A 128,630-nucleotide genomic window follows, 5' to 3' on the forward strand; every position below is an offset into this window, starting at 1 on the left:
GGGGGCGAAAGGCCCTTGCCTCCCCCTCCCCCCTCAGCAAAAGAGAGAGAGAGAGAGGGAGTGAGAGAGAGAGAAAGAAAGAAGGGAGGGAGGGAATGGGAAAGAGGAGAGAAAGGGAAAGAAAATAAAGAGTAAGAAGAAAAGAAAAGGGGAAAAGATATGCTTTCGCGCTCCTATCGCCCCCCCCCCCCCCCCCCAACGAGCGAGACCAAGCGCCAGTTACTCCACTGAACTGGTGTACCCCCAAAAATATTAAAACGAGGTTTATTTCTAATTCGATTTCAGTGATTTACAAATATTGTGAAATGACATCATTTTTAGTAAATTATTCTTTTTTTATGAGTTTGTTTTCACTGACTTCTAAGGGACTCATGGAGCCACTGGAAGAAGAGCAATTGGCTTATCATGAAGAACTAACATCAAACTGCAACAAAATGATTTGTATGAATGGGAATAAGCAGAAAGGCTACCATCTAATTTTCCCGTCTGAATGGGTTCTCTTTTTTACGTATAAGTGCCCTTCTAAGATTATTTTGATCCCTCCCCTGTTGTTTTCTAGAATTTCCATGATGACCTAGTTCATTGTATAATGCTTTACTTGCAGATGGTTTACCTAGTAAGATGCATGTGCTTGCTTGGATTGAGGTCATTTCAGGTCCTACATATTGATGAGCTGTTTGAAATTAACTAGGAGGTATGCGCGTATTGGGGAATGTGGCTTCCTGCTCTACTTTAAAAAAACAACTTCCCATGACATGTAATGAGTGTTTAGTGTAAATTATATGGGACGTACAGTGATAGATGGAAAGTTATTTCAGTATATTCGAAATGACTTTTAGGTATAACTCCTTTTTCCTCCCACATCATCAACATTCATTCATTTCATTTCATCTACATTATTTCATGAAATGCATTCAGAAAATGAAGAAGAAAAAAAAAAAAAATAACCCGTAAAAAAAAAAAATTGGCGACGAAGCATTTGTCGTAGTACTAGTAGCCTCTGTATTTTATGGGACACTTTTTGGGCGGAGCGAATGTTGTCGGAGCAAATGTCGTCGGAGCAAATGTCACCGGAGCAAATGTGGAGGAGCAATTGTCGGCGGAGCAAATGTCGGAGGAGCAATTGTCGGCGGAGCAAATGTCGGCGGAGCAACTGTCGTTCGAGGAGCATTTGTCACCGGAGCATTTGACGTCGGAGCAAATGTCGCGGAGCAATTGTCGCGTTTTGCGGAGTAAATGTCGGCGGAGCTATCGTCGGCGGAGCATGTGTCATGGAACCTCTTAATCATATGACTATATCCCAGGTCGAAATCCAGTTGATACCAGTTGAAACCAGTAAGGATTTCCAACTGTATCTACTGGTATCTACTGGTTGGAACTGGTCTCAACTGGTCTCAACTGGTACCAGTTGATACCAGTTGATACAATTTGGAAACCAGTAGAAATACCAGTTGACATCTGAGACCAGTTGATATTACCAGTTGATTTACCAGTTGAAACCAGTAGATGATTACCAGTTGATTTACCAGTTGAAAACCGGTATGATTACCAGTTGATTTACCAGTTGAAAACCAGTAGATGATCACCAGTTGATTTACCAGTTGAAAACCAGTAGATGATTACCAGTTGATTCCAGTTGAAAACCAGTAGATGATTACCAGTTGAAAACCAGTAGATGAGTACCAGTTGATTTACCAGTTGAAAACCAGTAGATGATTACCAGTTGATTTACCAGTTGAAAACCAGTAAGATTACCAGTAGATTTACCAGTTGAAAACCAGTAGATAATACCAGTTGATTTACCAGTTGAAAACCAGTACGAATACCAGTTGATTTACCAGTTGAAAAACCAGTTCAATGTATCTCATGAATATTCATGATTTGCATGTTTTCACAGAAAATATAATTATCATGATCTTTCAAGCAAATGTGACAATGCACATACATTTTGTGATTTACATTTTCTTAGTTAATTATTGACAAATATATTACACATGTCTGATCATGTTTTTCATCTAATTTAAGACGTACAATTAGATATATTGATATATGTAATTACTAACCAGAAATAAAGTGTATAATTTTATATATATGTATGCACGAACAATATATGTCAATTCACCCAATACACATCTGTAATCTACTTCAAATGATCATTGTGATGGGGTAATTGCAAAAGTTAGTATATGTGGTAAATTGGTGGCCAGATTCGAATAATGATTATTGATTATCAGTTGATTGATTACTGGATAATCATCTGAAAAATCAACTGGTAAATCAACTGGTAATTCAACTGGAAATTCAACTGGTAAATCAACTGGTCTCAGTTAGCGTTGTTTCAATTTCCATATTAAAAACCAGTTGAATCTACTGGTTTCAACTGGTACCAGTTGACTTACTGGTTTTAACTCGTACCAGTTGCCTACTGGTTTCAACTGGAAATTGAACTGGTAAATCAACTGGTAATTGAACTGGAAATCAACTGGTAATTGAACTGGTAAATCAACTGGTCTCATTTAGCGTTGTTTCAATTTCCATATTAAAAACCAGTTGAATCTACTGGGTTTCAACTGGTACCAGTTGCCTACTGGTTTCAACTGGAATTCCGACCTGGGTATTCACACACTTGGTTATTGAGATTTTACAAGTTTGAATGTTTGCAAATTCTTTCCTAATCCGATTGCAGTGCGATGACTTTGAACATAAACAGAGCATAGATATGAAGGACAACGGATGTATGTATATAATATTTGGGTGGAAAATTTAGGGGTAAATAGAAAATTATATTCAGTTTATTCTTTATTTTTTTATTTTTTTTTTAAATTTACTTTAATATCACCGTATGACCTGTGTTAAAGGGTTCCAGGTTATCATTACTACATTTTGTATGATGAGTTACGTTTGGAGGTATGAAATCAAAACTTCGATATGTGTAACTTTTACAATTTACAGAAAGGTTGAGTTCTGGAAATGGTACTGGTACATCATTATAATACATGTATTAGTGAACTTTTTCATTCCTTTCTGTGTCATGGCTCAACTCAGGCGCGGATCCAGGGGGCAGCGGGCTCTGTTCCCCCCCCCCCGCAAAACAAAGAGAGAGGGAGAAAGAGAGAAGGGAAAGGGAAAGAGGAGACAAAGGGAAAGAAAGAAGAAGAAAAAAAAAGGGAAAGAGAAGGAGATCCGGGGGGGGGGGGGGAACCGAAAGGGCCTTGCCTCCAGCTGTTACCTACCCCCCCCCTCCCCTCCCGTCAAAAAATAGAGAGAAGGAATGAAAGGGAAAGAAAAAGGAAAAGAGGAGATAAAGGGAAGGAAAAAAGAGAAGAAGAAAAGAAAAGAAGAGGGATATCAGTTTTAATTTTCACGCCAACAATTTGCCCTTGTCTCCCCCCCCCCCCCCCCACCTCCGCCCCCCCAAAAAGGGGGTGTGAGGAAGGGAAAGGGAAAGAGGAGCGTTAAAAGGGAAACAAAAACAGGAAGAAGAAAAGAAAAGGGTGAAAAAAAGAAGGAACAGTTGCGATTAATCCCGCCTTAAAAATGTGGATCGGAGGGGGGGGGGGGAAGGCCCTTGCCTATCCCCATCAAACTCAAAACAGAGAGAAAGAAGGGAAGGAAAGGAAAAGAGGAGAGAAAGAGAAGAAAAAAGAGAAAGAAGAAAGGTAGGGGGATCAGTTGCGATTTTTCCACCAGCAAGGTGTAGATCGGGGGGGGGGGGGGGCACTGGCGTACTGATGGGGGAGGGGGCTTGGGGGAAGACAGATGCCCCAAATATAATTCAAAACATGGTTTATTTCTAATTCGATATCGGTGATTTACAAATGTTGCTGAAATGAAATAATTTCCCAAATGTTATCCTCAATCTTTAGTAAATTATACTTTTTTTATACGTTTGTTTGAAAATGGCAAATTCCTAAAGAAAGAAAAAGGGAATACTAACCAGCCTTTCTCACAAAATAATGAGGTGTCACATTTCCTCATCTGACCGTGAATAAATGAATTAAAATCCCTGACCTTCCGGGGCTATGCCCCCTGTATTTCACCGAAGGCCCTAAGGCAGGCACCTGCATGCTTGTCTGACCGTTATAAAATGCCTAAATCCATGAGCTTCTGGGGGCTCCGCCCCCTAAAACCCCACGCCAATTCGTGACCTGCTAGTGTTACAAATAAGGTATCACAATATGCTCATCTGGCTGTAATTTATTGTCCAAAACCCTTTAAGCTTACGAGGGCTCCGCCCCCTGAAACCCCAAGCCAATTCCTGACCTGCCAGTGTCACAAATAAAGTATCAAATATGCTCATCCGACGGTAATTTAATGTATAAAACCCCTGAGCTTCTGTGGGCTCCGCCCCCTGGACCCCACACCATTTTGTGTCCTGCCAATGTCAAAAATAAGGTATAAAAATATGCTCATCTGAGTGTAATTTATTGCCCATAACCCCCAAGTTTCCGGGGGCTCTGCTCCCTGGACCCCACGCCAATTCGTGACCTGCCAGTATCACAAATAAGGTATCAACATAAATGCCTATACCCCCTGAACTTCTAGGGGCTCCACCCCTTGATCCCCTGCGGGCCTTTGCCCCTAGACCCCACGCCAATTTACGCTACGCTCTACCTGATCGTAATACCCCCCCCCCCCCCATCCCCAACCCAACCTACTTAGAGAAACGTTTAGCGAGGCCTGCACGTAAGAATGGGGTGATGCAGTTTGTTTTTTAACCCCCCCCCCCCACCAAAAAAAAAAAATGTTTTTGCTCATTTCGCCACTGCCGGTGTCGCCATTACATACCAATATTTTGCTCGCATAATTTCAAATTTGGGCCCCCCGCACCCCTAAGAAATCCTGGATCCGCGCCTGCTCAACTAACCGAGTCTCCCCTAGGCGTTATTTCGATTGAAGTGAAGTCCACTCTAGGTTGGTCCATTTACCTGGCTGCTAAGAAAGTATGTGTTTGCTTGTATTTTTAAAGCGACGGCTTTAAGTCCCCTCCGACGGACTTGGTCACGAGGATAAATGCCTCATCTTGGTTTCAAACGGGGGACCTCCCAGTTACGAGACAACTGCTCTACCACTGAGCCATTGCATCTCTTGGTAGTTGAAAATAGTGGACAGGTGTCAAATTCCCCAAGGACAACCCAATAACCCCATTGTAACCCTAGTAAGCCTTACCCTACTATCTTTGAAAAAGTAGAGCCCGGACCAATTATGTTATCAAATGTATGAACACCTATTGAATTTTGAGCTTTACATCATCAAGAAACAACAATGGTGTGGTATGGAATCAGCACGCCAGACAGAAAAAATAAATATTGTCTCATCATTTAAATGATTCATCTTTCAACAACATATCGTTAGTCTTTTTTCAATTCATTTATCATTTTGGCGCTACTATCAACTTACCATTTGACATTTCACAAATTATCTTTAAAAAGATCTATGATAACATAATATTATACATTTTGGCTTGTCATATTGTGGTTCCAAGAAAACTGTAATTCTCAAAATGAAATCACGAATAAAAGTACAAGAACAAAGCTATACAATGTAGCACAGGTTTAATAAGTCATATTTAGTGACATGTTTGAAAATATTCAGATGCAGTTCGTTCTGCAGGCACATGACCATGAAGCAAGGCAGACATGCAAGGCAAAAAAGAAAAGGAGGGGGCCGGGGGATCTGTCATCTTTGCAAAAAACAATATCACCATATTATTATTCTTGGGGAGGGGGTATTAATTATTGTTCTTACAATTTTCAGGAACATTTTTCTTACATTCTAAGAGAATATTGTAAACAAATTCAACAACGTCCATTTTGGAATGTATTTAAAAAGTAAATTTCAGGCTAGATCCCATGTCTGGTTTGATTAGGACAAACTTGTCAATTAAAGTGTATCTTTTTCTACCAGAGAGATCATAACTGTAGCAAGTGATGAAAATAGAACCAAATCATATTAAAAGGATATAATGTACATGAAGAAATTCTCTGGTCATAATCATTCACAGAACTAAATTACAGATATATAAGAAATAAGAAAATATATAATATATAGAAATATATGCATTGGTCAAGGATGTCAACAAAAACAACATACTAAAAAGGGGAAAGAGGTAAAAAAAAAACCTATGGGATTCTGGTATCATGGTCATATTCAATGGTAACTATGGTAACTACAAACTTTGGTTATTAAGCACATGGATCACGGACAACTCTCCTTGATCATGTTAAAAACTAATTAAAAAAATCAATTATAAGTTTTGTTTGTTTCTCTTAGGGGAACGAATGCTTCCTGCTACGTTGTACATAAATGTGTCGCTTGGAAGTGTTCTGTTTAGTTCCATTGCTATGCTGTCCAATCCATACTGCATGCGTGTCTGTCCAGTCCCAATATGGAAATGGATGAGTAAAAAAAAAAGGGAAAAAAAAGGGAAAAAAAGGCCGGAATTGAAGCCTTTTCAGACAAACACTGTCCGGATGGGTACAGTAGAGACTGGTGCTCTGAAGCAAATCCATAGGTCTACAGGCACATGTCCTTATCAATTATAATCCATACTGTAACACACAGTCTGAAATGTGAGACTATAAACACCACAGTCCATAGGCCATGTGCTGTGGCTGCTCCTGATGACACATCCGCCGGAGGCCAATAAATTTAGCCTTGGCTCAAGACGTGATGAATATTTGCTCCCTTGACCATCTCAATTAGAGTCTGTGCTGTCTCAATTAGGGTCTGTGCTTTAAGACTACATCATACATGTTTAACAAGGCCTATCATGGTAGCTCCATCGTGTCTTTCTTCTCACGAGCTTGCGTCCACGCCTGAGCGATCGATCGTTTCATGTCGTCGTCGCCATCGTCGTACATCGTCTGCATGAGGTCCATGATCCCTGCGGATGGGTCGCCGGTGTTCGTCTTGGGTGAAGCGGGTTTTCTGAATAGAGGATTTATTTATTTATTGATGAATTATTTATTTATTTACATATTTATTTATTCATTTATTTATTTATTTATTTATTCATTATTTATTTATTTATTCACATGGATTTATTTATTTATTCATTAACATGGATATATTTATTTATTTATTCATTATTTATTTATTTATTCACATGGATTTATTTATTTATTCATTAACATGGATTTATTTATTTATTTATTTATTCATTCACATTATCACGTTTTCAATACTTTTGTAGAACTAGCTATCTGATCTACGAAGTTTTGGGTTACACAAACTAACATTTTGTAGATATACCATTGTATAACCCAAACAGTGATTTACGATGGTACTGACGATTAACAAGAGTACATACTGTATATATGTAAACTGATAAAAAATAGAGTAAATAGATAGGATATGTTGTTGTTGTTGGTGCTTATTAGCGCAAAGCTAGGATTTAATTTTAGGGGGGGGCGGTAGTGAGCACGCAAAGGTGTGTGAATGACTTACAGAGCGCGCAAAGCGAGCTCCCTAGGGGGATGGGTGCGCTTTGACGTTTCATCAAATTATTAGAGAAAGATGACGATTCGTGGTACCATTCTCGACTTTTAATCCTTGTCTGAATTCAGTTCTCCCCCCCCCCCCTCCCGCGTGAAAGCTTTGACGTTTCATAAATGTATCATTAGAGAAAGAAGACGATTCGTTAGACTGTTCTCGACTCTTAATCCTTGTCTGGATTCAGTTCCCTCCCCCGAAGCGCAGAAGCTTTGACGTTTCATTAAATTATTAGAGAAAGAAGACGATTTGTTGTACCGTTCTCGAGTTTTAATCCTTGTCTGAATTCAGTCCCCCCCCCCCCCCCCCCCCCCCCCCCCCCCCCCCCCCCCCCCCCCCCGCGTGAAAGCTTTGACGTTTCATTAAATGTATCATTAGAGAAAGAAGACGATTCGTTAGACTGTTCTCGACTCTTAATCCTTGTCTGGATTCAGTTCCCTCCCCCCGAAGCGCAGAAGCTTTGACGTTTCATTAAATTATTAGAGAAAGAAGACGATTTGTTGTACCGTTCTCGACTCTTGTCTTTGTCTGCTCCTTTTTCTTCCTACGTCCTCTCCCTTTTTTCTCTTCTCTCTCTCTTTTTTTTTTTGGCAGGCGACTGCCCCCACCGCCCCCCCCCCCCCTCCTTGGCTACGCGCCTGTTGGTGCTTTACTTTCATTGGCGTGTGTCATTCAATTATGAATATTTATGTTATAACTAGTCTTAAAGGTAATACAAAGTTTTGGGATGGGGTCATGAATTTGTTTAAAATGAACATATTGGAAGCATATACGATCCTACAATATTCAGTGATCGTTGTCGTGCTTGAAATCGAGTCTAAAGTGATTAAATTGTAAATAATTAACTCTTTATGTTGTATACCGGTAGCTCCCTCTCAAGGTCAAAATATTAATTTAACTATAAAACAAGGTTTCTTGACTATGATCGACCAATTGGCTATTTTCGTTTGGAAATTATATATCACAACTACATATTCTGAGATTTTAATGGTCGCAGCTACGATTGTATGGCCGTAGGCGCTATCTAAAATTTATCAAAATTTACCAAGAGCACCAGTATTTTTTTTTTATATTCAGTTTTTCTCCAAATCAGAATTGTTTTAGGGGCTAAGTTTTCTAGTGCTTATAATACATCCACATGGGCATCCAAATATATCAAAATTGTAATGAATCACTATCCAGCCAATTTTTAAAAAATTCCCCAAACCTTGTATTACCTTTAATAACAAGCAGTTGTAATTTTTTTTTCAAGGAGTAAATTGTGGGGTGAAGTACGAAAAGAGGCATGTCGTGTACTAAAAAAAGCATGAGTATTCATGATTTACCAGCCTGTAAAAGAAGAATAGGTGTCAACCCTACACTTCATAGATTATGTAATGCAAGTCATTGCTACAAACCCTTGAAATACCTCCATATTCAAGATTTGGACATGAAATTGTCAGAGCTGTGAACCAAATTTTGATGTAATAAGTATGTGTAATACCAAGGCATGTACCAATATCAGGTTGCTATGCACTTCATTTAAAGCGATTTACAGCAATATGGAGTCAATTTCTTACCATTTTGAGGATGTTTTTGAAGCCCAGAATGCATATGTATGCACCAACTAGTGTGTAAATACAAGTTGCTTTAACGCCTATTAAGAGTGTTAAATATCCCTTTGTGCAACTCTTTAGAAAGTACATTGTCATATGTATTCAAGTATTTTTATTGTTATTATTAATTTTTTTGGGGGGTGGGCGTGGTGGTGGTGGTTTTATGAAAGGTCCCAATTAGTTCAAGTGTGTGTACATACCCTTTCTGCTTAGCCTTCTTCTCAGTCTGTGTTAGATAGTCCCAATTCTTTTCCTCCCTCTTCTTCATTAAAATCACCAGGTTATCCGTCTTTACCTACATGATAAAAACAAACACAAACAAATGTACTATAATCAAATTACCTCAGGTGCTAGTATTCAATCATTTTGCTGCCTTGAGTAGGTTACACAACTCAAATCATAAGTAATTGAGCATTGTGTTTCAACGACGGACGGTTTGATAATATATTCAAGGCAGCCCATTGAATATTCAATTATGACCTGGTTTAGTCATTGACTTTTATCATAGTGACCTATTGGATATAGAAATGAATCTATTTATTAAGTGAACCAAATGGAAATCATGCAAATGTCAGTAATAAAATCCATGTCCTGAGATCAGAAAAGGGAGGGGTTACTCGCCCTTTCCATCTATATAGGTCTTAAAATAATTAATTCTAATATATTTCATCTACTAGGTTTTAAGGCTTAAGCTTCATTCAGATATGACACAGCGATCGGCGATGCTTTTTATAATGCCGAAAATGTTTGATTTGGTTTGATGGTTTGTTTTACCCGACAGCTAAGAAAGCATGTGTATACTTGTAAGTAAGCAACCAGGGGACCGACAGCTTTAAGTTCTCTTTGAGGGACTTGGTAATGAGGATTAATGCCTAACCAAAGGGCACTAGCCCATCGTCTTGGTTTCGAACCCAAGACCTCCCAGCTACGAGACCACTGCTCTACCACTGAGCCATCACATCTCTTTTTATACCCTTCATATTTCTGTATCATATAACACAGAGCTCAGTGAGTACGAGTATGATCTTTGTTGCATGCAGTAACACTTCATTAAACATGTTATATTTATTTAAAGCCCCTCTGCACTAGTTTGGCCACGAGGGATTATACCGCCCTGCATGGTCACTGAGAGGTGGTTATCTCATCAAATGAGCTCTCAGAAAACATTAAAAAAACAGGACCATGGGTGACCAATGGTCAGGATTATGCATTGTTTGCTATATAGAGGGCGCAAGTAGCTATAAGTAGTGCAGTGTTGCTTGAAAACAAAGCAAAAACATTTTTTACCATTTCATATCTGAACGAGCCTTTACAGCAATAAAACCTATTTGACCTTTAACCTTTAACCTTTGTAATGCTGACGTACCTTGTGATGGCTCTTGTCCGGTATGATCTGATGCAGGAGGCTGTTGATAATGAGTTGGTGTAGGACCTCTGATTTCCTTACTTTCAGGCTCATCGAACTGGAAAGATAGATTGAACAATATCAGGGGGGAGTTTCACAAAGACTAAGAACAACTTTGAGTTGGACTTAACTATGGCAGGCCGTTCATGCCACTAGTTCCTCTAACCATTCCTGGCATTGCTTTGTTAAGGGACGTATAAATCGTGGTAAAAAATCTACAGAATTTGCATTTATTGATAGTTCATTATATGAGGAATAAATAATATCTAAAGATCATAATTGAGAGACCAATAGTGAGAGCAACCAGTAGCATATAAACAGCCTGCCATAGTTAAGTTCCACCTAAAGTCGATATTAATCTTTGTGAAACACCCTCCTGGCATTATTTAATGGTGTAAAGAAATAATTAACCATTCCTAATTCAAATATTTTGTTAATGTATGGTTTACATGTACAGCTGTAATTAACATGAATAGAACTTCATCCATACAGGGTAACATAGGAGTGCACCCCCCCCCCCCCCCCCCAACCCCTGCTTCAGTAAAATGGGGAAATTAAAACACTTGTAAGATCAAATACAACTAAAATGAGAAAACCTAGGCCAGGAATGGTATTCATTCACAATCCCCTTCCACTCTTACAAACGATAACATGTACAGACATTCGTTCCTGATTTTCTTTGAAATGTAAACCAATTAAAAAACAACATTAATCCTTAGACTACTGAATTTTTGAATTCCCATAGGCTTAAATTCTCAAACAGCAATGCAAACTACTAGTATTCCAAAGATGTATATATTACGATTTGTAAATACCAAACACCAGGGGGTGTTTCACAAAGATCCTAAGTTGAACCTAACCTGAACCCGAGCCTGTTTTAAGAACTGAGGGGGGGGGGGGGGGGGGGGGGGAGGCGTGCCATCATTTCTGTCTGCTCAGAGTGGGACTCTAAGCCACACCCATGATGAGTCGGAAAACGATCCAAATGCGTCACACTACCTCAGCATAGAAAGCAATGAAGTTTAAAAGTGGACTTACAAATTTACTTCCTCCCAAAGGAAAAAAAGAAAGAAAAAAAACATTAACATTACAAATGTATTTACATTGTAAACATCTTTTGTTTCTGTGAACACAAGGAAAAAGATGTAATGATTGACTTTGCATTTGATGCGTTAGATATATATATACGTGAGCCATTCTAAAGTTGCTCATGTGTGGGTATATAGCGGGCAGCTCAGTGTTATGTAGTGATCGCCAAGTTGCCTTCTTCACGAACGACTATATACCCATGCATGAACATCTTTAACCCTATTTTAACTGGGCTATTTCAGACCAGGTTTTACTGGGGGGGGGTCAATTTGACCCCCCCTTAAGATCTCGGCCGTTTGACGGCCGATCGCCGCGAAAATTTGCATACATGTCAAATGAAGTGTATAGAATACTATGGTAATTTCAATTTTTTGAAAAATTCACTCATTTACATATTTATGGTAATTTATGCAAATAAGGTCATAAAATTCACATTTTTGCCCATAAATCATACATTATTGCTATTTGAGCATTCTTTTTCACTACATATATTTGTTAGACCGTTTGGAATAATAATACAACATAAAAAATAAGAAAAGCCAGGTTATTCTTTATGTTATCTCTTGTTTTGATAATTTCTTATGTATTTCATTGTTTTTTCAACTTATGTATTTTATTGTTTTTGTTGTTTTATTTCATTTATAACTACAATTCAACTATTTTGACCCCAAAACAAACACCCAAACTTTAAACAAGACTAAATAACCAATGTTTTATCCCTTTTTAGGAAAAATGACATTTCCATATGTTTTGTACACAAATCACAAAAATTAGCGATTTTCTGGCTGACATGCAACAACAAAATGTCACGTGACTCCGTAACTATACGTCCGATTTTCGAAAAAATTGTTTTAAAAGATGCGTAAGACTTGAAAGAAAAAAGTCATGAAAGGAAAATTTTATATCTGCCGCGGTTTCGGAGTAGTCGCGAAATTTCTACAGGGGGGGGTCAAATTGACCCCCCCCCCCAGTTAACGTAGGGTTAAAAGGTGGCAAAAAGGACCTATTCATACCTTGATGTATATTCAACTGTGATATCTTCTTTGGCAAGCGACTGAACACCATTCAGTGTCACATACACCTTCACAAACTTGGGGGACTGATCCCAGCCTAATGAAGAAAAAAAGGAAGAAGAGACTAGAAAAACAATATCAGGAATAAGTAGAAATATTAGGAACGATAATGAATTTAACCTATTGGCTACACATGCCTTACATTCCCATTGGCTTAACAGTGGCTTAACAGAGGCACGATAGCTCAGTCGGTAGAGCAGTGGTCTCGTAATCCGGTGACCCTGGTTGGAAACCAAGTCGATGCGCTAGTGCCCTTTGGTAAGGCATTAATCCTCATTACCAGGTCCCTCGGAGAGGACGTAAAGCCGTCTGCCCTTTGGTTGCTTACTTACAAGCATTTATGCTTCTTAGCAGTCAGGTAAAAAAATAACAACCAACCAACCACCTGGTTCCTGACTTCGTGTAGGCATAGGGTCAAATTTTGAGGTAAAAATACATGTTTTCCTAACATTTCAAAGGATAAAAAGACATGAAAAATGTCAAATGAGCCATGAAAAATACACACATTTATGAAAGTATTGGAGTTGGACAAAAAAGAAAAGAAGACAAACTTGTGGTTTTAAGCCAACAGATTACATACACTAGTTATTGCTCTGTGGACACTTCTGTAATTCTAATCACCATCTCATGACCAACAAACCTAACCCTAACACTTTAAGCTAAAACCTAATTAAAACCCTGACCATATAACTTGGATGGAATATAGCCGTAAGTAATTTTCGCAAGAAATATCAGACATCGGTCCTAGCACCATAAGACATCTGGGCCCCAAGTTGCGATTAATCACACCTTTTTCGGGATTTGTGATTGATATCGATCGCAACTACAGTATGCTTAAGAGATAGGGAACTGGGGCCCGTTCCTCAAAACCATCATAAGTCTAACTTCTTGACTATCACATTCAAACGTATGTTATAGAATTAACATGTGTTTCAATGGGATAATCAGGAAGTTAGACTTATGACGGCTTCAAGGGCCCCTGCTAGCTTGCGATTGATTTGGATCAATCAAAAACTCTTCATAAGAGCCCAGGGCCTAGATCTACAGACATCAGGCTACATTTGTAAATGCTGTATCCTCACCGTACGAAGTAATGGTCTTGGTAGGAAGTTTGGAGACCAAGATCTTCTGTGGTTTTGGTACGATGTCTGGAGCGACGGCCTTCGGTGCAGGACCAGGAGGTTCATCGCTGCTGGATACTGCCCCAGGCGTAACTTGGGTATCCCCCTTCTCGTCTGCCCCCGAAGTAGCCTGGGTATCTCCCTTCTGGTCTACCCCCGGCGTAGCCTGGGTATCCCCCTTCTCGTCTGGCCCTCTAAGTTCCTCTTGATCTCTTGACCGGTTCTTTTAAGGTCTGGATCTGTTGAGATAGTATGTTCCTGACAGAGTCCCTTGTCGTCAGTGTCAACAGTCTTTCAAGCTCTTGGCAGTCAAGGTCAAACTGTAGAGAGAGAGAGAGAGAGAATGTATGATACATGTTTTGTTTTTTTTTAGAGTATTTAATCCCAGTACTTTTAAAAGTTATTTATTTAGTTTTTTATTTAAACAAATTTGTTTCAATGTATTGCTTTGTTTTTTGTTGTTGAAGTGTTAAATGTGGAAGAATATTATTGAAGAAAAGCCCCTTAAAATGATTGTTCTTCCTGTAACTTCCTGCATATATATCTACAAAATTAAAAAAAAAAAATGACATGAAATATGTGAAATGTTTAAAGACCAAGCTTTCATGCCGCTTCTGTCTGTTGTCCCATATACACAACTGTGTGTGCAGTGCATGTCACTTTCTCATCAACTTATTATTCGCCAAACCTCAGTTTATACATCAATCCCTATTAAAGTCTAGAATGATTATCAATCTTTTTTCCTTATCCTTTTAAGTTTCTTTTTAAATGCAATGGCATGACCAGATCACCAACCCATTGAAAGAGTGTATTGTTAATGACATGTTTCAATCAATAGGATATCTGTGAACTTGCGTGATTTGTGATGGTTTCATGAGATGGTGCCTCAATACGCATTAGGCTAAAAAATAAAAAATCAAATACCTGCAAAACCAAGGAAATGTAGTGATTCAGCCCGACCCCTATGGGAGGCGTCACTCGCAGCCGCGGGCGAGTCATTGTGGCCTGGGTTAGAATATATTATAGTTAGATTTGAACCAATACTGAAAGTCGTTGGACGCATCAAGTTGAGCCTCTTGTCCCCGACTGGTAATGCCTTTAAGCCTTAGCCTTACATGTATGTACGCCGCCGCACAGAGCCCCTGCTGCATACACAGTCTGCAGCGTCCAGCTTCAGCTTCAAGTATTCAGTAGCGTCAGTTTATGGTAGGATTAAACCTTGATTCAGTCCATTATCCCCTTTAATTAGTGTTAGTAATTAATCCTTAAGTAGTAGGCCTAGATCTAAGTTAATATCCGCTCAGATCACTACAGAAATTTTCTAAAACGCAAACTGAACTTGTACTATTGTAGACAGAAATAACCATCTGATTTGGGTCATTTCTTTAATAAAACTGACATTTGTTGTCATTCCCCAATACAGATGGTAACCCAGAGATCTCGTACCCTGGGGGTGGCTTTGTACATATTTTCGTCCATGACATTTTCTCCCCGATTTTCTTTATTTAGATCTAATTTTCTGATTTTTAAATCAGATGTAAATTAGGTCGGTATGTCATTTGTCCTAATTACAGTTATCAAAATTTGATAACTTAATATTAAATGTATAATTTACGGACTTACTTATATGAATTATCCAATTTGTATCTCCGAACTGTGAAGCAGTACGTTCATGCATTCGAAATATTACCCGGGCGGCCGATATATTTCCGGGTCCACCTACCAAAACATAGCCAATGGCCAATCAGAGCACTCGTTTCGTGGGAGTTTGTTGGTCAAGCTGGGCCGACTCGTACGTAGCTACGGTAGCTATTGGACGTTCGAAAAGAAAAAATGAATATTCATCAACTAAAACCAAGACGGATAATGTTGACGACGAGACTTTCTTGATTAATCATTAATTTAGGATCTAAATGAGCAAGCTATCGTAAGTCAAATAAGCTATATATATGTTATTTTTAATTTGTATTATAATTGCAGCAGTTATGAGGATGTAAAGAGTGAAAATCTTGTTGCATATCTCATTCATCGCGGTCCGGTCGAACCGAACCATTTGTTCCGTACAGTCCCGTACAGTTCCGATAGGCCATACTTCAGTCTCTATAATCGGAGGTCTAGTGGAGCCAGACGTAGTCTCAGTGGAACAACCGACGATTAGAGAGACTGAAGTTTTCGGTCTAGTACTATTGTAGTTGTATGTAGACTAACTCCGGGAAGCTCCAACACCGGCGCCGCAGGCGTCGGAGCTTCGGGTGGTTTCCTTGGTTTCTCTTGGGGGCTAGTAAAACAGCCGATTTGGTGATATTATCGTTAAATCTGCAAAGGGAGTACTTACAGAACAAACAGAGCCCTTCTCAACCTCGTGCATATTCAGCGATTTCGAGCGATCGGCGCTCGATAGCCTGAATATTCATATTTTCTTCGCCACTGCCGCGCATGCGTACCTTCTCATCGCTATTTTGAATCAACGCTGCGACATGGAAGAATCGTTGTTGGAGTACCCCAAATTAACCTTTTTTTCCCATCGAAGACTTCTTCAAATTATACATTCAAGTGATTGGAGTTGAGCCCTGAGGAGTCGTGCACCCTAGCCTTAAGGGCTCTCTCGAAATGTTTTTTTAATGATATTATTCGAGAGAGCCTTAAACGGCTCCCATACCCCTGCACGGAGAGGCATGTAAACAAAACTCAAAAGTGGTCCAAAATCACACTTTCGCGCACCCGACCAATATTGGACAGTGGCTTTGATAAATTTTGTCGTAGTTTTGGTCTTAATTAGCGCTTTAATTTCAAAATCGGATCTAAAAATAACAAAATAAGAGCAATTTTCTTACCAGACCGATACAGCTCAGCTCCCTTTTCACGTGTACCGTGTGAATTCACGATGTCTACACAATGGTGATGACCTCTGACTGGCACTTCCGTAATTGTGGGTAAATTGTGCTGCTTCCATATAATGCGCTGTATGAGTGTTATTCAGCGCATTATACGGAAGCAGCACATTTACGAATTGCTAGTCAGATCGAGGTCATCACCATTGTGTAGACATCGTGAATTCACACGGTACACGTGAAAAGGGAGCTGAGCTGTATCGGTCTGGTAAGAAAATTGCTCTTATTTTGTTATTTTTAGATACTATTTTGAAATTAAAGCGCTAATTAAGACCAAAACTACGACAAAATTTATCAAAGCCACTGTCCAATATTGGGCGGGTGCGCGAAAGTGTGATCTTGGACCACTTTTGAGTTTTGTTTACATGCCTCTCCGTGCAGGGGTATGGGAGCCGTTTAAGGCTCTCTCGAATAATATCATTAAAAAACATTTCGAGAGAGCCCTTAAGGCTAGTGCACCCTATGATGTAGAAATTGTAAGTACTCCCTTTGCAGATTTAACGATAATATCACCCAATCGGCTGTTTTACTAGCCCCCAAGAGAAACCAAGGAAACCACCCGAAGCTCCGACGCCTGCGGCGCCGGTGTTGGAGCTTCCCGGAGTTATATGTAGACCTAAGTTCCATTCATTCCATTTGGCATTAGATCTATTCTTAGGGAGGCCAATGCCCGGGCGTAAGGCTTCTACAGTTACGATTTGTGCGCTCGTCGCCCACTTCAAAAAATTAGCAAAGGGAAAAAAATGATGTAAAATAAAAATTGAAGGAAATAAGAAAAGAAAATACAATTATACATTTCACAACATACCTATAATCACGGATCTGTAACAGTCTTTCACCATTTGTTGACAATCTTGCAGATTTTGACGTTTTTTAATCCAATAATTGTGGTTGCAGACGACCTTGACGCACTCGCACCACCGACTAAGAAAATCCTAGAGGGCGTAGAGGTTTGCTCACTAAAAACCTTCTCATTGGCAGAAGGTAGACCCTAAAAATATGGGATCCGTTTTGAGTAAAGAACTTTTGATAGAGATCAACATTTCAGATGTTCACAATTGCCGCTTCTAACAACTAGAAAATATAAAGAAAAAAGATTATATCTTTTTAAATACAGATTTTTACAAACTGAACATTCGAAAGTAGATAGAGTACGATGTTTCTGTCAATCGTGCGTTGGTTTGAGCCCTATAGCTACATCCATCTCAAAATGAGAAGGAAAACAGTGAACAGTGACGTCATTGTTCGCGCCAAAAATAAAGGGTATTGCGACATAATCTGAGCTCCGGTCAGATCGTGCGCAAAGCGTAGTCTTATTTATAGACCCTAGTACCTTATTCTCACAGCACTCGATACGAATGTCGTGCAGTAATGTATGAGAAGTGTTAAAAAAGATATTTCATTAAAAAAAAGAGTCTACGTGAGCAGTCTATACTCCAATTGAGAATTGAAATGAAAGCCATGATTTGAAGGTGTGTGTTGTATGATACATGGTTAGTGAGTGTGTATGTTACGTATAGCGAAAGGGAGAGAGAGAGAGAGAGAGAGTGAGAGAAATATTAGTACACGTACGTTGCATGCATGGATGTGCGCTATGATTGTGTTCGCTGCAAGATGGATGTTAATTGGACCTCGTAACTTCTCGATCGTTGATAATAAGGAATACTCATGAGGAAATCAAATTATTGGAATGCACATCTAAGGTAAATATCAATGAATTATATATATTTCTATTCTTCATTTTTGAACCATCCTCTTCGGCTCGTAGTAGTAGAAGATGTAATCGTTCGCACATTGATGGCTGGACTTCAGCCTGCATCGGGGCTTGCCTGTGTCGGTGGTGGGATCAACTAAGAAGAAGAAGGTGTGTACGTGTGCGACCGATTCAAGGCTAGCCGCTGTTGAGTGATTGCACTTTCGCGCGAAGTTTTAAACTTCATCATGAACTTTGTCCCTCGGGCCTGTCTAATTATGAACGTAACTTTGCGACATGAAATATAATTGTTTCAAGGCTCTTTACGTACGGAAAGGCGTAGAAGGAACCTCATAGGAACTAGCTGGATATCTCCTATTTGATGGAACTTCTGGAGTCGGCAGATGGGTGGATTTTCTTAGTGAAAGTAAATGCTTTCTTTTAATCTTAGTTTTAGTATAAACAAATTAGTAATTAAAGAGTTAGATTTGGGCATTGGCCTCCCTACTATTCTATTTCTAGGCCTAACACTCTGTTACTTTTTTGTCAGCTAGATCTAGACCTAATCTGTAATCAACATTGATTCATTGTTATTATTTATCTTCAGCAGGTTTTGCAAAATGCTGCGTGAATGTATTGCAGTACAGTATTTGCCCGTTTTAATACACAGCCAGGATAGTAATGCTACTATATTGTGTGGGAATTCCCCAGCACAACTCTTTTCGAAGATTCGCGAAGCGAAGCCGAGGCCGAGGGCAAGCGGTGAAGAAGCTGGAGGCGCAGCGCGCGGCGCACGGCTAGCGAGTACGAGTCCATCATTTATACTGGCCACACACACACTCACAGTTTAGTTTTAGGCCAGAAATATAAATAATGACAAATAATATAGATCTAGTATTGACACATCCATAAACAGAGTAATTACCTCTTCATTATTCGTCATCTTTTCGAGGTCTTTTGGAGACTTTCAATATCGTGGAAGTGGAATTCTGTGGGCTCACCCAATTTGCATTACTTTTGTCACGTTTTATGCACACAAAAGTATGGAAAGCTTTTAGTTAGTCGAGGGCTTATTAAGTGCCAATGTTCGACCGTCGTATTATTTTATTATTCCTTTCAATATCATCGCCCGGAAAATGTCCATAACTTTCTTCTTTGATATTGTCTCTTGTTATGGTTTCTTTACCAAAATATATAAACAAATACAGTCTGAATGAGCCCCTAACAGCGCATAATTTCGGTTCGCCAAACTAGATATATTTAAAATAAAATTAAATTGCAATCACTAATAGGTCTAAGAGGCTATAGGCACGGTCAGCCATATTGTAGGCCTATAGGCCCACTGGTCACTACCGTGGGCGCCTCCAGTTAAAACTATTTTTTAAATAGATATATCTTTTTGTTGGAGGGGGGGGGGGAGGGAGCGATATCAACTAGTGGGGAATCGTAATACATACACTATAATTCCAGATTTTTAACCTAAAAGGTATATACGTCGACCTCGATCACAAGCTCATCAGTACACATTTAATCAACTTCACTTTTTTTGCGGGTAGGCCTATATACAATTACTGATGTTTAATGATCGATATGCTGTTTGATTTCATTTTTCATGCATATTTGTTTATATTAATGGAATATACTAAAGAAAGAGAGAGAGAGGGATAGAGATAGAGAGAGAGAGAGAGAGAGAGAGAGAGAATGAGAGAGAGAGAGAGAGAGAGAGAGAGAGAGAGCCTGAGGTTATCATTACTATTATTATTAGGCATATTATTAATATTACTACTGTTGCTGTTGTTTTCTTCTTGTTGTTTTCTATTCAAAGATGCTCTGGTTTTAATTTTCTGATCTTTAACTGTAATTAGCCCTCAACTCTTTATTATGCATTTTGTCGACTGAATTCTACCCCAATAAAATTAAATAGTAATTACTTTTCACAGGCCTAAGAGTAACTCATGATCAGGAGATGGAGTACGCATAATATGTCAGAGCTTCCGCGCTTGTTGCGGGAGAGGGAAACTAAATTCAGACAAGGACTAAGAATCGAGAACGGTTCATTGAATCGCAATCTTTCTCTAATGATTTAATGAACGTCAAAGCTTCCGTGCTTCGCGTGGGAGAGGAAAACTAAATTCAGATAAGGACTACTTAAGGGTCGATAATGGTTCAACAAGTCGTCCTCTTTCTCTAATAATTTAATGAAACGTCAAAGCTTCCGCTCTTCAAGCGGGAGGAGTGGTGGGAACTGAATGCATACAAGGATTAAGAGTAAAAAATGGTACGAGGAATCGTCTTCTTTCTCTAAAAAACAATCAAAATGAAAAATCAAAGCTTCCGCGCTTCGCGCAGGAATGGGAAACTAAATTCAGACAAGAATTAAGAGTCGAGAACGATACAACTAATCGTCTTCTATCTTTAATAATTAAATGATACGTCAAAGCTTCGGGCGAGAGGGGGGGGGACTGAATTCAGACAAGGATTAATTAAGAGTCGAGAACGGTACACCGAGTCGTCTTCTTTCTCTAATAACTTCGCAAGGAAGCACCCACCCCCTATGGAGCACGCTTCGCACAAGAAGCGTGCTTACTATACCGCCCTATCTTAAATAAAATCCTAGCTTCGCGCCTGCCATGCTGACTAGTTTTGACGAAATAAACCGTATATTTATGTTGTCGGGGAAAATGACCATGTTCGCATACGGAAGTATAGATAGTTCTTTAGGAAAAAATAATTTAGCCCCCGGCCCGGGTTTATAGGGTTAAATTAGTTGACATCGGGACATCGGCATTAATATATTTGTCGGTAAATGGGGTAATTGGTGGCTGGTTTTGTCGGTAATCGTTGGCCTCTACACCCCCCCCCCCCCGCCCCCCCCCCCCCCCCCCCCCACTGAAAAAGGTCTAGCGACGCCGCTGTAAAGGGTTATAGGCCGGACTCCGTAATACTTTGGATATAGCAGGAGTAGAGATATTCCGGAAAGGATACATAATGGTGTGCAGACGTATGTGACTGTGTAAACAAATATGCATTCCCTGACTGTATCAATAATGTAAACAAAAGAGAGATGATAAATCATTATGTTTGGATCAGCTGCGGTCTGCTGTTTGTTGAAAGCCAGCTTATTGTCATTTTGTAGTACCCTCCTTGTTTACCCTTCGTTTGTTTGAAGCCAGAAGGGCGTTAAATCTGTGTTAAAGTACTGGGGCTAATGCCCTTGCCCTTTTGACTCCGACGAGAAAATACTTTTGTCTGATGCAACTGCAAGCAAACCCGTACCGAGGTCCTGTTTTGAGGTTAAAATAAGCGATGACTTGTTTCCTCAAATGAAGTCATAAAAATCCACCTTTCTAAAACCTTTTTTTTTTATTAAAAACATCCTATAATTATGCATTGCCTCATATATAATCTTAACAGGGAGGAGGGGTGGGCGTTCTGTCATTATTTGAATGACAACAAAAATAAGGGAACAAACATTTTACTTCAGTCACACCTCACTTTCTCGAACGACGAGCATCTATTAAGTGAGATAGGAAAACTGAGATCATTCAGAGGACATAGCCTGAATCACCAAACACGATGGCGAATTTCATCAAGTTATCTATATTATTTATTGTACTAGTTTCATCAGCCTGGGGTGAGTTGAATAAAATCAAACCTGGCTTAGTGGCCACCTCTCTATTAAGGTCACCTGTGTATAGTGGCCATGCATGTTGTCTTCCTCGAGAAATAAGTGTGTTGTAGAACCTGTCTATATAGAGGCCACTAGCCTAAATGATTAAATCATTTTGTATGGAAAAGACATATTTGTAAGAAAGTATGAATTTAAAAGGGGCATTTCAGTTTCCGTGATAATGTTCGTAGTTTACTAAAAACTATTACAGTTATTATGGTATGATTAGTATGAACTCAAATTGACAACTCAGTTTCATAGCAGGTTTATTTTTCATCAAAGACTTGTAATCTTTATCCTTGCTGATAATTGAAAGGCATAGGTATTTATACATGTAATTGCATATTGTAAGTAATCTCTGCAAATATTTTATAAAGGTTATAAAGGTAGCAAACAAAATCATGTTATGATTTTTCAAATCAACTAACCAAATTTGTATTCAAGGAGATTAATAATATTCTCCAGTTTCACTAATACCATAAACATGGCTACTGGGTGTCATGATATCCAATATTCAATAATAGTATTGATGATATGCAATACATAGCGCATATCACAAATATTTTCATATGCCCTGTAATAGAGAGAAGGAACGAAAAGAATATGGAAAAAAATGAGATATGCTCAGCCTACATTGTAAATTTCTTGAAAATAATCGTTTTAAGAAGTGTTTTGAAGACATGAGTCTTCTGTAAGGTACATATTGTGCGCCTTCTGTTTTCGAAGCAATTTGAAATTAAATTGTCTTACTATGCAAGTTGTCTTTGATCTTTTATAATTTAAAGTCTAAAACATGCCCCGGCCCACTCAACATTGATTGATAGTATTTTATCTCTCCCTCTCGAAAATGTACTCCGAGGCAGCAGCTTGTTATATAGATGTTTACTTTCAAAAGATCTGCAATATCTTCGTGTATTTCAACTGTTCTATCCTGCAATTCGGCAAGAGTTGCGTTTTCCAGCCTTCACAAATCTTGTTTGAGCGGGGACAATTCCATAAACTGGCACCCCGTTCAAGAGATTATTTTGATCTTGTCTTTAATGAAACGAAATCAATTACCAGGTTTTCAAAGTGTTTTTTTTTTTTTGGAAGAATGTCACTTGTGTCCGCCTTATTACAGTTATCTTTACGATATGTTTGTGTCCATTTTAGGAAGAAGTATTATGCATGGACTAGTGCGAGATAGGAGGAGTGACTCTAGTTCTTCTGAGGAGAGACCCCCACCACCAGCACCACCAACACCAGCAATAACCACCACAACTACACCAGCAACGATGTTGACCGTCACAACTGGCTCTTGTGCAGCAACCACTACCACCACAATACTTCCAACCGTTTCTTCAACCTCAGCCATGTCAACTACCAGAACAACGCCAGCAGCTTCCACACCTCAAACAACGGAAATGCCCACAACTGAAACAACCACTGCAACAACGGAAATGCCTACAACTGAAGCAACCAATGCAACATCGGAAATGACCACAACTGAATGTCTTCGCGACGAACCAGGATGTACACCTTAACCTATCATGTAACTGGACACAGTGTTTTACTTCAACATCAACACCTACAACATCAAACAAATCGCCAACAGTTTTTTCTTCTTTTCAAATTAGGTTTTATTCAAGACTAGTCAAAAAGTCCAAAGACTAAAAATGCAAGTTAACATCAAACATACAATCCTATAAACTAAAGCATTCAAAAACATATTTATATAATATATGATTGTGTGTAGTCGACTCGGAAACCATGTTCGAGAGTGGCAATTTCAACCCTCCCAAAGATATTGACATTGGAATTCTTGAGTAGGAAAAGTAAATGCCCGTATTTTGTTAATTAAGTCTTGTGAATTAAAGATAACATTGATTTATAATACAAGTGAATTAGATATTTCAACAGAATTTACAAAAGAAAAGAAAGTAGGTGTATTCTACTTTTCCTATTTTAAGTTCTACAATGCTACATTTTGCTGAGAGTGATATTCAATTACAACTCCGGAAACAGGAAACGGTATAACCCCTTCTTCTAGCAGTAAATATGTGTTAATATTTGGTGATGTCATGTTCCAATTTGATCATTAAGATAATTTGCAATACACAGGAAACCGCTTGTTGTCGAACCCCCCCCCCCCCCGCAAAGCTCAAGGGAAATATTTCCAGCATGTTTGCATAATTATTGTTTGCCAATTTTATTTGTTTTAGAATTATTATTTGATTGTTTAGTCGGAATCGTTTAGAAACCAAAGTATAGATCCGTCATGTTCCCTCATCTAAATATGTTAATCTTTCTCTTAAAATGGCGGTGGACGTGATAGGGGTGTTTTGATAATTGAAAATATGATACTGATAAGTCTTCCTTCATTTGACTGATAAATGTGTTTACGGTCAACGGGTAAATTATTCATACCCCTAGTCAATTTGATATTTTTGTTTTTTTCGTAACTCAAGAACGAAAGGTTAACTGGTTAAATTAGGGTCTTTGTTGAATATTATTAGACGTAAACTGTAGTATATCACATTCTCAAGATACATAAATCGGGAAATATTTATTTGTTTATATCCTTTAAAAATTGCAAAACTTGTAAAGGTATGAATCATTTAGTAGTTAATTGTAACATTGTGACGTGTTAGAGTTACCGGCTTGGAATAAAGCTTCACCAAATATCATTATGCATGCACTGATTTGATGACCTTTCATATTTTGTGGTTGATTCACTGTCTATTTTAAAGTTGATTTTTTTTTCTACCATTTCTGCTGCCACACATAAAGAATTTCATTCCAGAAAAGATTAAATCCACTTTGGGCGTTTTAGAATTATTTAAAGATCCAGGGATCTTATACAATGTAGAAACATTGATTGAGGACCAGACAGTAATGAAAGTTGGCTCATTGTTTGTATTGTGTTCCAAGAAATAAAACTAGAAACGATCGACACTGCAACACTTTTAAGCAGGTCCGTCGAAGCCACTACGGTTGGTACGGGATTGACCGTACCACTTTTCAGCCTAAAAAAAAGAGGGGAAAAAATTAAAGAGAAAGAGAGAAAGAGAGAGAGATAGAAATAGAGAAGAAAAGAGAAGAGAAAAGAAGAGAGAAGGTGGAAGGATGATAAATGTCATGTAAGCAAAAGATACTAGTCGAGCATGTTAGTCCGGCACACTGATCTCGTTTGGAACATGTTAGTCCAGCCTGACTGACCATCGATTATGTTCAGGCGCGGATCCACGGGCAGACTCTACCAGCCTGCCCCACCCCCCCCCCCAAACCCCAAGACGGTTAAAAAAAAACAGGATAGTAACGTAAATTTTACCATTTTCTAAACAAAAACAAAAGTGCCCCCCCCCACACACATACACACACACCCCGACCCCACCTTGACCACCCCGTTTCCCCACTTTTTCAACGGCCGGCTGAGTCGGCGCAAACAAATTTCCTCAAAAACTGGACCATGTTTTAAAATATATATCTGCTCTTATTTCAAACTTTCGCCATTCCGTTTTTCTTATTTTACTGCTTTCATACAAATGAACTGGTCACAAGTGTTTAGATTGCCTCTAACTTCCTAAAATGCTTACAAGGTTTTGATTTAATTAAATGAACGCTCGCAAAATATGCTCATCTAACCTTAATTAAATACCTAAAAAAAACCTGAGCTTCCGGGGGCTCTGCCCCCTCGACCGACCAGGGGGCCTAAAACGGGCCCCTGAATGCTTATCTGACCGTTATAAAATACCTCAAATCCCTGAGTTTCAGGGGGCTCAGCACCCTGGACCCCACGCCAATCAGTGACCTGCCAGTGTCATGAATAAGGTATCAAAATATGCTCATCTTACTGTATTTAAATGTCCATACCGCCTGAGCTTCCGGTGGCTGCGCCCCTTGATCACCCGGGGCTTTGCGCCCTAGACCCCACGCCAATTTATGCTACGCTCTATCTGATCGTAAATACTTAAGCCTCCCCAAACCACTTTTAAAAACTTTCAGCGGGGCCTGCATGTAAGAGTGGGGTGATGCGGATTTTGTTTCTGCCCCCCCCCCATTTTTGTGTTGATCATTACGCCACTGTTGGTCACCATTACGTACCAATATTTGGCTTGAATAAATTCAAATTTGACCCCCTCCCCCCCCCCCCACCCTAAGAAATCCTGGATCTACATAATTCTACTTTGTATCTTAATAATTTCTCATTCTCAAATGCTTTAGACCACTAAGGACCTACTCATCAGTGTGTTTGCTGTGTGTGTGCGCGCATGTGTGTGTGAATATTTGTTTGTGCTCTATATCCTGTAGCTTAGTTTTATTAGATTAATAGTCCTCTGGTTTATGAGGGTATTTTTTATTTCATCATTATCACGTTTCAAAAAAGGAGGAAACATAAAACTGCCACAATTTATTACTATTTTATTGATAAGATAAGCATAATTAATCACTATATCAAAATCAGCCGAAACACTAGACTGACGCCTTTTGGCTCTTATAATAATGTTTGATTCGATAGTAAATCCTTACCAACTACCATCAAAAGTTAGATCTGTATCCTGCTTTGTTTTGTTTCGGGTACGCTAGACATTATCTCGATGTATGTCGACTTATTGGTAACTTTATACAAGTAACGTATGTGAACGTACGTCTTGCCAAAGGACGTTTGTGTCGGGCTGGGATTTGAACCACGTACCTTGCGATCTACAGTCTGCCGACTTATAGACCACAACACCTCTATGTTGTGCAAATATACTATAGAGCCCTGCATCTTTTTCTCACCCTTGAATCAGGGTGATTGATAGTCCTTTGCTTTATCAGGGTACTTTTTATTCCATCAAAATAACGCTTCAAAAACTAGGAAACCTTAAAACTGCCTCATTTTATTTCTGTTTTGATTGATAAAAGAAGCATAATGAATCGCGTGCTCTCGTGAAGGCCACCGCAGCGCTTTACAGCGCAACCTGAAGTTGATGATGATGATGAATCACTTCATCAAATGTCCCCTCAAAAGCAGCCAAAACACTAGACTGGCGCCAAATGTTTATCATGATTGTTTGATTCTAGTAAATCCTTACCAACTACCGTCAAAAATTAGATCTGTATCCTGCTTCGAAGCACGCTATAATTACTTATTTACTTGCACTATTCATCTAGGCACTCGACACGCAGAAGTACGATAATACGCCAACGGCGGTCTGTACTTAACTGGAAGAAGAATTTCTCTTTAAATGGCCTGCCCACCAGCGCCACTGGCATATCGAGAGAGGTAGAGTAATCGACCAGAACCATCATCATCATCATCATGTTGCAGCTTCTGCTTCTCAGCCTGAGCTCCCTGGTGCTCGCGGCCAACGCCCAGTGCTCCACCCTAGGCAACACCTGGGAGGAAATCCCTAATGCTGAAGGCTTCTGCTACCAGTATTACGGTACTCCGGCAACCTGGGCCGAAGCGAATACAAAGTGCCAGAGTTTTGCTGGAGGCGACCTGACTTCCTTAGACAATGAAGCCGAAGCGAATGCGATCTATGAGTATTGGAAGACCGTGGGAACAAACAGCAATTCGGTAAATTATCATCCTCTCTTCCTTTTCAATTCCCCCCTTCATCCTCCCCATTAATTGTATGTGATTACCTCTAAATAGTCGCCGCATTTATTTTCTTTGACAAATCGAATTGGCTTTCTTCGGCTCTAGATCTCCCTCTCTCTTCACGATCGCCCTGTTATTGTCCAATTTCGCAAAGAACAATATGTACCGATCGATTGACAGAACGATTACTTTGTACAGCACAAAGGCTTGGCCCTTTTTTTAATTTTTTTTTACACCCGTATAGAAAAAAATATTGCACTGGAAACATTTGATTAATCTTAACGCATTTGGTATTGCTATCCCATGGTATCTTAAATACAACGTGGCGCAGTGAGACTGTTAGAGTGTCAAAAATGTTAATGGCATTTTATTCATAACGATTTCAAAGATCAAACACTTCATTTTTGTTAAATGAAGAGAGAAATAAGAAACCTGAACAAGAAGAGGAAAAAATATGAATGGGTTCGGTAGAGACGTATTACCTTTTAGATAATCAATAATCAATGTATTATGATTGTAGTTCTTGTTTTAACAAAAAAAAACAATATTACTTATGGGCAGCCGTCCTTCAACTAGAATATAAAAATATAATCTATGACTTATTTTACATTGCTATGCCCTTTGACTACGAATTAGTGTGCAATATACCCATATTGACTACTTTGAGGAGCACGGCAAAAGCTATTATGTCCAAAACGAAGGCGAGGGGGCAGTCTCGCGATCGCCGATGACTTATATTCTTTACCGTGACGCAATAAAAGCAACACATGCCGGATGCTTTTTTAATGAATTCCTTCCGCGTGTAAATTCTCAAAAAAGACATTTTAAGAAAACATGGATGTTAAAATGCATTTTTACTTATAGGAACATTACCCGTATAAAAGTATCGCGCGTTTATCAAATCACTGCACGCTTTCATTGATATCTTCACGCTCACGCATTCTATTGTACGTGCAAGTAGAAATTTGCCTTTGTCAACATTTTTCGCTTTACTGCCAATCAGCCAGGAAAGAATTCATGCCTGCTGTTTTGATTCTCACAAAGCGCATCAACAGCCAGCCAGCGAATCAAATTTTATTTTATCTTAGTAATAAATATATGGATTTTCTTTTTCTTTTGTTTGTACCAAGTGTTATGTAGTTTATTTGTTATTAATTCGCTTTGAAAAAGCACTTACTAAATGCATTGCATTATATAACTCTCGTTATTGCTATTATTATTATATCATTTCCAAACAAAAAAGTTGTAGTAGTATTTTTAGTATCAAGAGTAGTAGTAGTAGTAGTAGTAGTAGTATCATTATTGTATATTTCTTTTAATAATTATAATTGTAATATATATCATCATCATCATCATCATCATCAACATCGTCATTATCGTCATCATTATTATTATTATTATTATTATTATGATTACTATTACTATAATTGTTATTATTATTATTACTGCTATTTATACTATTACTCCTATTATTACTATAACTCCAATTATTATTATTACTCCTATCATTACTATTACTCCTATTATTACCATTACTCCTTTTATCGTCCATACTTATGTAGGGCTACTGGATTGGTCTAACTGATCTTCACAAACCAATGAGGAGACCGCTATGGACAGACTGGACGAGAATTCGGTATACAAACTGGCAAGCTGCTCAACCTTCCTCGGACACAAACGACAATTGCGCTTACGTTGCTAATGAGGGCGCTGAAGGCTCTGAGCGAAAGAAGTGGAAAGCGACCTCTTGCGATGACGCTCGCAAACCTTACTTTTGTGAGAGGAAGCTTCAAATCTAATAATTAGTTACATTCATCTCGGTACATAATTATAACCCACACGAGAATAGGAAATTGCCTAGTCACATTAAGAATTTTTGTTGGTCTTTATTAATCATTTTTTCATGCGTATGAAATGAATTGCACTCTTTTCTTAGAAACACACTGACTCTAAATGGTTGGATGATTTAAAGAATATATGCTGGTAAACTTGTTACAGAAAACGATTGGCTAGTACGCAGATTCCTTAGTAAAATAGATATTCCGTTAAGCTTCATAGACACTCCCAAAGTGTCAATATCTATCATTATATAGATACATGGATGTCCTGGGCCTTAACAAAAATCCCTACACAAGTCATGGTTTATAACAAAAAAATATTTGTTTTTATTTGTGACATTTATACAAGAGTAGCCGATTGTCACGAATAGTAGTGGTATTCAATGAGGCCCTGTTTGGTAACAAGAAAATGCAAAAACAATCATGAAATAAAAATCGGTTGTGAACGCTCAAAACATACATCTAAGTTAATTTTGGTAGAGCATTCATTTTCCACTTCATTTTCCACTTTCTTTCTTTGCTGAGTATAGATGCGGTTGGTCAGCATAATTTGTTTCCGCCCATATATTTAACTCGAAAGTTTAGATTTCTCAGAATCTCACTTAACCAATTACATATATATTTATTTATTTGTAGTTTGATATTAATAGGGTAGCATTGTCAGTTACAAAATTGATTTCTATATTTAACCTGTTGGCCAGGACAAAAATATGATCTGTTTCATTTGAAGCAAAATTGCTAAAAAGTACATGTACCAAGTTATGACTTAAGGCAAAATAAGAAGAATCTAACATCGTACTGATTAGTATTTAAAGGACTTGCATTTTCTTCTCAGTTGTTTTCTTTTTCATCAATGATTCTTCCATAAACGGCTTTATGATTTCATGTGGCAAAACTCTGCGTTAGTATCGTATTATAAATCAGTGTTTAAGCGAATTGAGCTTATTAAACTATCATAATTTTATCGAGACTGATTGCTCAGCAGATGTTTCTTTTTCGTATTCATTGATAACTTGTGTCTTCTTTTAATTCGATTGACGGAATTATGTATTGATTGTCTGTCGGAATTAGTTAACTGGTTCTTGGACTGATTGTGAATTTAACTAATTGTTTGATCAATTGATTGATTGATTGTTTGATTGATTGATATCTTGGTTGGTTGGTCTCATTGATAAACTAACCAATTTATAAATTGCTCACCTGACGGTTGGGTTAATAATTTCCAAAGCTCTTTGGAAACGCATAAAGACTTTTTATAATGTGAAATGCGCTATACAAGAACCGAATATTATAGTTAATTATTTGATGAGTGATTGTTTAGATGAATGATTGTTTAGATGAATGATTGTTTAGATGAATGATTGTTTAGATGAATGATTGTTTGGCTGATTGGTTAGCTAATTAATTGATTGGTTCGTTGGTTGATTGATCGGTTGGAAGGTTGATCAATTGGTTGGTACGTTGACAGGTTAGTAAGTTGGTTAGTCTGTTGATTGGTTAATTATTTGATTAGTTGATTGACCTATTGATTCACTGAGTAATTGATTTAAAATTCTTTGGTTGATTAATTGATTAGTTCTTTGGTTTTATTGATTTATGGATTGATAATTTGTTTCGTTGGTCTATCGGTGCGTCGATTAAATGGTAAATTAGTCGACTGATTGGTGTATAGTTTTGTTGATTGATTGATTAATTGATTGATTAACTGATCGAATGAATGATTGCTTAATTGATTGATTAACTGATCGAATGAATGATTGATTAATTGATTGATTGATTGATTGATTGATTGATTGATTGATGATTGTTTGTCCTGTTTCTTGTCCCTTTCCTTCTCTCTTCCAATATATATATCTCCCCTTTCTTTCTCCCTTTTCTCCCTCTTTTCCCCTTTGCCCATGTGTGCTTAATTTCCACACTCTGGGAAGCATTCCAGTCAGGCGTTAATACTTGACGCTCAAAAACTGTTTGTCCAACTATGATGGTCGCATCTTACCGGGTACCCATTTAACACATCGGTATAGAGTAGTAAATGCAGTTTAATATCTTGCCAAAGGATATTAGTGCCGTGTCGGGATTCGAACCATTGACCTTTACATCTCCAGTCAAGTGAATTAAACCACTCGACCACGACACTCCTAAACCACCACACCGTAAATGATCACCCTGCTTGTAATGAATCGGGAAGGACTCTCTCTATCTCTCCTTACTTTCCTTCCGAAACCTCTCAGAATACATGCGGGTACGCACTTGATCTTGTTATTAATCATATCAACCTGGAATTAATCTGACCTTCGTTCTGAAGTTCGGTTGAAGCAGAGACGTGATATAGACTTTCGGTGGTTGAAGGGATCCTATTGCATGATGTCCTTACCAATTTTGGTATCCTCGATAAAGTGTAAATGAGATGTATACACACCCGAGGCAATAACTGCTTATTGCCACACATAACTATTTCGAAATGCTTTCATGCCTTCTTGACAACACAGCCCAACTACGAAAATTTAAGCAAATATTAATTTCAATAATCCTATGATTGCAGGTCCCACAGGAAGAACGATATTAATACTGATGTGGCTACCCAGGGTAAACAAGACATATTATCATTATTAGTATTATTATTATAAGGAGACACGAGAGGTTTGTTTTCATTTTACGGCATACATATTTTTATAAAATATTTAACCAACGTCCATACAGAATTCTAAAGTAAGAAGAGAAACTGTGTTGGCGAAAAAATCCCAACAACTAGGTCATGTTTTATCAAAAAATTGTCTTATTTCTTAATAATCTTCAACAAATCATGTTTACCAAGACAAGCACAATCTTGCTTGCACGCCCCCGACTGTCATCGATAGGCCCAGCTACAAGTTTCATCCTGACCTTCCCGGGGCGCGGCGGGACTTTCAGGGTCATCTGTAGGGACAGACTCTTATCTGGCACTTAGTACACTTCCACAAAGCCTTGAAGTGTGCCTGCATCTGCCAGAGACACTGGGACTGTTAATCACAACGACCGACACGGGTTTGAAACTGCAAAACTACCTGGAAAGCTAGAGGGTTTTGATTGGTTCGACATTATCCTCCAATAAGATGATGCCATGTACCCGGCCCCCCCACTCAGAGGTCGGAATGACCGCATGCGTGTTGCCAAAATGTCCGGTAAAGGGTACTTTTCGTGCGACAAAGTCCGGCCCGAGAATTGTAAAAAAAGGGGTGTATTTGACTTTTCACCCGGAGATTTCTTTAAAAAGGGGGTGTTTTTCATTTTTTTCTCTCATCTCTTTGGACTCCAGAGAAATAATTCCGAATTTAGGGGGGTACATTGAGCATTTTTCCTGATTTAGGGGGGTCTCCAAGGCAGGAAAAGCCCGCAAAAAGCCCGCGAAAGGGGGGTTAGGAAATGTTAGCAGTCCTCAGATAGGGGGTGCTTTCAAAAAGAGGGTACGAGCATATGCGTACCCTAAATAACACTGAGTGGGGGGGGGGGGGGGCCGGGGCCATGTAAAAGTTAAGTGGCGGAAGGCGAGTCCAGCCATTGAGGGGGCTCTTTTTCTCAATTTCCCCCTCGTTATTCTATATGGGGCTGAGTGCCCTTGTCTCCCCCGTAACTAGGTCACTGTTTTGGGGCGGAGTTTCAATTTCGGTTTCGATTTCGTATGTAGGAAAGTCGATGCAAGTTTATCACTATCATGCGCAGCGAATTAAAGTTGTTATATACCACCGCACCTTCGAATCGCGTCACTCACTTCGCGCCGTTCACCAACCGAAGGAGATATCCGAAAGTGTACAAGATTCTTTGGACGAGGGGTTCCAAATCCAGACTTCGAAGGCGAAACTGATCATATCAGAAGGAGATGAAGACCCTCCTGCTGCTTTCCATCCTGACGGCTTACGTAGCCTCTGGTAAGTTTGAGATGCTCAGTTTACTTAGTTTGTTTGTTTTAATTTCCGTCATATAAAACAAATAATGATACAAAAGATAATACAAAAATAACACAATTCTTAAAAAAATAGATTATTATACATGATATACAGTTTACATATTGAGAAACCTTACGTGCCATTAAATTGAAGAAATTGTATTAAGAATGAAAGAATTTACAACGAAATAGTCAAAAACAGATAAACAGACGACAGGATAGCCAATTTTTGGTTGCACTTGCATAGTGCAGCTGGTCTTCCATTGGGACCAGAAATAAAACGAAGAACTAAAAGTATTAGAAGGGAAGATGAAGAAAAAAAGGACAAAACGAACATTAGTATTTAAAAAAAAATATATAAGCAAGTTTCACGGTAAAAATTAAATACATGCTTAATGATAGGCCTAATGGTAGACAAATACTTACAACTTTATCTTTCTCATCTTTACTTTACCATCCTAACAAGCCCACAGCTGTTCAGTACATTATAATGTTCTTTAAAATCATAACATCAACAATTTCACAGTAACATAATATACAGTGTTGAAATGTTTTGTTCTCAGATTTTTGAAACAATTCCATCTGAAGTGTGTGGATGATAATTGGTTGGATGGCTGGCTGGTTTAACCAGACTGCTACCAAAGCATGTGTATGACTATAAGTAAGTAACAAGGGGAACGACGGCTTAAGTCCTCTCCGAGGGACTTGGTAATGAGGATTAATGTCTAACCAAAGGGCACTAGCGCATCAACTTGCTTCATAACCCGGGACATCCCACCTAGGAGTCTATTGCTCTACCACTTTGCAATTTTGCCTCTGTCAGTGTACTAGTGTTATGAAATGGACTTCTTTGTGGGTACATATACATGAATGTTTGAAAATGGTAAATAAACAAATCTCGTAATCTTACATAATTATCAAAAATATGAATCAAAATTGGTTTTTAATAACGGAAAGCTTGTGTCATCGATGACAGTGTTTATCCATGTAGCAACACGTGATTTGAAATGTGTCTGAAGAAATGAAACCTTTATACGACATAGACTTACCAATAACATGAATGATTTACTGTATTGTAATGTATCGAAATGGTATTTCTTAAAAATAGTCTAAAGACTGAATTTGTAAATTCTCGAAAGAAAATATCTTACAAATCTATAATTATATCAAAGTTATTCAATAATATGAAGGATACAACGCGATACAGAGAGAGAGAGAGAAAGAGAGAGAGAGAAATAGAAGGGGGAGACGATGCAAAAAAAAAAAGTGAAAAGAAACAGCGATACGGAGGCAGAGGTGTAACAGTCTAGAAGTAGAAATTGCACAATAAGTGAGTTAATTTATTAACTAAATAATCATCTGTTATGTCACTTGATACATTATAAATTATAGAATGATATGAATAGCATATCTAAAAGTCACTAGTCACTGCAATTTTTTTTTAATTAAGGAAAGAAATATGATTTCTTAATGGAGCTAAATCATTATAACCTGTCCCCTGTGTCGCCCATTATTTTGTCTATTGTACTCTTTGTTTATACAAATTCAAGACAGATAATATATGCCCGTTTGAAATAATGATGTTGCTATTGGAGCAATATAATTCAAACAGTCAATGTATATTTGAGTCATAAGAAACTGCAGCGCAGTCGACATTTCATGTTCCTATCTATCACTCTATCGGCCTGAAAATATTAATATGTAACTACTTTCTTCTGAATATAGGTATTGTTCTTCGATAATAAATTACATTACGAGCTGAATTTCTACTGAACCAAAAACGCGTCTACAATACACCCTGACTTTATATCTATGCTCTGTATTATTCAACATTTTTAAAGAGTATTATTTTAGTTTTAATATGTGTATGTATACTTAACATTTCATTGTATGAACTAAACGACCACTTTATAAATATCGTACTTCGGTCAATTTGAGCCTTAAAAATATTTAGAATTTCTTTCAACCGTTAAGGAAAGTCATACAGATGAAGACGAGGAAGAAAAAGAAGACAAACAAGAATAGGAAAAAAGGAAAAAGAGAATAAAAAGGAGAATAAATAGTAAGAGTACTACTAGTTGTTGTTGTAGCAGTTATAGAAGTAGTAATGGTATAGAATAATAATGATAAGAAAAAAAGCAAAAATTAGAAGTAGAACAAAAAAGTAGGAGGAGAGGACAAAGAGGAAAAGAAAATGAAGAAGTAGAATAGGAAGAAGAAGAAGAAAACAAAACTAATCCTGTACTTTTCTATCCTCTTAGTGAGCTCATACTTGGTATGTTTCTCCCATATGCAGGATATGCCATTACCTGTACAAAATGCTTCGAGGTAACTTCTCTAGACCCAACCTTCCAACTGCCCGCGGACCCCAGTCTAATACCTTGTTCGCACCCTGGTGAGATGGTGTGTGATGGAAACGTCACTAGCTGTATGACCACGACAATAATAACGCACTTTACTCGTGACGCTGGTAAGAACATTTCTTGTTTGTCCCCCTAATGCTTGATCTTGAGTCCCGAAGGGGGTAGGAGAACATGGAACTAATTAAATTACCATTAATTCACACCTTTTTCTTCTCAATTGAACAATTGTTTGTTACCGACAATTCGGCCACATATTTATTAATGACTAACATTAATGAACATATTTTAAGACTTGATATTGAGTTATTTTATGAATTACCACTAACAAATCACTCTGATAATTCCTGTTTTTAACCTGAATTACAGAGTTAAACCTGTCTTACCGACCATTTACTTACACCGGATACTGGACTCCCCCCCCCCCCCGGAAAATAACTGGGTCGTTAACTTACTATGTAAAGGTCACAATGCATTATGTATCCCTTAGTCTTCATCTGGGCGCGAATAGCGGCCATCGAGATAGAGCTGAGCCGCAACTTATTCATTTTTGTCATTCATTCTTGGTTCAAATGTAACCATAGGTCCACTTACGGTGATGCAGGAGGCTCGCGAATGCGGACCTCCTTTCGCTGGTTTCCTTCCATCTGGAGACACCTGCGCGGATGAAGCCACCACCGCAGCCATCACAAGTCAAATTGACCCGACTACGATGGTTCCACCTGGACTTGGGCTGACGTTTGAGGACTTTGAGGCCAGTATCTGCAGTTGTGACAGCTCCGACAGATGTACCCCGCCCTCTGCGGCAACCATTGGTAACCCACAACCACAAGGTATTAAGAAGGAGTGAGAAGTGTAGTCCAGAATGTCGCCTTTTTTATTCTTAAAACTCTCCACCAAGATATTCCCTACTTGTCGCAAGCCAAGGATGACCTGATCCCCGATTTAATACGCCCAGTGCGACCAGGCTGGGTCACTTCATATTCGGTTTAGAGGAGGTTTTATTTTGTTCCCTTCTTTTTTCTTCACGGTCTTTTTCCAAAGTTACAAACTAATTACAAGGTAAATCGTGATGCTTAACAAACTGTAATTCATACACCATCATCGTTATATACTTACAATGAAATACTAACATATTTTATTTTTTAAATCATATCACCTCTGTAGTTCTTTTTACTGTAATAAAAGTCTCCTAACCTTGATCATCAGGTACTTTTGAAATATTTATAGTAGAATCTGGTTTATTGCTCTTTTCTGGCACAATGTAAATCCTGGTGCTCCATTAGTATAACCTGGGTTTAAGCATGGCTTTCGTTACAGCGCTAGAGGATTTAAAGTAACCAATTCCTGCCAGGTGCCCATTCGCTTCACAAATTGGTGGATTGTGGCGAATGAAGATTAATGTAGAATTAATAGTAGTCGAAATAGTATTAGTAGTGTCATTCGTAGTAGTAGAAGAAGAAGAGTAACAGAAGTAGAAGAAGAAAAAGAGGAGAAAACAGTGGATGAAAAAGGGAAGAAGAAAATAAAAAAGTAGAATGGAAAGAAGAAGGTACCATTGAAAGAAGCAGTGGTTAAGGAGAAGAAGAATATAAAGAAAAAGGAGAAGAAGTAGAAGAAGAAGAAGTAGAAGAAGAAGAAGAAGCAGAAGAAGAAGAAGAAGAAGAAGAAGAAAAAGAAGAAGAGGAAGAAGAAGAAAAAGAAAAAAAAAGAGATGAAGGAAAAACCCGATCCTGCACTTGTCTTTCTTCTCAGTATGCTCATACTTGGTATGTTTATCCCAAATGTAGGATCTGGTATTACCTGTACGATATGCTCCGAGCTAATTTCTCGAGACCCAACCTTCCCAATACCCGTGGACCCGAGTCAAATACCTTGTTCGAACCCTGGTGAGATGGTGTGTGATGAAGGCGTCACTAGCTGTATGACGACGACGATGACGATGCACTTTAGTCGTGACGCTGGTAAGAACATAATGCCCGTTGCACACAAGGCGTTTTTTCGATTGCGTCATTACCATATATAATATAATTATTCTGTTTTCCTTAGCTCGTACGTCAGTAAGTTTATAGTACATTGTCTGCACAGATCAGGTTTGAATCAATGTGGGTACTGTCTCTTTTACTTGGTGCGTCAAAAACTGCATCACTGCGTCACTGACGTAGTCCTACGTGTGCCCCCTCGTGTGTCAGGGTTGTTACATCGTTTAATGCAAATGGATGTATCCTCTCAATCAAGATTTTCTTGTTCGTGCCTCTTATGCTTGATCTGGAGTCCCGAAGAGGGTAAGAGAACATGGAAATAATTAAATTGCCATTAACATATACCCTTTTCTTCGTAATTCAACAAGTTCATTACCGACAATTTGGCCAAATGATTAATAGTGGCTCACATTAACGAACATATTTTGAGAGTTGATATTGAGTTATTTTATGAATAACCTCTAACAAATCACTCTGATAATTCCTGTTTTTAACCTGAATTAAAGAGTTAAACCTGTCTTACCGACCATATACTTACACCGGCTACTGGACCCCCCCCCCCGGAAAATAACTGTGTCGTAAACTTACTATGTAAAGGTCACAATGCATTATGTATCCCTTAGTCTTCATCTGGGCGCGAATAGCGGCCATCGATATAGAGCTGAGCCGCAAATAATTCATTTTTGTCATTCATTCTTGGTGTAACCATAGGTCCACTTACGGTGATGCAGCAGGCTCGCGAATGCGGATTTCCTTTCGCTGGTTTCCTTCCATCTGGAGACACCTGCGCGGACGAAGCCACTACCGCAGCCATCACAAGTCAAATTGACCCGACTACGTTGTTTCCACCTGGACTTGGGCTGACGTTCGAGGACTTTGAGGCCAGTATCTGCGTCTGTGACAGCTCCGACAGATGTACCCCGCCCTCTGCGGCAACCATTGGTAACCCACAACCACAAGGTAATAAGAAGGAGTGAGAAGTGTAGTCCAGAATGTCGCCTTTTTTATTCTTAAAACTCTCCACCAAGATATTCCCTACTTATCGCAAGCCAAGGATGACCTAATCCCCGATTTTATACGCTCAGTGCGACCAGGCTGGGTCACTTCATATTCGGTTTAGAGGAGGTTTTATTTTGTTTCCTTCTTTTTTCTTCACGGTCTTTTTCCAGAGTTACAAACTAATTACAAGGTAAATCGTGATGATTAACAAACTGTAATTCATACACCATCATCGTTATTTACTTACAATGAAATACTAACATATTTTATTTTTAAAATCATATCACCTCTGTAGTTCTTTTTACTGTAATAAAAGCCTCCTAAGCTTGGTCATCAGGTACTTTTGAAATATTTATAGTAGAATCTGGTTTATTGCTCATTTCTGGCACAATGTAAATCCTGGTGCTCCATTAGTATAACCTGGGTTTAAGCACGGCTTTCGTTACAGCGCTAGAGGATTTAAAGTAACCAATTCCTGCCAGGTGCCCATTCGCTTCACAAATTGGTGGATTGTGGTGAATGAAGATTAATGTAGAAGTAATAGTAGTGGAAATAGTATTAGTAGTGTCATTCGTAGTAGAAGAAGAAGAAGAAGAATAACAGAAGTAGAAGAAGAAAAAGAGGAGAAAACAGTGGATGAAAAAGGGAAGAAGAAAATAAAGAAGTAGAATGGAAAGAAGAAGGTACCATTGAAAGAAGCAGTGGTTAAGGAGAAGAAGAATATAAAGAAAAAGGAGAAGAAGTAGAAGAAGAAGAAGTAGAAGAAGAAGAAGAAGAAGCAGAAGAAGAAGAAGAAGAAGAAGAAGAAGAAGAAGAAGAAGAGGAAGAAGAAGAAAAAGAAAAAAAAAGAGATGAAGGAAAAACCCGATCCTGCACTTGTCTTTCTTCTCAGTATGCTCATACTTGGTATGTTTATCCCAAATGTAGGATCTGCTATTACCTGTACGATATGCTCCGAGCTAATTTCTCGAGACCCAACCTTCCCATTGCCCGTGGACCCGAGTCAAATACCTTGTTCGAACCCTGGTGAGATGGTATGTGATGAAGGCGTCACTAGTTGTATGACGACGACGATGATGATGCACTTTAGTCGTGACGCTGGTAAGAACATAATGCCCGTTGCACACAAGGCGTTTTTTCGATTGCGTCATTACCATATATAATATAATTATTCTGTTTTCCTTAGCTCGTACGTCAGTAAGTTTATAGTACATTGTCAGCACAGATCAGGTTTGAATCAATGAGTGTACGGTGTATCTTTTACTTGGTGCGTCAAAGACTGCGTCACTGCGTCACTGATGTAGTCCTACGTGTGCCTCCTCGTGCGTCAGGGTTGTTACACCGTTTAATGAAAACGGATTTATCCTCTCAATCAAAATTTCTTGTTCGTGCCCCTTATGCTTGATCTTGAGTCCCGAAGAGGGTAAGAGAACAAGGAAATAATTAAATTACCATTCACAAATATCCTTCTTCTCAATTCAACAAGTTTGTTACCGACAATTCGGTCAAATGATTAAAAGTGACTCACATTAACGAACATATTATAAGACTTGATATTAAGTTTGTTTATGAATTACTACTAACAAATCACTTTGATAATTCCTGTTTTAACCTGAATCAAAGAGTTAAACCTGTCGTACCGACCATTTACTTACAACGGCTACTGAGCCCCCCCCCCCCCTTCCGCAGGAAATTAATGTGTCTTAAAGCGTATCTGCCATAGTTTACAGGAGAGATTAGACTGCCCTGCAAGGTCACTGGACAGGTGGTTATCTCATCAACTCAGCTCTCAGTTAACATAAGAAAAAGAGGATCATGGGGGACCAATGGTCACCGATTAGGCATGGTTTGTTATATAGAGGGCGCAAGTAGCTACAAGTAGTGCAGTGGGCCTTTAAACCCACATGCCTTACAGAGCCAATGCATTATGTATCCCTTATCCCTTAGTCTTAGTCTTAGTCTTCGATATAGAGCTGAGCCGCAACTTATTCATTTATGTCCTTCATTCTTGGTTCAACTGTAACCATAGGTCCACTTACGGTGATGCAGATGGCTCGCGAATGCGCACCTCCTTTCGCTGGTTTCCTTCCATCCGGAGACACCTGCGCGGGAGAAGCCATCACCGCAGCCTTCACAAGTCAAATTGACCCGAATACGTTGGTTCCACCTGGATTAGGGCTATCGTTCGAGGACCTTGAGACCAGTATCTGCGTCTGTGACAGCTCCGACAGATGTACCCCGCCCTCTGCGACAACTAATGGTTACCCACAACCTGAAGCAACAACTAGTGCTGTTGGAGAAGGTAATAAGAAGGAGGGGAGAGTGTAGTCCACAATGTCGCCACACTTAATTCTCTCCACCAAGATATCCCCTACGTAATGCACGCCAAGAATGACTTTGAGGTTTTTTTCCTTTCTTTATGCTCGTTTTTAAAAATTGCAAACTAATTACAAGATGCATCATGATCATAAACAAATTTTATAATATAGACATCATAAACGTTAAAAACTAACATCGTAATACTAATAAAAGATTATCATAAAGAAGGATAGCCACATAAGCTGAGCTCGAAGGCGTGGTAATCCTTTATATAACCTAATGATTTCTACAGAAAGGCAAATGGTGTTGGGGATGGGAGTGAAACAGATGTATGAAAAGATCCACAGTGATAAAGGACAATATGTTTACATTATTATGCACCACGCCTCTGGAATCAGCTGCCCCTGAACATTTGTACAGCACCCACACTAGACAGCCTTAAAAATCATATAAAGACATTACTGATTTTCCCGACCTTTATAACAAGTAAAGTGCTGTGAAACCAGTTTTGTGAGAGGGCTATGCAAATCATTTGTTCTTCTTTTTTGTCTGTCTTTAAAAAAAATATATATGATGTAGGTCTACCAACACAAGCTCCGCCATCTGTTGAAGTTCGCCTATTCGGAAGCGATGGTACCGAGGGAACCGTTGAGGTTCTTTACAACGGAGAATGGGGAACTGTCTGTGATGATTCGTGGGACGTGGACGATGCCAGCGTGGTCTGCAGAATGTTGGGTTTTCCTGGAGCTTCTGGAGCCCCTGGCTCTGCCCTATTTGGAGCGGGTTCTGGTCGTATCTGGCTCGATGATGTGCTGTGCTCAGGGGACGAAGAAAACCTGGCGGACTGTCATCACCCGGAATTTGGAGACAACAACTGTGCTCATTACGAAGATGCCGGAGTCATTTGTCTTACCCAAGGTATAGTCATTTAGACATAATTCACTCCCCCTAAAATAAAATGCAAAGCCTTTCAAACAATTAAATTAAGCAGTTTTGATAGCATTGCCCATCACATTGGGAATCTTGTGAACATTAGGATGACTGATTACTGTCGCCTAATTTGAACATTATTTCTCATTTACAATATATGCCCTCGGAAAGAAAAATGACTATTAAAATGGCTTCTCATTTGAATTGGGGAAAGATTTTATGAGGTATTGTAATAAAGTCATGTAGTCAACATTCACTTACATGAAGAGGGTAATAGAGCACTGTCCCATGTTTTTAGTGTGTTCAGTCTTAGCAAGATAGCAGCAATGGCAATGAATTTGAAGGTTAAGAAGCCAGCGTTCTGATATATATTCAATAGTTCATTTGAGCATATGAACACCTACCTCCTGGGCATCCACCCCCGAATAACCACCTCCAGTCAACTCCCCCCTAGGACAACTACCCCCTAGGGCAACTACCCTCTAGGACGACTATCCCCCGAGACAACTACCCCCAGACCACTACCCCCAGACGACTAACCCCTAGGTCAACTATCCCGAGGACAACTACTCCAGAGGACAACCATCCCCCTAGAACCTCATTTGACATGGGGCTAATACAAATGTGCCCTTTGCTTGCTAATGTTTTGACCTATTTTATTGTATAAACTATGATATTTTTTTTCAGTGAAAAGCGTAGAATTAGAAGTTCACGAAATCGGAAGATAAGATCGGCTCCTTTTAGAAAGCACTCCCTCGTAATTCAATTTGATCATATCCTAAAGCCCGATGCTTTCAATTTGCACGTTGATTTTGAAGCAGTAGCCTTAACAAAAATAAGGAGAGGTAAAAAATGAAAATAAAAAAGGGGAAATTTACGAATATTGTTTATATACAGAAGATAATACAACCTTCTAACAATTTACTTTCCCGTCTCATAGAACAATTAGTGCGTTTGGTAGGTGGAGGCAGCGATTTGGAGGGAAGGGTAGAGATTGAACTCGATGGCGAGTGGGGAACCATCTGCGATGACTCATGGGATTTGGACGATGCCACTGTAGTTTGCAGAATGCTTGGATTCGATGGGGCGTCTGACGCTCCTGGCTTCGCCCAATTTGGAGAAGGTTCGGGTCCTATTCTTCTGGATGATGTCATGTGCACAGGGGAAGAAGCCACTCTGACTGATTGTTCACACCCACCTTTTAGACAACACAACTGTGGCCACACTGAAGATGCAGGAGTCATATGTTATACCATAGGTAATGATTATGATAATAGTAATAATGATAATAATAAAATAATAGGGATAATGACAATAATCTTGATTTATATCGCGCTTCCGGCTCAAAGCGATTTACAGATAATATTTCCCCATCCATCGGATTCAAGTCATCAGAGCTTGAGTGAAAAGCCTATCGAGCATGCCTGTTGTTAAAATATTCGCGGTTTAGAACCTTGAGTTTATGCTGCAGCAGATATCTCTAGAGCATTTACCTTTTCTTGAAACCATTGCGGTACAAAGCGAACCAAAGAAGAAGTATTTTGGCGACATTTTTACCGTACTGAACTTGCCATATCTTACAGTATTGCATGCGACCTTCTGTAATCAGATCGAACAACGCCGAAATCTTCGCCATTCTGTACCATCAATGATATACGGTTCTTCGAAGGCAGCACCAAGACCGGGGGCCGAGTAGAGGTCGATTGAAATGAGTCCGCAACAACTTCTTCTCTATAAGCAATATACGTTTATACGTGGAAGCATAAAATATAAAGGACGTATCCAAATCTTTTACGAAACCATATATCGCGCATTTTTTGGGGTGAGACCTGAGACCAATTTGGTTACTAGTTACACAATTCATTGTAATTCCATTGATCTAGACTAACCACCATGAACCACAACGCTATTTTCGTCCAAAGCCGGAAACATTAATTACCGTTTTATTATCTTTCTGGAGGAAACGGTGTTATCTTGCACTAAAGGTCCCCAAAATCGTAACAAATGTTTCTCTTGGTGAAATAATTTGCTACATTAACAGAAACGGCGATGCCCTCCGTTCGATTGGTTGGTGGAAGTTCTATCAACGAGGGGAGAGTTGAAGTCCTGTACAATGAACAATGGGGAACTGTCTGTGACGACTACTGGGGTCCAGAGGATGCCGGCGTTGCCTGCAGGATGATGGGGTATGATGGGGCATCCGAGGCACCAGGCTCAGCTCGGTTCGGCCAAGGTTCGGGTCCTATCTGGCTTGATGATGTGATGTGCTCGGGAATAGAGACCGACTTAGCTGACTGTCCGCATCGGCCGTTTGGAACTAACAACTGTGCTCATTCTGAAGATGCAGGGGCCGTCTGCTCTTTTTCAGGTAAATACTACAATCCATCAAGGCTTTGCTACTTAACGATATGTCTTGGCATCTGACGAAATTTGCTTACTTTGCTTACTAAGCATTACAAAAATATTATCTAAAACTGAACCAGGCAAATGTACATAATCCACTTCCTTAATTCTAGCACTATTTTCATCAGTGCCATTTTTGTAAATGCACCGGACTTGATCAAAATATACTTTTAATTAAAACTTCATCTTCGTTTCAAGAATAAGTCGGCTTCTTTGATGAAAATGCAATTCGTCTAGCCCGCCCCCCCCCCCCCAAACAAACACATCTCCAGAACCTGTTTTATTAATTAATGTTTCATCCTCTTTCTTGAAGGAACATTATTATTTTGCACTAAAACGTCAACAACGTCCTAAAAAATACCCCTCTTTGCCATTCCGGTGAAATAATTTGCTACATCAACAGGAACGTCGGCGCCCACTGTTCGTTTGGTTGATGGCAGCTCTGACAACGAAGGACGAGTTGAAATTCTGTACGGTGGACAATGGGGAACTGTTTGTGATGACTATTGGGGTCTGGATGATGCCGGCGTTGTCTGCAGAATGCTGGGCTTTGGTGGGGCGTCCGATGCACCAGGCTCAGCTCGGTTCGGGCAAGGTTCGGGTAGTATCTGGCTTGATGATGTGATGTGCTCAGGAGAAGAGACCGACTTAGCTGACTGTCCACATCCGGCGTTTGGAACTCACAACTGTGTCCATCATGAAGATGCAGGAGCCGTCTGCTCTTTAACAGGTTAATATAACAATCCATCAAGGCTTTGCAACTTTACAATTTGTCTCGTTCTCTAACGTAATCAGCTTACTGAGCTTACTGAGCATTAAAAGAAATCTAAGACTGAACCAGGCAAATTTAGATATTCCACTTCCTTAATTCTAGCACGGTTGTCTTCATTGCACCGTATTTAAGCAAACCATACTTTGAATTAAAACTAGATATTCGCCTTTACAAAAAGGGGGCTTCTTTTATAAATATGCAATTCGTCTAGTCTGATTTTTTTCTTCTCCAAAACGTGTTACATTATTTACTCGTCTTTATCATTCTTGTGTAATACTTTGCTACATCAACAGAAACACCGACTCCTGTTCGATTGGTTGGTGGCAGTTCTATCAACGAGGGGAGAGTCGAACTCCTGCACGGTGGACGATGGGGAACTGTCTGTGACGACTATTGGGGTCTGGAGGATGCCGGCGTTGTCTGCAGAATGCTGGGCTACGATGGGGCATCCGAGGCACCAGGCTCGGCTCGGTTCGGCCAAGGTTCGGGCAGTATCTGGCTTGATGATGTGAGGTGCTCAGGAGAAGAGACCGACTTAGCTGACTGTCCACATCTGGCGTTTGGAACTAACAACTGTGGTCATTCTGAAGATGCTGGGGCTGTTTGCCTTTTGGCAACTCCTTGGTAACTACTACAATCCATCAAGTCTCTGCTTCTTATCGCTATGTCTTGTTCTCTGACGAAAAAAAACCTTCTTACTAAGCATTAAACAAAATATTAATCTTAATATAACCAGGCAAAATCTACCTATTCCCTTCCCTTTACTTGTAACACTATTTTCTTCGTTGCCATACGTTGAAATTACAGTATTTTAACGAAATATGCCTTGAATTAAAATCAACGGTGACACCTGATACTCCCTTCTTAAACGGAATTCGTCTGTCAGGTGTAAACACAACATATTTGGATCCTTTACGAAAGCCAATATTGCGCCTTTTGGGGGAACATAACACCAATTATGTTATTGGTATACACTTCTTCCCTTTTATGTACATCAAGTATTATTTTATCCAAAACCCACTGAAAATTTTACTAGATACATGTTCACAAAAGCTATGTAATCAGTATTCATTCAGGCACGTTTGATACATTCTATTGAACACAGGTGTAGGTAATCCTTAGAAGAGGGTAAACAAAGAATCACCTTCATGACTTTAGCTGGATTATTCCAAACGGCACAAAGTGGGATTTACCTAAGTGTAAAAGATCTGGGGATTTTGGGGTTTTCTGAACCATGTGCTAACTATGAACTGGTCTATTCTTATTGTATTAGTTAAGTGTTTTTTTGAGCGTATTTGTACTAAGGTTGTAGAGTAATCATGTACTTTTAAGAATGCTATCAGTTGCCAGATGGTCGATTGTAAGGCACGAAACTTGGAGTACCATCCATGTTCCAATAGTCTGTCTTATTCAATATATATTTTACTCTGCCTAGGAATTCAGCACTGTACGAAAGGAAAGAGCAAACCTAAGTATATCTCTTTATTATGTATATATTTACGTACTGATTTTTTTTAAATCTGTAGTTATATAATTGCAAGGTAGCATTACCAGTTTAAAAACTGCTTTCACATTGAACCTATTGGCCTAGACAACAATATGATTACATATTTCAATTTGGTGTATGTGTACATATACCCAATAATGATTTAAGGTAAACTAAGTATAATCCTTCAGCATTAATTTCTTCCCCTGGTAAGGATTTAACGGGCTTGTATTTTCTTCTCAGTCGTTTTCTAATTCATTTATTATTCTTGCATTAACAGTTTTATGATTGTATGTGCTGGTAGAACTCTGTGTATCAATTCTATAATATATAAAGTCATTGTTAACAAAAATTGAGCTTATTAAACTATCATTGTATCGGGACTGATTTTATAGCAGGTTTTATTATGTATTAAAAGGGTAAATAGTGCTCTCTTTATAATGTGATTTAATTGTTTGTTTTTTTACGTGTAAAGATCAGTTGATTGGTTTTTCCATTGATTCTGAAATTAACAATTTTTTTGGCTTAGTGATTGTTTGGTTAAAAAGTTAAATGTTTGGCTGGTTGGTTGGTCTTATATAATTATAATCTGATCAATTGCTTAATTGTTTGCCTGATGATTGGATTGTTAATTATTGGTTGATTTACTGATTGATTGGTAGGCTTATTGGTTTGTTGATTAATGGATTGGTGAGCTTAAAGATTGAATGGTTGAACTGTTCATTGATTGGTTGGTTGGTCGGTTGGCATGTTTGGTCATTGGTTTGCTTGTGAGACGGTTGGTTGATTAATCGGTTGATTGGTTGAATGAATGATTGATCGATTGATTGAATAATGTATCAATTGCTGGATTAGTTAGTTGGTTGATTGTTTGACCTATTGATTGATTGGTTTGTTTGTTACTTGATTAGTTGATTGAGTGATAGATTGCTTGGCAAATGATTGCTTTAAAGAGCAATTCGTGTTCTAGGGAGAGGCAAAACAAGTTTGTGAGCGTTATCATTGTTGTTTTGCAAGTGTGGAAGAACATCAGAGAAAAATGTTTCCTGAAGACTATTGCTTTTAAAATGCCTTAATATTCTAAATATGATAAGTAAAAGCTTAACAGTGAGGCCCGATTCTTAAACACAGGTTTTTGTAATCCCATATACATATTTCTGTGTACCCTGCTTGTATCTTTACCAAGACTCGGCCGAATTTCTTATCATTCCTATGGCTCCAAGACCCAACTTTATTTCAAGATATGCATTGCGAGAAAAAAACTCATTTATTGGAATGAAAATAATTGCTTAGTGATAAAATTTATCAAATTAATGATAGTTTGAAGAGTGGCGTCGCACGACTCCAACCATGGTGGAAAAAGGAGAACAAAAACCATTGTGTGCGGGGGGGGGGGGGGGGGTGTCAATGGGAGGGTTTCCTTTGATTTTCTTTTCTGTTTTCCCAGTTTTCCTCTCCCTTTCATTCTCTCTCCCTGTGTCTCTCTCTCCCTCTGTTCCCCTCTTAGCCACTTAATAAATAAGGGGGCGCATTGTTTTATGTGACTACGTAGATGCGTCATTGGTTTCATTGCGAAGTAGTGATACAATGTTAGTGAAACCTGAAAGTAAACTTACTTACTTTTCTTTATTTGATAAATGACACCACTGTTTGTACCCCACCTATAGACCAATCACCAGCCGCTGATGGCCTGTTTTCGATCTCTTTATATATACTTTTATGAATAATAATATCGATAAAAATGATAATATCAATCATTTTTATTTACCCAGAGATACCTCATTAGCATTTTGTTTTTGTTTTTGGAAGGGCCTTGCAATTATTATTACCCTAGCAATTGCCAGTAACCAATTTACACCCGGGAGGAGAGCGGCAAATGTGTATTAATATATTGCCTATGGACGTTAGCGCAGGGCTGGTTCTCGAATCATCGAACCTTGAAATGAGAGTCAAGTGAATGAATGAACCACTTTATCACGACAACTCCGTAAATCGGCAACACGTCCTTATGTTAATTCATCGTCCAAAAATAGGCCAAGATCTATAACTTATCTGACGTCAACAAATTTAAACAAATTTAAAACGAAAGTAAACCGAATCTTTGAAGATGTTGAAATTAAGGAAAGAATTTTTACCCAACTTTGTTTTCATGATCATGCTTTTGGATATATGAACGTCTTGCGGATTGGATATCAATATTTCAATATATCATACGAACAGCAGCTATGAATCTTGATTTTTTGGTGACAAATATGCCAAATTTTGGATTAATATAGTAAAATTTTAGAATAGAACAGGGGCCTACCGAAACGACAACATGTAGAGGATATTGAGTGTAAACAGCTTTCTTCGTGTTGTTGAATAAGTTCATAACACTGAGTAAATATAAAATATGGTGACAATTTAGAGGTAGCTACCAAAGTCTCACAAAATACGAATCGCAAAGATTTACGAGAAAAAATAGCCTTGCCAAATAACAAAAGCATTGCCCGACACGAATAATGATGTATTAAACAAAAATGTGGGATCTGTAACAGGGCATTGACAGAGGAAAAAAAAGACAGAGGTAAAATTTACCAACATTCACAGGGGTATCACTTTTGAGATCAATATAATATGAAATAAAAGAGCACAAAGAAGATAAGGAAATCGAATGGGTTAGGTTAATTTTTAGAATCGGGCCTTATATATTTACAGTTAGAAATAGGGTCAAGGTCTAGCTGGTTAGAGAAAGGGTTAGAGATAACGGTTAGGGTTAGGTTATGGTTATGGTTAGAGATAGGATTGTGGTTAGGGTTAAGGTTATGTTTAAACATGGTAATGGTTAGGGTCTAGGTTAGAAAAAGGGTAAGGGCTAAGGGTTAGACTTAGGTTATGGTTATGGTCAGAGATATGGTTGTGGTTAGGGTTATGGTAAGAGATACGATTATGATTAGGGTTTGGGTTATGTTTAAACATGGTAATGGTTAGAGACTAGGTTAAAGAAAGGGTTACGGTAAGGGTTAGGCTATGGTTATGTTTAGGTATAGGGTTGTGTTTTATAGGGTTAGGGTTATGGTAAGATATACGATTATGATTAGGGTGAGGGCTATAGTAAGGGTTATTGATAGAGACAGTGTTATGGCGGGGTTAATAATCTTCGTATACGATAATTTTAAAACAATAAGTAGGCCAGTTTTTAATATGAAATCACTTGAAATTCAAAGATGCAAAAGAAAATTCGTTGCACCTTCTATTAGTTTCCTCTTAATATCCTACACAACGCCCTTTCTTGCTCAGTAAGACGGTGCTTCATTGAAATATGATCTATTCTTGAGTTTCGTCCAACGCCTTCCTTGTACTGGTAGCTAAATCTATATGTTGAAGTAGCCTCACCCTTTAACGACTTAAGTATTAGTACATTACGGAATCTTAAACGTGGGATGTCGACTTGTTTTACTCGCCAGGTCGCCTTGTTTAAAGATAAACTCAAAGTCGGGTAAATAAAGAAAAACAAATCCCATCGAACCCAACAAAGCTTACACTTAATTTTCCAGGTTACACATAAATTACATTTTCTAAACAAATTTTGTAGAAAATGTATAGTGGCTGCGTAATGAGCATAGCAAGATAAGCAAAACCGGGTAAATAGGCCCGACACCATGTGTTGTTAAACACAGGTCACTTTGTGCAAATAAGAGTTGTGGTTTTTATCAAAGATGATGCCCAGTAAGTTTTCGTGCGTTTTTGTTTAGTTAACTGGTTCAAACAACCAATCTTCTGCAGGATAAACAATCAATAATAACTCATGGCAATTTTCTCTCAAAATATGATTTTCATACCAGAGATCAATATTAGCTTCAAGTCGAGAAGATTGGAAGGCGCCTTGATGAAGTAAAACAAGTCGCCATCTCGCTACTTTGGTAGTATGCCCTCACAAACTAGACATGTAATAACTTAGACGGAAAGTGTGAATCGAAAAGGTCACGAAGCATAAGTAATTTTGTCTAAGCTATAACTCGTCCCAGGAGCACACTAATTCCACATTCAGATACCTTATATTTGGAGAAAAAATAAAAAACAACCGTACAGAAATACAAGCTTTCGACAAGAATATGCTATCCTCATACGTAAACACTAAAACAAAACACAAAAAGGATCGGGTCTTGGGCTTAGGAAATAAACTTATTTTGGAACATCTGTGGTGTAATGCAATGTTTTGTTTGGTATGTCTAGTCGATCTCCTCTACATGATTTGTACAATAAAATCGTGATGACTATTATTTGAGAATAGAACTTGCTTTCTTAGGAACAAGGGGAAAATAATAATATTCCTCTTTTACATAGTGCTTAATACAAATGTATTTCAGCGCTTAACAGATATACTATTACCCCGGTTATTGGATTCAATACTTGCCCGCACAAACTGTGTCCACAATTTCCACTCCCTATGAAGCATTCCAGCCGGGCGTTACTTGACGCTCAAAAACTGTTTGACCAACAATGACGGTCGCATCCTACCGGGTTCCCATTAAACACCTGGTTGGAGAGTAGCAAGTGCAGGTTAATATCTTGCCAAAGAATATCAGTGCCGTGTCAGGATTCGAACTCTTGACCTTTGCATATCCAGTCAAGTGCCTTAAACCACTCAACCACGACACTCCTAAACCACCACACCGTAAATGATCACCCTGCTTGTAATGAATCGGGAAGGACTCTCTCTCTATCTCTTTACTTTCCTTCCGAAACGTTTTAAGATACATGCGGGTACGCACTTGATCTTGTTATTAATCATGTCAACCTGCAATTAATCTGACCTTCATTCTGAAGTTCGGTTGAAGCAGAGACGTGATATAGACTTTCGGTGGTTGAAGGGATCCAATTGCATGATGTCCTTACCAATTTTGGTATCCTCGATAAAGTGTAAATGAGATGTATACACACCCGAAGGCAATAACTGCTTATTGCCACACATAACTATTTCGAAATGCTTTCATGCCTTCTTGACAACACAGCCCAACTACGAAAATATAAGCAAATATTAATTTCAATAATTCTATGATTGCAGGTCCCACAGGAAGAACGATATTAATACTGATGTGTAAACAAGACATATTATCATTATTAGTATTATTATTATAAGGAGACACGAGAGGTTTGTTTTCATTTTACGGCATATATATTTTTATAAAATATTTAACCAACGTCCATACAAAATTCTAAAGTAAGAAGAGAAACTGTGTTGGCGAAAAAATCCCAACAACTAGGTCATGTTTTATCAAAAAATTGTCTTATTTCTTAATAATCTTCAACAAATCATGTTTACCAAGACAAGCGCAATCTTGCTTGCACGCCCCCGACTGTCATCGATAGGCCCAGCTACAAGTTTCTTCCTGACCTTCGCGGGGCGCGGCGGGACTTTCAGGGTCATCTGTAGGGACAGACTCTTATCTGGCACTTAGTACACTTCCACAAAGTCTTGAACGGTGCCTAAATCTGCCAGAGACACTGGGACTGTTAATCACAACGACCGACACGGGTTTGTAACTGCAAAACTATCTGGAAAGCTAGAGGGTTTTAATTGGTTCGACATTATCGTCCAATAAGATGATGCCATGTAAAATTTAAGTGGCGTTACGCGAGTCCAGCCATTGAGGGGGCTCTACCTGGAAAGCTAGAGGGTTTTGATTGGTTCGACATTATCCTCCAATAAGATGATGCCATGTAAAAGTTAAGTGGCGAACGCGAGTCCAGCCATTGAGGGGGCTCTTTTTCTTCAATTTCCCCCCTCGTTTTTCTATATGGGGGGGGGGGGGGGGGCTGAGTGCCCTGGTGTCCCCCGTAACTACGTCACTGTTTTGGGGCGGGGTTTCGATTTGGGTTTCAATTTCGTATGTAGGAAAATCTATGCAAGTTATCACTATCATGCGCAGCGAATTAAAGTTGTTATATACCACCGCACCTTCGAATCGCGTCACTCACTTCGCGCCGTTCACCAACTGAAAGAGATATCCGAAAGTGTACAAGATTTTTTTGGACGAGGGGTTCCAAATCCAGACTTTGAAGGCGAAACTGATCATATCAGAAGGATATGAAGATCCTCCTGTTGCTTTCCATCCTGATGGCTTACGTAGCCTCTGGTAAGTTTGAGATGCTCAGTTTACTTAGTTTGTTTGTTTTAATTTCCGTCACATAAAACAAATAATACAAAAATAACACAAAATAACCACATTCTTAAACATAGATCATTATACATGATATACAGTTTACATATTAAGAAACCTTACGTGGCATTAAATTGAAGAAAATTGTATAGAGAATGAAAGAATTTACAACGAAATAGTCAAAAACAGATAAACAGACGACAGGATAGCCAATTTTTGGTTGCACTTGTATAGTGCAGCTGGTCTTCCATTGGGACCAGAAAGAAAACGAAGAACTAAAAGTATTAGAAGGGAAGATGAAGAAAAAAAAGGACAAAACGAACATTAGTATTTAAAATATATATATATATATAAGAAAATTTCACGGTAACAATTAAATACATGCTTAATGATAGGCCTAATGGTAGACAAATACTTACAACTGTATCTTTCTCATCTTTACTTTACCATTCTAACAAGCCCACAGCTGATCAGTACATTACAATGTTCCTTAAGATCATAACATCAACAATTTCACAGTAACATAATATACAGTGTTGAAATGTTTTTTTCTCAGATTTTTGAAACACGTTAATTCCATCTGAAGTGTGCGGATGATAATTGGTTGGATGGCTGGCTGGTTTAACCAGACTGCTACCAAAGCATGTGTATGATTATAAGTAAGTAACAAGGGGAACGACGGCTTAAGTCCTCTCCGAGGGACTTCGTAATGAGGATTAATGTCTATTAAACCAAAGGGCATTAGTGCATCAACTTGTTTCATAACCCGGGACATCCCACCTAGGAGTCCATTGCTCTACCACTTTGCTACTTTGCCTCTGTCAGTGTACTAGTGATATGAAATGGACTACTTTGTGGGTACATATACATGAATGTTTGAAAATGGTAAATAAACAAATCTCGTAATCTTACATAATTATCCAAAATATGAATCAAAATTGGTCTTTAATAACGGAAAGCTTGTGTTATCGATGACAGTGTTTATCAATGTAGCTACAAGTGATTTGAAATGTGTCTGAAGAAATGAAACCTTTATACGACATAGACTTACCAATAACATGAATGATTTACTGTATTGTAATGTATCGAAATGGTATTTCTTAAAAATAGTCCAAAGACTGAATTTGTAAATTCTCGAAAGGAAATATCTTACAAATCTATAATTATATCAAAGTTATTCAATAATATGAAGGATACAACGCGATACAGAGAGAGATAGAAAGAGAGAGAGAGAGAGAGAGAGAAATAGAAGGGGGAGACGATGCAAAACAAAAGTGAAAAGAAACAGCGATACGGAGGCAGAGGTGTAACAGTCTAGAAGTAGAAATTGCACAATAAGTGAGTTAATTTATTAACTAAATAATCATCTGTTATGGCACTTGATATATTATAAATTATAGAATGATATGAAAAGCATATGTAAAAGTCACTAGTAACTGCAATTTTTTTTTTAATTAAGGAAAGAAATATGATTTCTTAATGAAGCTAAATCATTATACCCTGTCCCCTGAGTCGCCCATTATTTTGTCTATTGTACCCTTTGTTTATAGAAATTCAAGACAGATAATATATGCCGGTTTGAACATAATGATGTTGCTCTTTGGAGCAATAAAATACAAACAGTCAATGTATATTTGAGTCATAAGAAACTGCAGCACAGTCGACATTTCATGTTCCTATCTATCACTCTATCGGCCTGAAAATATTAATATGTAACTACTTTCTTCTGAATATAGGTATTGTTCTTCGATAATAAATTACATTACGAGCTGAATTTCTACTGAACCAAAAAAGCGTCTACAATACCTATACACACTGACTTTATATCTATGCTCCATTGCTCTCTATGATCCAACATTTTTAATGAGTATTATTTTAGTTTTAATATGTGTATGTATACTTAACATTTCATTGTATGAACTAAACGACCACTTTATAAATATCGTACTTCGGTCAATTTGAGCCTTAAAGATATTTGGAATTTCTTTCAACCGTTAAGGAAAATCATACAGATGAAGACGAGGAAGAAAAAAAAGACAAACAAGACTAGGAAACAAGGAAAAAGAGAATAAAAAGGAGAATAAATAGTAGTAGTACTACTTGTTGTTGTAGCAGTTATAGAAGTAGTAATAGTATACAAATATACACTGCCTTGAGAGGTTCTGGTTAAACCTATGCGCAAGAGGTGACTCCAATAGTACTATTTGCTGAGGGGCGCAGCCAGAAGCAAATTGTACTTTTGGAGTCACCGAGGCCCATAGTTTAACCAGTACCTCGAATAGAAGGCATGGTAAATTTGTTTTATATCCTGCATCAAAAATTTATTTAAAAAAAAAAAAAAACATTTTTGGGAAAACTTTTACAAAAAATGTCAAGTTTTATCTAAAAAGATTTAAATTTTTTTATTTTCATTTAATTAAGATTTGAAGAAAAAAAATTGATTCAATTCAATTTTTTTTTTCAACTCCCAAATAGTAAACCAAAATAGTACTCTCATATAGTACTTTCTAAAAATAGGTCAAATATTTTTGGTCATGTGACGAGCTCTCAACCAATCAAAATCCAACAAATTTTTGATGCAGGGTATAATATAGAATAATAATAAGAAGAAAAATAGCAACAATTAGAAGCAGAACAAAAAGTAGGAGAGAACAAAGAGGAAAAGAAAATGAAAACTTAACATTTCATTGTATGAACTAAACGGCCACTTTATAAATATCGTACTTCGGTCAATTTGAGCCTTAAAAATATTTAGAATTTCTTTCAACCGTTAAGGAAAGTCATACAGATGAAGACGAGGAAGAAAAAGAAGACAAATAAGAATAGGAAAAAAGGAAAAAGAGAATAAAAGAAGAATAAATAGTAGTAGTACTACAAGTTGTTGTTGTAGCAGTTATAGAAGTAGTAATAGTATAGAATAATAATGATGAGAAAAATAGCAAAAATTAGAAGTAGAACAAAAAAGTAGGAGGAGAGGACAAAGAGGAAAAGAAAATGAAGAAGTAGAATAGGAAGAAGAAGAAGAAAACAAAAATAATCCTGTACTTTTCTATCTTCTTAGTATGCTCATACTTGGTATGTTTCTCCCATATGCAGGATATGCCATTACCTGTACAAAATGCTTCGAGTTAACTTCTCGCGACCCAACCTTCCCACTGCCCGCGGACCCCAGTCTAATACCTTGTTCGAACCCTGGTGAGATGGTGTGTGATGGAGGCGTCACTAGCTGTATGACCACGACAATAATAACGCACTATAGTCGTGACGCTGGTAAGAACATTTCTTGTCCCCCCCCCCCAATGCTTGATCTTGAGTCCCGAAGGGGGTAGGAGAACATGGAACTAATTAAATTACCATTAATAAATTCTTCTTAATTGAACAATTGTTTGTTACCGACAATTCGGCCACATATTTATTAATGACTAACATTAACGAACATATTTCAAGACTTGATATTGAGTTATTTTATGAATTACCACTAAAAAATCACTCTGACAATTCCTGTTTTTAACCTGAATTAAAGAGGTAAAACTGTCTTACCGGCCAATTAATTACTTACCAGCTACTGGACCCCCCCCCCCAGGAAAATAACTGTGTCGTAAACTCACTATGTAAAGGTCATAATGCATTATGTATCCCTAAGTCTAAATCTGGTCGCGAATAGGGGCCATCGATATAGAGCTGAGTCGCAACCTATTCATTTTTGCCATTCATTCTTGGTTCAAATGTAACCGTAGGTCCACTTACGGTGATGCAGAAGGCTCGCGAATGCGGACCTCCTTTCGCTGGTTTCCTTCCATCTGGAGACACCTGCGCGGGAGAAGCCATCACCGCAGCCATGACAAGTCATATTGACCCGAATACGACGGTTCCAGCTGGATCTGGACTGACGTTCGAGGACTTTGAGGCCAGTATCTGCAGCTGTGACAGCTCCGACAGATGTACCCCGCCCTCTGCGGCAACCATTGGTAACCCACAACCACAAGGTAATACAAAGGAAGGAGAAGTGTAGTCCAGAATGTCGCCTTTTTTATTCTTAAAACTCTCCACCAAGATATTCCCTACTTGTCGCTAGCCAAGGATGACATGATCCCTGAATTTATACGCCCAGTGCGATCAGGCTGGGTCACGTCATATTTGGTTCGGAGGAGGTATTATTTTATTCCCTTCTTTTTTCTTCACGGTCTTTTTTCAGAGTTACAAACTAATTACAAGGTAAATCGTGATGATAAACAAACTGTAATTCATACATCATTATCGTTATATACTTACAATGAAATACTAACATATTTTACTTTTTAGATCATATCACCTCGGTAGTTCTTTTTACTGTAATAAAGCCTTTTAACCTTGATCATCAGGTACTTTAAAAATATTTATAGTAGAATCTGGTTTATTGCTCATTTCTGGCACAATGTAAATCCTAGTGCTCCATTAGTATAACCTGGGTTTTTAGCACGTCTGTCTTTACAGCGCTAGAGGATTTAAAGTAACCAATTCCTGCCAGGTGCCCATTCGCTTCACAAATTGGTGGATTGCGGTGAATGAAGATTAATGTACTGCCAAATGAAAGTACTGCTACAGAGATTCGAGCCCCGGACCTTACAGTTCACAGTCTGAAGACCTAATCCGCTTGACCACAACACTAATACAACACTTATACTCCCCTATTTAATACCTTTGCCCTGTATTAACCAATATTTGTGATGAGTATAATTTTTAGTATTTGTATGTATACCTAACATTTTATTGTATATGCACTAAACGACCACTTTCGAAATATGGAACTTCGGTCTAGTTGAGACTTTGCAATATTTAGGAATTTCTTCCAATCGCTAAAAAAACCATAACGATGAAGAAATTTATAACAAAGAAGACGAACATTATTAGGGGCAAGGATGTGGAGGAGAAGGAAGAGGAGAAGAAATAGTACTACTACCAATAAATTTAGTAGTAGTAGTAATAGTAGTAGTAGTAGTCGAAATAGAATAGTAGTGTCATTCGTAGTAGAAGACAAAGAATAATAACAGAAGTAGAAGATGAAACAGAGGAGGAAAAAGGGGAGAAGAAAATTAAGAAGTAGAATGGGAAGAAGAAAGTAGCATTAAAAGAAGCAGTGGTAAAGGAGAAGAAGAGTATAAATATGAAGAAGAAGGAGTAGAAGAAGAAGAAGTAGAAGAAGAAGAAGAAGCAGAAGAAGAAGAAGAAGAAGAAGAAGAAGAAGAAGAAGAAGAAGAAGAAGAAGGAAAAAAAAAAGTATGCTTGTACTTGGTATGTTTATCCCAAATGCAGGATCTGCTATTACCTGTACGAAATGCTCCGAGGTAACTTCTCGAGACCCAACCTTCCCATTGCCCGTGGACCCCACTCAAATACCTTGTTCGAACCCTGGTGAGATGGCGTGTGATGTAGGCGTCACTAGTTGTATGACGATGACGATGACGATGCACTTTAGTCGTGACGCTGGTAAGAACATAATGCCCGTTGCACACAAGGCGTTTTTTCGATTGCGTCATTATCATATATAATATATTCTGTGAAAGTCCTTAGCTCGTACGTCAGTAATTTCCTAGCAAATTGTCTGCACAGATCAGGTTTGAATCAATGAATGTACGGTGTATCTTTTACTTGGTGCGTCAAAGACTGCGTCACTGCGTCACTGACGCAGTCCTACGTGTGCCTCCTCGTGTGTCAGGGTTGTTACACCGTTTAATGAAAATGGATGTATCCTCTCAATCAACATTTCTTGTTCGTGCCCCTTATGCTTGATCTTGAGTCCCGAAGAGGGTAAGAAAACAAGGAAATAATTAAATTACCATTCACAAATACCCTTCTTCTCAATTCAACAAGTTTGTTACCGACAATTCGGTCAAATGATTAATAGTGACTCACATTAACGAACATTTTATAAGACTTGATATTAAGTTTGTTAACGAATTACTACTAACAAATCACTTTGATCATTCCTGTTTTTAACCTGAATCAAAGAGTTTAACCTGTCGTACCTACCATTTACTTACAACGGCTACTGAGCCCCCCCCCCCCCCCCTTCCGCAGGAAATTAATGTGTCGTAAACCCACATGCCTTACAGAGCCAATGCATTATGTATCCCTTATCCCTTAGTCTTAGTCTTAGTCTTCGACATAGAGCTGAGCCGCAACTTATTCATTTATGTCCTTCATTCTTGGTTCAACTGTAACCATAGGTCCACTTACGGTGATGCAGATGGCTCGCGACTGCGCACCTCCGTTAGCTGGTTTCCTTCCATCTGGAGACACCTGCGCGGAAGAAGCCATCACCGATGTCATCGCCAGTCAATTTGATCCGAATACGTTGTTTCCACCTGGATTAGGGCTATCGTTCGAGGACCTTGAGACCAGTATCTGCGTCTGTGACAGCTCCGACAGATGTACCCCGCCCTCTGCGGCAACCATTGGTAACCCACAACCACAAGGTAATACAAAGGAAGAAGAAGTGTAGTCCAGAATGTCGCCTTTTTATTCTTAAAACTCTCCACCAAGATATTCCCTACTTGTCGCTGGCCAAGGATGACATGATCCCTGAATTTATACGCCCAGTGCGATCAGACTGGGTCACGTCATATTTGGTTCGGAGGAGGTATTATTTTGTTCCCTTCTTTTTTCTTCACGGTCTTTTTCCAGAGTTACAAACTAATTACAAGTTAAATGGTAATGATAAACAAACTGTAATTCATACATCATTATCGTTTTATACTTACAATGAAATACTAACATATTTTACTTTTCAGATCATATCACCTCGGTAGTTCTTTTTACTGTTATAAAAGCCTTTTAACCTTAATCATCAGGAACTTTTAATATATTTATCGTAGAAGCTGGTTTAATGCTCATTTCTGGTACAATGTAAATGCTGGTGCTCCATTAGACAGTATAACCTGGGTTTTAGCACGGCTTTCGTTACAGCGCTAGAGGATTTAAAGTAACCAATTCCTGCCAGGTGCCCATTCGCTTCACAAATTGGTGGATTGCGGCGAATGAAGATTAATGTACTGCCAAATGAAAGTACTGCTACAGAGATTCGAGCCCCGGACCTTACAGTTCACAGTCTGAAGACCTAATCCACTTGACCACAACACTTATACAACACTTATACTCCCCTATTTTAAACCTTTGCCCTGTATTAACCAATATTTGTAATGAGTATAATTGTTAGTATTTGTATGTATACGTAACATTTTATTGTATATGCACTAAACGACCACTTTCGAAATATGGAACTTCGGTCTAGTTGAGACTTTGCAATATTTAGGAATTTTTTCCAATCGCTAAAAAAACCCTAACGATGAAGAAATTTATAACAAAGAAGACGAACATTATTAGGGGCAAGGATGTGGAGGAGAAGGAAGAGGAGAAGAAATGGTACTACTACCAATAAATTTAGTAGTAGTGTCATTCGTAGTAAAAGACAAAGAATAATAACAGAAGTAGAAGATGAAACAGAGGAGGAAAAAGGGGAGAAGAAAATTAAGAAGTAGAATGGGAAGAAGAAAGTAGCATTAAAAGAAGCAGTGGTAAAGGAGATGAAGAGTATACAGATGAAGAAGAAGAAGTAGAAGAAGAAGAAGTAGTAGAAGAAGAAGACGCAGAAGAAGAAGAAGAAGAAGAAGAAGAAGAAAAAAGCATGCTAATACTTGGTATATTTATCCCAAATGCAGGATCTGCTATTACCTGTACGAAATGCTCCGAGGTAACTTCTCGAGACCCAACCTTCCCATTACCCGTGGACCCCAGTCAAATACCTTGTTCGAACCCTGTTGAGATAGTGTGTGATGAAGGCGTCACTAGCTGTATGACGATGACAATAATAACGCACTTTAGTCGTGACGCTGGTAAGAACATTTCTTGTTCGTCCCCCCCTCCCTAATGCTTGATCCTGATTCCCGAAGGGGGGGGGGGGTAGGTGAACATGGAAATAATTAAATTACCATTAATAAACAACCTTTTCTTCTCAATTGAACAATTCGTTCCTCTTTTCACGAAGTGATGGTAGTGAGGAAAATCTGCACGCAATTCGTATGCGATTTTCATTCACTATCGTCACTCCGTGAAAATAGGGACGAATTGTTGTTACCAACAATTCGGCCGCATATTTATTAATCACTAACATTAACGAACATATTTTAAGACTTGATATTGAGTTATTTTTTTATAAATTACGACTAAAAAATCACTCTGATAATTCCTGTTTTTAACCTGAATTGAAGAGTTAAAACTGTCTTACCGGCCAATTACTTACACCGGCTACTGGACCCCCTAGAAAATAACGGTGTTGTAAACTCACTATGTAAATGTCACAATGCATTATGTATCCCTTAGTTTTAATCTGGGCGCGAATAGCGGCCATCGATATAGAGCTGAGCCGCAACTTATACATTTTTGTCATTCATTCTTGGTTCAAATGTAATCATAGGTCCACTTACGGTGATGCAGAAGGCTCGCGAATGCGGACCTCCGTTCGCTGGTTTCCTTCCATCTGGAGACACCTGTGCGGATGAAGCCATCACCGCAACCATCACACGTCAAATTGACCCGAATACGTTGGTTCCACCTGGAGTTGGGCTGACGTTCGAGGACTTTGAGGCCAGTATCTGCAGCTGTGACAGCTCCGACAGATGTACCCCGCCCTCTGCGACAACTAATGGTTACCCACAACCTGAAGCAACAACTAGTGCTGTTGGAGAAGGTAATAAGAAGGAGGGGGAAGTGTAGTCCACAATGTCGCCACACTTAATTCTCTTCACCAAGATATCCCCTACGTAATGCACGCCAAGAATGACTTTGAGGTTTTTTCCGTTCTTCATGCTCGTTTTTAAAAATTGCAAACTAATTACAAAATGCATCATGATCATAAACAAATCTTATAATATATACATCATGAACGTTAAAAACTAACATCGTAATACTAATAAAAGATTATCATAAAGAAGGATAGCCACATAAGCTGAGCTTGAAGGCGTGATAATCCTTTATATAACCTAATGATTTCTACAGAAAAGCAAATGGTGTTGGGGATCGGAGTGAAACAGATGTATGAAAAGATCCACAGTGATAAAGGACAATATGTTTACATTATTATGCACCACGCCTCTGGAATCAGCTGCCCCTGAACATTTGTACAGCACCCACACTAGACAGCCTTAAAAATCATATGAAGACATTCCTGATTTTCCCGACCTTTATAACAAGTAAAGTGCTGTGAAACCAGTTTTGTGAGAGGGCTATGCAAAATCATTTGTTCTTCTTTTTTCTCTCCTTTTTTAAAATATATATGATGTAGGTCTACCAACACAAGCTCTACCAAGCTCTACCAACACAAGCCCCCGAAAAGAATAAAGACTATTAAAATGGCTCCTCATTTGAATTGGGGAAAGATTTAATGAAGTATTGCAATAAAGTCATGTAGTCAAAATTCACTTACACGAAGAGGGTAAAAGAGCACTGGGGTTTTTGTATTTAGTCTTAGCAAGATTGCAGCAATGGCAATGTATTGGAAGAAGCCAGCTTTGTGATATAGTCATTAGTTAATTTGAGCGTATCCGGACACCTACCCTCTGGGCATCCACCCCCGGAGAACCACCTCCAGTCAACTACCCCCTAGGACAACTACCCCCTAGGGTAACTACCCTCTAGGAAAACTATCCCCCGGGACAACTTCCCCCGGACCACTACCCCCCAGACGACTACCCCCTAGGACAACTACCTCAGAGGACAACTACCCCCTAGAACCTCATTTCATATGTGGATAATACTTATGTGCCCTTTGCTTGCTAAAGTTTTGACCTCTTTTATTGTATAAACTATGATATTTTTTTCTCGTTGAAAAGCGTAGAATTAGAAGTGCTCGAAATCTGCTCCTAAAAGAAAGCCCTCCCTCGAAATTTAATTTGATCATATCCTAAAGCCCCATGCTTTCAATTTGCACGTTGATTTCGAAGCAGTAGCCTTTACGAAAAATAAGGAGAGGGTAAAAAATGAAAATAATGACACATATTTTAAAAAAGGGAAAATTTACGAATATTGTTTATTTACAAAAGAAAACATAACCTTCAACAATTTACTTTCCTGTCTCATGTTTAGAACAATCCATCACTGACATACGCTTGGTTGGTGGAGATAGCGATTTTGAAGGAAGGGTAGAGATTGAACACGATGGCGAATGGGGAACCATCTGCGATGACTCATGGGATTTGGACGATGCCACGGTAGTCTGTATAATGCTTGGATTCGATGGGGCGTCTGGCGCTCCTCGCTACGCCCAATTTGGAGAAGGTTCGGGTCCTATTCTTCTGGATGATGTCCTGTGCACAGGGGACGAAGCCACTCTGACTGATTGTTCACACCAACCTTTTGGACAACACAACTGTGGCCACACTGAAGATGCAGGAGTCATTTGTTATACCATAGGTAATGATTATGATAATAGTAATAATGATAGTAATAAAATAATAGGGATAATGACAATAATCTTGATTTATATCGCGCTTCCGGCTCAAAGCGATTTACAGATAATATTTCCCCATCCATCGGATTCAAGTCATCAGAGTTTGAGTGAAAAGCCTATCGAGCATGCCTGTTGTTAAAATATTCGCGGTATAGAATCTTGAGTTTATGCTGCAGCAGATATCTCTGGAGCATTGACCTTTTCTTGAAACCATTGCGGTGCAATGCGTACCAAAGAAGACGTATTTTGGCGAAATTATTACCGTACTGAACTTGCCAAATCTAACAGTATTGCATGCGACCTTCTGTAATCAGATCGAACAACGCCGAAATCTTCGCCATTCTGTACCATCAATGATATACGGTTCTTCGAAGGCAGCACCAAGACCGACGGCCGAGTAGAGGTCGATTGAAATGAATCCGCAACAACTTCTTCTCTATAAGCAATATACGTTTTTACGTGGAAGCATAAAATATAAAGCACGTATCCAAATCTTTTACGAAACCATTTATCGCGCATTTTTTGGGGTGAGACCTGAGACCTATTCGGTTATTAGTACACAATTTATTGTAATTCCATTGATCTAGACCAACCACCATGAACCACAACGCTATTTTCGTCCAAAGCCTGAAACATTAATTACCGTTTTATTATCTTTCTGGAGGAAACGGTGTTATCTTGCACTAAATGTCCAAACAAATCCTAACAAATGTTTCTCTCTGTCAATCTGGTGAAATAATTTGCTACATCAACAGATACGGCGATGCCCTCTGTTCGATTGATTGGTGGAAGTTCTATCAACGAGGGAAGAGTTGAAGTCCTGTACGATGGACGATGGGGAACTGTCTGTGACGACTACTGGGGTCCAGAGGATGCCGGCGTTGCCTGCAGGATGATGGGCTACGATGGGGCATCCGAGGCACCAGGCTCAGCTCGGTTCGGCCAAGGTTCGGGTCCTATCTGGCTTGATGATGTGATGTGCTCGGGGGAAGAGACCGACTTAGCTGACTGTCCGCATCAGGCGTTTGGAACTAACAACTGTGGTCATTATGAAGATGCAGGGGCCGTCTGCTCTTTTACAGGTAAATACTACAATCCATCAAGGCTTTTACTACTTAACGATATGTCTTGGCATCTGACGAAATTAGCTTACTTTGCATACTAAGCATTACAAAAATATTATCTAAAACTGAACCACGCAAATGCACATAATCCACTTCCTTAATTCTAGCACTATTTTCATCATTGCCATTTTGTAAATGCACCGGATTTGATCAAAATATATTTTAATTAAAACTTCATGTTCGTTTCAAGAATAAGTCGGCTTCTTTAATGAAAATGCAATTCGTCGAGCCCGACCCCCCCCCCCCAAAAAAAAAAAAAAAAAAAAAAAAACAAAACAAAACAAAACAACAACAACAACACATCTCCAGAACCTGTTTTATTAATTAATGTTTCATCCTCTTTCTTGAAGGAACAATATTATCTTGCACTAAAAAGTCAACAACGTCCTAAAAAAATACCCCTCTTTGCCATTCTGGTGAAATAATTTGAAACATCAACAGGAACGTCGGCGCCCACCGTACGTTTGGTTGATGGCAGCTCTGACAACGAAGGACGAGTTGAAATTCTGTACGGTGGACAATGGGGTACTGTCTGTGATGACTATTGGGGTCTGGATGATGCCGGCGTTGTCTGCAGAATGCTGGGCTTTGGTGGGGCGTTCGAGGCACCGGGCTATGCTCGGTTCGGGCAAGGTTCGGGTACTATCTGGCTTGATGATGTGATGTGCTCAGGAGAAGAGACCGACTTAGCTGATTGTCCGCATCCAGCGTTTGGAACTCAAAACTGTGGTCATTATGAAGATGCAGGAGCCGTCTGCTCTTTAACAGGTTAATATAACAATCCATTAAGGCTTTGCAACTTTACAATTTGTCTCGTTCTCTACCGTAATCAGCTTTACTGAGCTTACTGAGCATTAAAAGAAATATAAGACTGAACCAGGCAAATTTAGATATTCCACTTCCTCAATTCTAGCATGGTTGTCTTCATTGCACCGTATTTAAGCAATTATGTTATTGGTATACACTTCTTCCCTTTTCCGTACATCTAGTATTATTTTATCCAAAACCCACTGAGACTTTTACTAGATACATGTTCACGAAAGCTATGTAATCAGTATTCATCCAGGCACGTTTGATACATTCTATTGAACACAGGTGTAGGTAATCCTTCGAAGAGGGTAAACAAAGACTCACCTTCATGACTTCAGCTGGATTATTCCAAAAATGGGATTTATCTAAGTTTAAAAGATCTGTGGATTTTTGAGTTTTCTGAACCATGTGCTAACTACGAACTGGTCTATTCTTATTGTATTAGTTAAGTGTTGTTTTTTTGAGCGAATTTGTACTAAGGTTGTAGAGTAATCATGTACTTTTAAGAATGCTATCAGTTGCCTGATGATCGCTTGCAAGGCATGAAACTTGGAGTAGCAACCATGTTCCATTAGTCTGTCTTATTCAATTTGTTTTACTCTGCCTAGGCATTCAGCACTGTACGAAAGGAAATAGCAAACCTAAGTATATCTCTCTATTATGTATATATTTACGTACTGATCTCTTTTATTTGTAGTTCTATAACTGAAGGGTAGCATTATCAGTTTAAAAACTGCTTTCACATCGACCCTATTGGCCTAGACAACAATATAATTACATATTTCAATTTGGTGTATGTGTACATGTACCCTATAATGATTTAAGGTAAACTAAGTATCATCCTTCAGCAATAATTTCTCCCCTTGACAAGGATTTAAAGGGCTTGTATTATCTTCTCAGTCGTTTTCTAATTCATGTATTATTCTTGAATTAACAGCTTGATGTTTGTAGTGCTGGTAGAACTCTGTGTATCAATTCTATAATATATAAAGTCATTGTTAAAAAAACATTGAGCTTATTAAACTATCATTGTATCGGGACTGATTTTATAGCAGGTTTTCTTATGTATTAATAGGATAAATAGTGCTCTCTTTAATTTATTGAATTATTTATTGTTTACGTGTAAAGATCAGTTGATCGGTTTTTCCATTTATTCTGAAATTAACTAATTTTTTGGCTTAGTGGTTGTTCGGTTAAAAAGTTAAATGTTTGGCTGGTCGGTTGGTCTTATTTATAATCTGATCAATTGCTTAATTGTTTGCCTGATGATTGGATTGTTAATTATTGGTTGATTTACTGATTGATTGGTAGGCTTATTGGTTTGTTGATTAATGGATTGGTGAGCTTGGTTGGTTCGTCGGTTGGCATGTTTGGTCATTGGTTTGCTTGTGAGACGGTTGGTTGATTAATCGGTTGATTAGTTGAATGAATGAATGATTGATCGATTAATTGAATAATGTATTAATTGCTGGATTAGTTAGTTGGTTGATTGTTTGACCTATTGGTTGATTGGTTGGTTGGTTACTTGATTAGTTGATTGAGTGATATATTGCTTGGCAAATGATTGCTTTAAAGAGCAATTCGTGTTCTAGGGAGAGGCAAAACAAGTTTGTGAGCGTTATCATTGTTGGTTTGCAAGTGTGGAAGAACATCAGAGAAGAATGTTTCCTGAAGAATATTGCTTTTAAAATGCCTTAATATTCTAAATATGATAAGTAAAAGCTTAATAATGAGGCCCGATTCTTAAACACAGGTTTTTGTAATCCCATATACATATTTATGTGTACCCTGCCAGTATCTTTACCAAGACTCGGCCGAATTTCTTATCATTCCTATGGCTCCAAGACCCAACTTTATTTATCAAATTAATGATAGTTTGAAGAGTGGCGTCGCACGACTCCAACCATGGAGAAAAAAAAGGAGAAAAAAATCATTGTGTGCGGGGGGGGGGGGGGGGGGGAGTTGTTAATGGGAGGGTTTCCTTTGATTTTCTATTCTGTTTTCCTCTCCCTTTCCTTCTCTCTCCCTGTGTCTCTCTCTCCCTCTGTTCCTCTCTTAGCCACTTAATAAATAAGGCGGCGCATGTTTTATGTGACTACGTAGATACGTCATTGGTTTCATTGCGACACCACTGTTTGTACCCCCACCTATTGACCAATCTCTAGCCGCTAGATGTCGTGTTTTCGATATCTTTATAGAATCTACTATTAATAATACTATTGATAATAATGATGGTGACAATAACTTTTCATCACCCAGAGATACCTCATCAGCATTAATGTTTTGTGTGTAGGGCCCTGCAATTATTATTTCACCAGTGACAGCAATTGTCACTTACCAAGTTACACCTGGTAGGAGAGTGGCCAATGTGGATTAATGTATTGCCTAAGGATGCTAGCGCCGGTTTGGTATTCGAGGCCTCGAACCTTGAATTAAGAGTGACGTGAATGAACCACTTTACCACGAAACCTTCGTTGATCGGCAACACATCCTGATGTTAATTCATTGTCTAAAAGTAGGCCAAGATATATGGATTTTCTAACGTCAACAAGTTAAACAATATTAAAACGAAAGTAAACCGAAAGGAATCTTTGATGATGTTGAAATCATCAGATAACTTTTACCCGACTTGTTTTCATCGTCATGCTCTTGGATATATGAATGTCTTGCGGATTGGATAACAATACATATCAATATATCATACGAACAGCAGCTTTGAACCTTGAATTTTTGGTGAAAAATATGGCCAGTTTTGGATTAATATAATAAAATCATAGAATAGAATGTGGGCCTACCGAAACGACAAAATATAGAGGATATTGAGTTCAAACAGCTTCCTTCGTGTTTTGGAATCAGTTCATAAAAGTGAGTAAAACAAATGTCCTGACAATTTATAGGCAGCTAATAGAGTCTCACAAAAGGCGATTCGCAAAAACGTTCAAGATAAATTAGGGGGTAGGTTATGTTTAAACATGGTAATGGTTAGGGACTAGGTTAGAGAAAGGGTTACGGTAAGGTTTAGGCTATGGTAATGTTTAGGTATAGGGTTGTGTTTTATAGGGTTAGGGTTATGGTAAGATATACGATTCTGATTAGGGTGAGGGCTATAGTAAGGGTTATGGATAGAGACAGTGTTATGGCTGGGTTAATAATCTTCGTATACGATAATTTTAAAACAATAAGTAGGTCAGTTTTGAATATGAAATCACTTGAAATTCAAAGATGAAAAAGAAAATTCGTTGCACCTTCTATTAGTTTCCTCTTAATATCCTACATAACGCCCTTTCTTGCTCAGTAAGACGGTGCTTCATTGGAATATGATCTATTCTTGAGTTTCGTCCAACGCCTTCCTTGAAATGTACTGGTAGCTAAATCTATATGTTGAAGTAGCCTCACCCTTTAAAAACTAAAGTATTAGTACATTACGGAATCTTAAACGTTGGATGTCGACTTGTTTTACTGGCCAGGTCGCCTTGTTTAAAGATAAACTTAAAGTCGGGTAAATATAGAAAATAAATTCCCATCGAACACAACAAAGCTCACACTTAATTTTCCAGGTTACACATAAATTACATTTTCTAAACAAATTTTGTAGAAAATGTATAGTGGCTGCGTAATGAGCATAGCAAGATAAGCAAAACCGGGTAAATAGGCCCGACATCATGTGTTGTTTAACATTGTGCAAATAAGAGTTGTGGTTTTTATCAAAGATTTGTGATGCCTAATAAGTTTGCCGTGTGCGTTTATTTTTATTTAACTGGTTCAAACAACCAATCTTCTGCAGGATAAACAATCCATAATAACTCATGGCAATTTTCTCTCAAAATATGATTTTCATACCAGAGATCAAGATTAGCTTCAAGTCGAGAAGGTTAGAAGGAGCATTGATGAAGTAAAACAAGTTGCCATTTCGCTACTTTTTCATAGTATACCCTAACTTACTAGACATCTAACAACTTAGAAGTAAAGATTCAAGTATGAATTAAAAAGGTCACGAAGCATTAGTGATTATGTGTAAACAATAATTCATCCCAGGAGTACATTAATTCCACATTCAAACATTTTGAAACCTACCGTAAAAAAGGAAACGTTTTAGACAATAACATATTATTCTCATCCGTAAACACTAACACAAAAATTATCGCGTTTCGGGCTGGAAAATGAATCTATTTTGGACCATGTGGGGGTTATGCAATGATTTGTTTTGGTTTGTTTCATCGGTCTCTTTCACATTCTTTGTAAAATTAAACCAAGATTTGTATTATTTGGTAATAGAACATGCTTTCTTAGGAGCACGGGGAAAACAAAATGATTATCATCACACTGTGAATGGTCTCCATGCTTTTAATGAATCGGGAATGACTCTCTCTCTCCCTCTCTCTCTCACTCTATTTACTTTCCTTCCGAAACCTTTCAGAGAATACATGCGGGTATGCAATTGATCTTGAAGTTAATCATATCAACCTGCAAGAAATCTGCCCTTCGTTCTGAAGTACGGTTGAAGCCGATATAGACTTTCTGTGATTGAAGGTATCCAATTGCATGATGTCCTTACCAATTTTGGACTCCTCGAAAAAGTGTAAATGAGATGAATATTTACCCGAAGGCAAACATGGCTTATTGCAACACATAACTATTCCGAAATGCTTTCATGCCTTCTTTACAACATAGCCCAAATACGACAAAAATAAGCAAATATTAATTTTCAATAATTTAATGATTGCAGGTCCCTGATCAGTATCAATACTGAAGAGGCTACCCAGGAGAAACAAGACATATTACCATTTTTGTTTAATTTATTATTATTATAAGGAGACACGGGAGGTTTCGATTGTACGTCATATACGTTCATGCCAAATTAAATAATAAGGAGAGCAAATGTTTTGGTGAAAAAATCCTAACAACTACGTCATGTTTTATCAAAGTATTGTCTTATTTAACGACCCTAAATGATCTAGCGTGCACACCCCCGTGTCATCGATATGCCCAGCTACACGTTTCTTATTGACCTTACTGGGGGCATCATTCGTTTTCCCACGAGAGTTTCGGAACTTGGCTGATATGTTTTACGCCATTAGCAGCTTGGAAATAGGTCACTAACAATTATGCTGTGATCTTTTATTGCTCTGCCTCACTTTTTATAAAGGCAACCAAATAGAACTGAATAAAAACAGAGAGTCAAACCCACAACATGGCAGTTGTACTACGCTGTCCTTACCGATTGAGCTAACGAAGGGTTGATGAAGCTGGGCTTATATGATTATTATAACCCTATCACTAACCCTAACGGTTACAATGTGGCCATGCGCAGGTTTAGCTACATAGCTAGACTCTTCTGATTGGCTGTATGCAAATGAGTTCATACTGGGGACCGAAACTCTCGTTCGACAAGTAATTGGGCTTCCCGGGGCGCGTCGGGACTTCGCGGTGATTCTACATGGACATACTCTTAACTGGCACTCTAGCACGATTCCACAAAGTCTTGAGCTGCATCTATCTTTGTCAGTCTCTCTCATGCGCAGCTATTAACATCACATAGCCTATGGTGTGTTATAGCGTGTATTTAACACTGGCTTACAGTTCGGACTCCCTGGGACAGTTAATCACAACGACTGACAAGGGTCTGTGACTGCAAAACTACCTCGAAAGCGGATGAGTTGTGATTGGTTTGATATCATTGTCCAATAAGATGACGCCATGTAGGGGTTAAGTGGCGTAACGCGAGTCCAGCCATTGAGGGGGATTTTTTTACATTTGTCTTTCCCTCGTCATTCTATAAGGGGGGTGCCCCGGTCCTCCAGTTAGCTGCGCAAGTGTTTTTGGGGTGGGGTTTCGATTTCGTATGTAGGAAATCCGTTGCATGCGCATCACTATCATGCACAGCGAATCAAAGTTGTTATATACCGCTGGATCTTCGAATCGCGTCACTCTCTTCGCGCTGCTCATCAACCGAAGAAGATTTCGGAAAGTGTACAATATTTTTTGGATGAGTGGTTCCAGATCTAAACATCGGAGAGGAAACCAAACATATCAGTAGGATATGAAGATCCTCCTGCTACTTTCCTTCCTGGCGGCTTACGTACCCACTGGTAAGTTGGAGACGCTCACATTATTTTGTGTGCTTGTTTTTATCATAGTCGTATGAAACGAATAAATAAAAGAAAGATAATACAAAAATATGTACAGTTCTCAAAGGTACTAGACCAGTTTTGGAGACGTCCCCCTCTCAAAAAATGAAACGGAAGCTTTTATTACCAATCATGTGAAAGAATATGTTTTGACTAATACGTGATGAAAATGTTTTGCCGTGAAACCGCCAACTAATTTATATACCTGGTAAATCATCATGCGGATCCGGCCTGGATAGATATCGCGAATGCACTTAGACATTGAACATGTGGGCATATATTTCTGTTTTTTGAGAATTTAGGTTGTAGTATTGCCATCTAAACCTCTGAAGGCAATATTTAGACAATAATGAATGGATATTTTGCACCCAAACCCCTTGAATCACAATTTTACCACTACCGGTCTATATCTTTACATATTTACATTAGTATTACATGGCATCAAATTGAAGAAGAAAAATAAGAACGAGAAACAGACAAAAACAGAGAAACAGATGGCTGGATAGCCCATTTCAGCTGCACTTGCATAGTGCAGCTGGTCTTTCATTTGGACCAAAAAAAAATTTAAAAAATTAAGAAGTAGTAAAAAGTAAAGAAGATGAACAATAGCATTACACATAAATATATTAAGGTCTCATGGTATCAATTAAACTAATGCCTTGTGATAAGCCCAATGGTAGAACTACTTAGATTATTTATTAACTGAATGACCATCAGTAATGTCACTTGAAACATTATGAGTTACGGAATGATAGAAATAGTTATAGGTAATAGTTACTGCCACAAAAGAAACAAAAAGTCAAGAAAAGAATACAATTTTTTATTTCCCTGAATGACAGGTTATTTTGTCTACTGTACCCTTTGTTTATCAACATTCAAGATATACATATCTTGTTTGAAAATATTGAGGTTCCTACTTTGGCAATATAATATAGACAGTCTATATATTTGAGTTGACATTTCATGCCCCTTTCGTTCACTATGTTGACTTGAATATATTACCATGTAACTGCTTTCTTTTGAATATTGGTTGTGTTCTTCGATAACAAATTTGATTAAGATCTAACTTGTTATACTTTATTTTTTAAATGCAGCAAATCTTACCATAACGTTGTTCTGTCTCTTCTTAGTAATGGAATATTTGAATATGTTTTATCTTACAAAATTATACTTTTTATAACATATAACCTCAGTGGTATATTTCATTGCAATAACATCTCCAAACCTTAATCCCCATATACTTTAATAACAAGTATGATGGAGTCTGGTATAGTGCTTTAATGTCTTGCAAATTGCTATACTGGTGCTCCATTGTTATTAGCCCGGTTTTAGCACGGCTGCCATTATAGCGTGAGTTGCAGTACTCAATTCCTGACGGGTACCCATTTTTGTCGCATGTAAGGAGTGTAGCGAACGTAGATTATTTTATTGCCAAATCACATAATTACTGCGACAGGGATTCGAACCATGTACCTTATAATTCAAGTCCGGAGACTTAATCCACTGGACCACACCAATTCTACAACACTTTTATTTTGTATCTATTTGCTCTACATTATCCAATAGTTTTAATGAGTTTATTTGTTGTTTTAAATATGTGTGTATGTATAATTAACAGTTTATTGTACATGTATGTTCTAAGCGGCCACTTTATAAATATGGTCCCTCAGTCCATTTGAGCGAATATTCAGGAACATCTTCCAATCGTAAATGAAAACCATTAAGATGAAGAATAGAAAGAAGGAGGATGAGATGAAGGAGGAACATAAGTAGAAGTAGTAGTAATAATAAATAATAATAATACATATGATTTATAAGGCGCCAAATCCACTTGACAGTCAAATGCTCAAGGCGCAGCTTGTGCAAAAGATGAAATACATACATGATACATTTATACAAAGTGCGATAGGAAAGGTACAGACATGAAAGGTAATGGTCATCAATTATAAGCTAAATTAAACAGATATTTCTTAAGATTGTTTTTTAACACTTCAGCAGAACTGCTATTCTTAACCCATTGAGGGAGAGTATTCCATAACGAAGGCCCAGCATGAGCGAAAGTTCGCTCCCCCCACTTTGTACTACTAGTTGTAGTAGTAGCAGATGTAGCACAAGAAGATGAAGAAGAAAAAGAGGATGATGAGGAAGAAGAGGAAGAAGTGAGAAGAAAAAAAGAAGAAGAATAATAAGAAGAAGAAGTAAAAGAGGAAGATCGATGAGGAGAACGAAAAGAAGAAAAATAAGTACAAATACAAGAAACATTAGAAGAACAGCAACAAGAAGAGCAGATAAACAAAACGAAGATGAAGGCGAAAAAAGATTTTAAAAAAGAGAAAGATTCTGTACTCTAATATCTTCTCAGTATTCTCATACTTGCATGTTTTTCCTAAATGCAGGATATGCTATTACCTGTACGAAATGCACCGAATCAACTTCTGACGACCCATGGTTCCCATTGCGCGTGGACTTCAATGAAATGACGTGTTCCAGGAACCCTGGTGAGATGGTGTGTGATGAAGCCGTCACTAGCTGTTGGACGACGATTATTACGATGCACTTTAGACGTGGCGCTGGTAAGAACGTAATGCACGTTGTACACGAGGTATCATTTCGAATGCGTCATTACCATATGTAATATATTCTGGGAAAGTCTTTAGTATTTTAGCACTGTACGGTGTATCTTTTACTTGGTGCGTCAAAGACTGTGTCACTGCGTCACTGACGCAGTCCCACGTGTGACTCCTTGTGTGTCAGGTTTCTTTTTCCGCTTTTGTAATGCACAGCGATTTATCCTTTCAATCAAATTCTTTTTCAGTGCCCTCAATGCTTTATCTTTGGTCTCGAAGAAGGTAGAAGAGCATGGAAATAATTTAATTGCCATTAATAAAATACCCATTTTTTCTCGATTGAACGAGTTTGTTACAGACAATTTGGCTACATGCTTAATAGGGACTTATATAAACAAAATATTTTAGGACTTGATTTTGAATTTGTTTATGAATTACACCCAATATTTTACTCTATTTTTTTTATTGTGACAGAAAATTCCTGTGTTGTAAACCTACTATACGGTACAGCCCATAAACAAATAAAAACCAGGAATTATCGATGTTTTATTATAACTGAATAACAATTACAATTAATAAATGACACATATGTGTAAAGCTTACCTTCTCTATCTTCATTTGATGCAACTCATTTACAGCTGTTACGTCCCCTTTGCACTTTCCTCAAAATGAAAGGGCTTGAAAAAGTTTTTTGGGTTGGAAAATAACGACCAATTGTTGTCGAATCAACTTTTACTTAGTCAATATCTGGGCGCGAAAAGCGGCCACCGATAAACAGCTGAGCCGTAACTTATTTAATTATTTTTCTTCATTCTTGGTTCAAATGCAACCATAGGTCCACTTGCGCTGACGGAGATGGATCGCGACTGCGGACCTCCTCTCGATATCGACTTACCATCTGGAGGCGCCTGTTCGGGAGAAGGCCTCGCAGAAGCTATCGCAAGTCGAATGGACCCGAGTGAGATGTTTCCAGAAGCACTTGGGCTGACCTACGAGAACCTTGATGCCAGTGTCTGCTTCTGTGACAGCTCCGACAGATGTACCCCGCCCTCTGCGGCAACCGATGGTAAGCCACAACCTGAACCCGAACCTCAAACAACAGCTAGTGCTAATGGAGAAGGTATTAAGAAGGAGGTGAAGTGTAGTCCACAAATTCGCCTTTTTTTCTTCGTAACAATCTCCATCTAGATATTCCCTACTTGCCGCAAACCAAGGATGACATGATCCCCGAGTTAATACGTTCGTCGCAATTGGGCTGGGTCAGTTCATCTGTGGTTCGGAGGAGGTTTGATTTATTTTTATTTGATTTATTCAATTTTCTTGTTCAATTCTATACATTATCAACGTTAAATGCTTAAATTGTAATACTAACATACGATAATGATGAAGAAGTTTTGCCATGTAGGTGGAGCTTGAAGGCGTGGTAATCCTTCATAAAGCGTAATGATCCCTACAAAAACAAACATGATGTTGGGCATTGGAGTGAAAAAGATGAATGAGAAGATCCAAAGTGACAGATGGCAATGCTTTTACAATTATATGTACCCCGCCTCTGGAATCCACTGCCATGGAAAATTCGTACAGCACCCACGATTTTCAGAAACAATATACGCCCGAATGTGGAATAAAGACTATTAGAATGGCTCCTAGTTTGATTACGGGAAAGATTATACGATTGTATTATAATAAAAGCACTAATCCATTATTTTTATTTGGTTAGTCTTGGCAAGATAGCAACGATTTGTTTTTAAAATATATATATTTAATTGAATTAAATAAAGCACTAATCCATTGGGTTTGTATGGTTCGTTTTGGGAAGATATCAACAATGGAACTGTAATGGAAGATTTAGCAGTTAAAGAGAAGGTTGAGTTCTGGGAAGACATGACAAATAATTTGTGAGCATTACTCATTCTTATTATGCAAGTGTGGAAGAACATCAGATAAGACATGTTCCCTGAAAAGCATGGCTCTTCAAATGCCTTCATATTCTAAATATGCATGTAACATCGTAAAAATCGGGGGGGGGGGCGGCTTTTTACGCCACGTGTTCTTGTAGTCCCATATACATCTTTCTGTGTACAGTGTTTGTAACTTTACCAAGACTTGGCGAAATTTCTTATCATTTAGATGGTTCCAGAACCTTGCAATACACACACATTCTTATATGCTAGATGATCAACCTTTTCTGGTCGGTTCCACACCGTTTCTTTCACAATGCAATCGCATGACCAGAACTCAACTTCATCTTTAACTTCCGTACGAGATATGAGTTTCAATAATCCACATGACATTTTGGTAATGTGTGCCATTGCTTGCGCTAGTGTTTCGTTCCACGTACTTCCGTTGTATAAACTATAATATTATTTATCACTGAAAAGCGCATTGGCAATAAAATAAGAAGTTCCCGAAATCGGATGATAATGTCGGCTCCATAAAATGCCCTCCTCGGAATTTTGTCATAACTACATGTTCCATGCTTTTGTTGCTCACGGCCTTTGTTGTGGTAGCCTTCGAAATGTTTATTACAAACAGATATGGACAGGTAAACAAAGACAAACAAAAAGAAGAAGAAAGGGAAGGAAAAAGAAAAGAGAAGAAAGAAAAAAATGTACGATTATTTTGTCTCATACAGAAGATAACACCACCTTCTAACAATTTATTTTCCCGTCTCATGTTAAGAACAATCCATAACTGCCATACGTTTGGTTGATGGAGGCAGCGATTTGGAGGGAAGGGTAGAGATTGAACTCGATGGCGAATGGGGAACTATCTGCGATGACTCATGGGATTTGGACGATGCAACGGTAGTCTGCAGAATGCTTGGATTCGATGGGGCGTCCGGCGCTCCTGGTTCAGCCCAATTTGGGGAGGGTTCGGGTCCTATCCTTTTGGATGATGTCCTGTGCACAGGGGACGAAGCCACTCTGACTGTTTGTCCGCACCCACCTTTTAAACAGCACAACTGTGGCCACACTGAGGATGCAGGAGTCATTTGTTTTACCACAGGTATTATTAATGATAATAACAATAATGATATTGGTAATATTTATTATAATAAGAATATTAATCTTGATATATATCGCTTCCGTATCTAAGTGATTTACTAACAAACATGAACTCCCGCGATTAAATATGATGAGATTTATGGAGGCATCATCATAATCTGCAGCTTATAGTTTATTGGCTCCGAAACTCAACTATCGGTCTTTCCAGTTGCCGACCCGCTGTATTTGTAAGGCAACCGGAACTACCTTTTCCAAATATACCCATGACTGGTGCCACCCTGTATGTCTTTTTGTGTGTGGTATGGTGCTGAAAACAAAGATAAAACCACCGGCTACCATTATCAGACACTTCCAAGACACGCTATTTGTCTAAACTGAAGCATCTTTATTTTCGATACATGTTAAATAACACATTCTTCCTCTTTCTGGGAGGAACAATGTTGTCTTGATTTATAAAGCCCACATTTTCCGTAAATCATTCACCTCTTTGTTATCCTGGTAGTTTTTTTTGTATAGCTACATTTAGCTAAGTCTGTACTTAGACTTTTGAAAACCTTACTATTATCAAATGCACTCCTTTAATTTTCAGATTTAGGATAAAGTTGTACAATTCAAAACGATTCAAAAGTTTCATAAGCTTTCACAAACTTTCTCAAACTCGCGCGCAATTGCTATTTGCATGGCTGGCCTGTCGCGACGTACAATCGAGCTGGCTGCTTTACATATGGCGACGTCATCACGATAGCGGATTATTCGTCTTCTGTTTACCCCAAATTCAGAGGGGCTGGAAATAAACTTTTTTATTTGGTTATTGTTCAATAACGAAATGAAACAATGTTTATGTGCATGTTTTTGTATTCTACGTCCAATCAGCTTTCCATTAATGTATAGTTGTATTTTCATCGGAGAAGGTCTCTAACTTATTTATAACACTGTTTTAGTCAATGCTAAATTAAAGTTGAATGCAAGGTATTTGTACGGAGTATACCTTGAGTTAAAAAAAAAACATTTTCTTTTTGTCTAGCCTGAAACTTGTTTTTACTTCCAAAATGTGATTGATTATTTACTATTTCATCTTCCTTCTCGAAGGGATCAATGATATCTTGCACTTCAATGCACACAACGTCCAAACATACTCCTTTTTGTCAATCTGGTGAAATATTTAGGTACAACAAGAGAGACGCCGACGCCCGCAGGATTTTTGGTTGATGTTCGCTTGGTTGGCGGCAATGTCCCATCAAGAGGTAGGGTAGAGGTGTCCAATAGCTACGGACAGTGGGGCACCATCTGCGATCCGAACTGGACGCAGGCAGATGCCAATGTCGTCTGCGGGATTTTGGGCTACGACGGAGCATTGTCCTATTCGAACAATGCTGAGTACGTGCAGAGCAGCGGACGCATTATGCTGGAACATGTATTGTGCAGCGGGTGGGAAAGCAAAATTGCAAGCTGCGAGACCCAGGACTACTCAGGATGGGGCTGCGATCATCCACAAGAGGTTGGAGTTGAATGCAATGTCCCAGGTAAATACAGTTCGAACTTTCTATTTGACTAGAGTGTCGTTTGGCACAATCGCAGGCTTACCAAGGGGCTGTGACAATACATTTTCGTGACGGTTCATTTCAAGTATGAATTGCTAAAGTGACTACCCTTTTATCACGTGTATGTAGTAGCTTTATGCTTAAAATTGGGAATGAAATAGATTCCATTCTTATAGAATACATTCGGGGAATTACAGTGTGCCAAGGTAATTTAATTTGAAAAGAAAATAGAGAGTTGAGTGCCGACCTAAATGTTTTTCTATCGGTTATCAGTTAGACCATCTGTTTCAGGGAATATACCAACTCTATAAACGTATGTTAAGACCATCACACGTTCAACAACAACAACAACAACAACAACGGCACTAAGAACATTGTACGCATTGAAATTATCAATTAATTCATTTCAATTCAAATCGTGATTGGTCAATCAATTAAACAAGCAAATATTATTTTTCTATAAGTATGGCAAAATCATTATGAGTACACTTATGCATGTTATTACTGATACAGTTCTTTGGCATCCAAGTTTTATTCTCTGACATTTCCAGTCTTTACAAAATTCTGCACTTTTGAAATAAGAATTTTCAGTCCCCCCTCCCCCATGCCTACAAGGCAATGAACAGGGACGTCACTTTACCACCTCGTTGAATGAGAGAGGGATCGTGAGTGAGCTTTGGGACTGAGTAAGAAGACACGTTACCCAAACATTTTTCAATTGAATAGGATGTGAATTTGGAAAACTACACTTAGGTTTCCCCGTACTCTAACTCGATTTGTTTTCTTTTGTTGTCTTATTATCAGAACCCTCGGAATTCCAAATCCGTCTGGTTGGTGGCAGCCACCCGTGGGAAGGTCGAGTAGAGGTGCTCAACCAGCATGAGTGGGGGACCATCTGCTCTGTGTACTGGGGTAAGCCCGATGGAGATGTGGCTTGCAGAATGCTCGGCTTCAGCAGCGCGTATGAGGCTATATCACCAACAGACGCTGCCTATCCGATGCCTTTCGGTGAAGGCACTGGGTCGATCCTGCTAAGTGACTTACTTTGTACGGGAACCGAGGAAAATCTGGCTGATTGTTCGCATTCGAGATGGGGTATACAACACTGCTCTCACTACGAGGATGCTGGATTAGTATGCAACAGCCCAGGTATAGTTTGTCTTCTTCCTCCTTCTTTCTTCTTCTTGGTATCCTCCACCTACGCAATTTGAGAGCAAGCTTCGAGTTGTCCTTAACTAGCAAACGTATTTTACAAGATTCTTTATTTCAATTTGTGGATGCGTCGTGGTAAAATAGTCGTTAATTCTGTCACTCGATTCTCAATTCAAGGGGTGTAGATTAGAATCCCAGCATGGCATATAATTTTGGCAAGACATTAATCCATAGTTGTCATACTCCGCCCAGATGTAAATGAGTACCTGGCATTTGCAGAGCCCCGAAGAAGAACAGCATTGATGCTGATGAACCTTCCTTGGGTAAACAAAATTGATATTATTAAAGGGGTCTGTATTTCCTCCCCTCACAGATCCGGACAGTGTTGTCGTTCGACTCGTGAACGGCAGAAGCAAAGCTGAGGGGAGAGTAGAGGTGTTGTATGAAGGAGAATTCGGGACCGTCTGTGACGATTCATGGGATGTCAATGATGCTGCTGTTGTCTGCAGAATGTTGGGGTATGAGGGCGCTTCAGAGGCTCCAGGACTGGCTCGCTTCGGGCAAGGTTCTGGGGACATTGTCCTGGATGACGTGGTCTGTCAGGGATCAGAGGACAACATCGCGAGCTGTGCACATAGAGCATGGGGAGAAAACAACTGCGGCCACGTCGAGGATGCATCGGCCATTTGCACCGGGGAATGTAAGTTAATACTATATAGGAACACGATGGTAAAAGACTTCCAAATAAATGTTTTAGGCCCACCGCAAACTATACGATCGTCCTGCGATCCAATACAAAAAGGCAATTATATTAAATAGGAATTTGCAGCAGTATGGTCACATCACTCGCTGTTTCTGTAGGTTCTAGCATCAATTCCTTTGTAGAAAGGTCATCACTGCAGTATCAGCTTAACCAACAATTGCTTAAAGTTCAGGACAGAAAAACTCGTATTAACTTGTTTACTGTATTGTTTTCTCTCTTGCACCTGAACAAAAGTGAACTTGCCAGTTCGCTTGATGAATGGGAATAACGCCAACGACGGTCGAGTCGAAATCTTCCGCTACGGGGCCTGGGGTTCAGTCTGCGACGACTTCTGGGACATTAATGATGGTCACGTTGTCTGTCGTATGCTGGGCTACGAGCGTGCTTCACGCATCTGGTGGGGCGCAACCTACGGCACGGGAACTGGTCGCATCTTGTTGGATAATGTGGAATGCAACGGGAATGAAGCGACTTTGGACGACTGCGATCATCCGCCATGGGGTGTACACGACTGCAACCACTACGAGGATGCCGGCGTGGTGTGCGTTTAGTGAACGACAGGTGCGAGCCGATCAAGTGTTAACCTTTTTTAAAACTTGACTGAATGAATAGATAAATTAATGAATTAATAAATGAATTAATAAATGAATATATGCATTCATGAATAGATTAATTGTCATATTAATAACTAAATAAATGAGTAAATGGTAACATAAATAGTGCATTCATATACATGAAAACATTTATTTACATGGTTGCCATAGACGAACAAAAAGAGAGATGTCCTATCCCACCACTCTTCCGTCTTATTTTCAACTGTCAGGGTATAAACGTTACGAGTAAACGATTGAAATATCATAATTTTCAAATAAATTTGGCACTTGTTTTGTAAACAAGTTTTATGAAACTGGGCCCCGGTAACGGGGACCTAGCCTTTGCTTTCATTTGAATATCAGTATCACTTTTATAATGCTTATAGCATACACGTTCTAGCTTTCATGTAATTTGTTCAAGTACGTTTTTTAAATTCTTACTCTTACTCCCTTTCCCTTTCCCTTTCTATTAATTTCCTATTTTCTATTCGTCTTCTGTTCTTCTTTATGTTCTTATATATTTATATTGTATTGTTTTAAGGCGTGTCCATAACAATAAATATATGCTTTTGATAAGTACACCGCCTTCCCTGTATTACAACTGTTGGTGTATCAAATTACATAATATTTCATTATAAATGTCATCAACTTTTGTTGATGTGGGAAAATATAATGGACCGAATTAATTGTTACTTTTTAATTGAATTATCTTTGTTTATTGCTCTTCTTTCAATCATTACCCCCCTCTCCTGTACTGTTTATTTCCTTGACTGATGATTGGATTGTCATTGATTGATTGATTGATTGCCTGATGATTGGATTGCCATTGATTGATTGATTGACTGATGATTGGATTGCTATTGATTGTTTGATTGACTGATGATTGGATTGCCATTGATTGATTGATTGATTGCCTGATGATTGGATTGCCATTGATTGATTGATTGACTGATGATTGGATTGCCATTAATTGTTTGATTGACTGATGATTGGATTGCCATTGATTTATTGATTGATTGCCTGAAGATTGGATTGCCATTGATTGATTGATTGACTGATGATTGGATTGCCATTGATTGTTTGATTGACTGATGATTGGATTGCCATTGATTGATTGATTGCCTGATGATTGGATTGCCATTGATTGATTGACTGATTGATGATTGGATTGCCATTGATTGATTGCCTGACTGGTGATTGGATTGCCATTGATTGATTGATTGCCTGATGATTAGATTGCCATTGATTGATTGATTGACTGATTGATAGGTTGGCTGATTAGTTTTTCGTTTATCATTTGGTTAGCTTGTTGATTGATTAGTAGAATGATGAATTAATAGGTAGGTTGGTTGGCAGATGGTTTACTTGGTTTGTCAGCTACTTGAGTATTTGGTTAATAGTTGATTGATTGATTAATTCATTCATGTATTGATTGGTTAGTTGGTTGGTTGGCATGTTTGTTTATTGATTTGATGGTTGAATGATTATTCAGTTGATTAGTTGAATGATTGATTGAACGATTAATTATATAATTGATGTATTAGTTGATTGATGATTGGTTGGTTGATTGGTTGGTTTATTAATGTGTTGATTATTTTTGTTTACTTGTTGGTTGTTTGACTAATGATTGCTCAAATATGCATTTGCGGGGCAATAAAACTAATTCATTGGAACGAGGGTTTACGTGAATCAATACAAATTATTGCGTAATGATATATTTTCTCACATAGATGGCGTTAGAAGAGTGACGTAGCATGACAACGACCATTGAGAGAAAAGTAAAAAAGTGTCATCGTGTGCGGAGTAAGGGGGTTTCGAATTAAAGTGTGGATTTGGAAGGGTGTCCTTTTCTTTCATGTTCTGTTTCATTACTTCCTTTTTTTTTTATTTGATCCTTATTTGATAAACGAAAACAGTTTTTTAGCTCTCATTTATGAGGCAAAGTTTGTTTAAATAAAACAGAAAGTCAGTCAATCCATTAATCAATACATAATTGAAATACATTAATTAATAAAATGATTACATATCCGCCTCACTCGCCCTTGAATACACCGCTAGCGTATTTTTGATCGCTTTATCAGTCCGAGATAATCCATCTTTGGGGCATCGACAATGATACAGAACTAAGCGATGAACGATCTGTGGGCAGTATAGAATAGTAAGCGAGTAGGAGCAATAACATTAACATTTTACGGCGATATAAACAAAAAACAAGTTCAATGACGCTTTATCGAAGAAAAACTTAAACTTACTTTAATAGAAATATGGTTTAAGAGGATTCAAATGACGAAATAAAAATATTTTCCTAATCATGATCATTGCTTGTCTTTTCATATAAAATACAACTACTACAAATACTAGTACTACTACAACAACAACTACTACTACTACTACTAGTAATACTACTACTACTACTCATATTACTACTAGTACTACTACTACTACTACTACTACTACTACTACTATTACTACTATTACTACTCCTACTACTGTCACTATTACTACTACTTCTACTACAAGTACCACTACTAATATTATTACTAAAACTACTACTTCTCGTACTACTACTACTACTACTACTACTACTACTACTACTACTACTACTACAAGTACCACTTCTAATATTACTACTACTACTGCTACTACCACTACAACTACTGCTACTACTACTTCTGGTACTACTACTACTCCTACTACTACTACTACTACTACTACTACTACTACTACTACTTCTTCTACTACTAATTATGACACTACTACTGCTACTACTACTACTACTACTACTACTACTAATACTACTACTACTTATACTACGAATTATGATACTAATACTATTCATAACGACGATAATGACAATAAATTGTCTTTAACAGAGATGCCTTATCAGCACCAACGTTGTTCTTTCGTAAGGTTCTGTAATCATTTCCTCCCAGCAATTGCCAGTTAACCATTTACATACGGGAGGGGAGTGGCAAATGTGAATCAATGTCTGGTAAAAAAAAAAGATAGCGCCGGGCTGGTTTGCGAGCCGTCGAACCTTAAAGAGAAGGTTGAGTTCTGGGAAGAGGTAAAACATAATTTGTGAGCGTTATCATTGTTATTATGCAAGGGTGGAAGAACATCAGATTAAACATGTTCCCTGAAAAGCATGGCTCTTTAAATGCCTTCATATTCTAAATATGACATAAAATACGTAAAAATCGGGGGGTAGGTTTTTTTCGCCATGTGCTCGTGTAGTCCCATATACATCATTCTGTGTACAGTCCTTGTAACTTTGCCAAACTTTGGCCAAATGTCTCATCATTTTGATGATTCCAGAACCTTGCAATACACACGAATACTTATATACTAGATGATCAACCTCTTCTGATAGCTTCCACACCGTTTCTTTCACAATGCAATCACATGACCAGAACTCAACTTTATCTTTAAATTGAGAGACAAGAGAATGAACTACTTTACTACGACACTTCCGTAAATTGGCAACACGTCCTGGTCTAGAAGTAGGCCAACAGCTATGGACTTCCTATCGTCAAACGATTTATAAAACAAAATAAAACGGAAGTCAATCTTTGAAGATGTTGAAATCTATCAGAGAACTTCTACCCGATCTTGTTTTCACCGTCGTGCTTTTCGATATATAACTGCCTTGCGGATTGGATATCAACAATTATATCCATCGAACAGCGACTATGAATCTTTGGTGTTTGATTAGAATGATGGCCAGCTTTATAAAGAGCGTAGTAAAACCACAGAAAAACAAGATATAAGCCTATATGTGGGCCTAACAAACGACAACACGTTGAGAATATTGAGTGCAAACAGCTTCCTTCGTGCTTTGGAATCAGTTCATTACACCTAATAGTAATTAACATTTTACTGACAAATTATATGCAGCGAACGAAGTATCACAAAACACGATCGCAGAGGCTTTCGAGAAGAAAACATAGCCTAGTCAAATTACAATATCCTTGCCCGACAGGAATATTGATGCTTTAAACAAACCAAACATGGTTTATGTGGGATCTATAATAGGGTATTCGCTATACGCCGATTACTCTAAAGTTATTGTATTACATATACTTTTAGGTCCTGAAAGAGCGAAGAAACAAGTTTGCGGCAAACAAACCTACAAGATAAACAATTCCAGAGGTGAAGATGTCAGAAGTGAAATGTTCATTTTACCTCTTAAATTTTTACCAGGCACCCACAATTCACAGGACCATCACTTTTGAGATCAATATAATTTGTTGTTGAAATTGAATAGGTAAGAATAGAAAAAAGAAATCAAATGGGTTGGATTTAGATTAGGCGTTATATGATCACGGTTGGGAATAGGGTTAGTGGTATTAAAGGGTTATGGTTAGGTTATGATTGTGGTAAAAAAAATATGATTATGATTAGCGTTAAAATTATGGTAAGGGTTATGAATATATACAGGGTTATAGTTGGGCTATGGTTAGGGTTAGGGTTAGAGATAGGATAATGGTTAAGGTTATGGTAAGGGTTGTGGATAGAGACAGGGTTATATTTGGGTTATGGTTATGGTTAGGGTTAGAGATAAGATTATGGTTAAGGTTATGGTAAGGGTTGTGGATAAAGACAGGGTTATATTTGGGTTATGGTTATGGTTAGGGTTAGAGATAAGATTATGGTTAAGGTTATGGTAAGGGTTGTGGATAGAGACAGGGTTATATTTGGGTTATGGTTAGGGTTAGAGATAGGATTATGGTTAAGGTTATGGTTAGGCTTGTGGATAGAGACAAGGTTATATTTGGGTTATGGTTATGGTTAGGGTTAGAGATAAGATTATGGTTAAGGTTATGGTAAGGGTTGTGGATAGAGACAGGGTTATGGCTTTGGTTATGGTTAGTGATATCATTATAGTTAGGATTCGGATTGTGATCAGACATGACAATAGTTAGGGCTACGGATAGGGTTGTGGTTCCGGTCAGGGTTATGGTAAAATGTATGATTTGGGTTTAGTGTTATGGCCAAGTTTAACTGACAGTCACACGGGGTTATGGTTAGGGTTATGGTTAGAGATAAAATTATGGTCATGCTAAGGTTTTAGGTTTTAGCGATAGGGTAGGAAGTCGAATCATTAGAGATGTTGTTGTCTACTGGTCACGTCACCGGATAATACGCGGTTCGAGTCTCAGCAGTAATGTCCTTTTGGTAAGATATTAATCTGTTTTTCCGCTTTTCCACCCAGATTAAATAAATGCGTAGGAAGAAGGTCGTTGAATCATTAAGCGTCTAAACATGGCAGCTAGGCTAAAGCCGGAATAAATGATATAATGTTTGGTAATCCATCAAGTAAAAATTATTTTTATATTATTTGTGTTTAATAAATATAAGACACTAAAGTAGATCAGTATCATTAAAATTAGATCACTTGAAATTCAAAAAAGCAGAAGAAAATTGTTTTCACTTTCCCCTATTTTCCTCTTAATCGCCTACACAACGTCCTTTCGTCCTCAGTAAGACTGTGCTTCATTGAAATATGATCTATTCTTGAGTTTCATCCAACGCCTTCCTTGAAATGTACTGGTAGCCAAATGATATCTAAAGTCTTATGTTGAAGTAGCCTCACCCTGTAAAGACTAAAATATCAGTAGAGTACGGAAGCTTAAACGTGCAGCGAGATGGCGGCTTGTTGTACTCGCCAAAGCGCCTTGCTAGGGCGGGGTCTGAGGCGAAAAGGCGCCTTGACGAAGTGAGGCAAGTCTCCATCTCGCTACTTTCATAGTATACCATAAATTACTAGAAATGTAACAACTGAGAAGTAAATAGTCAAGTATGAATTAACAAGGTCACAAAGCTTATTATGCTCACGTATTAAGTTATTTTGTATCAACTATATCTATTTTTCCCGGGAGCACACTAATTTCATATTCTGATAACTTTTGTGTGGATAAAGTATGTAACCTACCGTGCAGAAATATTTTTTGTAAACAATAATATCCTTTTCTGTAAACACTAAAACAAAAAATTATTGGGTAATAGGCTTGGAAAATGAAGCTGTTTTGGACTATCTGGGGGTGATGCAATGTTTTGTTCGGTCTGTCTTGGCGGTCTCATCTACATGATTTGTATCATAAAACCATGATTTATATTATTTGATAATATAACATGCTTTCGTAGGAGCAAGGGGAAAACAAAATTATTACCATCACACCGTGAATGATTTTCCTGCTTATAATTAATCGGGAAGGACTCTCTCTCTCTCTCTCTCTCTCTCTTTGTTTTCCTTCCGAAACGTTTTAAGATACATGCGGGTGAGCACTTGATCTTGTAATTAATCATATCAACATGCAAGAAATATGGCCTTCGTTTTGAAGAACGGTTAAAGCAGAATTTGCCCTTTCGTTTTGAAGCACGGTTAAAGTACAGACGTGCTATAGACTGTAGGTGGTTGAAGGGATCCAATTGCATGATGTCCTTACCAATTTTGGTATCCTTGATAAAGTGTAATTAAGATGTATACACACCCTAAGGCAAACACTGAGTTTTACAACACATAACTATTTCGAAATGCTCTCATGCCTTCTTTACAACACAGCCCGATTATGACAAATTAACAAATATTAGTTTTCAATAATTTAATGACTGCAGGTCCCTCAGGAAGAACAGTTTCAATTATGTCGTCTTCTTTGTACATGGCTGATCGTTAATGAAACGGAGTTAAGTCTGTTGTCGACTCCGTTTGTTGCTACGGCGGGCAGCCAGTGAAAACGAATGCGTGTAATTAAATTATGGAAATGCAAGCATTACTTTGACAAACAGAACTGGCTCTATTTTCTTGAATGAGTTGTCACACGCAAGGGCAGAAAATGAGCTTTCTAAACATTCGATTTTGTCTTTGAAATTCAGATACCTCCCTAAAAATGACTCTCTGGTACCCTCGCTTCAAATTGTTTTTGCGTAAAATATCCATCATATGAGTTGGACAAACTGAAAGAAGAGGATCTAAGCTTCATGTCATTTATTAATTAATTATAATTAAGCTATGAGAAAACATCGATAATTCTCGGTTTCGTTTTTTTCCGGGACGCTCTGTATTATACACATTAATGAATGCCAGCATCAAAGTATATTTGAGGGAGAGATTACGCTGTATATTTTGCTTTTGGCTTTTGAGAGAGAATCAGTATTTGACTTTAACTGTTAGGCCTGATAATCATGAAGAAAAGGATACCTGCCTTTATTTTATATATATATTCATTTCTTGTCATTATTTTAAGAACACAGCATGCAGGTCTTTCTTTGTATATATATGTATATACATTCGATTTTATACTTTAATTCCTAAACATTAAAAAGACATATTAAATAGAAAGGAGAGGAAATGTGTTGGGTGACAACAATCTCACAATCTCGCTTGCGCGCCCCATTGTCATCAATATGACCAGCTACACGTTTTTTCTTGACCTTCTCGGGACGCGGCGGAAAGGACGGTAGTCTTTAGTGACAGGCTTTAATCTGGCACTTAGTTAAGCACAATTCCACAATTACACAGCTGCGCCTATACATATGTAAGTTTCCCCCTTGCGCATATATGATGTGTACTTTAGTTAACATAGGCTCACAGTTCAAAGACCCTGAGATTGTGAACCACAACGACAAGGGTTTGTAACTGCAAAACTACCGGGAAAACTAGAGGGTTGTGATTGGTTCGACATTATCGTCCAATAAGATGATGCCAGGTAGGGGTTTAGTGGCGTAGTGCCAGTTCAGCCATTGAGGGGGCTCTTTTTTTCCATTTTCACCACTTCATTTTATGGGGGAAGGGGTGCCCTAGTCCCCCCAGTAACTACGTCACTGTTTTGAGGCGGGGTTTCGATTTCATATGACGGAAATCCGTTGCACGTTCATCACTATCATACACAGCGAATCAAAGTTGTTATATACCACTGCACCTTCTAATCGCGTCACTCACTTCGCGCTGTTCATCCACCGAAGTAGGTATCTAAAAGTGTACACATATTTCTTTGGACGAGGGATTCCAGATCCAGAGTGAAATCAGAGGCAAAACTAAACATATCAAAAGGAGATGAAGATCCTCCTGCTGTTCTCAATCCTGACGGCTTATGTAGCCTCTGGTAAGTTAGAGATGTTTTGTCTTTGTTTGTTCGTTTTTATATACGTCGTATAAAATGAATAATATTAAAAAAAAAAAATTAAACATAAACTATTGTACATATTATTTAGTTTACAGAAGTACGAAACACTTTATGGCATAGTGAGGAAAAGCAATAAATAATCAAAGTCTAGTGTTTTATTTTACATCTTTCCAAGCTACTAGTAATGTAAGGCACTTACTACGACAGAGATTCGATCCCCGTACCTTATAGTTCAAAGTCTGGAGACTTAATCAACTGGACCACAACACCTATACACATCTACTTTACATTTATGCTCTGTATTATCATTTTTTTAAAAATAATATGTTTGTTTTGTTCTAATTATGTGTATAGATACTTCACATTGTATTGTATGTGCTAAACGGCAACTTCATCAATATGGTACTTAGGTCCATTTGGTCTATAAAATATTCAAGCATTTCTTCCAATCGTTGAGAAAAACCATAAAGATGATGAAAAGGGAGACGGCGAAAACGAAAAAGAATAGAAGAAGAAGTGGAGAGAAAAGGGCGAGATACAAAGAAGAAGTAGAATAGAAACAAGAAGGAGAAGAAAAAGCACTATGAAGTGGAGACAAAGAAGAAGAAGAAGAAGTAAAAAAAGCCGTAGAAGGAGGGGAAGAAGAATATAAAGGAGAAGAAGAAGAACGAACACATAGAAGAAGAACAACAAAAAGATTTGAAAGAATTCCGATCCTGTATCTTTACAGTACGCTCATACTTGGTATGTTTATCCCAAATGCAGGATATGCTATTACCTGTACGAAATGCTCCGAATCAACTGACGACCCAACCTTCCCAGTGCCCCCGGACCCGGCCAGTCTAATACCTTGTTCGAACCCTGGTGAGATGGTGTGTGATAAAGGCGTCACTAGCTGTACGACGACGATGATTACGATTCACCTTACTCGTGACGCTGGTAAGAACGTAATGCCCATGACCATGTGTCTCCCTTGTTAAAAACAACTACACTGGTTACCTGTTCATAAGAGAATAATCTATAAAGTTTCACTATTTGTTTATAAATCCATGTATAACCTTATCCCATCCTATATTTCTAGTCTGTTTTGTCCCATCCAGCAATCAAGATATCCATTACGTTCAAGGTCAGACCCCCTTCTTCTGCAAATCCCCCGCATCAATTCAAAGAAGGGTCAACAAAATATAATTTTTTCTGGTCCCACTATTTGGAATAGTCTCCCTTTAAGCATTCGTTCTTGCACCTCAGTCGCATTATTTAAGAAACATTTAAAAACCCATTTGTTTTCTTTGTAATTGTCATCTTTTTTTTGGAGTGTAATGCACTTGGAGAGTATATAACTATTATGTTTGTATTTTAAAATGTAAAGCGCCTTGAGCATGTTCATGTAAAGGCGCTCAATAAATACCAATATGTATGTATGTATGTACACACGAGGCTTTATTTCAATTGCGTCATTACCATATGTAATATATTCTGTGAAAGTCTTTTAATAGTATTTAAGCACTGTACGGTGTCTCTTTCACTTGGTGCACCAAAGACTGCGTCACTGCGTCACTGCGTCACTAACGCAATCCTATGTGTGACTCCTCGTTTGTCAGGTTTATTACACCGTTTAATGAATGTTTCATGTCCGTGCCCTGAATGATTCATCTTTTGTCCCAAAGAGGGTAGGAGAGCATGGTAATAAATAAATTACCATTACAAATACCCTTATTTCTCGATTGAAGGAGTTTGTTACTGACAATTTTGCCACATGTTTAATAATGACTCATATAAAAGATCATGTTTTTTAAAGTTGATATTGAGTTTTTTTAATGAATTACACCCAATATCCCTTTTTAATTTGTTTCTTTAAAACCTAAATAAAACTGTTAAACTTGTTTTACCGGCACTTACTTAGAGCGGCCACTGAAAATTCCCGCAGAAGATTACTGTTTTCTAAACCCACTATATAAAAGGTCACCAGCCTTACACAGCCAATGTATTGTGTATCCCTTAGTTCATATCTGGGCGCGAATAGCGACCATCGATATAGAGCTGAGCCGTAACACTTTTATTTTTATCCTTCATTCTTGGTTCAAATGCAACCTCAGGTCCACTTACGCTATTGCAGAAGGTTCGCGACTGCGGACCTCCAATGGCTAATGTACTTCCACGCGGAGACACCTGCGCGGGAGAAGCCTTTACCGAAGCCGTGACAAGGAATATGTTTCCACCTGAATTTGGGCTGACGTTCGAGGACGTTGAGGCCAGTATCTGCGTCTGTGACAGCTCCGACAGATGTACTCCACCCTCTACGGCAACCCCTGGTAACCCACAATCTGAAGCAAAACCTCAAACAACAGCTAGTGCCGGTGGAGAAGGTAATAATAAGGTGTAGAAAACTTTTAAAATATTGCTGTTTTTGTATCTAGATACTTTTCTTACAGCTATTTTACATGTATTTAATAAATTATAGTAATCTTTATGTCTTTTTAAACCAAAATAAGTATACGTATTATTTTCAAACGTCATTACATAGCCTAGTATATCTCTTTGTCTGTTGACCGTATAATTACATAATGGATGCTTTTCTTTTAGATGTTCCACTTGACTGTCCAGTGGTTGACGAGTGGTTTGTGGACTGGGACACATCTTACGAGTGCCTCTCAGAACTGCCCTTCACTGATCCTTTCACCACTCCTGGAGAAATTCTTCCTCTCTTGACGGTTTCTGATATCATCCGGGCTGCTGGCGCAGCTTGGAGGGCCACCAACTTGATCGAGGCTGAAGGCGAGGTATGCGTCAGGATCCTTCCACAAGTAACTGTAGCCGCCGGTGGAGCAGATGGCTTCAGAGAGTACTGCGATCCAGTATTGACGTATTTGAGAGAAGGGACAACCTTCGATGCCGCAGCACACTGCAGGCTCATTCTCAATTTGACAGGGGCTATGTCCTCATACATGCCACCAACATATCCAGCGGTCCAAGAGACAATCCCCGGACCTGATGCCCTACGACCTTTCGACTTGTTAGACCACATCGAAAAAATTGTGTTCCAGCTCCTCGGTGTGTCCTTTAATGACGTGGAAAACATCTGCACCGCTAGGTTGGCAATCATTGAATCCGAGTCAACCTTAGAGGAGCTTGTTACAAGTTTTTTAATCGAGTTTGCCAAAGTACTTATTCCAAGAGGCGCAGAGTTTTGCAATAGCTGGGACGAAATTCTTAACTTCATTGGAGCTGTTCCGACTTCCGATCCGTCTGGCATCTCCGGTGTCTATTTGTCTGATATCATACACGATGTCTCTGCTCTTGTGGCAGATTTGACTGGGTATGCAGACAGGGAGGCTCTCTGTCAGGATCTGAACTCCGCTGTATCCTCATCAAGTGACACTTCTTCACTTGACGATGTCGTGTCCCATATTGTTAACAGTACTCTGTCTGTTTTAACAGATGCTGAGCATTGTTCAACCATAGTCCAAGAAAGCATGAGCCTATCCCTTGCTTCGATACCCGAAATCACACAGGAAGAAGTTGACATTGCAATGTATCAGTTCACAGGGTTCAGAAGCATACTGGACATTTGCCAAGCAGTAGCAGATTCTTTCCAGCCTCCAGGTAAAGTGTTGTCCAGAAATTCGCCATCTTGATTCACCAAGATAGCCCCTAATTGCTGCAAGCCAAAGATGGCATGATCCACGAATGTCTACGCCCATTACAATTGGGGTGGGTCATGTAATACTTGGCTTGGATGAGGTTTGATCTATTGTTATATCATTGTTTTAATTTTTTTTTATTCAGAGTCTTTTTTCCCTAATTACTAACTTATTATAAGATAAATCATGATGTATTTATTTAATACAAGTATTTATTTAACCGATTTTCCCACCGTCTTAGCATATAAAACGCTACAAAATCAATTGTGTAAAGGGCTATATAAATGAAATTTATATTATTGAATCTTCCTATCTTGTCTCTATGATACAGGTCCACCGACACAAGCCCCGCCATCTGTTGAGGTACGCCTATTCGGTGGAAGTGATGATACCGAGGGAACGGTTGAGGTTCTTTACAACGGAGAATGGGGATCTGTCTGTGATGATTCGTGGAATTTAAACCATGCAAACGTGGTCTGCAGAATGTTAGGTTTTCCTGGAGCTTCCGAAGCTCCTGGGTATGCCCGATTTGGAGCAAGTTCTGGTCGTATCTGGCTCGATGATGTGGTGTGCTCAGGGGACGAAGAAAACCTGGCGGACTGTCAGCACCCGGGTTTTGGAGAGAACAACTGTGCTCATTACGAAGATGCCGGAGTCATTTGCCGTGCCCAAGGTATCATCATTCAGACAAAAGTCGATCAAAAACAAAATCGCTGAGGCTTTCAAACAACTAAACTAAGAAGTTTCGATATCATTTCCCATCACATTGTGAATGTGGTGAATTTACGATGGCTGATTATTTTCGCCTAATTTGAAGATGATTTGTTTATGTACAATATGTGCCCGAATGTAGAGTAAAAACTATAAAAGTAGCTTCTCATTTCGCTCGGGGGAACGATTTTACGAACGTATTGTAATACAATCATGCAGTCAATATTCAATTACATGAAGAGGGCGATAAAGCACGGTTCTATGGAGCGTGTGCGTTTTGTCTTTGCAAGAAAGCAGCAATGGCACTGTAATGGAAAATTTAGAATTCAACTTCTTGGTTGATATGCACCCTTGGTTGCTAATGTTTTGTTCCCCTTACTTCCGCTGTATACACTATGATATTAATCCTCGCTGAAAAGCATATTTACCATAGAATTAGAAGTTCTTAAAATCGGGAGATAAAGTCCGCTCAATAAAATGCCCTCTCTAGGAATGTGGTCATAGCTACAAGTCTCAACAAACAAGAAGAAAGACTTAAATCTACGAATATTTTGTATCGTACAGAAGATAACACCAACTTCTAATAATTTTTTATCCCGTCTTGTGTTTAGAACAACCTATCACTGGCACACGTTTGGTTGGGGGAGAGAGCGATTTGGAAGGAAGGGTAGAGATTGAGTACAATGGCGAGTGGGGAACCATCTGCGATGACTTCTGGGATTTGGACGATGCCACGGTAGTCTGCAGAATGCTTGGATTCGATGGGGCGTCTGGCGCTCCTGGCTTTGGCGCATTTGGGGAGGGTTCGGGTCCTATTCTTCTGGATGATGTCTTGTGCACTGGGGAAGAAGCCACTCTGACTGATTGTTCACACCAACCTTTTAAACAGCACAACTGTGGCCACGCTGAGGATGCAGGAGTCATTTGTTTTATCACAGGTAATACAAATAATAATACAAAAACAATAATGATACTGATAATAATCATACTACTAATAATCTTGAATCAAATAGATTCCGTCTCTAAGCTATTTACGGATAGTATTTCCCTGGCCATCGGATTCAGGTCATCAGAGTTGGAGTCAGAAGCCTATTGAGCATCTACCTGTTGTTAAAAGGTTCGGTGGAAAAAAAACCCTGGAGTTTAGGCTTTCTCTGATGCCTCTGGAGCATTGACCTTTTCGTTAAATCTTTGCAGTGCAAAGCGTGCCAAATTATACGTATTTTGGCCAAACTATTACTATATTAAACTTACAACATATAATTGTATTGCGTCTGACCTTCTGTTATCAGAGCCAACAACGTCGAAACCTACGCCATCCTGTACCATCAATGATATACGGTTGGTCGGAGGCACCACCGAGGCCGAGGGCCGAGTAGAGGTCTTCTACAGAGGGCAGTGGGGCACTGTTTGCGATGATGGGTGGGACATCGACGACGCAACGGTCGTTTGCAGAATGCTTGGATTCAATGGAGCGACCCAAGCGGTGGGATCGGCTGAATTCGGGCAGGGTTCAGGGCGGATTTGGCTTGATGACGTGTTTTGCCTCGGAGATGAAGAAAATCTGGCTGAATGTGAGCACCAACCGTTTGGACAAAACAATTGTGGTCATTCTGAAGATGCTGGCGTCACCTGCTTTACTATAGGTAACTCTTTTTACCTAATATCTAACCTCGATACAGTAATAATGATAACTAGACTTTAATTCGTCACTTAGACGAATTAGGTGATACGTATGATAATGGTTTACATAACGAATAATGCATTACACGATATATTATTTTGTAAAATGCTTCTCCCATTTATATGCTTCTCCCATTATGATCTATTCATATGTCAAGATTAAATTGTGTCTCCTTGATCATCATGGATCTAGGGAAGATAGATTGAAACAATATATGACCTTTGACCCTGTGCAGTAACCAGTTACACATTTGACTCTAATTTACATCATGAAGAACACCTTTTGACGATTTTATCTTATTCAAAGAAATGAAAATGTAATTGATAAATGATTATCATCATTATGATAATGATGATCATGATGATAATGATCATGATCATGAGCGCGATCATGACATCTTATTGAAAAAATGAGGGTTGATTTAGATAGCATATAGTCTCAGCTACAACTTACTCAAAAGTCAACAAAATCCAAGCAGAAATAACGGCGATATTGCTCGCAAAAGACAGGAATGTAGACTCCAGATTTGAGAAAAAGTCATCTCCCATAGAGATTACACGCAAAAAGTAATGGATTAAGTGAAAATAGGGTAATAATAAAGTAAAAAGGGTTGTTTGTGACATTATTTGCGATTCTACGTGTTTTAATAATCAAAGGAGATGGTACAGTGAAGGTCAAAAGGAAAAAAAAGTGAAGAAAAAAATTGTTGGAGACACCCGGACTCGAACCAGGGATCTCGAGATTGGAAGTCAAGTGCGTTACCGATATACCAAAACATTTCCCATAGCGATTACACGTAAACGGGAAATGGAATTCTGAAATCCTACTTTGCAAGTGAAATATGAGCATGATCCCGGCATCTAATCGAAAAATAAAGGGCGCACTTGTGATAGCTCATTGTCTCAGCTACAACATATCCGAAGTTCAGCGAAAACGAAGCTAAAACAACAGAGATTTTGCTCGCGAAAGACAGGAGTGTAGAATCCAGTTTTGAGAAAAAGTCATGTCCCATAGAGAATACACGTAAAATGTGAAAAATTGACATGCCTTCTTTAATTGCAAAAATACGCCATGATGCCTTTGTCAAAATGGAAAATTGTGGATTATTTATTTGTAGAAAATTGTCTCAGGTAGAACATATCAAAATTTAAAAGAAAATCAATCAATATTTACAGAGATACAATCAATTTTCCAAAATTATGCTGACGTCATAATATGCAAATTGAAATTTTGAGTTTGGAGGCCATTATGATGACGTTATGAGTTAATTGAGGGTCAAATGAGACATGAAATCATATCTCCAACTTATAACCTATCTAAATATGAAAAAATATTGGGAGTTTCTATCTATTCTGAAGAGTTACAAAGAATTTTGTATAGACATGTTTTTGCTTATGTATTGTGGATAAAGATAACGCAGGTCCGCGCGCGCTGTCAACTTTGACGGACGCTCATTGCGTTATTAAAAGGTGAACAAGTTATCAAAATGCTTGGAAAGATGTACCAAATATGATGATAGAGAACATTCGGCGATTCTATGTTGCAAAATGCTAGTACGCGCAAAAAAAGCGCGCGCATGCGCGTTTGCGTGATTTTTTGTCAAATGCTCCATATGGCCTGAAACGTATGCAAAAAAAATTTGGGATGATTTGGAGCATTTTAATTTTTTTCGCGCGCGTAAACGCGCGTACGAACGCGCACGCGCGCATTTGCGCACGTTTATTGATCTGAAATTGACCGGATGGATATTGATCTTCTTCCTGATAAATATGAATGAAAAATTCCTTTCCGTTATGAAGATATGATCATAAGTTTATTTTCACAAAATGGCGCCTGGATGACGTCACGATAATTTTGAGTCTTTGAAAAGTCACGCAGTTCTAAGTTAGACTAAGATCTATCATCATGGCAAGTTTCATGATAATGGCTTTATTCAGTCTTGAGATATCCTGCGAACAAATTCGAGGAAGAATAATAATAAATAAATAAATAAATAAATAAATAATAAAAATCTTGACGAAATCAAAAGGTGATACGTCTACGTACGTATCACCTAATAATATTAATCATATGGGGGGGGGGGGGGGTTTAATTGTCCTTGGTGGTAATTTTTTTTTTCCGGAGGGTACATTTCGGGGGGGGGGGGTAATTGTTCAGGGGTTAATAGTCCTGATACGTTAATGCAATATATTAGAGTATTACACTGACTGTTGCTGGGCCGCCATGATAATGCGCTGAAACGCATTGAATGCCCTTTTTTGCTTTCTGGGCACACATTTACTTCACCTGGGCGAAAAAGTGGCAAATGTAGATTGCCGGGTGAGACAAGAATAACAAACCATGTGATCCACAGTCCTGTGCAGTATCCACCAGACCATGACAAAACTACTAATACAGTTAAAATATCGATCTGTACTACAAATAAAAGATCACGCGGTTATGATTGAAGGTCTACCGTCGACGAAATCACTTATATAATACTAATCCTAAACCTAAAGGCCGGCTCGCATAGTAGCCGTAAAGACCCCGCGAAAGGCGACAGACGTGAAAATCACAACATTTTGGCGGCAGAGCGACGGCAAAAGGGGAAAACCAAGATTCGCTAACGGGTGGGAATGACCTTTAGCGACAACAAAACATATTCATCCTCTTTCTTGGAAGAACAATGTTGTCTGCCATTACAACAGCTTCCTTAACAAAATGTTCCTCTGTGTTTTTCTTGTGAATTAATTAGTTACAACATCAGAAGCGCCGCCACCCACAGTTCGTTTGGTTGGTGGCAGTTCTGACAACGAAGGACGAGTTGAAATTATGTACGATGGACAATGGGGAACTGTCTGTGACGACTATTGGGGTCTAGAGGATGCCGGCGTTGTCTGCAGAATGCTGGGCTTTGATGAGGCGTCCGAGGCACCAGGCTCTGCTCGATTCGGCCAGGGTTCGGGTACTATCTGGCTTGATGATGTGATGTGCTCAGGGGAAGAGACCGACTTAGCTGACTGTCCGCATCGGGGGTTTGGAACTCACAACTGTGGTCATTCTGAAGATGCAGGGGCCGTTTGCTCTATTACTGGTAAATATTACAATCCATCAAGGCTTTGCTACTGAACGATATTGTCTTGTTCCTGACGCGATCTACTTAATACGCTTACTGTGCTTTAACAAAATATATCTTAACCAGGCAAAATAAACTTATTCACTTTCCTTTTTTCTAACACAGTTTTAGTCATTGCCATATGTTGAATGCAACGTATTTGAAAGGGATATATCCTTGAATACAAACTCTATACTGTTTTTTTTTTTTGGGGGGGGGGGGGAAGGCTTCTTCTATAATGTTGCAATTCATCTAGCCTGAAACATATTTTTTCTTCAAAACCTCCTATATTAAACATCGTGTCATCCCCTTTCTTGAAGACCAAATGTAACATTGCATTAAAAAGTCCTCAACTCCAAAAAAAATGCATCTTTTATTCTCATTCTGTTAAAAGTATTAGCTACGACACCAGAAACGTCGACCCCCTCTGTTCGTTTGGTTGGTGGGAGTTTTGACGAAGGAAGAGTTGAAATATTTCATGATGGACAATGGGGAACTGTCTGTGACGACTTTTGGGATCTGGATGATGCCGGTGTTGTCTGCAGAATGCTAGGCTTTGATGCGGCGTCCGAGGCACCAGGCACAGCTCGGTTCGGCCAGGGTTCAGGTAGTATCTGGCTTGATGATGTGTTGTGCTCAGGAGAAGAGACCGACTTAGCTGACTGTCCACATCGGCCGTTTGGAACTAACAACTGTGGTCATTCTGAAGATGCAGGAGCCGTTTGCTCTATTACAGGTAACTTCTACAATCTATCAATGCTTTATAGCTACATATCTTTATGTCTTCTTCTCTGACGCAATCTACCTACTGTGCTCACTAAGCTTTAAACAAATAGAACTTAACTAGGCAAAATGAACTTATTCCACTTCCTTTTTCCCTAACACTTTTTCAGTCATCGTCATATGGTGAACGCAACGTATTTGAACGAAACATACCGTGAATAAAAGCTAAATAATGGATAATGGTTTAGGGAGAAAAAGGCTTCTTCTATAAGAAATCATTTCGTCTAGCATGAAACATATTCTTTCTTAAAAAACCTCCTATATTAAAAACCGTGTCATCCACTTTCTTGAAAAACAAATGTAAACCCTCAAACTCCAAAAAATGCATGTTTTATTCTCATTCTGTTAAAATTATTAGCTACGACACCAGAAACGTCGACCCCCACTGTTCGTTTGGTTGGTGGCAGTTCTGACAACGAAGGACGAGTTGAAATTCTGTACGATGGACAATGGGGAACTGTCTGTGATGACCTTTGGGGTCTGGAGGATGCCGGCGTTGTCTGCAGAATGCTGGGCTTTGATGAGGCGTCCGAGGCACCAGGCTCTGCTCGATTCGGCCAGGGTTCGGGTACTATCTGGCTTGATGATGTGATGTGCTCAGGGGAAGAGACCGACTTAGCTGGCTGTCCGCATCGGGGGTTTGGAACTCACAACTGTGGTCATTCTGAAGATGCAGGGGCCGTTTGCTCTATTACTGGTAAATATTACAATCCATCAAGTCTTTGCTACTGAACGATATTGTCTTGTTCCTGACGCGATTTACTTAATACGCTTATACCCTTTTCACATCTATTTTTCTTAACCCCGGACTATCCTTAACCCCATACTATCCTTAACCCCATACTATTTTTTTTGCTGTTCACATCTATTTTCTTAACCCCGGACTATGTGCTTAGCCGGGGTTAAGAAATTTCACGCGATTCACACTACGTTCGCCTTAGCCCCGGACTATTCGATAGCTCATGAATATTAATGCTTTTGCTACCGCGCATGCGTAACGTGAACTGCATGCATGCGTAACGTGAACTGCATGCATAGCGCGCGATAAATGCAAATTCACGACCACACGACCACGCTGTCTGTGATTGGCTGTTGCTTAGCCCCGCTTCTCCTTAGCCCGGTTCGGATTCACACTACGCAGCTTAGCACCACAATTGCCCGGCTAACCCCGCAATTGCCCGGCTAACCCTGCTATTTTGCAGGGCCAGATAGTCCCGTACTATTTGTGGGGTTAGCCCACTTTGGCAAAACGTAATGTGAACAGAAAGCCGGCTAAAATTACCCCGGGTAATTGGTGGGGCTAAGGAAGGAATTGGTGGGGCTAAGAGCCCCCTTAGCCCCACCTATTTCCCGGGGTTAAGCAATATTTGGTAGATGTGAAAAGGGTATTACTGTGCTTTAACAAAATATATCTTAACCAGGCAAAATAAACTTATTCACTTTCCTTTTTTCTAACACAGTTTTAGTCATTGCCATATGTTGAATGCAACGTATTTGAAAGGAATATACCTTGAATACAAACTCTATATTGGTTAAGGGAGAAAGGGCTTTTTCTATAATTATGCAATTCTTCTAGCCTGAAACATATTTTTTCTTCAAAACCTCCTATATTAAACATCGTGTTATCCCCTTTCTTGAAGACCAAATGTAACATTGCATTAAAAAGTCTTCAACTCCAAAAAAAATGCATCTTTTATTCTCATTATGTTAAAAGTATTAGCTACGACACCAGAAACGTCGACCCCCTCTGTTCGTTTGGTTGGTGGGAGTTTTGACGAAGGAAGAGTTGAAATATTTCATGATGGACAATGGGGAACTGTCTGTGACGACTTTTGGGATCTGGATGCTGCCGGTGTTGTCTGCAGAATGCTAGGCTTTGATGCGGCGTCCGAGGCACCAGGCTCAGCTCGGTTCGGCCAGGGTTCAGGTAGTATCTGGCTTGATGATGTGTTGTGCTCAGGAGAAGAGACCGACTTAGCTGACTGTACACATCGGCCGTTTGGAACTAACAACTGTTTTCATTCTGAAGATGCAGGAGCCGTTTGCTCTATTACAGGTAACTTCTACAATCTATCAATGCTTTATAGCTACATATCTTTATGTCTTCTTCTCTGACGCAATCTACCTACTGTGCTCACTAAGCTTTAAACAAATAGAACTTAACTAGGCAAAATGAACTTATTCCACTTCCTTTTTCCCTAACACTTTTTCAGTCATCGCCATATGGTGAACGCAACGTATTTGAACGAAGCATACCGTGAATAAAAGCTAAATAATGGATAATGGTTTGGGGAGGAAAAGGCTTCTTCTATAAGAAATCATTTCGTCTAGCATGAAACATATTCTTTCTTAAAAAACCTCCTATATTAAAAACCGTGTCATCCATATTCTTGAAGAACAAATGTAAACCCTCAAACTCCAAAAAATGCATCTTTTATTCTCATTCTGTTAAAATTATTAGCTACGACACCAGAAACGTCGACCCCCACTGTTCGTTTGGTTGGTGGCAGTTCTGACAACGAAGGACGAGTTGAAATTCTGTACGGTGGACAATGGGGAACTGTCTGTGATGACCTTTGGGGTCTGGAGGATGCCGGCGTTGTCTGCAGAATGCTAGGCTTTGATGAGGCGTCCGAGGCACCAGGCTCAGCTCGGTTCGGCCAAGGTTCGGGTACTATCTGGCTTGATGATGTGATGTGCTCAGGGGAAGAGACCGACTTAGCTGACTGTCCGCATCGGGGGTTTGGAACTCACAACTGTGGTCATTCTGAAGATGCAGGGGCCGTTTGCTCTATTACTGGTAAATATTACAATCCATCAAGGCTTTGCTACTGAACGATATTGTCTTGTTCCTGACGCGATCTTCTTAATACGCTTACTGTGCTTTAACAAAATATATCTTAACCAGGCAAAATAAACTTATTCACTTTCCTTTTTTCTAACACAGTTTTAGTCATTGCCATATGTTGAATGCAACGTGTTTGAAAGGAATATACCTTGAATACAAACTCTATATTGGTTAAGGGAGAAAGGGCTTTTTCTATAATTATGCAATTCTTCTAGCCTGAAACATATTTTTTCTTCAAAACCTCCTATATTAAACATTGTGTCATCCCCTTTCTTGAAGACCAAATGTAACATTGCATTAAAAAGTCCTCAACTCCCCCAAAAAGTGCATCTTTTATTCTCATTCTGTTAAAAGTATTAGCTACGACACCAGAAACGTCGACCCCCTCTGTTCGTTTGGTTGGTGGGAGTTTTGACGAAGGAAGAGTTGAAATATTTCATGATGGACAATGGGGAACTGTCTGTGACGACTTTTGGGATCTGGATGATGCCGGTGTTGTCTGCAGAATGTTAGGCTTTGATGCGGCGTCCGAGGCACCAGGCACAGCTCGGTTCGGCCAGGGTTCAGGTAGTATCTGGCTTGATGATGTGATGTGCTCAGGGGAAGAGACCGACTTAGCTGACTGTCCACATCGGCCGTTTGGAACTCACAACTGTGGTCATTCTGAAGATGCAGGAGCCGTTTGCTCTATTACAGGTAACTTCTACAATCTATCAATGCTTTATAGCTACATATCATTATGTCTTCTTCTCTGACGCAGTCTACCTACTGTGCTCACTAAGCTTTAAACAAATAGAACTTAACTAGGCAAAATGAACTTATTCCACTTCCTTTTTCCTTAACACTTTTTCAGTCATCGCCATATGGTGAACGCAACGTATTTGAACGGAGCATACCTTGAATAAAAGCTAGATAATGGTTTAGGGAGGAAAAGGCTTCTTCTATAAGAAATTTATTCGTCTAGCATGAAACATATTCTTTCTTAAAAAAACCTCCTATATTAAAAACCGTGTCATCCACTTTCTTGAAGAACAAATGTAAACCCTCAAACTCCAAAAATTGCATCTTTTATTCTCATTCTGTTAAAATTATTAGCTACGACACCAGAAACGTCGACCCCCACTGTTCGTTTGGTTGGTGGGGGTTCTGACAACGAGGGGAGAGTTGAAATTCTGTACGGTGGACAATGGGGAACTGTCTGTGATGACCTTTGGGGTCTGGAGGATGCCGGCGTTGTCTGCAGAATGCTAGGCTTTGATGAGGCGTCCGAGGCACCAGGCTCAGCTCGGTTCGGGCAAGGTTCGGGAAGTATCTGGCTTGATGATGTGTTGTGCTCAGGAGAAGAGACCGACTTAGCTGACTGTCCACATCGGGGGTTTGGAACTCACAACTGTGGTCATTCTGAAGATGCAGGGGCCGTTTGCTCTTTTACAGGTAAATATTACAATCCATCAAGGCTTTGCTACTGAACGATTATTGTCTTGTTCCTGACGCGATCTACTTAATATGCTTACTGCGCTTTAACAAAATATATCTTAACCAGGCAAAAAAAAACTTATTCACTTTCCTTTTTTCTAACACAGTTTAATCATTGCCATATGTTGAATGCAACGTATTTGAAAGGAATATACCTTAAATACAAACTCTATATTGGTTAAGGGAGAAAGGGCTTTTTCTATAATTATGCAATTCTTCTAGCCTGAAACACATTTTTTCTTCAAAACCTCCTATATTAAACATCGTGTCATCCCCTTTCTTGAAGACCAAATGTAACATTGCATTAAAAAGTCCTCAACTCCCCCAAAAAGTGCATCTTTTATTCTCATTCTGTTAAAAGTATTAGCTACGACACCAGAAACGTCGACCCCCTCTGTTCGTTTGGTTGGTGGGAGTTTTGACGAAGGAAGAGTTGAAATATTTCATGATGGACAATGGGGAACTGTCTGTGACGACTTTTGGGATCTGGATGATGCCGGTGTTGTCTGCAGAATGCTAGGCTTTGATGCGGCGTCCGAGGCACCAGGCACAGCTCGGTTCGGCCAGGGTTCAGGTAGTATCTGGCTTGATGATGTGATGTGCTCAGGGGAAGAGACCGACTTAGCTGACTGTCCACATCGGCCGTTTGGAACTCACAACTGTGGTCATTCTGAAGATGCAGGAGCCGTTTGCTCTATTACAGGTAACTTCTACAATTTACCAATGCTTTATAGCTACATATCATTATGTCTTCTTCTCTGACGCAATCTACCTACTGTGCTCACTAAGCTTTAAACAAATAGAACTTAACTAGGCAAAATGAACTTATTCCACTTCCTTTTTCCCTAACACTTTTTCAGTCATCGCCATATGGTGAACGCACCGTATTTGAACGGAGCATACCTTGAATAAAAGCTAGATAATGGTTTAGGGAGGAAAAGGCTTCATCTATAAGAAATCTATTCGTCCAGCATGAAACATATTCTTTCTTAAAAAAAACTCCTATATTAAAAACCGTGTCATCCACTTTCTTGAAGAACAAATGTAAACCCTCAAACTCCAAAAATTGCATCTTTTATTCTCATTCTGTTAAAACTATTAGCTACGACACCAGAAACGTCGACCCCCACTGTTCGTTTGGTTGGTGGGGGTTCTGACAACGAGGGGAGAGTTGAAATTCTGTACGGTGGACAATGGGGAACTGTCTGTGATGACCTTTGGGGTCTGGAGGATGCCGGCGTTGTCTGCAGAATGCTAGGCTTTGATGAGGCGTCCGAGGCACCAGGCTCAGCTCGGTTCGGGCAAGGTTCAGGAAGTATCTGGCTTGATGATGTGTTGTGCTCAGGAAAAGAGACCGACTTAGCTAACTGTCCACATCGGGGGTTTGGAACTCACAACTGTGGTCATTCTGAAGATGCAGGAGCCGTTTGCTCTATTACAGGTAACTTCTATACTTTATCAGGCTTTGCTTCTTATCGTTCTATCTTTTTTTACGAATAAATCTACTTAATATGCTTACTAAGCTTAAACATAATTTATAACTTAAAATTGAGAATTGTACATATTCCCCTTTCTGATTCCTAGCACTTGTTTAGTCTTTACTATAGGTTAAATGCATCTTAATCAAAATATATTTTGAATAAAAACTCCATATTGTTTATTTTTTTAAAGAAAGGGGCGTCTTCTATAATTATGTAATTCGTAAAAGCTGTTACGCTAATAACCGTTTCATCCCATTTCTGGAAAGAATAGCTAGCACTAAAAAACCCATAACGTCCTAAAATTGCTACTCTTTGTAATAATAGCTACAACACTAGTTTGAACCCTACATTTTCCAAGATTGCTGTTTGGCACGATCGCAGGCTTTCTGGGGGATTGTGGAAATGACAATATATACTTTCATGATGGTTCATTTACAGTATTAATTGCTGAATGGACGACTCTTTTTTGCCTGTGTATGTAGTAGCTTTATGCTTGCAATTAGGAATGAAACAGATTCCATTGGTAAATTATACGTTCGGGGAATTGTAGTGTGCTATTAAATAAAGGGAATACAATTTGAAAGGAACATAGAGAGTTGGGTGCTTTCCTAAATGTTTTTCCTCCCAGTCATCTGTTTGACCAAATGTTTCAGCGAATTCACCGACTCTTTAGACGTATGACAATACCTTTCTCATCATTTGTTCACAATAACAACGGCAATAAGAACATTAATTGCAATTTATATCGTGATTGGTCTATCGATTAAACGGGTTTATTTTGTACTTCTGTGTAGAAGTGTAGAAAGTGTAGAAAAATCAATATGAATAGAAATCTGCATGTTATTACTGATACAGTTCTTTGACGTTCAAGTTTTACTCTCTTACATTTCCTGATTGCCAGAGACATGGCTAATAGTTCTCAACGTCAGTAATTTTTATTGTACTCTTGAAACAACAATTTTCAGACCCCCCCCCCCCCCGCCCATGCCCACAGAGAAATGAGCAGGGACGTTGCTTTACTACCTCGTTGAATGAGAGATGGATCGTGAGGGAGTGTAGGGAATAAATATGACAACGTGTTAAAAATAAAGACCAGTTATGGTCATGCGATTGCATTGTGAAAGAAACGTTGTGGAATTGATCAGAAAAGGTTAGATCATCTAGCATATTAGTATTGGTGTGTACTGCAAGGTTCTGGAATCATCAAAGTGATAAGAAATTTGCCCAGTCTTGGTAAAGTTACAAGCACTGTACACAGAAAGATGTATATGGGACTACGTGCACGATATCTATCAGGTCCAAATAGATATAATAATTTACCAAATATATCAATTAGTAGGCGGTCTCTCGGCAACATTTGTACCATCACGTATTAGTAAAAACTTATTATTTCACATGATTGGTAATAAGAGCTTCCATTTCATTTTTTGAGAGGGGGCGTTTCCAAAACTGGTCTTTATCTTTAAGCTATGGTCACAGCTCAGAGCAGCGGCCGACCGATTTGTAGCCTGCTCGGTCGACGCTTGAATTAAGGCATCGCCCAACGATTTTTGGAGAAGTCGAGCAGGATGTAAACCGCCAGCGATGGGCGGTGCCCTGTCGATTTCCCGTCGGTCAACGGTCGATTTTAGGTCAAAATCGGGGAGCTTCTCCGGGCGGAGTCCCGGCAGTGACCGACTGGCGGCCCGTCGTTTCCAAACGTTCTCCCACAGGCCATTGGCTGATTTTAAAGAAATTGCCCGGCGGCCGGCCGGTGATCGACGGGGCACCGAAATACGCTCGGTGCCCGAGCGGTCGCCACCCGGGCACCGACCTAATCGAGCGTTCGCCGTCGAGCGATTAAGGTCAAAAATCGAAGCCGCTAGGTCAAAGGCTGCCGACCGATCATATTGCCCCGATTGTCTCATTTTCGCGTGAACATTGCCAGCACAAACCACTGACCTCTACCTCCTGAACGGATCATCGCCCATTTCCATTCACTATACGTTACGTACTAAAAGGCTGTATTGTCTGACCGTTCATGAATATTCATGTTTTTGCTAAACTCGGCAAAATGTTTGCTTTTACTAAATGGAAAAATTACGGTGGGGGGTTGGATGAAATGGACATAATGAAATAAGCAGAAGTGATCTATGATAATTCATGCGTTTTATGTTTCGTGTGCTCGACCTATAATCTTCAAATCGCTTCGTAAACTGAGTCCAAAGTTAGACTTGTTTCACATGTGTATGATAGGCAATGAAGAGCTTGCAACCTATTTTGAAAAATTACGGTGGGTGAACTTTCAAAAGTCAACGAGACATGAGGGCTCAAATGAAAGAGCTAGTGATAACGTACGTCGGGGTGGATGTGCTTTTCGTTTAAAACAAAAAAAAGGAATTTTTAACGATTTAAAAAAAAAAACGTCCATAGGCTTACATGTTAGGCTGCTGACGTTGACCATGCTCTGACGATAGGGGGCGTCGTGAAATGAGACTAAACGGAGCCATATGTTTGAACTCGCCGTCCAGTGACCGACTGACCTCTAAGCCGCGAACGGGCGGCGACCGGGCCGTGACCGCTCGGAAGCCTTTGACCTAGCGGCTTCGATTTTTGACCTTAAACGTTCGAGGGCGAACGCTCGATTAGGTCGGTGCCCGGGCGGCGACCGCCCGGGCACCGAGCGTATTTTGGGCGGCGAGTGAAAAGGGAGTAGGCGCCGCCGAATTGTAATTCAGCGCTAAAACTTCAACGGCCACCGTGCGACGCCCTAAAAACAAGTGGTGCCCGGGCGAATTTGGCTAAAACTCGCCGCCCGGCCGCCGAGCAGGCTACTCTTTAGGGTTGTGACCATTGCTTAAACCAAACCTTTTTTATTTTTGAATTTGGACAACTACACTTAGGTTTCCCCGTACTCTCATTCGATGTTCTTTCTTTTGTTTTCTTTTTATCAGAACCCTCAGAATTCACAATCCGTCTGGTCGGTGGCAAACACCCTTGGGAAGGTCGAGTAGAGCTGCTCTTCCAGGAAGAGTGGGGGACCATCTGCTCTTTGTACTGGGGTAAACCCGATGGAGATGTGGCTTGCAGAATGCTGGGCTTCAGCAGCGCGTATGAGGCTATATCGCCAACGGGCGAACCGCCGATGCCTTACGGTGAAGGCAATGGGACGATCCTTCTAAGTGACTTCGGTTGTACGGGAACCGAAGAGAATCTGGCTGATTGTTCGCATTCGGCATGGGGTGACCATAATTGCTACCACTACCAGGATGCTGGATTAGTATGCAATAGCCCAGGTAGAACCTTTCTCCTTCCTCTTCTTCTTTTTTCTACTTCTCCTTTTCTACTCTTCTTCGCTTTTCTTCTTCTTCTTCTTCTTCTTTTTATCCTCCTTATCCTTCTTCTTGTTGTTTTCTTATTTTTTATTAATCTTCTTCATAATTTCTTCTTCTCTTGTTCTTCTTCCTTTGTTTCCCTTTTCTTCTCTTATACTATATTAATTGTTTTCTTATTTATTCGTGTTATTTAAACCTTAGCTTTAAATTGTAAACCATCTTTCGAAAAGATGAGTTTGCCAAGTTGGTCAGAAATGTTGTAAATGTATATACGCCTTCTTTATAACTTTATTTGATCAGTTTGATTGTATTCATTTCTTCATGAATTCTAAACTATAAAACATATGTTACAACGACAAGAGAAAATTATCTAACCCAATAGATAAACCTACGCAATCTGACATCAACTTACAAAGGGACTTTACCAAATTCTATATTTCAATTTGCGGATGTGTCGTAGAATAGTGATTCAATCTGACACTCGACTCTGAATCCAAGGGGTAAGGATTCGAATCCCAGCATGGCACTTATTTTTGCAATATTAATCCAGATGTAAATGGGAACCTGGCAATTGCCGAGGTAAATGTTGCAGAGCCCTTTGGAAGAAAAGCATTGATGCTGATAAACCCTCCCTTGGTGAACAAAATTGTTGTCATTAACGGGGTCTGTATTTCCATCCCTCACAGATCCTGAAAGTGTTGTCGTACGCCTCGTGAACGGCAGTAGCAAAGCTGAGGGGAGGGTAGAGGTGTTGTATGAAGGAGAATTCGGGACCGTCTGTGACGATTCATGGGATATCAATGATGCTGCCGTTGTCTGCAGAATGTTGGGGTATGAGGGCGCTTCAGAGGCTCCAGGACTTGCTCGCTTCGGGCAAGGTTCTGGGGACATTGTCCTCGATGACGTGGTCTGTCAGGGATCAGAGGACAACATCGCGAGCTGTGCACATAGAGCATGGGGAGAAAACAACTGCGGCCACGTCGAGGATGCCTCGGCCATTTGCACCGGGGAATGTAAGTCTATAATAAACCAGGAAAACGATCGCAAAAGATTCTTAACAAATGTTTGTGGCCCATCGCAAACTACACGATCTTCCTGCGATCCACTAACAAAAGGCAATTGCATTAGATAGGAAGTTGTAGCAGTATGGTCCCGTAACCCATTGTTTCCCGAGCTGCGCTGTAGTTTCTAGCATGAAGTCCGTTGTCTGCAGAAAGTTCACAAATGCAGTGTCAGTTTACCCAAAACATTGCTTAAAGTTCTTGAAAGGAAACTTGTAACTTGTTAATACTGTATTATTTTCTCTCTTGCACATGAACAAAAGTGAACTTGCCAGTTCGCTTGATGAACGGAAATGGGGAACACGACGGTCGAGTTGAAATCTTCCGCTACGGGGCCTGGGGTTCAGTCTGCGACGACTTCTGGGACATTAACGATGGTCACGTGGTCTGTCGTATGCTGGGCTACGAGCGTGCCTCACGCATCTGGTGGGGCACAACCTACGGCACGGGAACTGGTCGCATCTTGTTGGATAGAGTGGAATGCAATGGGGATGAAGCGACTTTGGACGACTGCGATCATCCGCCATGGGGTGTACACGACTGCAACCACTACGAGGATGCCGGCGTGGTGTGCGAATAGTGAACACCAGGTGCGAATCGATCAAGTGTTATTCCTTTGCTTAATTTAACTGAATAAGTAAATGATTGAAATATAAATCATTATGATAATAAAACTGTTTTCTGTTGTTTCTTTATTGTTTCATTCTTACATAGGTCCTGTTTGTTAAACTTTTTATTCATAACAAGTTCCAGTTACAGTCATAAGCTACTAATTTCGTGGCATTTGATTGGCTGAGAGCAAATTTGTTATAGAAATTAAGCTTCAAAAAAAAAAAAAAATATGAATCAGGCCCCGGTGACGGGGACTCAGCCTTCGCTTTTTATTCACAAACATATTTCCAGTATCACCATTATAATATTTATACACGTTATAGCTTTCGTAAAAATTTGTTTAAGAACACGTTTACCCCCTTTCCCTTTTAATTATTATTTTATCTTCTATTATTTGTTATAATCTTCTTTTGTTTTCACATATTTATACGTTATTGCGTGTGACTGCGTGTCCAATCCAATTATGTATACTCTTAATAAGTGCACCGTCCTTCCTGTTTTAAAATTGTTGCTGTATCAAGTTGCTTATGTCATTATGAATGTAAGGAATAATTACTTTTGTTGATATGGGAAAATATGATGGACCATTGTTTGTATTACTTGAATTAAATTCTTATTTTAGTGCTCTTCTTTCTCTCATTCACCTCCCCTTCTACTGTTCCTTTCCTTTCTGTACTGTTTCTTTCCTTCACTCACTCATTCATGTCATTGCTTCTCCTTAATATTTTTACTCCTTCTGTTTCTCTCCTCTTTATTCTCACAGTTGCCAGAGTTACTCTTGGACAGTTTTACGGAAATTTTCCGAACATGAAGAGACGGTGATCTTTTCACCTTTTATCCTTTACATTTAATCAAGTAATACCATTATAATATGGTCGTAACGTATACAATATAAGATGTTTTATCGTTACGTTTCTTTGAAAAGTAAAACAAAAAGTGTACAGGACTACATTACATACATATACGGTGACGACATTTAACAGTCTGAATATAACATTACATACCTTAAACTTTACATCTTTGTGTTAAATCAAATGATACCATGGTAGTATTGTTGTAACAAATAATATGAAATCCTGTTTCTTTATATTCTTTGAACATATTTAGAAACTGTACGGGATTGCATCATATATGATAACATGTAATGGTGTGCATACCGTATTAATATCCGTTTATCAACAACACGGTACCGCGCCATTTTTTTGTTAAGAAATATATCATCTCTTTGAAAAAACTGTACAGGGTCTTCAATATAAACATGATCTGCATATTGCATATACACTTTTTTTTTTATATCTTCAGGTAATCAACTTCTTCCTCTTCCTCCGTCATGGAATTATTGAAATAATTGAAAACTTTTGCAAGCTTTACAAATTATCGCCTTTAACACAATTTGAAGCTACTTATCATTGAAAATGAAGTCATTACAAGTTTAAGCAATACACAATTCCCTAATCTATGATACCAGTATTAGTAACTTTTCAGTCCTTACATTAATTTTTTAATTTAAACGGCGCATTTCCATATACATGTTCAAATGTGCTTTACATTTATGTTATTAATAATTCTATATTTTAATTTACGTTACAACAGCGAGGATTATTCTTGGAATTACTCTCTGACTATTTTTAAAAGCTTTTTTATCACAACAATTTATGTATGTTCGATTTAAGTATTATACTTTAAAACATTATCATAACAGAGTTCTAGATGTTTAGAACAGTAATTGAAAGTTTATAACCTTCGCCGAAAAAAACCCTTTTCATTCTAAGATACTTATTTTGTATACCAATGACATACTAATATTATGTCTATCAAGTTGCTCAATTTGAAGAACATTGAGTATCCATTAAGAATAGGGCAATTCCACGGTAACGGAAGGACACTCAAGATTTTTGAACTTCAGGTTCATACTAAAAGAACTGTTTTATTAGTATAAGATGTGAAACAGTACAGATATAATACCTATATAAGTGCCTTTAATTCTCCCCCCAAAAATTGTCATTATAGTTAAGTAGTTTAAGAATGTGCATATTAATTATCTCGGTAACGGAAGGACATAAAAATGGACATGGTTTTTCCAGTTAATTAGTGTTTATCCAAACTTTGTGAAGTTGATGAAGCTTTCCACTTGACTGAAACACATTTTGTTCCCCATAGTTTAATACATACTAATAAAACATTTCTTTTAGTATGAACCTGAAGTTCAAAAATCTTGTCTGAGTGTCCTTCCGTTACCGTGGAATTGCCCAATAGATCATTTCAACCTATAAGGTCATATCTTCAGATGTAACATATAGTCCATTACTTTGTGACGTGCCTCTTATCTATCAGGAGTAAAATATTAATTTCATAAATCATTACATTCTGTCGAGATCATTTGATTTTGAGTGGATTTTGGCGACTTAACCCATTGCTTGCTGGAACCTGGTGGTCCTTTTGTTAATCCTATGGGAACTATAAAATTCAGTGGTCAACGGGTTAACAATCCTATATTTTTATTAGGATTATGGTCATCATAAACATTACTATGATTTCTTGTTATGGTATTGTTTTTATAATCACCATTATGGTAATTATTATAATCATTATTATTATCATTATTATTATATTCATATTTCATTCCTGTTCTTTGGCGTTCTACTATCAGAATGTATTATCGGATTCATTGCGTTTATCAATAAAACACAACTATCCCGTATCGATTTTGCATTGTTGCATTCATTTCTTTCTTCTTCTTCCGAAAATAACTTAGATTTGCTTGTGCGTCACCCATCGAAACGAGCAAACACTGGAGAGATTGTTTCCATGGTTACATATATACTAATGTGTCAACATTGCCTTTCAGTTGATTTTTTTTAATATCCCGTTCCTTATGGTAAAGTGTGGCAGGATAAAGCATGCATTATATAACGTTCTGATGTTACAATGATATAATTTTGCCAGGAGTAATGCTATAAAAGAGTATAATTATAGTAATATATGTTAATGACAGTTACCATGAGTACTCGTTTAAGCGCAATATATTTTCAAAATTGTACCTAACTACATAATTGCATTTAAGTAACAGTTAAACCCCACTAAATTGCTGGGGGAGTTTTTATTTTTAATTCAGTCTAATTTATTACCAGCTTCCTTTCACAAATAAAAGTTTTTAAAACAAGGGTGCATGAGGTTGCTCTCCATTGTTTACGCTCCTCATCGGTATCGCCTTCATTGGCCACGTAGACGCAGTCCTCGCTGGTATCTGTCGGCCGTTGTCCTCCCTGCCAGTTCGTCTTTCCTTGGAGACTCGTCCAGTCGGTCCATTGTCTTGTCCCCAAGCCTGAATCATGGATATCCGTCAATCCGATCCAATAGCCCTGTAAAGGAACATACAAAGAAGTCACTGAGAAGAACCGAACAAACAAGAAATATCTACACAATCAATAATAATGATAAAGCAGCCCAAACAATTCAAAAAAGCAAAATAAGAAAAAAACATCAAATGTCGTCTGGTTCCCACTCTCGTCCTCTTTTATCTCCCTTATTCTGTCCCATTAGCATTCGCACTCCCCCCCCCCCCTCCCTCAGATTTGTTGCACCCCTCTGGAGTGAGATTGTACAGAGTGTACATAAATATGAAAGAATATGAACATATAGGGAGGAATAACAAAAATAGTACTAAAAATAATCAACAAAGTTATACATAAGCCCATATACCAACAAAACTTGGCAATATACCAGAACATGAAAATATTACAGTACAAGGATAATATGAAGAGCAGATAAAATACATTATCGGGTAACCTGTAACACCAGAGGGCAGTATGATACATTTCAGAGCTTTGTTCTATGCCTCATGTTTTTTCTCCCTCGCTCTCCCTTTTTCATCTTCAATGGAGATCATGAAATACCCTAAATGAAAGACTTCAATATGTTGAACATCATGCTAGCAGCTTTCAGTATAGAAATTGAAATGCATTCAATATTGTCGAAACTAGAAATAAAATATTTTCTTTGTCGAGCTGTCGAAAAATAAATTATATGCCAATAAATCTTTATCTAGTATAGCAAAAAGGAAATACGGCAATTTCCCAAACTGTCTTAGTACCTGTGGGTACCCAAACACAGTTACTGCAGTTCAGGATATATCATTTCAAACTTGGCACAGGGGGATGATTATTTTCCATTATTTTTTACATGTTATTCATAAACTGCCGGGTTTATTTTAAATGAACACCCCCCCCCCCTTTCTCTCTGAGTAGGGAGAATTTCCAGAATCTGAGCTTTGTCCGGTCTTTTGTGAAGCCCTGTGCCATTGAAATGATATCATAATCATGTCTATTTATATAAATGTCATGCATTGTTTAATGAGGAGTAAATGCATATTGGAACGAAATGGGGTACAGGGCATCGACAAGGAAACAATACCTGAACTGGTTTGAACGACCTCACTTCTAAACCAAACAAAAGAAGATTAAAGGCAGGCTATGTAGAAAGACGCTGATTATTTCAAGCTTTTAAAGGATTGAATTCTCTGAAATCTGAGGGAAAGACAATCCTAGTTTTTTCTTGATTCGAAAGCAACGAAACCTTCTGTTTCATCAGGGAGGTGTTTTAACCCGTTGGCTACTGAATTATTTAATTCCCATAGGCTTAACACAGGGACCCCCAGGTTCCAGTGAGCAATAGGTTAGCTCTTATATCTTGCATTGGAATGGATTTACCTTGTTTATTACTGATAAAACTATACATGTGGTATCAAAATACATGTAAATATTGTCTTGAAATAAAATGAAAAGGCTGATGTCATAACATTTTGGTCATGACTGAAAGAAGTTTGAAAATCAATCAGTTAAAATAATTTAAATGACCCTCTCTTTCTGTTATCTCTCTCTCTCTCTTTCTCTCTCTCCATCTCTCTCTCTCCTTTTCATTCTCTCTCTCCTTCTCTCTCTCTCTCTCACTCTCTCTCTCTTTTTCTCTCTGCATTCTTTTTCTTTTCTTTTCGCATTCTCTATCTTCAAATTCACTTCTTTCTTCCACTCATTTCTCATTTTTCTCCACTGTTTCTTGTTTGCGGTCTCTCTCTCTCTCTTTTTCTTTCTTATTTTTCCCTTCTTCATCTGTTTTTTCTCCATTGCTTTCACTCTCTTTAAATCTCCCTCTTTTTCTTTTCTTTCTTAAGTACTTTCTTTGTATACACTTTCTTCACCTTCTTTCTCTTTCTTCATCTCTCCCCCCTCTCTCTCTCTCTCTCTCTCATTGTCTTTCACTTTTTCTTTTACTCAGTCTTCCTTTTTCACTTTCATCTTCCCTCTTTCTCCAAAACAAAATTAACCAAAAGAAGATTAACCGATCAAGGAGAAATTGTAATTATAGGTTCTTTGAATGCTGAGAAGAACAAAAATACAACAATACTACTACTAATAATGACAAAAGTAATTGTAGTAATAATAACGATAACAATTATATACACCTCTACTAATATTCCTACCACCACCAATAACAATAATCATGATGAAAATAATAAACATGATAATAATAATAATAATAATAATAATTTAAATAATCATTTATGAAAAGAACAACAGCGGCATCACGTTAAAAAAAGACCCAAACCAATCTGGACTTGTCCGAGGCAACTTTAAATGTTATAAACGGTTGTGCTAAAGCAAAAAGTTACTTTAATTTAATGCTAGAAAAGAAGAAAAATCGTTTCCATTCTTGGCAAACTATTTTAGGCCTACTAGAAACATCTGTTTGGAAATATATATTTCAGTTCAAATTTAATAAGATAAGAGACAATGAAATCAAACAATATAGTTTCAAATTAATTCATAGGATATTGCCCACAGTAAAGATAATCTATTTACATGGAAAATTGTCGAACGAAGGTAAAGTTTGTCGAGAAAAAGAAACTATTGAGGATTTTATATTTTGTTGCAAGAAGTTAAGAGTTTTCTGTAAAATTATCTCAAGAACAATATATTTCATTTTTAAAATAGAAATTAAAATTGATATGAAAAAGTTATTGATTGGATATAAATACATAACAAAACATTTAATTTACTTAGTTTCTTAATAAATTAGGCACAACTAGTAATATACAAAAATTACGTAAAGCGGAACTTTCGGGAAGTACCAACCGATCAAAAGAGGTTAATAAATAATTGTATTTCATCATTTAAATAGTATTTGAAATATACACAAAGAAAATATAATATACTTCGATAATGAAGAAGTTAGAAAAGTCATAGAAATTGTATAATGATCATTTAAAAAAATTATGTTGATCTTGTATATAATTCATATGTTTTGTTTTACTTTTTGGGGTAAATAGTCTATATGTATTTTGAAATGGAAAAACACAGTCCCTCTGAAGAGGTAAAGACAGAAAAAAAAAATCTAGACTTGTTCTGATAATTCATCAACTGTTGTAACCTTCAGAGCCCTCATTCACTCATCTGAGGAGGCTACCCTGGGTAAATATTTCATTCTAATAAAATTGTTATTATGATTATTTTTCGCATGGCTAGTAAAGCGGATCTACACAAGACAGGATTGACTGCACAGGTTAAGGATAAAAATTAGGATGATCTTTACCATCCAGTTTTGATTCAATTTATGCCGATCAAAAAGAGATACGTTCTACTCTAGCGAATTCTACAAAACAAATTAAATCATAGAAAAAGTGCGTTTTTGCGAAGCAATGGAAATGTGTAAGAAACTGCATACAAACTAAAAGAAACCCAGTAATCCACTTAGTTAACTGAAAACATTGTGTATCCTGCGAAGTTTTGGGAATCATCAAAAGGAATTTGACTCAGTCTTCTCAGTTCTGATAGATATACACATGGTAGTTATCTAGAAACGGGTACATGGCACTATACATGCACACGTCGCGGCATGGATGTTTGATCCAAATCATCAGCTTGGTCACGTCATTTATGAAATGCAAAGGGCATTCGGGGCATGAGCAATTCATATCAGATTATTCTACTGTAATATTCTTCAAATTGGTATTACGGATGGAGGACAAAGCAGGAATTATCTTTATCTTGTCCTCGAGGCTAACCCGGGGCAATGTTGCATGAAACCGGATAATTTAGGATATCTTTGTTAAGTACTAATCCTTTGTATTCATGCGATGGTTCACTATGCTTCGGAGATACGGTCCCTGTCAGATACCTAAACAAATTCAATTCAATAAATCATCTCTCACCGCCCCCGTTGGGTGTCTCTCTTACTCTCTCTCTCCCCTCTCTCTCTCTCTCTCTCTCTCTGTATCTTACTTTGCCGTATGTATATATATATATATATATATATATATATATATACACACACACACAAACCCACAACTTTCTAGAAATGTAATTTTCTCTTTGAAATTCAGTTATCGTCCGCCTAATGAATTTTATTTTTCCTCTCTTCAAATCGATTTTAATCCCTCATGCGTAAAATATGCATCATATGAATTGCATCAAATGAAAGAGGAGGATCTAGGCTTTAAACATACGTGTCATTTATTAAATATAATTGTGAGTTATGATAAAACATCGATAATTCTCGGGGTTTTTTTTGGCGCACTGTATACTGAATAACAGATATAAACTCAATAAAATTGGAACCTGGAGGCGTGTAAACTTCTTCTATAATAATTTATCACCGTGACGTTTTAATTCAATGAATACGCATTCGATGTCTTTAGTCATATGAGTTAGTTCAGGTTTGAAATCAAAAGCTAGGTAATGTGAAATGTAAAAAGCAACTGCAACTCCCACTTTGACTTGCCTGTTATTTGATAACAATGCAAATCCCTCTGTTGAGAATAACGAAGAGGGTAAGTCAGTGAACTAGGTTTCACACAAGCCAACTACTGAGAAATCTGCATTTAAATCATTGATGAATATCTGGAATTGGTCAACGTTCCTATTAAAGCTACGAAAATTCTGTTGCAGGAGAGAAAGTCTAATTTGGGGAATCTGGTGGAGCAATCTTAGATATTCGAGTAGGTAATACATATTTAGAGGTTACACTATTTACACCAACATAGTTGCATCAAGATCAAGCTGGAGTTCAGGTATTTCGTTATTAAGATAGTTAATACTATTGAATTCAAAGTTGACTGCACCTTCTCTGCTGGTCATGGGAGAATTTCTAAGACCATTGTTTACAGAAAAAAAATGTCGGTCAATGACTGACAATGAGAGCGGACAAAATATACAGTTCCTCAGGTTGACAAAGGAACATCCCTTCACAGCTATTATGTAAAAAGGTGAATATGCATGTGACACCTGTTCTACACATTTTTACATAATAGCAGTGAAGGGATGTTCCTTTGTCTACCTGAGGAACTGTATATTTTGTCCGCTCTCATTGTCAGTCATGTTCATAGTGAGGGTTGCAAAGGCATGCACATGTAAATGATCGTCCATTGATAAATATGGAACAGTTTGGGTATACATGCAGTAACTCTGGGTTGTTGAGACATGTGATTTGTATAGAAGAAGCTGGTCTTAATTTACGGTAAAACATGTGGATATGCAAATGGTGATTACAACATACAACAAGCAAAACAAATTGCGTAATTTACAAACTGGATCGTACAGGGGTATGCAAGCATAATTGCTTTTAGGTTTGAATAACAAATCGTTTACAAAGATGAATGGATTCTATCTTTCACTGGAGACAGTGTGTAGAACATGGAACGTAATATTCATAAAAAATACAAATTTAAAGCATGATAACAGACGATAATGCATGAGCAAAAGAAGGGAGGAAACGGGAATGATGTAGATTGACTTTTGCTCACAGTCACCACCAGGGTGCCAAAGAGATATTTAAAAGATATTAAAGAAACTATGTCCCTTTTGCAGCCAACCTCAATTCTGTAGATATTTGCAGGTATTATGAATATGTCATGTATGTCCTTTCTGTGAAATTTAAACGTTAGCAGTGTCCTAATATTCGAATTATGCAAGGAAACCCGTTTACTTGCTAGACCTCACTGTCAGACACTATTGCGTGACTGACTGGCTCTTTTTCTTCTTTGGTAATAACATACATAAAATGAGCTGTAAAGGGTACATGAGCATTTGTCTACATCAATAACCTACTTCTTGAGATGGCCAAATCAAACTGATTGAATCTTTGCGCAGCATAAAACGTATGACCATTTGGAACAATGGTCTGGAAATCAAGACTATTACTTATTGGCTCTATAGCTCCTAAGTCGATTTGACAACTAATGGTCGTTATTTTCCCACTTGAAGACATTTTTAAGCCCCTCCATTTTTAGGGAAGTTTTAAATTAGTATTATCTTTCAAATGCCGATGGAATTTAACCTTTTCATTTTGTTTTGGCCTGCAAATCGGACATAGCACCTTTAAGACTATTATACAATCTATCTTTCACCTATTATTATGCACCCCGGCTTTCTCTCTTGTTCTCTTTCTCTCTGTCTCTGTCTCTCTCTCTCTCTCTCTCTCGCTCTCTTCCTTCATTATTAACTTCTGGCTGTATCATATGCCCGGTGTTCTCTCACTTTCCCTCTATTTCCCTCTCTTCCACCTATCTCTTTCTCTATCGCTGCTTTATTTTAAACACTTGATTTTCTCAATAAACTTCACACATAGCAGTATAATGGGAGAGTCCTATAATTTCAATGCGTATATAAGGTCGCCATTATCTTAATTTTTTGCAACTTTTTGATTCCACTGTCCTGAAAAGGAATGTACCCTAAATATGTGCTTCACTTTTTTCATCTGTTAACTCTTGTTATTTTGAAGGCCTTATTACAGATGTCAAGATAATTCGGCATTAAGATAACTGTACAATTTCTGTTTTGTGACTCTTGTCTTACCTCTCAAAACTCATATAATGGCGATACAGTCACAATAATTATATTTTTTCAAAACTCCCCTGAATAATTGTCAGTGTGTACCAATTAACTTTGTAGTACTTATACAGCCTTTAAAAAATGATTAGAACGACCCGATCCTTTTAATACGACAAGATTGAAAGCTGCTTTTAATAGGAGCAAAACATGTAGAAACATCTAAAAAGAAAAAATCATATGATAAATAGAATACAAATGAAGCACCCCAAAAAGACTTACCAGGCTCTGATCTATTGCTGTCCGGTTCCAATAGTCATATATCACCGTTCCCTCCTCAAATTCGTCAATAGATGCAAGATCGCCTCCCGCAAATATCTGGCAAATTGTGTTAGCTGTATCCCAGCTCACAGGGAACACATAATGATAGTAGCAGAAACCTGGATATAGAGTGTTCGGCTCCCACGGACTGGGACACTGGGCGCTGGCATAGGCCACGAGAAGCGAGGACAGGATTAAACAAGTTAGGCCAGACATTTTGCTTCCCGACGAATCGAACTGTAAACGTTCTCTGTGAGTGGCGGCGACGCAGCGAAGGCAAACAGTCCTAGAGGCAACAGGATATGATGCCCCGGGCACACAGTTACACCAGGTACACCGATACCAGACAAATAAAAGACCGAACATTTGGATCGATGTGTAGTCATGCATGGCTATAATAGGGACTTTTAGATTATGCAGGAAGAGAACGTGGACTGCCCTTTTAAGGCACTGTTACATCACTGGCAGTGCCTTAAAAGGACGTCACATTGCCTTAAAAGGGCAGTCCACGTTCTGGTCGTGCAGAATCTAAAAGTCCCTATTACTTAATTCGTCGACAACAAAAGCACTTCATTTGAAGGGGATGGCATCTGTTTTATTGGAATTCTTGAAGAAATCTTGAAGAAATGTTGCCGGGTGCAGCTGGTCCATTCATATGAGGTAAGAAAGAGAGAAAGATTTTGAATGGTAGAAGTATCCACATGGCTAAACAGAGGAAAAATCGCTTCCAATGTTAAACATTCCTTGAATATATTTTGATGATGCTGTTTTATATGTTTATGGCGACTCTATTCAGCTATTGAAATTGAAAATGATTGAATAACATTATGTAACAAGTTCGAAACTTTAAAACGAGTGCAAATAATTATTCAGAACTGGTCTTATCATGCATGTTTTTATCCCTACTTTTGATTCATGCTTACACTAAAAATACTTTTGAAGCAGTTGATAGGCATGAATTAATCTGTTTTGTGAACGGTGGAAGGTAGGAGGAGATGAGATAGTAGGGACTTTTAGATTTACACGACGAGAACGTGGACCGCCGCGTGTGACATCCTTTTAAGGCAATGTGACGTCCTTTTAAGGCACTGCCGGGCACGGCCTAGTGCCTTAACACAATGTCACACGCGGCAGTCCATGCTCTCGTCGTGTGAATCTAAAAGTCCCTAATGACGAGTTGGAATTGCAAGCTGTACACATAGAACAGGTTGTATTGAGATAAGGAATTTTTTGTTAGGTTATTTTGTTTTGTGAACTTTGAATGGCATGCTGTATGTACAATCAAGGCAGAATAGAATTATTTGTATTTATTTTTTATTTGTTTATTTTTTTTGGGGGGGGGGATTAGTTGTGTAAATATCTTTATATTGGAAAAAAAAGAAGATGATGAAAAATCCATTCTGGAACATAAAAGGAAATTAGAGAGTATTTATTTTTGCAAAGTGAAAGAGAAGCAGCTTTTTGTACAGAAAAAGAAATGTAGAGTATTAATTCTTTATATATTATTACAAATATAAAAAGAGAAGCAGTTTCTTAATGCAACTTTGTTTAGAGCAGTTTTCAGATAACTGTCTTAATTCAAGTGCTAATTATAGATGACCGACAAAAGAAAAGTGGAAGATTGATATAATGAAGGGGTAAAGATGCTGGGTTGGAAACATGAGTATTTAATCATGGGGGTTTTATTCCTTCTTTTGTTGCACTCTTACATGAAAGCAGAGTAATGACGATGTAGCTGTAGTTGATATGCAAGAAAATACAGTTGTTTTGTGAACTGTGGAATTTAGGAGGTGAGCATAACGCCCCCCCCCCGGCCGTATTAAAACCTCAAATAGCCCGGCCTTTTTAAAGAGACTTGGTAAGATTGTTCACGAGAGAGAAAATGGTACTAAGGTAGTGACTTCAATGCTAGATGTAAACTCAAAGATAATCTCAAAGTTTGAGTAAAAACGGACCATTATTAATGAAAAGAATTGGGAAAAATAACTGATCTGATCGATTCCTTAATTCTCCTAACTATATTATTACAATTTAATTACATGTTAGGTGAATTCAAATCGTCACAAAGCAATGAATTGGCTCTATATATCATTTCAGGCATGTAAGTTTGTACTTATTTTGTAAAGCCTTTTTTATGTCTTATTTTCAAGGAAAAATGGTCGGGGAAATTCAAAAATGGCTGGGAGAATTTACTGTTAGAGGGTGTTGCCCAGTGATGCCTTCAAAGAAAACCATAATATCTTTGAGGTTTGAGAATGTACTCATGAATTTGTGCATGTTAGAGGGTAAGTACGGTAGAAGGGAGTAAAATTTCATTAACAAAAATATACTACTACTACTACTACTACTACTACTACTACTACTACTACTACTACTTCTATTACTAGTACTACCACTATACTACTACTACTACTACTACTACTACTATTACTACTACTACTACTACTACTATTACTACTACTACTACTACTACTACTACTACTACTACTACTACTACTACTACTACTACTACTACTTCTGTTACTACTAATACTACTACTACTATTACTAGTACTACCACTATACTACTACTACTACTACTACTACTACTACTACTACTATTACTACTACTACTACTACTACTACTATATACTACTACTACTACTACTACTACTACTACTACTACTACTTCTGTTACTACTAATACTACTACTACTATTACTAGTACTACCACTATACTACTACTACTACTACTACTACTACTACTACTATTACTACTACTACTACTACTACTACTACTACTACTACTACTTCTGTTACTACTACTACTACTACTACTACTACTTCTACTACTACTACTACTACTACTACTACTACTACTGCTACTTCTATTACTACTGCTACTACTACTACTACTACTACTACTACTTCTGTTACTACTTCTACTACTACTACTACTACTACTACTACTACTACTTCTACTACTACTTCTGTTACTACTACCACTAATAATTCTACCACTAATAATTCTACCACTACTACTTACACTATTACAAAAATACACAGTTTGGTCAACAACCTTCAACAATTTTACCGAGTCACTTTAAATAGAAGAACGCTGATGTTATCGCTAACAATGAGAACTTCGTTACCAAATTCTTTTCATTACTGGTGATTTTTTGTCATAACTTACGTGTGCATGAAAACATCGATTTGAGTAATTGCCCTTATCTAAGTCATTATGATGGATTTTCTTTCACGTGCAATCCAGCGACGGATCGAGGATATCCGGCATAAGGGGGGGGGGGGGGGGGAGGGGGGGGGGCTGTCACAATCTGAGATGGGAAAAACAAAATCCTCAAATATTTAGGTTGTGTTATGCCCCCCATCCCATCTGACCTACCGATGCCATGGGGTTTAGAGTTTATTTAGCGCCAACAAATAACTATGTTATCCTTACTAACATTGGCACACATTTACCATTGGTATGTTTGAATGTATTGCGTTAACTCAGCAATTCACGTTTAATTTTGATTATCCTCTTGAAAGTTTCTATAAAAAGATGAAGCTAGGGTATGTTTTTATCTTTTCCTCTAGAGCGTTTTCGTGTTCACCTCTAGTTATTGCACTCGTTATCATTATCATTATTATTATTATTGTTATTTATTGATATTTCCAATATAATAGTGATTATTATCATTATAATAATTATTAGTAATGCTGCTGTTGTTATCATTATAAGTATTATTCTAACTATGTTCATTATTTGTGTTATTATTAATGTTTCATCATTTCTTTTTTTTAATGAATAATTTTGATTAAAAAAAAAATCGATTGGGTCCTTTAGAAACGTAGGTACATGTACACAATTACAATTAGATACATATATTAAAACAATAACAGCAAACAAAAACAAAAACAACAATTAGAAGGTTATATACGAGATCAGAATTAGAAATTTAAAGACATTCTACATATGAAAACGAGCAAGTAATTTATGTATAATTGATATAAATAGTTCAAGTCTGAATGAATTGATACAGATATGAAAAAGATACATGAACTTAAAATTGTGATAGGATATGTTGATGGTGTATTTAAAATTGTTTTGGCAGTAGAAATAACGCAAACCCTCGAAGAGTTCAAACTAGAATGAGTTATTGAAGAAAGAAATATATTACAAAAAAGGTGATTAATGTATTTTGGCTCAGTCTCTTGGGCTTTGTACCCAAATTAGTTCATCCATGCGAAAGTAACAAAAATCGCTTCCAATGTTAAACATTCCTTGAATGTATTTTGATGATGCTGTTTTATATGTTTATGGCGACTCTATTCAGCTATTGAAATTGAAAATGATTGAATAACATTATGTAACAAGTTCGAAACTTTAAAACGAGTGCAAATAATTATTCAGAACTGGTCTTATCATGCATGTTTTTATCCATACTTTTGATTCATGCTTACACTAAAAATACCTTTGAAGCAATTGATAGGCATGAATTAATCTGTTTTGTGAACGGTGGAAGGTAGGAGGAGGTGAGATAGTAGGGACTTTTAGATTTACACGACGAGAACGTGGACCGCCACGTGTGACATCCTTTTTGGCAATGTGACGTCCTTTTAAGGCCCTGCCGGGCACGGCCTAGTGCCTTAACACAATGTCACACGCGGCAGTCCATGCTCTCGTCGTGTAAATCTAAAAGTCCCTAATGACGAGTTGGAATTGCAAGCTGTACACATAGAACAGGTTGTTTTGAGATAAGGATTTTTTTATTAGGTTGTTTTGTTTTATGAACTTTGAATGGCATGCTGTATGTATGTATGTATTCAAGGCAGGATAGAATTATTATTATTTTTTTTTTTTTGGGGGGGGATTAGTTGTGTAAATATCTTTGTATTGGAAAAGAAAAGAAGATGATGAAAAATCCGTTCTGGAACATAAAAGGAAATTAAAGAGTATTTATTTTTGCAAAGTGAAAGAGAAGCAGCTTTTTGTACAGAAAAAAAATATAGAGTATTAATTCTTTATATATTATTACAAATATAAAATAGAAGCAGTTTCTTAATGCAACTTTGTTTAGAGCAACTTTCAGATAACTGTCTTAATTCAAGTGTTAATTATAGATGACCGACAAAAGAAAAGTGGAAGATTGATATGATGAAGGGGTGAAGATGCTGGGTTGGAAACATGAGTATTTATTCATGGGGGTTTTATTCCTTCTTTTGTTGCACTCTTACATGAAAAAAAGAGTAATGACGATGTAGCTGCAGCTGATATGCAAGAAGTACAGTTGTTTTGTGAACTGTGGAATTTAGGAGGTGAGCATAACGCCTCCCCCCCCCCCGGCCGTATTAAAACCTCAAATAGCCCGGCCTTTTTAAAGAGACCTGGTAACATTGTTCATGAGAGAGAAAATGGTACTAAGGTAGTGACTTCAATGCTAGATGTAAACTCAAAGATAATCTCAAAGTTTGAGTAAAAACGGACCATTATTAATGAAAAGAATTGGGCAAAATAACTGATCTGATCGATTCCTTAATTCTCCTAACTATATTATTACAATTTAATTACATTTTAGGTGAATTTAAATCGTCACAAAGCAATGAATTGGCTCTATATACCATTTCAGACATGTAAGTTTTTACTTATTTTGTAAAGCCTTTTTTATGTCTTATTTTCAAGGAAAAATGGTCAGGGAAATTCAAAAATGGCTGGGAGAATTTACTGTTAGAAGGTGTTGCACAGTGACGCCTTCAAAGAAAACCATAAGTATCTTTGAGGTTTGAGAATGTTCTCATGAATTTGTGCATGTTAGAGGGTAAGTACGGTAGAAGTGAGTAAAATTTCATTAACAAAAATATAATACTACAACTACTTCTACTACTACTACTACTACTACTACTACTACTACTACTACTACTACTTCTACTACTACTACTACTACTACTACTACTACTATTACTTCTATTACTAGTACTACCACTATACTACTACTACTACTACTACTACTACTACTACTACTACTCTACTACTACTACTATTACTACTACTACTACTACTACTACTACTACTACTACTACTACTACTACTACTACTTCTGTTACTACTACTACTACTACTACTACTACTACTACTACTACTACAACTACTACTACTTCTACTACTAGTACTACTTCTACTACTACTACTACTACTACTACTACTACTACTTCTACTACTACTACTACTACTACTACTACTACTACTACTACTACTATTACTTCTATTACTAGTACTACCACTATACTACTACTACTACTACTACTACTACTACTACTACTCTACTACTACTCCTATTACTACTACTACTACTACTACTACTACTACTACTACTTCTGTTACTACTACTACTACTACTACTTCTGTTACTACTACTACTACTACTACTTCTGTTACTACTACTACTACTACTACTACTACTACTACTACTACTACTACTTCTGTTACTACTACTACTAATACTACTACTACTTCTGTTACTACTACTACTACTACTACTACTACTACTACTACTACTACTACTACTACTTCTACTACTACTTCTGTTACTACTACCACTAATAATTCTACCACTACTACTTACACTACTACAAAAATACACAGTTTGGTCAACAACCTTCAACAATTTTACCGAGTCACTTTAAATAGAAGAACGCTGATGTTATCGCTAATAATGAGAACTTCGTTAACAAATTCTTTTCATTACTGGTGATTTTTTTGTCATAACTTACGCGTGCATGAAAACATCGATTTGTGCAATAGCCCTTATCTAAGTCATTATGATGGATGTTCTTTGTCGTGCAATCCAGTGACGGATCAAGGATATCCGGCCAAAAAAATATGTGATGGGAAAAGTAAAATCTTCAAATATTTAGGTGGTTTAATGCCCCCCCCCCCCCATCCCATCTGACCTACCGATGCCATGGGGTTTAGAGTTTCCATAGCACCAACACTGAAATAACTTTGTTATCCTTGCTAACATTGGCACACATTTACCATTGGTATGTTTGAATGTATTGCGTTAGCTCAGCAATACACGTTTAATTTTGATTATCCTCATGAAAATTTCTTTAAAAAGATGAAGCTAGGGTATGTTTTATCTTTTCCTCCAGAGCGTTTCCGTGTTCACCTCCAGTTATTGCACTTGTTATCATTATCATTATTATTATTATTATTGTTATTTATTGATATTACCAATATAATACTGATTATTATCATTATAGTAATTATTAGTAATGTTGTTGTTGTTATCATTATAAGTATTATTCTAAATATGTTCATTTTTTGTGTTATTATTAATGTTTCATCATTTCTTTTTTTAATAAATAATTTTGATTTAAAAAAAATCAATTGGGTCCTTTAGAAACGTAGGTACATGTACACAATTACAATTAGACACACATATTAAAACAATGACAGCAAACCAACACAAAAACAACACTTAGAAGGTTATATACGAGATCAGAATTAGAAATTTAGAGACATTCTACATATAAAAATGAGCAAGTAATTAATATATAATTGATATATAGTTAGTTCAAGTCTAAATAAATTGATACAAATATGAAAAAGATACATGAACTAAAAATTATGATAGGATATGTTGATGGTGTATTTAAAAAAAAATTGGCAGTAGAAATAACGCAAACCCTCGAAGAGTTCAAACTGGAATGACTTATTGAAGAAAGAAATATATTACAAAAAGGTGATTAATGTATTTTGGCTCAGTCTCTTGGGCTTTGTACCCCAAATTAGTTCATCCATGCGAAAGTAACAAAAGGCGGTGCTAGAGTCAATACATTACAAAGGTTTTACAACCGTGAAAATCTGAAAAGAAGCACACCATTTATGATATATCAAGCCCACTTCAATCAATATTTGAATGAATGTAAATCGTGAGAATATGTGCAATTTAAGATCCGTATTGAGACGTGGCGAATTTGTAGGGTTGTTTATTGCAAAACTGTATCATACATCAAACATCACTATTAATACCACACAATGGTGTATAGAATAGACTCGCTAATTTCAAATTATGATATAACGTTTTTAAAGGGGTGGTCACACAGACGTTAAATAGCTTAGCTAGCGTAGTGGCGCTCCATGGCGATACACAGCCATCCGCGTCTATCCTTAAAAATAACTTGGCCATTGACTTGAGAAAACCGAGCGAAGAGGTTTATATGTTGGGCATGTTCAAAAGATAACCATGGTAGCGGGCATTTTTATGAACCTGGCAACGACTTAGTTTAATGTAGTTACACGTAGTTCAACATACTACAACCTAGTTCACTGTACTTTATTGCACTTTAGCATTCTTATCCGTGGATACACTTGCAGGCTATCATATGTGATGCCACCCCAATCCCCTTGAGCATTTCCAATTGATTTAGGATATTGCACAACCGCGATGTAAGTTACAGCAACTGTAGCGCTAGTAATATTGTTCATCAAACCACAACTGACATATTTTAGATTGATAATTCATTCGTAAAATGATATGGATATGTCTAATATAAGATAATGATATAACGGTAATCTTGTTGAAGCTCGATGAGCTCAAAGGGTATTATTCTACAATATTGCCTACATAATTCAAGTGTGGGTGAACATTTACGTTTTAAGTGATATCTTGATATTGTTGCTTTTTTTAAATACACCCTGTATTCATTTTTAAACCAACTATTTCCGACAGTAAAAATGTCCTAAGATACC

General features: G+C 38.3%; 7 protein-coding genes across 14 annotated transcripts; 5 read left to right on the plus strand and 2 right to left on the minus strand.

Annotated features, from left to right (window-relative positions):
- Positions 1–5,538: 5,538 nt before the first annotated feature.
- Positions 5,539–19,418, minus strand: LOC593229 (calcyclin-binding protein). The gene is made up of 6 exons (XM_030977919.1): positions 19,287–19,418; positions 13,739–14,097; positions 12,597–12,693; positions 10,456–10,552; positions 9,290–9,384; positions 5,539–6,930 (listed from the first exon to the last, which is right to left on the minus strand). Exons 4-6 carry the CDS (start codon positions 10,546–10,548, stop codon positions 6,771–6,773), a joined length of 348 nt encoding a protein of 115 aa, XP_030833779.1. The 5' UTR covers positions 10,549–10,552; positions 12,597–12,693; positions 13,739–14,097; positions 19,287–19,418; the 3' UTR covers positions 5,539–6,770.
- Positions 19,419–26,672: 7,254 nt separating this feature from the next.
- On the plus strand, positions 26,673–30,747 carry LOC593259 (alpha-N-acetylgalactosamine-specific lectin-like). 2 transcript variants are annotated; one of them, XM_792742.5, is made up of 3 exons: positions 26,673–26,832; positions 27,168–27,576; positions 29,163–30,747. In XM_792742.5, exons 2-3 carry the CDS (start codon positions 27,316–27,318, stop codon positions 29,397–29,399), a joined length of 498 nt encoding a protein of 165 aa, XP_797835.1. In that variant the 5' UTR covers positions 26,673–26,832; positions 27,168–27,315; the 3' UTR covers positions 29,400–30,747. The 2 variants fall into 2 exon arrangements, with proteins under 2 accessions (XP_797835.1, XP_030833780.1); XM_030977920.1 differs by lacking the exon at positions 26,673–26,832 and having other exon boundaries at positions 26,945–27,576.
- A 2,394-nt stretch (positions 30,748–33,141) lies between these two features.
- Positions 33,142–47,025, plus strand: LOC100889653 (deleted in malignant brain tumors 1 protein). 2 transcript variants are annotated; one of them, XM_030977922.1, is made up of 12 exons: positions 33,142–33,343; positions 35,657–35,830; positions 36,305–36,553; positions 37,511–37,684; positions 38,414–38,662; positions 39,629–39,802; positions 40,731–41,003; positions 41,600–41,938; positions 42,891–43,208; positions 43,992–44,318; positions 44,757–45,083; positions 45,419–47,025. In XM_030977922.1, the coding sequence occupies exons 1-12, from the start codon at positions 33,295–33,297 to the stop codon at positions 45,751–45,753; spliced, it is 2,988 nt and encodes a 995-aa protein (XP_030833782.1). In that variant the 5' UTR covers positions 33,142–33,294; the 3' UTR covers positions 45,754–47,025. The 2 variants fall into 2 exon arrangements, with proteins under 2 accessions (XP_030833782.1, XP_030833783.1); XM_030977923.1 differs by lacking the exons at positions 38,414–38,662; positions 39,629–39,802.
- A 5,423-nt stretch (positions 47,026–52,448) lies between these two features.
- LOC105441964 (soluble scavenger receptor cysteine-rich domain-containing protein SSC5D-like) lies at positions 52,449–66,211 on the plus strand. Its single transcript, XM_030977924.1, has 10 exons — positions 52,449–52,730; positions 55,851–56,024; positions 56,492–56,740; positions 58,047–58,220; positions 58,961–59,209; positions 60,452–60,625; positions 61,207–61,479; positions 62,874–63,200; positions 63,993–64,319; positions 64,803–66,211. Exons 1-10 carry the CDS (start codon positions 52,682–52,684, stop codon positions 65,132–65,134), a joined length of 2,328 nt encoding a protein of 775 aa, XP_030833784.1. The 5' UTR covers positions 52,449–52,681; the 3' UTR covers positions 65,135–66,211.
- A 4,730-nt stretch (positions 66,212–70,941) lies between these two features.
- LOC581032 (deleted in malignant brain tumors 1 protein) lies at positions 70,942–80,915 on the plus strand. The gene is made up of 8 exons (XM_030977925.1): positions 70,942–71,260; positions 73,696–73,872; positions 74,702–74,932; positions 76,549–76,875; positions 78,041–78,397; positions 79,220–79,564; positions 79,941–80,267; positions 80,565–80,915. The coding sequence occupies exons 1-8, from the start codon at positions 71,212–71,214 to the stop codon at positions 80,879–80,881; spliced, it is 2,130 nt and encodes a 709-aa protein (XP_030833785.1). The 5' UTR covers positions 70,942–71,211; the 3' UTR covers positions 80,882–80,915.
- A 7,741-nt stretch (positions 80,916–88,656) lies between these two features.
- LOC589340 (deleted in malignant brain tumors 1 protein) lies at positions 88,657–110,759 on the plus strand. Of its 6 annotated transcripts, none has more exons than XM_030977926.1 (20): positions 88,657–89,028; positions 89,815–89,988; positions 91,146–91,415; positions 91,633–92,652; positions 93,022–93,363; positions 94,013–94,339; positions 94,694–95,047; positions 97,820–98,158; positions 98,574–98,915; positions 99,321–99,659; positions 100,677–101,018; positions 101,424–101,762; positions 102,165–102,506; positions 102,906–103,244; positions 103,648–103,989; positions 104,389–104,727; positions 107,701–108,042; positions 108,768–109,094; positions 109,406–109,732; positions 110,518–110,759. In XM_030977926.1, the coding sequence occupies exons 1-19, from the start codon at positions 88,980–88,982 to the stop codon at positions 109,720–109,722; spliced, it is 6,585 nt and encodes a 2,194-aa protein (XP_030833786.1). In that variant the 5' UTR covers positions 88,657–88,979; the 3' UTR covers positions 109,723–109,732; positions 110,518–110,759. The 6 variants fall into 6 exon arrangements, with proteins under 6 accessions (XP_030833786.1, XP_030833789.1, XP_030833787.1 ...); XM_030977929.1 differs by having other exon boundaries at positions 102,171–102,506; XM_030977927.1 differs by having other exon boundaries at positions 100,683–101,018.
- A 1,855-nt stretch (positions 110,760–112,614) lies between these two features.
- LOC764033 (snaclec macrovipecetin subunit alpha) lies at positions 112,615–120,247 on the minus strand. The gene is made up of 2 exons (XM_001200211.4): positions 119,858–120,247; positions 112,615–113,116 (listed from the first exon to the last, which is right to left on the minus strand). The coding sequence occupies exons 1-2, from the start codon at positions 120,110–120,112 to the stop codon at positions 112,871–112,873; spliced, it is 501 nt and encodes a 166-aa protein (XP_001200211.1). The 5' UTR covers positions 120,113–120,247; the 3' UTR covers positions 112,615–112,870.
- Between the last annotated feature and the right edge of the window lie 8,383 nt (positions 120,248–128,630).

The sequence above is a fragment of the Strongylocentrotus purpuratus genome, unplaced genomic scaffold, assembly GCF_000002235.5.
Source record: "Strongylocentrotus purpuratus isolate Spur 01 unplaced genomic scaffold, Spur_5.0 spur5_scaffold_1, whole genome shotgun sequence".
NCBI lineage: Eukaryota > Metazoa > Echinodermata > Echinoidea > Camarodonta > Strongylocentrotidae > Strongylocentrotus > Strongylocentrotus purpuratus.

Bases quoted from the DNA above. Each gene is read 5' to 3' on its own strand.
- LOC593229 (XM_030977919.1), bottom strand. From the start codon at position 10,548: ATGAGCCTGAAAGTAAGGAAATCAGAGGTCCTACACCAACTCATTATC. The intron at 9,385-10,455 runs GTACGTCAGCAT...TTTATCATGTAG, and splicing joins CGGACAAGAGCCATCACAAG to GTAAAGACGGATAACCTGGT. The intron at 6,931-9,289 runs GTATGTACACAC...TCCTCTATTCAG, and splicing joins AAGAAGGCTAAGCAGAAAGG to AAAACCCGCTTCACCCAAGA.
- LOC593259 (XM_792742.5), top strand. From the start codon at position 27,316: ATGTTGCAGCTTCTGCTTCTCAGCCTGAGCTCCCTGGTGCTCGCGGCC. The intron at 27,577-29,162 runs GTAAATTATCAT...ATACTTATGTAG, and splicing joins TGGGAACAAACAGCAATTCG to GGCTACTGGATTGGTCTAAC.
- LOC100889653 (XM_030977922.1), top strand. From the start codon at position 33,295: ATGAAGACCCTCCTGCTGCTTTCCATCCTGACGGCTTACGTAGCCTCT. The intron at 39,803-40,730 runs GTAAGAACATAA...CTGTAACCATAG, and splicing joins GCACTTTAGTCGTGACGCTG to GTCCACTTACGGTGATGCAG. The intron at 43,209-43,991 runs GTAATGATTATG...CTACATTAACAG, and splicing joins AGTCATATGTTATACCATAG to AAACGGCGATGCCCTCCGTT.
- LOC105441964 (XM_030977924.1), top strand. From the start codon at position 52,682: ATGAAGATCCTCCTGTTGCTTTCCATCCTGATGGCTTACGTAGCCTCT. The intron at 60,626-61,206 runs GTAAGAACATTT...ATGTAATCATAG, and splicing joins GCACTTTAGTCGTGACGCTG to GTCCACTTACGGTGATGCAG. The intron at 64,320-64,802 runs GTAAATACTACA...AAACATCAACAG, and splicing joins GGCCGTCTGCTCTTTTACAG to GAACGTCGGCGCCCACCGTA.
- LOC581032 (XM_030977925.1), top strand. From the start codon at position 71,212: ATGAAGATCCTCCTGCTACTTTCCTTCCTGGCGGCTTACGTACCCACT. The intron at 76,876-78,040 runs GTATTATTAATG...TGAAATATTTAG, and splicing joins AGTCATTTGTTTTACCACAG to GTACAACAAGAGAGACGCCG. The intron at 78,398-79,219 runs GTAAATACAGTT...TCTTATTATCAG, and splicing joins AGTTGAATGCAATGTCCCAG to AACCCTCGGAATTCCAAATC.
- LOC589340 (XM_030977926.1), top strand. From the start codon at position 88,980: ATGAAGATCCTCCTGCTGTTCTCAATCCTGACGGCTTATGTAGCCTCT. The intron at 94,340-94,693 runs GTAATACAAATA...TTCTGTTATCAG, and splicing joins AGTCATTTGTTTTATCACAG to AGCCAACAACGTCGAAACCT. The intron at 103,990-104,388 runs GTAACTTCTACA...TAAAACTATTAG, and splicing joins AGCCGTTTGCTCTATTACAG to CTACGACACCAGAAACGTCG.
- LOC764033 (XM_001200211.4), bottom strand. From the start codon at position 120,112: ATGTCTGGCCTAACTTGTTTAATCCTGTCCTCGCTTCTCGTGGCCTAT. The intron at 113,117-119,857 runs GTAAGTCTTTTT...GTTCCTTTACAG, and splicing joins CAGCAATAGATCAGAGCCTG to GGCTATTGGATCGGATTGAC.